The 133,146-nt window shown below is 32.9% G+C and overlaps 1 protein-coding gene across 2 annotated transcripts; it reads right to left on the reverse strand.

Annotated features, from left to right (window-relative positions):
- Positions 1–42,612: 42,612 nt before the first annotated feature.
- LOC129218209 (small glutamine-rich tetratricopeptide repeat-containing protein beta-like) lies at positions 42,613–117,344 on the reverse strand. Of its 2 annotated transcripts, none has more exons than XM_054852425.1 (12): positions 117,233–117,344; positions 80,778–80,874; positions 78,864–78,994; positions 74,271–74,328; positions 74,081–74,180; positions 72,342–72,446; positions 72,103–72,259; positions 64,919–64,987; positions 61,984–62,021; positions 56,139–56,258; positions 53,647–53,741; positions 42,613–43,561 (listed from the first exon to the last, which is right to left on the reverse strand). In XM_054852425.1, the coding sequence occupies exons 2-12, from the start codon at positions 80,872–80,874 to the stop codon at positions 43,545–43,547; spliced, it is 987 nt and encodes a 328-aa protein (XP_054708400.1). In that variant the 5' UTR covers positions 117,233–117,344; the 3' UTR covers positions 42,613–43,544. The 2 variants fall into 2 exon arrangements, with proteins under 2 accessions (XP_054708400.1, XP_054708401.1); XM_054852426.1 differs by lacking the exon at positions 117,233–117,344 and adding an exon at positions 117,011–117,162.
- Between the last annotated feature and the right edge of the window lie 15,802 nt (positions 117,345–133,146).

Below are 133,146 nucleotides of genomic sequence, written 5' to 3' on the forward strand. Positions count from 1 at the left end.
AGAAGTGATAAATTTCCACCTTTTTTATGGAGATACACAAATTTACTATCAAAAATAAATGTTTCAATGCAAGTCATATGTTATTCTTTCTTTATTAAACCATAGTTTTCAGAACAAATTTTAAACTTGTTCATTTTTTAAAAAGTATAAGTTATGCTAACTATTTCACTTTGCCCCACATTCCCCCCATATAGCGAAATAACACTTCCTCATTCTTCAGGATTTAATACTTTAAAAAATAAAATATTGGTTCTTTAAAAATTCCAAATAAAAAACTAATGAAAACACCTTTAAAAATTAAGAACGGTAGTGATTGTTATTGTTATTTTATTTATTTAATTTTTGTACATTACAAATAAAATTAAGATATTATTTTTATATCATTAAAAATAAAGTATGTTCTTTTATTGAAAAATACAGAACAGTAAATATATTTTTTACACTTGTATGTTAATCACGCCCGTCATTTCTAATACTCCCATAAATTTTCTCGGATCAGGCTGGGGGGGGGGGGCGCGGCAATAATAAAATAGTTCAATAATCATGGCCTTTTCCGTTTGTTATACTCATAAGGACTTCCTGTTGTTAAGGCTGCTCTTCAGTGGGGAAGAAAAACGATCTCGCTTGAAAATGGGCTTTTTCTTTAAACGAAAGCAATGTTCATCAGTGAAGTGATTGACACTTCAACAACCAATAGAACGAGCGGTGGCCGATGAAAGTGTGGATCATGTGACCTGTCACATTTTGCAGGGGGACAGACCGGACGCTCCCCTGCTGTGCAGAGTAGTCGAAGGAGGTAATAGCTGGCGGCGAAATGAAACCGCAGCTTTTTACAGACCCTTCCAAGGAAATTCTAGTTCTTTCCCTCTTGAGTCTTGACTACATAGGTAAAAGAAAAATAACTCAGTGTAAAAGGCGCGGCATTTTGCAATCCCGCTTGTGATATTAATTTATTTGCATTCGCACTAAAATTAATTTTTGAAACGAAGATTTTTTTTACCCATTAATACGGTTCCTGATCTCATCTAGGAAAAATTAACGAATGAATGAATATTTGCAATAAATAAATTTATAAATTCGTTTTATTTTTAGAAAAATGTTCGTTATTGAAAATTGATAATATCAAAAAAGGAAGGAAAAAAAAGATAGCCTGCATGACCACACTGAATTTTAACGAAATGAACTCCAAATTCTAACCAAAAAATATTCTTTAAAAATGGATGATCCTACTTAATAAATTTGAAAAATCGAGTGCCGAATAAAAGTGGGGACTAACTAGTTATCGGTTGGCGAAATTCTTTCACTTCCTCTGCCTGTTTGCCACTCTCCCCAACCCCATCCGAGTTAGCAGAAAACATTCTTAAAAATGAAACTAGATCCTCTTTGCATAGTTAATACTTGATTGTACAATAAACATTAATGCCACTAATTAGTTACATTAACCTTTATTTGAACTGATAATATTTATATTTTAGTGCTAAATTAAATACTACTTTGTTGGTTAGTTACCTGTTTTACAAATGTAGTGGCGACTAGAAAAAAATGTGGCTACTATAAATGCCTTTTCTCACCACTGGTGACCAGAAAATTCCCCTAATCTTTATCTTTGAATCCTTTTCTTTTTGAAAAAATATTTATTTATTTATCTAAGTACTATATGCAGATGAGAAGGCTACGATAGCATTTCTCAAGGGGTTGTTATGGTGAAAGTTCTTTCAAATTGAGCATAACAACGGCAAAGTCGCGGACGGCTACGGATAAGGATTTCCTGAATTTGAAAAATTAAAGATTTTTCTCTGATCTTTGTATGCAAAGGGTGCTCACCCTGCTCCAAGCTCAAAGGAAAAAATCACTCCTTCCCCCACTCTCAATGTTTGTAAACTATCTTGCGTTGAAATTTTGCAATAAAACTAAACCTAGCACTTTTAGAGTCTCAGATTCCCAGTTACTAAATTCGGCAAAATACATGAGGTATTACATGCACTATATGACCAAAAGTATTGGGACACTTTCAAAAATTCACAATTTTACGGATTTCTCAAAAAATAAAAGACTAATTGCTCTCTGCTCTGTAATATTTTTCTCATGAAAAGTATACTCCAGACGTCAAATCCAATAACAATTAAGTCTGCTATTCATTTAGGGGACCAGCAACAAATAATCTGTTCTTATCATGAATCACTCTATAACGATGGCAGGAAAGTGTTGCCAGTTTGCTAACAATTCCTTACCATTCGTCGCCTATCCTAGAATTATAGAAATTCGGCTCATTAGATTGCTGATAACTTTTTAAAATTTAAAGAAATTGCGGTGGAATTTTTTTCGTGGATTGTAGGATGTATCTGAGTTTTGAATTATGAACGTTATAACTTGCTATCTTTCGTGTCTGCGCAGTGAAAAATTAATAGCTTTAACTGTTCATATTTCAACAAATTTTCAATATTTTAACTTCAAATTTTATTATTATGTTTCTCTAAAATGCTGTCAAATATTTTAAAAGTTTAGTAACGTTTGAAGAAATACTCTGCGTAATATAAGGCGAAAACCTTCAAAAAAATTTTGCATTTTTGAAAGAAATGCTTATATTTCCATGGGTATAAGAGATACTTTCACAAAAATATAAAAATAAGTTTTTGATAGATTTTTAACTCATTTCTGAAAATTATAGCTTATTCCCAGCAATTTGCAATGAAAAATTATCAAAAATTTTTTTTACTCAATTTGTTGTCGGTCCCCTAAATGAATAGCAGACTTAATTTTTATTGGAAAATGACAACTAGAGTATACATTTTATGCGAAACAAATTATAGAGCAATTGGTCTATTATTTCTCGAGAAATCCCTAAACATGTGAATTTTTGAAAGTGTCCCAATGCTTTTGGTCATATAGTGTATATAGTGCTTCTACTTCAACACATTGAGTTTTTATTAAAATTTTCTAATAAGTCTTGTGAGTGTCTGATCCTCGTTAGTTGTCATAATAAATATTAAGGGTTGTCCTTTTTCTCAGGAGGCACGAAAATATTACCTACATGTATATCTGCCTGAAAAAAATAAAATAAAAATCTCGAAATACTTACATGAAAAAAAAAAAAAAACTCAACGCCTCGCTCTGCCAGATTTTAAAGTTTTTATCGCTCTGCCTCGTTTTCATGCATCTTGCATTTAATGAATCAATAATAAAAAATAAAAAAAAGGGCAAGAAACAGATTTGCAGGAAATACATAAAGTTGAAACAAAAATGAAAATGAACAGCTTACATTTAGGAAAGAAATTATAGGTACAAGTAAGGGTTCACAATTAAAAAAAAAAAAAACAAACAAGACAAACTTTTTCTTTTAAGTTCTGTGTTACGCACTTCTGTGCCGAAAAATTATCGTATCCTGTCTTCAGTCACAGAATAAAATGAATGTTCTAATCCAATGATTATCAAGTAATTTTCATTCGTATAGAACAAAAATCTTTTTTGAGATCCCACATTTTCTATTCTATTGACTCCTAGTAATATGTAAATACAGCGAGAGAAAGGATTTAGCTTCTTGTTTAGGAGAGGGAACCATTTCTATATTTAATTAACATGATCTTTATCGTAAGCATACTATTTACTCAGAAATACTCCCTATTTTCCCAAGCACTCTGTTTGGGGGCTATGCCTTTTAATTTTCTCGAAAATAAAAATTTTCAAAATGCACTTTTAGACGATCTCTGGTAGTATTTGGAAGTAAGTAAGAGGTCCTGTGATCTTCCACCAGCAAATTTTTGAACTTGAAACGCCAAAAACACAATTTCAGGTTCTTCAATTCTGTTACGAAACGGGGAGTTCGGAAGCTTTCCCCGGAATTTTTCGAAATAGTCTAAAAACGCAGTCTTAGTGTGATGTTGGGGGGGAGGCAAAATTTTTTAACTGTTATAAACATGATTGTAGGCGATCTTTAATAACGTTGGGGACATGCAGGTTTTTGAAATCCAAAAATGCAATTTTCGACGACTTTTTTTTTTTTTTTTATGGTCAAAGAAGGACTTTTCACAAACTCCCTTCCCGAAATTTTTTGAAATTAAAGCCATAAAAACGAAATTTAAGACGATCTTTAATGATGTTTTTTTAAGGGAGGGGGGGGGGGGTGCTTATGTGACCTGAAAACCTTTATGCCTGTAATTAATTTTTTCTACATTGTATTAAAATGCTGATCTAGCTTCTGAGAATGAAAATAGAAAACAGTGAAAACTTGTAACCCCCATTCTATATTGTTCACATTTTAGTTAGCTTTGTCGGCAAAATAAGGCTGAAAACGTCATTAAAACTAATACATACAATGCTTAGTAATTCTACCACGGTGTGTTTTTTACATTAACTGAATCATATTAAATTGCTAATATATTTTAAATGATTTTCTATGTATTTAATGAGTATGTTGGTGTACGGAATGTTTTCCGCCATTGAATTTTTCACCTCCCAAACCTTCTAAAGAAATTTGACGAGTCTGGCTCTTAAAGACACAAATAATTTTCAAAAATGTTTGTTGAGCTGTGGAAAGCACTTTATGTGTGTACCATTTGTAGTAACATAAAACACATGTAAAACGATGCAAAATACCCAGTATCTGGAATACGATTTAATCTATATATAAAAATATTTTTCTACAGGAAGGGAAAAATGTCAACTTTTCGCATTCGACAGCATTGTAACAATGTTCATTATATTGTAAATAAACAATTTGACTCAGAAATATTCCTTTCAAATCTATTTTTTTTTTTAGTCTACTTTCCCAGTAAAAGTCAGAAAAAGAAGAAAAAAGCATGAAAGAAGGCTTAATGCATCTTAAAAATATCGTGAAAAACAAAAAAAAGTCAAAAATAAATAAAATAATTAAATAAATATTGAAAAATTAAAAATTGGAAAGTAGGGTATTGAGATGGGGAAAAATGTCTGTCGGTCTGTCTGTCGGTCTGTCTGTCTGTCGGTCTGTCTGTCGGTCTGTCTGTCTGTCCCCCCCCCCCCCCTAATAACTTTTGAATGAATAGTCCGATTCGAACAAACTTTTTTTTGTTCAAAAGATTTCGGCGAGGACACATCATTCCTATATTTCACTTTTTGATTTGAACTATTTTTTGTTCAATTTTGAACAGTTCAAAAAAACTTAACATTAGCGCCTACGGGGAAATTCAAAGCAATTCCGAACTTTGAGGCGAATTTGCTTCAAACAAACTTTGTAGGAAAAAGCTTTTGATAAAAAAAACTTGTATATAAGATATCTTTTTGATTTGAACAGTTTTCCGTTCAATTTTGAACAGTTCAAATCCCTTAACATTAGCGCCTACGGGGAAACTGAAAGTCAATGTAGATTCCGTACTTGAAGGCGGATTTACTTCAAACAAACTTTGTTGGAAATAGCTCTTGACGACCTACTCCCGACTCCGACTCCGAAAATTTAGGGGGACCTGACACCGACTCTGACTCCTGTTCCCGACAATTAATCGGACTCCGACTCCCCGACTTCGCATCTGACTTCGTAGCTTTGGCAAACATTTATACACGGAGGACAAATGACTGACTCCGATTCTTGGATATTCGACTCCGACTCTTTTATCCCAAAATGAGATTGACTCCAGCTCCGACTCCGCTGCTGTGGTTTTAACTGTGAAATAATTATTGTTGATATGATTTGTTTTTATTTTCACGCTAAAGTTTTAATTTAGGTATTTAGTTTTCGGTGAATAAACTCGAAAAATATGCGCAGACGATTTTTTTTTTTTTTTGACAATGAAAATTATTTCTTTAAGTTGACATTTTATTGTTTTTTTTTTTTATTTTGGTAAGTGCATTAATTCGTTTAAAAAATTATTTTCGGCAACAGGGGAAAAAGAAACGATTTTTTTTATATGATGTATTTATTTTAATGAACTTATTATTATTTTTTCGTTTTGAAAGCTGTTAAAAAAAATTTTTAATGGAAAGAGGTGTATTAGCTGCTTTGTTTAAAAGGTGCTGCTATTTTATTTGTTCGTTTTTTTTTGAAGAAAAGTAAGGAATATTTTATTCCTAGAAATCAGCTTAAAATATTAAAAAATATATGTTTGAAAACATTTGCGATTTTAGCTATTTTTGAGAATATTGATCAGGTACTAGAAAGTAGTATGGGTATACGGGAAAGTAGGCTCGTCTAGTTCTAGACGGAACTTCTTGTCAAACCACAAATTTGAAAAAAAGCAGATGTTGCGAATTTAACAGCTAATAGCACGCATCTACATGGATTCACTTTCAAAAGCACTTGATTCTTCACGAAAGCCTTAGGAAAAGAGGAAAGAAGAAAGGACGTCCAGCGGAGGTCATTGAGGGGAACTAATGAGAGGGTAATAAATCTTACACCTCATTAGCACTTACCCCTCAAAAAGGGGAGGTTTCTAAGATAGGGCGGGGCGAATGCAAAAAGTGAACGTATTTTGAAATTTTTTTCAATAGTTAGAACATGATATTTGTTTAAAAAATGGTCGCATTATTTCAAACAAGATCTCAAAAGAGAGCTGGAAATATTTTGCGTGTCAGGGCGTTCTTAAAATTTCGGTAGCACGAGTTGCAGATGTTTTACAGAGCGAAATGTCCAACAGTATCTCGTTTTCGAAGAAATTCATTTTTTCTCTAATTTTAAAAAATCGGAGAATGGACACATCAAAAAAGTAAAAACTAAAAGAAACAGACATGGTCTTGAAAAATACTCAGAAAAAAAACCGGATCTGAAAACTTCACAGGAATTTGTAAAACAAGCTCCAACTTTCCCCGTAGGTTAACATTAGATCCGTATGTTTTAGACTCTCAGTGAAGAGCACCCTTAAGGCTCTTCTAAACCTCTCCGTAAAATCTGACACGGCGAAATCACGAAATCTGTGGCAACACAGAGGGTGTATCTGGGAGGGTCTAACTCGATTTTTTTTGCACTGCTAATTGGTCAGATTTCATGATGGACAGCGTCAATCACTGAGTACGTGAATGGACAGCCATAAATCTAAGCTGTGCCCGAAGGTACTGTCTTTGCGATCGGACGAGGGCAGAGAGAGCTGCGAAAGATTCGAAGGATCCTGTTCCAAAACATGTGTCCCACCCGGCCTGTTTCCCCTCCGTAAAAGTCAGTAAACATGTGTTTTCGTTTCAAAGTGTTTCTAGAGCTGACTGCTTACGATTTCCGAGAATTTGGTATTCAGCGAAAGGAATAGCAGGGAAAGCTGTCTGAATTGTCCACTCAAGTTCTCCCGCCAAAGGGTGACAGAAGAAGAGAAGAAAGAAGACCATGTGTCAGGAAATTAACTTATTCTGCAAACTAGAAAATTTGCAGAATGCGTAGAAAATAGAATTGAGAAATGAAGGCAGAAAAAAAAGAGAGAAAAGAAAAGTTATAACATAAATTCAAGTGCTTTATTAATCATCTAAATTTCAATATTGAACATGGTGCGCACAAATGATGAACAAAATTTTTAAAAATCGAATTTCCGAAACTATTGCAGATATCACAATAAGTGATACTTGAGAATAAATAGGAACATTCTAAGGTTTTTTTTCCCTTTTCAGTTACAAACAGGGGCGGAGGGCGGGAGCAGAAATTAATGTTGCGAGGGGGGAGGGGGATGTATAATAGTCATTGAGATAAAAGGCGCAATTTCAAGAACTATCACTAACAAAAACAAAAACATATTCCACTATAAATATGGATGTTATTCTCAGACATTAGTCATTCGCCCTGAATAAAATTTTATCAGTTCCACAATGCTACAAGTTAGAAATAAATTCAAGTTCCTTGAATCTATTTTTTCATATCAACTGATGTATTTGACTGGGTTTTCAACGCAACATTTCAATCCGAAGAAAGGAGTAAGTAATAAAAACTACCTAATAACATAACATAAAATCAAGTTACATGATATAAAGTGGAAACAATAGATCGCAATCCGACGGAAAAGGTATTTCTACTTCTTTCATTCGATTTAAAACTGCTCAGGGTTTGAATTTTTTAATGCAGTAATGAAAATAATTGAGATCAATATCATTAAGTACAATAATGACACCTTGAGAACAAAAATTAACATTACACAAAAACGGTGAACTGTGCACTGGAAAATTGTTAAAAGCCATTTTATAACTGCCGAGCACAGACCAGGCATTAAAACAAAAGGTTCGCGTACATTCAAGGAGGATATGATAAAAATTCTAATTTTATCAACCCAGTATGTCGAAGGGAAACATGTTAGGAAATATTTTTTTATCATTTCATTGAACAAAAGAACCTTTCAGTAATTCATGCATTAGAGACGCACCGAGTAGCACTTTGGTCGAGTATCGAGTTCCAAGTTCCAATTATGTTTTAAGAAGAATCACCGACACACACGTGACGAATTTTGAACTCAGTGGTCAGTGGAAGAGTAGTATATACCTCCATGTCCACACACACACACAAATAATAGTTTTAAAAACCAAATTACAGCCGAAATTTAACTGCGCATTATTGAAAAGATTTGTTTCTGTCAATAATTTTGACAAATAAGTTATTTTTTAAATTAAAAATAAACAAATACATAAAAGGTAGTGTTAATCAAGTTGGAATTAAAACAAATTATATCAATCCATACTTCTAGTCCGCCAAACGTAAATAATGTTTAAAAGCAAGTGGAACAACGTTAAAAGCACAAATGTGCAGGAGCACTGCAGACACGTGTTTCTGCATCACAAGGAACATCTTTTTCAGTGCATAAAATGTGAGCTAATGAATGTTTAATAATACGACTTTTGTCGGATGTCTTCAAATCCATAAGCTCACGTTTTGTGCATTGAAAAAAGCATTTCCTGTAATGCCAGAACACGTGTCTGCAGTATTCCTGCACATTTGTGCTTTTAACGTTGTTTTATTTTTTTTAAGAAAAGGTACTTTTATGCTGCAAAAATCCATTTAATAACATAAAAATTTCATATTTTCTGTACTTACCTTTTTTGCTCCATTTTTAATAAATAAGTTTCATTAACTTTGGTTATTAAAATATAAGATTTACTCCATTGAAGCATAAAAAAATTCATTATTCTCAAAATTTGAATTGTAAATGATTGCAGTATATATATGCTTGCACTTTTTTATTAATTGTAAAATCTGCTTTGAATAATATTCAATTTTTTACAACTACGCGGTATTGGCCGAGTTTATGATCAAAATATGGCCGAGTACCGAGTACTCGATGCGTCTCTAGCATGCATGTTGCAACAGGGAAACTGACAAAAAAAATTTTTTTAGTTAATGACAATGTCTGAAAAATATCTACTTCACACTCTTGCAAAACTCTACCTCGCAATAATCTATTCTGTTGTGCTAGTAATTAAACTTTCCATAGCTGTAATTCTGTGATCAAAATATAAATGTGCTACAATCCAACAAAGCTTTTTTAAAAAGGTTTCTTTTGGTATTTCTGCTTTATTTTCGTTCACGTGGAATAGGAATGAGGCTCTTTTCCGTTACGATTAAAATTCGTAATTAACGTATGAATGCTTGGTGTTTTTTCAAGTTTTCTTGAAGATGTAAAATATGAGCACCTAACATATTTGATTAAAAATTTATTTTAAAATGAGGGAGAAGAAGAAGGAGAAAGCTATAAAGACATATTTTTTAAAGTTTAAAAGATCTTCAGGGGTGCCAGTGCCAAATCTTTCTGCGATGCTCGAGTATACTGTTAAAACTACAGATTGCATTCGGCACCTTTCAGGGGTTGAACACTTGACCACTAGCGGCACCCAGTACGGAGCCGAAATGGTACCTCTAACTAGGGTGAAAAACAGGCACTTTTTAAAAAATAGGCAGCTGGGGTGAAAAATAATCATTCTCAAAGAAAGAAAACGGCAAATTAAAAGTCCCGAAAAAATTAAACGCAACCCTCCATAAATACAATTAAAATCCACCCCCCCCCCCCCACAAAAAAAAGAGAAGATAAATCGCCAAACAATAATTAAAAGAGGAATTTTTTACCTGAAAACAAAAACAAAATTTTATTTAGGCACGACCGAGAAAAAAATACCTAGCAACCAACTGAACGCTAATTTAAAATGAGATCGTGCAAACGATAGTTTTTTCCCGGTGATTTAACGGCCTTTTTTTTTTCAATTCGAAAGAAATGAATGAACTGTATGGGAGTTTTACGAGCGTTTTCGAATGGCGCCAAAATCGAACTGAACGGGTAGTTATTTCGGGTAGAAAGAGTCATTTAATGTCATTTTCGGACCCTAAAATTAAAATTCGAATGGTTCGGTTCTTTTTTGTCGTTTGAACCTCCCCCCCCCCCCTACGTTCCTTCTCGGGTGCCCAAGTACCTCCCTGCTAAATTTGGTCCAGATCCGACGAAAACTGTGGATTGGTATAGGGAACATACACACACACACACACACACACACACATATATATATATATATATATATATATATATATATATATATATATATATATATATACACATATATTTGTTTTATTTATATACGAGCTGCGTTGCCCTATTTTGCACGGACTACCTCGAAAATAAAAGTTAGGTCAAGTGACGCATGCTCAACAATCAGGCTTTAATTACAAAAAATAAATACTACAAAATTTCCCGTAAAAATAATCATTCTCAAAGAAAGAAAACGGCAAACCAAAAGTTCCCGAAAAAATTAAACGCAACCCTCCATAAATACAACTAAAATCCTGAAAAAAAAAAAAAAAAAAAAAAAAAAGAAAGATAAATCGCCAAATAATAATCAAAAGGAGAAATTTTTACCTCAAAACGAAAATGAAATTTCATTTAGTCACAACCGAGAAAAAAAACTGGCAACCTTCTACACGCTACTTTAAAATGAGATCGCGCAAACGATAATTTTCCGATTTAAAATTTCTGTTCCATTAGGCTCAGCAGTGATTTTTAATTTTTTCCTGGTGATTTTAAAGCATTTTTACTTACAAAAAAGGAAATATTGTATTCACGAAAAAAAAATTATCTAAAAATTCGGACTTAATTTCCATTTTGCTCACCCTCGAATGAATATTGAGTTTTTTTTCCAACCCGACCACACGCGGATAAGTGCCTAAGAACGTATCAACACCCGAAATATCCATTTTGACATTCGCCGAGATAATTACAACGACTTTTCTCCTCACGTCCGTATATACGTATGTGCGTATGTATGTCGCATAACTCAAGAACGGTATGTCCTAGAAAGTTGAAATTTGGTACGTAGACTCCTAGTGGAGTCTAGTTGTGCACCTCTCATTTTGGTTTCATTCGGATGTTCCAAAGGGGGTCTTTTACACATTTTTGGGGGGGGGGAATCAATGTTAATTCAATGCCAACTCAAGTAGTGTTATCATTTATGCAAACACTTGGTAATTTTTCGCCAAGCTTTTGGTCACCAAGTTTTGTCGCCAACTTTGCAACAAATTTGGCGTTTTTTGAGCTACAGTACAACCTCGATTACTCAAATCTCTCGGGACGGGGAAAAATTTCGAGATATCGAGTATTCGAGTTATCAAGGTTTTTAAAAAATTACACTAGTAACTCTCCAATTTACACACACGTACGCTATATACATTTATTTATGTACTATGGGACCACTTCGAATTACGATCAATAAAGTAGTCTTCAATATTTCACTACATTTGAAATTTTCTAATTGTCGAAAGTGCACAGGATGAGATTTTGAAATGAACAACAATTTCAACTTGGTTTTTTCACCTAAAAATTTAAAAATTCTAATTTTATCTTAAACCAGTAACCTCACATTCAAAAAGTTCTCAGCAGCACATTTTGTAGAAGGTAAAAAAGCTGAATGATGAAAATGAGGAACACATTTTCCATTTTCGCTTGAAAATTGACGGACGAAAAATTGAACCTCTTTCCTCAAAGTGGACAACATGTTCGAGAGAAATGCACAAAGATTCTAAACTCTGGGGAAAACACTGCACCCCCTTCATGCAAACACTCCCCTATTATTTTGCTCCAATCCCCTATTCACAAAATTTCGAAGAAAAGGGATAAAAAACGTTGAGCAATTGTCTCTGGAACTGGTTTTACTACAAAAATTGCCAAAGCAAAACGTTGAAACTTGCTTCTGCGCAAAAATTTCGACATATCAAGGGTTTCAAAAAATAAATTTCGAGATAACTATGGAAAATACATAGGGGTTTTATAGAAAATGCTGGGGAAATGTTTTGTTTCGAGACATTAAGGGCTTCGAGATAAGGAGGTTCGAGATATCAAGGTTTGACTGTATCACGATTGCTAATTGGTTTAATTTGACCGTCCTTGATGTCTGGTTCCATTTTCAACCCCATTGCCCTCTGCAGGCGCGGCTCCAGCACGACTCCTCTGGTCCTGAGCACTGGCCCCAAGTAGCCGATGCTCGTGGTCAGTAGTGTCCATGTCCTAGACACAGGCACGCTCTCACACACACAGGAACAGGAACAGTTTCTACAAACAAGTGAGTGGGGTAGTAACCAATGAGTAGCGTCCTGTCGCAACTCGTGATTACGAAAAACATAATTTAGATTCAAAATTTCAAAATTCAAATTAATTTTGAAAAAAAAAAAAAAAAAAAAAATTGTTTTGTTTTTTAAAATCTGGTTTCAATCTGGCCATTGTTGGTGATATTTAGAGAGTTAACTATTGAATCGCATTAAAATTGCCAATAATGGGGAAATAACTTTAAATTGGTGTAAAAGGAAGTCATGTGATGCACACATCAGCTCGTTTCTTTTAGTGAAACTCGAAGGAAATGAATGAGCTCTATCGGTGTTTTTCGCGGGCTTTTGAATGGCACCAAAATCGAACTGATAGACTAATTATTTCGGTTAGAGAGAGCCATTTAATGCCATTTTCAGGCTTTAAAATTAAAATTCGAAAGGTTCGGTACTTTTTGCATTCAAAAACCCTCCTACGTTCCTTCTCGGGTGCCCAAGTACCTCCCTGCCAAATTTGGTCGAGATCCGACGTAAACTGTGGATTTGTACAGGTAACATACACACACACACACATATATAAATATATTCTCTGTTTTATTTATATAGACTAGCTGCATTTCCAGGTTTTGCACGGTATACCTCGAAAATATAAGTTTTGTCAAATGACGCATGTTCAACAATCAGGCTTCAATTAGAGGAAAAAAAAAAAAATACTACAAAATTTCCCATCAAAACAATCATTCTCAAAGATAGAAGAAAGAAAACGGAAATCAACAGTTCCCGAAAAAATTAAACGCAACCCTCCAGAAATACAACTAAAATCCTAAAAAAAAGAAAGAAAAAAAAAGAAGACTAATCGCCTAATAATTATCAAAAGGAGAAATTTTTACCTCAAAACAAAAACAGAAAACAAAATTTTATTTAGTCACAACCGAGAAAAAAGAGGGGTAACCTTCTGAACGCTAATTTAAAATGAAATCGCGCAAACGATAATTTTCCGACTTAAAATTTCTGTACCATATATCTTAGCAGTGCTTTTTAATGTTTTCCCGGGGATTTTACAGAATTTTTTTTTTTTTTTTTTTTTGTCAAAATTCGAAGGAAATGAAGGAACTCTTTGGGTGTTTTTCACAGACTTTCGAATGGGACTTGAATTAAAGAAATCGGTTAATTATTTCGGGTAGAAAGAGCCATTTAATGACATTTTCAGGTCCTAAAATTAAAATTGGAACGGTTTGGTTCTTTTTTTTGGCGTTCCAAAAACCACCTATACATTCCTACTCGGGTGCCCAAGTACCTCCCTGCCGTGTGTGTGTGTGTAATGGAAACAAACTGTTGATTATATATAACTAGCGACGATTATTCATAATTTTCAATAGACTTGGTAAATATGATACATTATGTAATGTTTTTCAAATTTACTAGTTTATTCACATAATTTCCTATTCTTCGTGGATAATGCAATAAATTAGGAATATTTGTGGAGTAATGAGATCTTAATTGCAAAAATTGAACATTTTCAAGCAACACAAAAAACACAATCGTCTAAAAAAAGAAAAATGTCTCGGTTGCAATTAAAATGTCTAATAATATTTCAATTAAAAAACTTAAATGTGCCTTTTTTTGTACATTACTTTCATTTCTTGCCTTGGAAAATGTATATTAGATAATAGTATTAATTCTATAAAAAAAAGTTTATATTATTAACTATTTAATGTTTACCTAAACAAAACGGAACTTCAAATTTAATTACATATTTAGAATTCTATATAATGTCAAAGTCTTGAAAATTAAAGATCTGAAAGTAAATGCATAACACACAAAGCCTCCATATCAAAAAGCAAACCAAGCCAATATTCTAAAGAAAAACATTTTCTTGTAAGATAACCTATTCAGACTCATTCTGCTGTGACTTTCCGAATTATTACCAACTGTTTTACTAAACTTCATTTTCAAAGGCATCGTTGTGTGTGATATATCTGATCCTTCCAGAAAGAGACGATTATTTTTAATTAATATTGCTAGTTCAGGAACATTGTCAAGCAAAATATTTTTTCTATACAAATTGACCTGATTTTTAGTAAAGCAATGGACTTTTATTGTATTCACCACTACGAGTCAAGAAATATATTTGATAAATATTAAATAGTAGTCGTACCCACACGGCTTTGCTTGTAGTAGAAAATTAAATGGTCTTATGGTTCGCCTGTATAATTACAAAAAATGTTTGGTGAATTTTTCGCCTATTGGCTTACCATATTATGGTTCCACATTATGATAACTTGGTAATTTACTCGTCCATCGTATGATAATTTTGCTCGGGAAAGTGTTCTTAAAATTGGAGTAGAAAAAGAACAAAATCGAATTTTCGAAAAATTGCTTCGAGGTGCACACCCCACGCTACAAACTAACTTTGTGCCAAATTTCCTGAAAAACGGCCGTACGGTCTAGGCACTATGCGCGTCACAGAGATCCAGACAACCAGACATCATCCAGACAGACAGACTTTCAGCTTTATTATAACAAAAACTATTTCCCAACTTTAGTGGCAATGGGGTTGTTTCCAAAATTAAAAGTTTTTTTTTTTTTTTTTCTGAAAGAGCATGCTTAAAAACATTCGCAACTCCAATAAACTATAGGGGGCGCTGCAATCACTGTCTAATGGTGGATGAAAAAGGTAGAACAAGCAGATGCCGTAACTTATAACCTGCTTTGACGGTGAATGACAGTAATTTTTGATCGTGTTTGTGGGAAGCTTTCTTTTCTATTCTTCTGAAATTACATTCCACCACAAACTGTCTGAAGCCTGTAATTTACCCCAAAGGAAGCACGTGGAATGGAATGTTTTACCTTTTTCTTTAGTATTGTTAATCACCGCAAGGTAGCGTATTCGAGCTCTGGAGTTGCAAATAGAATCTGACCGTTCTTTAAATAATTTGACTAAGTTTAATGATTTTAAAAATTTATTTTAATCGGTACGCTTTTATTATGTACGCTTCTGCCGATGACATCACAAATGATGAAATACCATTCACTGTTGCCATTCGTAGAGCGTAATATTTAATTCGCATCTTTACTCAAGTGTAATGGCAACGATATGGTTGATAGCAAGCGTAGAGCGCAATATTTAATTCGCTTCTTGATAACAATAACGTGAAAACGCAATACACAGATGCGCCTAAGTACATCATTTGTGACGTCATAAAGACCACGTCTTATTTTCAAAATCGGACATATTAAAAAATAAGCATCTGGAAATAAAAGTTTTTTCTCGCTTCATGTTTTTTTTTTTTTTTTGCTTATTCTATCAATTTCAATGACTAAAAATAGTACTTTTGACTGAAGGAAACACCCCCCCCCCCCCCAATCTCTGCGGAATATGTATAATCGCCAGATTAATCTCATTCTACTGCACATACACTCAGGAGTGGGAAAATTCATGATTTACTCGCCACTTTTCCCCTAATGTGCCTAGTGTATTTTAAGTGAATTCGTTTATATTTTTGCAAATTTCACATCGAGATATAAATCGCAATCACTGTACTTGGCTATATATTTTTTAAATTAATAATTTAATAAAGAAATACATAAATAAAAATGGCATTTCGAATTTTTTTCCCATTATAACATGCGGTAATTTTCACTGATTTTTCAAACAAAATAACTTCTACATTTAAACGGGGTACTTATATTAAAACAGCATTGAAAAAAATATCACCTAAATAATTTCAAAAACTTATCGAATAGAACTCGAAAGAAGAAAAAAACTGTTCTTTTTAGAACGAGTTTCTTCGATGTCACAGAAATACAAGACCAACACACAAAACGACAAAGAATGAATGGTCATTAGTAGGGATTCAGTAATTTATTGCCTGCCATTGAGGCAAAGCGGAGGAGCGGAGAAGCAGCAGACAAGACCCTGAAGACATTGGGGGGAGAAGAAAAAGTGGTCCCTCAAAGTGGGAGGAAATGGGTGTGGTCTGGTGAAAGGCGTGTTTTTCGCAGTTTTTCACAATTTTTCGAAAACAAGGCTTTACTCCGTGGAGAATATCAATAGAACAAATTGTCTCAGAAACAAACTCAAAATATGTTTTTAAAGAGAAATGTTATATCTTTTGCGCTCCTTTTTCAGTTTTTCGATATCATTTTTCAAACGTGTTAAAATAGTCGTTTAAAGTTTTAAAATGCTATTAAAAAAATTTCAAAATAACTACAGAAAAAATAAAAAAGCGCATATCTAGTTCTGTGTCATAGCTATCGTTTAAAACAAACCGCATGAAAATATTCCAGTAATTTCTCGTGTTATGCTTTGCATAGGTAGCAGATTTTCCCGTAGAGAAAGCATTAGCGTCGAAAACCAAGATGGACGGTATAGAAGAGCCTTAAGGCAGCGAAATAACTACTTCTGCCGCAAACATGGGGGGGAAAAAGGCGGAGCTAAAATGACGTCACTTCCTTGGATCCTTCAGCCGAGGGAGACGTACCGTCCACCTTCGCTGTTGCTGTTTCATTCCGTGCTGCGTTGCAAAGTAAAGCGAGACGAAGATAGCCGTACAAACGCGGAGTTAAATTTGAGTAGCCAATTGTGTAAATTCAAGTGTAAACAAATGTAATACTTTTGCTATTATTTCTTTGAATCTACGCATACACAATTACGGATGTAATTTAAACTTATTATAAAGCTTCGGAGATAGATAATTTTAATCTGCTTATCTCTTTTCTGAAAGAAACTAAATTTTTAGTGACAAATCATTTTATTCCAATAAAAGAAATGTTATATCTGATTAAAAATATTATTTTAAACCTCTTTCATACCAGGATATCTCTAGTAATAATAATTTCAGATAAAACAAGTTCAATATAGATACATTATTATTATTTTTTATTATTTTTATTAATCAGTTTAATAAGAAACAATAAAGGACATTTTCAATGGTTTTCTTTTTATGGCTTATAAATGTGCAACAAAAGACTTTTTTACTGCCTCATCAACATGAAGAAATGCATTTTTTTCCCATAAAATTCAGTTTTACTTACATTTTCTATGAATATTCAAAACTAATAATTGAAGGGTGCCCCGCTAGACATAATAACATCACAGACACGTTTCGGCATGGTATGTACTAGACTAGTCCGTATAGTTTAGTCAATATATCTTAACCATAAGCCAATAGTGGCGGAAATTAGCTTCTCCATCCGTGCCGTCTCACTTGGCTGTTTTTTGATACAGCCCATAAATTTCCTCTCTAATTCAAGTTCTGTGAATTCCCGAAACAGTCCAATACAGTAAGTTTGTTTTTTGAGCACAAATTGTTAATATGCTTCAAAATGGCACTGTGCGCTGCCTTTTGGAAAAAGCAACTTCCTTTACACCATAGTTTAGACAATTGAAAGCATTTTTCAGGGCAGTATAACTTTGTAGCTGGTATTGTTCGTTATTCCTTCTACGAGAAGAGGAGATGTAGTCTCTTAAACCCAGAAACATTTTTTTAGGAGAGGTGCCCACTTAGGAGGGGTTATGACGCAGACTGCGCCATTGAAATTTTTAGGGGCATTTCTCTTTTTAGTGGGGGGGGGGGGGGCTATTGTTTTTGGGAGGGAGGATCTTTGTGATTTTTACGCGGGGTGAGCCCTTGCTCTTAGGGAAGGTGAGCACCCTGATTTTGGGCGGATACTTGGGCGCTTATTTGGTATAGTGCTGAAGAGGTTTTCCTTGGCTCCTTCTCACGTACTTGGATTTAAATCCCTGAATCACAAAATCTGTTTTGTCAGAAAAAAAACTTCTTAGTTTATGTTTTGTATTTCAATACTCATTTTAACCTTTTTTTCTTTATAAGAGACGTGAGAAGCTGTTTATTGTACGGTTAACATCCTCTCCGCCAGTGTTCTAACAGCCTGTATCGCACTGTTGAAGGTGCAATATTGACACCAGCTCCCGCCGTGGCCCTGGAAAGTTGTTCAAGGATTTATAACACTCATTCAATATAAAATTTTGTCTTCACGAGTCGAAGTTTATCCCTTTTGGTTGCATTTTCTAGTGCAATTGACTCGAGCATTTCCTGTTGTCCGAAACTAGTTTCATATCCTCTCGACACTTTTTGTACTCACTCCACAGATTTTACCTATTTCTTCTAACGTCCTTTCAGTGTTTTCTAAGCGCAATCTATTTATCACTAACTTTCTAAGCTGATATCCATGAGGCTAAAAATTACCCCCACAACAAGCGAGATACCAACATTGCGGAATACCTACCTCTTGGGCGGAAGAATTTCAAGATCTGCTACTTACCAGGTAATAGGAACACCTACTACTTTGATAATAACTGCAATTTGAACTCGGCTGATTTGGAGTACTTCTTCAAATAAACTTACACATGATAAAAAGAAAAAAATGATGTTTCTCAATTAAATGCCACAATACTGTAATTGCGTGTCTCACAATTTTTACAATGACTTTACTTTCAAACATAATCAAAATAAAATAGAAAATAATAAGATTTTTTAAGTTTTGGACAGGGCTGTGGAGTTGGAGGCTAAAAATTCCTAGAGTTGAAGTTGCGTTCTCCCTCAAAAGCCTGCAACTCTGGCAGTGCTAGTGGAGTCGAATTGATTTCGGAGAAAAGAAGTCAGAGTCTAATGCTCTTCTGTCATTTTCCCTCCAATTCCACAGCTGTGGTTTTTGATGCACTTGAATTAAGTTTTATACTAATTCACTGCATTAATTTTTATAAAAGGAAACCATAATTTCTGTTTTCTTTTTTATACGGCATTGCACTGAATGTAAAACAAGAATGAAACATGCTTTCAAGTGCAAATGAATTTTTTAAAAAAATATTTTACTTACTTTCCCTATTAAAAGTACAAAATTTTTTTTATGCTATACTGAAAGTTTACTTTCATGACAATATTTATAAATTAAAAAAAAACTTTTATTTAATTCACTATTTCAATGAATAAATAAAGCATAAAGAGCAATAGTGTACAGTTTTAAAAATAATTTATTCTGAAATGTTGAAATCTGTTACACAATATCTTTCACATTTGAACACATTGAAACATCAATTAGCAAGTAAAGATATATCTAATGTTTTGACAAACGATTGTCATCAATGACTTTTTATTCAGTTCATTGATAATTGAATTTTGTTTGATTTATTTTAAGCACTTTAGTCTAACCATGATTTAATTTAATTAAGCTGTTTTAAATCAATTCAAATGCTAAGCAACATAAGTTACATTAAAATAATGAAGAACCCATTAAACTTGGACACCTTATTGTTGAGTTAATGATATCAGAGCATAATTTATAGTTAGTAATTATAATTTTAACTGACAATCAGTTTTTTTTTTTTTTTTGTGTGTGTGTGTGTGTTTCATGTATAAAATAAGTAATAATATAAAACAAGTTACAGAGGCAAGTAAAATTTATTTCAGCTAATTGAGTACATAATCAGGATTTAATCTTTTAAAAACAAATACAAAGTAATACAATTGGAAAACAATTAAGATAAATTACAACTTCCTTTTGACAGAGACACCAGTTATATGATTCCTGAGATGGATTGCAGCAAATTGTAAATTTCAGTATCCAGAATCAATTCGGATTCAACTGAAAAACAAATTAAGTCAAAATGCTGATAAAAATAATTTTTTGAATTTAAAAAAAAAAAAAAAAACGAATCAGTTGTACCACAACTCTAACACACACTGGCAACAATAGCAGCACATTTAAAATTCTACACTATACCCAAAACATTAATAGGTTGTGTTAACATTATTTGCTGCTTTTTGAATATATTTGAAATTAGAAAATCTTCCAAGAAACTTTGAAATTTTAAAGAACTGCCACTATCTGTAATATAGTTTTTTGCCCTCATGTATAAGAAAATTTTCTGTTTAACGAAGGGGCTTTAGGCAGTGCCATACGGAGTAGCACTTAGGCCAAACAAGGAGTACTTTCAACCATTGCTATTCCGCTAAGTAGTATTTATCAATAGAGCTAAACAAAAATTCACTGACATACACGAGAAGGATTTTGAACTTATTGAAATATCAGTTTGGGATTTCAAGCATATACTTGTAATAATTTGTAAAATAACAGATAAAAAGGTCAAAACCAACACCCGACAAAAGTGGATGTCTTTATTTTTTTCAATCCATAAGCTCATTTCTCTTGCATTGAAAAAGGCGTTTCTTGTAACACCGAAAAGCAGTTTGCTTTTTGATGATGCTATTTCCTATTTTACTTCTCATGCACAAAGGTATTTATTTAATGTATAGTAATTTATTTAATTAAATTCAATTTAAAATTAAATGAGGGACCGCAAAGTCATTTTAAGACCAAATTTTACACCAGTCAAAGTAGTTTACAGTGTTATGCTTGAATACTTACTGGTGAAAATAGAAGAGACTCCTGGCATGATTTTGCGGACAGGGCTGTCTGAAGAAGGGACAAGGGATGCAATTGCCCCAGGTGACAAGATAAGAGAGAGCCCCATTAATTGAACCTTTTGCCACGTAGTACTTGAAGGTTTTTTTTTTCCCCTCCAATATAATTCCTTTTTAAAAATAGTTTCTGAAATGCTATGAAATAGATTTATTCAGGCCTGGATCTACAAATTTTGGACCCCTGGCAACAAAATCTCTAGGGTCCCTCCACAGAAGCGAGCAGTGTGCATTTGCAACGTTAATAAGTCTGAGTGAGCTACTATTTTTTTTCAATTTCGTGGGTCGTCAGACCCCTTAAGGACATACCCCCCCCCCCTGTCGAGTCTGCAGGCACGCAGATCCGGGCCTTATTTAATATTTGTCTTTTATGTCACATATGATCTGATAAATTCAGAATACATGTTCAATTAAGCAATAATTAATTTAAAAAAATGTTCAGAACTTTACTATTCTTTGCGTGAGGGGGGAGGGCAAAAGATGATTGCCATCTCTTCGGATGGCGTTAATGTGGCAGGGGCCATACAGAGATTATAGCATAGCATACGCTGACATTCATACAATGTAGAAATTAAGGGCTTTTTCAAAATTACTTTACATTCAACTAGTGTGGAACCAAGCTGCACTCAGGGCGAGTACGTACTTGGTCAAATACAGAGTATCTTAAAAATAATAATAATAACCATTGACATAAATGTGAAGCCTGTTACACTTATTGGAACATTAAAATCAATTTTGCACACATAGTGATATTTTTGAATTTGAAATTTAACTAAGCACCCCTCACACATTTTAAGAAAAAAATTACAATTGTATTTTTTACTAATAATAAAGCTCAAAGTCTCTCTGTCAGGATGTCTGGATCTCTGTGACGCACATAGCAGCTAGACCATTTAGCCGATTTCCATGAAATTTGGCAAAGTTAGTTTGTAGCATGGGGGTATGCACCTCGAAGTGTTTTTTCAAAAATTTGATTTTGTTCTTTTTCTATATCAAGTTTAAGAACATTTTTCGGAGCAAAATTATCATAAGATGGATGAATAAATTACAAATTGTCATGACGTGGAATGGGAGAGCGAATGAACATAGCCAACTGGCGAGAAATTCATCATCCATTATTTGTAAATATACAGGGAACCAAATGACCTTTTAATTTTCTACTACGGACAAAGCCGTGCAGGTACCACTAGTTTAAAATATAGACAAAAAACTGAATTAAATGAGATGAAATTTCAACTAATTTAGGAATTTATTATAGCTTTTTTAAATATTAGAAATTTGCACATATAAAATATTTGTAACGTAATAATAATAAAAAAAAATTTTGAGTGCCACATTTTTAAACTTTCCCACGTTTAAAAAGAATGGTGGAAGTGACATATGCATATTAAAATTTTACTTTGCTTTACATGTTCAGTTTTTCTTAATTTTCATATACAATACAGTCATATTTTAAGAGTCAAACAGTAGTAAATGATTGCAAACTGAAAATTTAAAAAAAAATCCGTGAAATATTTCAAAACTACTCGGGATAAGCAGGAAACATAGTTAAAATGTGACCGAGTATACCAGAAATTGACCAAGCAGTACCGAGTACATACAGATTACTTGGTAGATATTATATGTCACACTACTTTCTAACTCAGGCACCAAATGTGCAATTATTAATATTGAGATTTATATGTCATAACACAACTCTGGAATTACTATTTTTCTGTTCACTGACACATCATTACTCGTAAAGCTGAAATATTTTGAATAAACTACGGAATAGGAATGGAAAGTGATGAAGTTGCATCTTTTAAAGCGCAAAAAACGACCGATCAAATCCAAAATGGAAATTTATGAACGAATACTATTGACATATACAGTACAGAACAGCAATAACATAAATAAAAACTTTCATTTACAGGAAATAAAAATATCTTACCTTCAAGCGAAGATCGCCTCGAACCGCCATTGCTCCTAATGTTTACTACAGACGCGTATGCTCAGAAGGCAAACCAAGCCTTTAACCTTGCTCAGGAGCTTGGTTAGGTTTTTCAACCACGCAAGGTTTCGGAAACCTGTCAGCGCGTAGTTGAAGTTGACGGTGAATACGAAATCGGCGGTAACTCCGGGTTGCATATCGACCGATCCCAAGCGGTAATTCTGTAATCCACGCTATGGCTTGGTTCCTTACATGCTCGATAGATGGCGCCACTACTTTTTCATGATTTTTTTTGCTTTCTTTTCAAAAATGTCTTGCGTCTTTTGAAGTTTTAACCATGGATACCTTACCATCCGGCTTTACTTATTCAAATATTAATATTACAAACGATCAAAACGAAAATTTAACTTACAGAGTAAAAGAAATCACTGATGAAAATGCTGCAAATGTAAGTTTTAAATTTTTTTTTCTTAATTTAATTGCGGATAATCCCGAAAAAAAAAGATGTTATTAAAGGGACAGAACAGCCGATTTAAATTATTGGAATTTAAGAAAAAATGTGAAAATTCATGTGCCTAAAGGTTTAACGTTGTAATTAATAATTTAATCAACGGTCTAATTGATACAACTATATCAATAGATAACATTATATGCAGTATTCGGGGGGGGGGGGGAGTACATATATATAGTGTGAAATGTAAATCAGAACATTATATTATTATTTATTTTTATTTTTTTTGAAAAACACAAAGACACACACACATATATATATATATGCCAATGATTTTTTTTTGGTGGTGGGGGTGTGTGTGTGATCGCTTCCTTTTGGGGGGGGGGGACACAAGTTCACCCTTAGCTTTTACTCTTAAATATGCTATAAAAACTTACATTTATAACTAGGCATTTTATGTCTTTATAATACATGTATTTGTAGAAAATATTCTCAGGCTAGAAAACTATCTTGAAGAATAACAGAAATAATTAAAGAATGAAATTTAATTCTCGAGTTTAAAGTGAAAATAATACAGATAAATAAATGGATAAAACACCTTGCAAACGTACTGATTTCATACTGGCATGTCAATGTATCCTGACATTTTCCTGTCATTTTTCATCTTGCCTAGACCTTGATTTCAAAATTAATTTGCTGTCATGACAACATCTTGATATTATCCTGTTTGCAGTTAACATGTGATTTTTCTTGCATGTCAACCTTTATGCAATACTGAGGCAAGATATTAAGCTTTGTTGTTTTTTCCACCAGTACTTACATGTTTAGTTTGTTCTTTACTAAATTGCTATGTTGGGACTTTTTTGGTTAAAGATTTTTTAGATTGTATTTGTGTTTTAATAAAAATTGAATTAACTTCTCTTTTGATTGGCTTATACAGATTTAACTTAAATATGCTTGTTAATTCTATACACAGAACTGGTTACAGCAACACAGTGAAGATACAAAAAGTACTTGGCGTGTTGCAACAACATATCCGAAATCAGGGAGATTTAATAAATACAAAATCAGCTATCGCTGTGTGCATGACAGAATAGTCATATAGTCCCTTTAATAACATCTTTTTTTTTGTTCGGGATTATCCGCAATTAAATTAAGAAAAAAATTTTTAAAACTTACATTTGCAGCATTTTCATCAGTGATTTCTTTTACTCTGTAAGTTAAATTTTCGTTTTGATCGTTTGTAATATTAATATTTGAATAAGTAAAGCCGGATGATAAGCTATCCATGAATAAAACTTCAGAAGACACACGACATTTTTGAAAAGAAAGCAAAAAAAATCATGAAAAAGTAGTGGCGCCATCTATCGAGCATGTAAGAAACCAAGCCATAGCGTGGATTACAGAATTACCGCTTGGGAACGGTCAATATGCCTCCGGGTTAAGGACCGGTTTCGGGCTTAACCGCGAGGTTTAGGTGGCCCCAGGTTAATGGTGAATTAGGCGGTAAAAGTTTTATTCAGACGTTCAGTGGACCTTATTCACGGTTTGGCAACGGTCCCATCAGCTGTCCGTCTGCGGGTATTTTGGCCAATCACGCAGTGTCAGTAGTGCTAAAAAAACTCGTTTTATTTAAGGATTACTGGATTTGATGCGCATAATGAACATGTTTAGAGCTTAAAAAGACTTACGAATGCATGGAAAATGCCGAGAAACGGAGAAAATAAAAAGAGAATTCGAGTTTTCACCATGTTTGTGATAAGGAACCAAAGAGGCTTAAACCCATGAAAATACGATAATATAGTAAGTATTTCGTATCAAATGAATCGTTCATCATTCTTTTACAGCGTTTCTTAGTTAAAAACGTAAAAATTCTCCCATTTTTAAATAGAAAGAAGAGTTTATAAGCCACACAAAAGCAAGTGTTATTATACGCTGTAGTGCCGGATTTTCGTCTGCTACAGTTCCCACAATGCACTGCAGTGAGGGTTTTTACCCGCAGTGACGTCAGGTGAATACTGTCCGTTAGGCCGTTGGTTTGGGGTAGAGACCCTATATGAAAACGTAGTTTTCAGAGTTGCGACAACGCGGTATCATTTTCCTATTGGTCGAAGACCGCCTGAGGCAGTGTTTCTTCTTCTCCCGTAGGATTAACATGGAGCGTATGACAGTGCTGTGGAAAAACCCAGAATCTGGAAAATTAAAGGTGAGTCCAAGATTTTAATGCTCATATTACTGTTCTATAATGTTCAAATTATACGTATGTAGCTTTACTTGAGTGAGTCCATTCCTATTTCTTTAACTATCGCGTAATTATATCAAGAACATGTGTTCCGGTGTGCTAAAATTCCATCCTGACACTTTATTTGGGTCTTTTATAGTTATTTTTTCTGTTAAATCGATGATTCCAATCACAACCTTATTGAAAAATAACACTTTAAGACAAGGCAAAAGTTTAAATTGTGTAAATTAAATTTTTTTTAACGATAGATCTCTGTATTCGGTTTGGCGCGATCAATTTCGTGCTTGGCGACGAGTGGAAGTAAACAAAACATACACTTGTGATGTGAAGAGATCTTAACTTCTGATTTGTACTATAAATGCTTTATGCTGCGGAAATTTTTATTTTAAATGAATTACTTGATATTAAAACCCATTTTAACTTATGTTTTAATGTTAAGGTTTTTATTTTTCCTGATCATTTCTTAGACAAAAATTGACTAATGTATCGTTTTTCATGTTCCTTCAAGCAATCTTCACTTTATGCAACGTAAGTATTTGCAGTGTCAAATTTTTGTTTTTTGAAAGGAGATGCAGAGGAAATAAAATGCTTATAAATTATAGGACTTTCAGTGCTTGCTGGCAGTATCTTTTAATAACATTTTGATTTATGGAAACGTTTTGTTATGCTATTCTGCTAAATGTTTATTAGTTAAAATTTGTTTAAAAAAATGTCAGTTCGATTATGAAACTAATGTGACCACATGAATTTGCCAAAGCGTTTGAGGTGGATATGAAGTACAACACTTGCTTGACACACAGTACAGTTTTTATCAATTTTTTAGGTTGAGCGAACAAATTTAAAATGTATTATTTTATTAAAAATTTAATGAATTGTAGGTAGTTTTGGTTATTTTGGTAATTTACTCTTTTTTATTCAACAAGCATGCCAGTCGCTGTGTGTTCCATCATAAACAGAAAACTGAGGTGTTCTAAGTTCGGTTCAAGTAGTGTGTTGGTACATTTTATTATGCTCTAATTAGGGTTTACTAATTTTTAGGTTGCCTTGTTATTTCCTTTACCTGCTATTTCTTTATCACCTGATGAATCAAGTGCATGCTATTACCCCACTTCAGGTTCGTAAAAATTTCTATTTTTATTGAGAAAATGATTTTTAAATAATTATGCCATTATTGATACATAGTTAAGTTTTAACAAGTTTTGAATTACCTTTGAGGTAAGGACTGTTATCATGGGTGTTTGAGATTGTAAAAGTCCTCCCAGCCACAAAGCTCTTGTTTGTCAGAAATTAGGTACATTTAAAGTTTTGCGGGTTGAAATATCAATACTTTTATAATAAAATGCTGAATCAAAGAATTTTTGAAGTGAAACTTTTTATGCAAGGGCTTTGAAGTTATATCCAAACTTTTTGTGTGATGAAAAGTGGTGGGGATAAGCAATGTCGGTTAGAAGGAAAATAGTGGCTTGCTTGCCTTTAGATATTGGAGGAAAGTGAGACCTTGCGCTCTTCTCGCTTTCTTTCTCATTTTGTATGGTTGCATGTACTACGTTTAGGCAGCGCGGAGATCAATATGTACATTTGTAATTACTTACTTTAGTTATCATAAGCAGATCATTTCTCTTCTTAAGAAGAGGAAGAAGATGATCATTATTAGTGGACACATGTATATAATTTTATATAAGAAAATGAATAAGAAATACAATCTATTCAAAAGTGTTTGATGAATAATTAACATGTTTCGCTTCTATCGTGTGTTATTATGACACAACCCGTTTCTGGGAATCAAACTTTAGAAGAATTCTACTCTTCTAGATCAGCAGAAAAATAAAGTACACGAAACTCTCACCCCACATCAATTTCGTAAAATTTTCGATATTTGGTAGAAAAATGATTTTTAAATAATCCTATCTGGATTAATGTGGAGTTAAATTTTAACTATTGTAGCATTTTAAGATAAAGGCTGTCATAATAGGTTTTTGAGATTATCCATAAAGATCAGGGTTCGAAAATATCCGATATGTTGATATATATTGGATATTTTGATATTTATCCGATGTTTTCAATCAATGCAAAATAAATTCTTTAGTAACTGCTTCCTTAATACAGAGTTGTTTATTTCTCTTATATTATTATTATTATAATGCATCCACTTTAAAAGTAATGTTTCTTTCATTATTTATATTCATTTATTACATGTTCGTGATTTTGCCTCACCCACTCAAAAGGTAATTCAATTGCATCTGAGTTCATTTCAACCACTCATAAAAATAAATGTATAAATAAACAAATATTCAATTTATCAGAGATTATCTTAATTTGTTAAAGGCTTTAGATAATTAATACTTTTGTCAGGAAATAGAACATTGAAATAAAGGGGGATTCAAATGTTCTAAAACAATGGTGCCCAACATACGGCTTTCAAAACTGATTCATGTGGCCAGCTGAAATATCTGGTATAGATAAATGAATTTACTGAAAAATGTGGCTTCATTTTAAAGAATCTAAATTTAAGCATCAGTTATATTGCATTCTCTATATTTTTACTTCACTTAAATTTATATGTTAAAGCCAAACAAGAACAGTTTATAAATAGTTTCTACAGTATGCACTCACATATTTTCAATCACAAGCACAAGTAAGCTCTTTGATGAGGTAGTAGCATTCACGTAAAAGTTTAAGACAGGAGTTTAATTTTTTTTCTCCTCAATCTTGATTGAAACCATTAAAAAAATTAATTTATAGTTTTCTGAAAATTACTCAGGACTGCTGAAATAACACTTTCTGGAAAAAAAATTGTTCAATATAACTGTGCCATGTGATTTCGTGATAGGATTTGTAAGACCATAGGAGCTATTTGTTGGTCAGAAAATAAAATAAAAAATATTAATATAATTAATATAATTGGGACTTGAACAACGTGCCCCACTGTCCAACATACCCCACCTACCCCTACAATTTTGCTGTGGATATTCCTAAGTGAAATGCAGAAAAAACAAGCAAGTTTTCTCACGGTTCCTATAAAATTTGGAATCACGAACAATCATTACTTATTTTAGTCATCATAAACTGATGATTTCTCTTCTTAAGAGCAAAGATGATGCACAGTAAAAAATATGTACATAATATTATGTACATAAATGAATGAAAAACACAATCTATGCTAGTCATAAGAGATTGATGAATTAAAATATTCCCTGTAATATATGTTTTACTTTTACATGTGTTTTTAGAACACCCTGTTATTTGAAATTAAACTTTACAACACACTTAATGCAAAGTAGTTGAAATACAGCTCTATTTCAATTAAAGTGTGTTTATTTATTTTCCATTTATAATTTTATGAACTACTTTAAAAAACATTCCTGCCAATTCAAAACATCAGCCGTATTGATGATTTCGCACATTTGAAGAGTTTTACTTCAGTTTTTAAATTTATTTGCCCTTAATGTTTTTTAAGTTTCTTCCAGATATTCTGCAACTTAAAGAAAGCTCAACTACTAATTGAATTGTAGCCCTGATGCAGATGTTCTAGAAAACTCATGATAATATTGTACTGTTTGCTTAAAAAATTGTATAATAGAATGATCTCCAGTAGTAAGTTAACAAGGAGGACCAGAAATCACTTTCGAAGTTTTCTTAGCTTGACAGCTTTATCAAAACTAATTTTAATGAAGTTGTTTAAAAAAAAATAATAAATTTCCATGTATAATATGCCATTCATGTTTGTTATGTTGAAAACTTCAGGAAATTTGTTGCCGAAATGGTCTTTGGACTTTCAACAACGACATACAAACCAACGAAAATTTTGTGTTTAAATGCTAAATAGTGTAATTAAATGAAATTTTGATCTTCTTCATACAGACAATGCTGTATTTCTGGTTTGTTACGCTTATTATCAAATTTATTATCATTCATTTGTATAATAATATTGAAATGTAAAGAGTTTAAACAAACAATACTTTTGCAACCGAAATTTTGAAATAGTAGCTGGAATTCTGTTTTGATTCTCAAAATTTAGAGTTTTGAATTTGTTTTGTAAATCAAGTGCTTTCTTTAGGTTTATGCTTGTTTGTCATGTAAAAATATTGTTTTCAGATCAGACTTATACTAAATTTTTTGGTATTTAAGGCAAGGCTAAAAAAATGTAGGTATACATAAAATTATGAAAGATGTATTTAGGTTTGTTTATTGTTATACCTTATTTCAGCATTAAATGAACAGTTCATTTCTGCTTATTCTGTTCCTGTAATTATCCCAACCCCCCCCCCCTCTCAAAAACAGATTTTTCTCCCCACTTAAACTACAGGACAGAATTTGAATAACTGCAAATAGCTCCAATTTTGGAAGGGATTGGTAGCAACTGTTATCTTAGTCCACTTCTGACTGTCAGTGCACCTGTTCTGTTTCTGACTGAGTTCTGGAAGCATTTTTCAGGATATTAGAGCATACGTCGTGTTCATCCATCCATGATATGGGGTAATGAATGGAATAACAATCTATATGAAAAAATCTGAACAAAAAATTCAATTTATTTCAATCAAGGGAGTTTTTTTTCATAAAAATTCACTTCACAAATAGTATAAGAGAAAATAAATTACAAGCATCAGTATATTTTGACCTGTCTAATCGAAACTCCCTGATTGAGTAAATGGGAATAAAGAATATAACAAAATTTATTTTCTTTATGTTTATAAGTGACTGAAAATTTTGATTAAACTAATGTTTTGTCCATAAATATTAATTTTAGGAAATGATACTTTGGAGTAGGGAATTTTTAAAAATTTGGTAATAATAACTACATTTTGAACATCTAAATATTTTGACGTTACGTTGCATTTCAGAAAACACAAAGATTAATCTTTGCCTATTTTGTTACTTAAGCAGATATTGATAATAATAGTTTGTCCCAAAATCTATAAAAACTACAAATCCTGTTTCGGTACCATGAATTTGAGTTTGATTGCCTAGTTGAGAAAAATGCCTTTGTTTCTTTTTTTTTTCCTCGTGTAAAAATGTTGGAAATTCTGTGTTTGAAATCAAAAAATAAATTGAACATTAGAGACTTTGGTTGTAACTTTTATGTGGTAATGACCTGAAGACTTAGTATGGAATTAATGAGTTTTCTTCATGCTAAGTTGTATTTAAAATATCTGTCAAAATTAAATGTAAACATTGCTTTTCCACGAAAATTGAAAATAAGTACAAGTCCTCTACTGGTGCTGTGAATGATTTTTTCTTTGTAATATTGTTTTGATGTGAAAATATTGTTCAAAATTTAAGTAATAGATGTATGATGCAGAGAAATAAATAAATAACAATAGATACATTTGTTTCTTATTCATATGAGTTGAAAATAAGTAATGCTTAAAATTACACCCCCTCAACTCCTCAATTTATTTCTGAATATTTATATCTACATCAAATTAAAGTAATAATTTTAAATTTTATTCAAATTAATATTTTAACCATGATTACCTACTGAACCACTAAAATATTTAGAGGTTCTTGGTATTTTTTCTTTCTTTTTTTTAGCAAACCATTTTTATTAGTAATATTGTTTTTTAGATGGTTACAGGAAATACTTTTAGATTTAAAACTCTTTATAACGCTTGCCTTTCCGAAACAAAAACAAGCAATTTCTAATGTGCATTATCTGTCGTTCATTTATTTATTTTCATTTTCTTACCTTTTTTTTATCACTTCATTTATTTTGAATTAATTAAATTCTAATACATGGAGGTAAGAATTCACATGCTGCAAACTATCAAAAATAAATAAATAAATAGATAAAAATTAATCCAAAAAAAAAACTGTCGGCAGATTTAAATGGATGTATTTTTGCTGAAATTAAAAAAAAAAACTATTCCTTAGTTTTAACTGTAAAAGGCATGTGACAGCAAAGTTGCACTTTTTGAAGATTAGCCCATTAGTGACTGAAGTTTTTAATTAAACTAATGTTTTCTTTTTCGGATGAAAATGCTGGAAACTTTGTGTTTTAAATAAAGTTTATAGATACAATAACACCAAAAAAAAAAATAAATAAATTGAACAACAGAGATCTATGTTGCTTACAACAACAACAAGATTACAACTATGAGATTATGCTATTGATCTGAAAACTTAGCATGAAATAAATGAGTTTTCCTCATGCTAAATTGTTTTTAATTTTTATTTTTGTTTTCTCATAAAAATTCAAAATAAGTACAAGTCCTTTTTTGGTGCTCTGAATTGTTTTAATTTTGTTTCATTAAAAAAATGTCTACTACCTAACTACCTTTCATTCTAGTATTGTTTTGGTATAAAACTGTAGTTGAAAATTTTAAATAATAGATAGTGTACTTTCAAGAAATAAATATAAAACAATGGAGACATCTGTTTCTTATGCATATAGGAATGTTAAAAAAATATATGTCAAAATACACGCCCCATCCCCCCTTAACTTCCCAATTTATTTCTGAATATTTCTATCTGCATCTAGTTTCAAATAAAAATGACCTCTGATTAATATAATTTCGTTTTCAACTAAATACAAATTAATCTATTAACTAGGTGTGCCCACTAAACCATTGAAATATTCAGAGGTTCTTATTTTTTTTTTTTTTTTTTTTTGAAGGGTGGGAGGAGCGAGATTGGATCCCCGCAGTGTGGAGTGTCCCAGGTTTTAAGGGGTCCAACGGCCTATGAAATTGAAGAAAAAAATTGAAAAAAAAAAACCTAGCACTAAGATTTATTAATGTTAGAAATATACACTGATGGCCTCTGGGGAGGGGCTATAGAAATTTTGTTGCAGGGAGGCCCAAAATATAAATCCGGGGCTGGATAGGATACCTTGTTTTAAGCTTCTGCATATTTCTAGTATTACTCTTCAAACTTTCCTTTGCATATACATGGGTGCCACCCCCCCCCCCGTAGGTGGACATCCCAGGCATATATTTCCTTTCGGAATTTTTAAGCTAATGCTAAACTTTTCCATTTAAATCAGAAAATTGTATTTTTTTTCCTTCTATAGAAAAAAAAAATAAGTAATGCTTTTAATATCAATTCAAGAAATATTTCTATGTTCAAAAATCTTTATAAAACTTAATTAATGTAGCAAAAACAAGCAATTTTTTTATGTTCGTTATTTGTTGCTTATTTATTTATTTTCATTTTCTTAATCAGTTTTAATTCCTTCATTCATTTTGAATCAATTCAAACTATAACATAATTTTCGTTGTCTTAGAATCTTTTGATTAATTTAAAATTAATCGTATTAAAGAGAATAAGGTTAAATAAAAAAATCTGCTTTTAATTCTGCTAACACAGGTTATTTTGTCTTTTTCTAATGTTTGAATTAAAATCGAGCGTTTCATTCATTGACAGTATGCATTTTCGAATCCGCGTGCTTACATCCTTCGACCCCTTTTACACGATTCCCGCTTTCGGACATCGGACGGCAGACATGTGACGTCACAAGTCAGAGGAAAATCGTTGCTCATTTACACGAAGGCGGAAAGCGGGAAGCGTATGCAAATTTCGTAACCGGTTCGGTGTTTTGACAGGGCGTCTGCACCTGTTTGTTTATATTTGCTTCCGTTCAATCTTCTGTTATTTCCTACTATTTTTTTTAATTGTTAAAGAATTGAAGTGTTTTCCGTAAATGTTGAAGGTTTATTTTTTAGAAAACATGTCTTGGATAGCGCTTTTTTTTAATCTTTTTTTTTGAGCCACGCTAAAAATAGAAGTAAAAAATTCTAAATTTGCCAAACAGTGCTTTCCCGTGTTTCGCGGTAATGGTTTACCGCTGTTTTTTTTTTTTTTAAATCTGTGTGCATATTCAATACATAACATGTGCACAATTAAGCCAGGCTAAAAAAATAAATAGAAGATAATTCTGGATTCATCGAACAAGCATTCCCCGCCCCCCCCCCTGAAATTCAAAGATTAATTTAAAAAATAGAATGGTCTATGTTATAGGATCTTATCACATCATGCTGCTGTTGTATGCATGAAAAAATGAAATGGCACAAGGATTTCATAAATAAAATAATTTTTAGAATACTGAAACATATATTTATTTATTTGCTTATTTTAATCAATTTCAAAAATGAGGTTTTTGGCTTGTGCAAATTATTCTCATACAGTGATGTTCCCATCTATTTTTCTGAGGGTATACACCCAGTAATCCATTACGCACAATATTTGTATGCGATCAAATCATTGCCTCAGAGCAACAGTAGGATATCTTAATGTTATTTCGGGGATTAGATGTCTTATTAGTGTTGCTCTGAGGCAACGATATATGTAATATGTGTTTATATGGAAATTTTTGAAACTTGAAGGTATACGCTATATGTCTAAAAAATATTTGAGAATATACGGCATACATGGAATATACCCTATGGGAACACCACTGTTCTCAGTGTGCAAAAATTTTTCTTTCTGATAGCCGCTCGGAAAACAACAGTTGATAATTTTTGCTGTGTTATTGCTATTACATTTTCAGAACTCGATGAGGAGCATTTTTTCATTTAGTGATACAGTGAAACCTGTGTATGTTGATCCCTTTATTTTCTTGAAACATCATTTAAAAAGTGTTGAATTATATAATTCATAGTACAGCTCGAGTTCAATAATGAAAACTCTTAAGTATGGCCACCCCTTCTGTGTCCACATTTTCACTGAACGAAGGGGTGGCTTCTCGGAGAGGTTTCACTATAATAAAATGCTTGTAGTGATGTATCAAAATGTATATTTTTTTAGAACTGCTTTGCATGTTATTGTGGAATAATACTAAGAGTGGTGTTGAAATATTTTTTCGGGGGGGGGGGAGGCTACATTTAACACATGTGCAAATCTACGTGTATGCAGGCCCGCACCAAGCCTGATTGGCGCCATCGTGCTAATGTCTTTTGAGCGCCTTTATGCATTAATGTTCGAGAAAATTCTAGTTAACTCCTGGAGTGAGGATTTATAGACAAATGCAGTATTGAAAAAATACGTTTGGCATTTATTTGATGTATCAAAAGGAAAGTAATGTATATATATTTCATTTTGAACACAGTGTACGTTTTTACCTTTGAGCAGGAGCTAGTTATCTCTTTATCTCGAAGTTGTTTCGAGTAAGGGTGGATGTAAGGGAGGGGTGATCGGAATTGATTTTTGAATTATGGCTTTTTCTCTTGGAAACCTTGCATTGGGCTGTTGTTAAAAAAGAAAAAGATGGCCATTTTCAGTAAATCAAAACATTTCCCCCCAACAATTTAAAAAAAAAAAAGTCTTGGAATTTGATTGAAATAATTCTTGCTTACTTTAGTCTGATAAGTACTTTTTTGAAAAATGGGAAATGGCTAATATGCAGCCGTTACAAGAAAACGGAACTGTTACAAGAGGCATTGAATTTAATATCTAAAACAAATATGTAGTCCTTCCAAAGTTTTTTTTTAATACACAAATAGTAAAAGAAATAAAGGGAGGGGGAGGGGAATTGAATAATTATGGTCAAGTCATTACTTTTCAGAACTAAAAAGTTAACCTAAATTATTGTCCGAAGTACATACTGTCCAACCACGGATTGCATGGAATTTTTATACGTCCAGATAAGACGAATCTATGTGAATAAGGGGGAAAAGTAAAGATTTGATGCCCGTATTCCACTTATTTGAATGAGACTCTGCTTCTGCAAAAGCTGGCATCGATAAAAAATAATAGATTTGTCCATTTCCGGCTGTAAAACGGATGTTTGTCTTTCCATACAATCCGTGGCCAGACAGTAAATGTTACGCACATCTAAATAATATACATATGAGCAAACTATTTTTTATGTATGATAACACGAAGCAGAGGAATTACCACAAACTAAAAATCGCAAAAAGGCGCCAAATTTTGCAAAGATCTGTTGTAAGTTATGGAGCTGTATAAGGAAAACTCCTTATGGGGCGTTCTCCCCATAGGCAGACGAATACCCTCCTATGTGTATTCCTAAGCATTGCACGACCTCTGCACAGTGACGTAACTAAGGTGGGACGAAGGGGTTGGTCCGCCCCGGGCAGCATTTTGCTGGGGGGTGGCAATTTCATGCTCTTGTTGTGAAAAAAGTTCAACATTTGCTAATAGGGAAATCATGCTTCTGATCAATTACTGGAGGCAAAAAAAAAAAACTTTTCGTTATAATATGAAATTAGCACTTGATTTTAAGAAAGTTACTCGAAAACTACCTTATTAAAAAAAAAAAAACTATTTTTTTGAGGAAAATTACAACAAGAGTAAGAAAAGAGAGGTCTGGGCAATTAATTGCTTATCTTTGGGGTAGCATTATCTGTTTCAGAAATTGCTTTAATTGGTCACTTATTACAAAACTTTTATTCAGACCAGAATTAATTTTATGTTTATCTTATAAAAGTACTTACTCACAACTCAAATAATAACTGCGACTAATCTTACTGCTTTATATCAGTAAAATTCCTATAAACAGCGAGTTTCAAACTGAGACATTCATTTAAGCAGAAGGTTTTTAATTAGTGAATTGATGTCTAAGTAAACCTTTCACAATCACATGGAAAGTAATGATTTTCGATACACAACTTTTCCTTCTCATGAATCAGTATGGTTAATCGAACTTATAGGGCTCATTAATTTTATCACCCTGTATCAGTGAAAAAAAAAACCATCCAAATTCTGTAATATGGCAATATTGGATCTAGGAAAGCGGCAATTTCCGAGTTTTTCAACATTACGGCAGGCACCCCAGCACGGATCCAAAAGGATGTCATTACCCCCTTTGACAAGACCAAAGAAACCATAAAATTGCATACCTAGATCTTTAAATTAGGAAAATTTCCTGTGCAGAGCGCCAGCCTCTAAGCTCCTGCCTGGTGTCACCAAAAGGTTAAAATGCATTCTTAGGGCTAATTTAGACATTTTTTTCTGAAGAGAGCATATTCTTTATTTTTCTTCGTAATTAAGTTCTTATTTTTTCTTTAAATACTTTTGACTTTCTCAACCAAAGGGCGGCAAATTGAGGAATTGCCCCGGGCGGCAGAAAATGTAGCTACGCCACTGCCTCTGCACAAGATTTGATAAACTGTATTTGTGTAAGGAACCCCCCCCCCCTTCCCATGGTTGTCCACCGTGGGGTGAAACCCCTCATGTAAATTCTCAAGTATCAAAGGACCTTTGTGACAAATTTGGAAAAAATCTGGCCCTAATTGTGGATTTGTATAAAGGACATAGCACACACAATCACTAACATACATCATATTTTGTTTAGATATATAGATTTTACTTTTATTGTTTATTTATTTTTTTCCATGATTTAATTGAAAAATAATCAGTTTAAATTTTGAAAGAAACCAAAATTTAAAAGTTACCTGAAAAAATACAGGTGCTCCTTTAAAAATCCAGTTGGCGTTTTTACAAATGCTAGTTTTACCATCCGCCTTGTCTGGTGGTCAAAGAAGTGACTATGGATGGGAAGTTACTGGGAAGTCATGACACAGTCTGCACCATAGAAATGTTCAGAAGTGTATCTTTATGGTTTTTTTGAGCAATCATGATTGCTTATTGCTTTCATTTGACTGTTTTGATGTCCTATGATTTTATTTTCCCACCAGCACCCTCTGCAGCATCACCGTCGATCGGCTCTTGACGATGCTGCTCCCCTAGCGAAAACCGTCTCCAGGTTGCATCCATGTCCTACACACACGCGCATACATACACAACTACATGCACACACAAATACCCACACACTCATGCCTGGACACAGACACCACACACACAGACATACACACACCCATACACTCATGCCTGCACACAGACATATACACACGCATACATACACACACATACATAAACACACATACATACCCACACTCATGCCTGTACACAAACACACACCCCTACATACACACTTGTGATTGCAAAAAACATAATTTAAATTCAAAATGTCAAAATTCAAATTTTTTTTTCTTTTTTTTTTTTTTTTTTTTTTTTGACTCTTGCTACTTGCAAGCACCAAAGGAATTGAGTATAGAAACAACAAACACGAAGATAAATATTTTACCCTCAGCTAAAGTTGATTAGCAAAACCAGAGGTTTAATTGTGAAGGATGTGACAGGAAACTATTTTAAACATTGAAATTTTAGTCAGATGAAAGATGTTTATGGTCATTTTTTATTCAATGATGGCAAGGAAAAAAAAATCCTTGAGGATACCCCCTCCTGTATATAAACAGAAAAATATCAGATAAATATAGCTTGAAATGAACGTGCGTAACATGCATTGAGATTGTTTTCCTTTCGTCCACCCACCTTTCACTCTAGTTTGACGCTCGCAAGTAATGCCTATCCTTTTCCAATGTTGATGTAACTTTGGAAAGAAAGATATCGAACAAAATTTTTGCATTTAATATTCTTATTATGTAGCCAACTAATGAATAATAACTTTCTTTTCAATTCCTGTTGAATGCTCATGGAAAATATTTATCAGGAAATTAAATAAAAAAGTTGTAATTAACTTGTACACATTGTATTTAGTTTTATCATTATCACTAAATGTAAAATTTATACCTGTCTTTTTTTTCCGTAAACTCTGATTTGTTTTAGAAGACCGCATAAACCGAAAACTATGGATGCACTGAATACCGAACATTCAGTTAAAATTCTATTCTGCTGAAACTGAATATTTTGGCAAAATTCGTTGTTGTTTCAACATTAAGTACAATTGAGTAATGATTAAAAATAGGAGTGGAACAGAGCTCCAGCCCAGCCAAATCATGAACTGTTTCAGCACATAACAATTTGTCGTGAATATTTTTTTTTACAATAACTAGCACATAATATTATGTCCCATTATAAGTTACGCACAATTATGCCCAAGAATAAAACACAGTAAATTTAAAAGAATCCGTTGAACTATAAGCAGTCCCATAATTGAGAATACGTACCTATACTTGGAAGTTGCTAAGAAACAAGTGACTTTACAACATTTTTTGTTGATTATTATTTAAAGATTTCATTTGTTATGAAGTGAAGCTATTACAATATTGTATCAAACATTGTTTAAACACTTTTAGCTACTAATGAAAACAATAATATCTTAATTTTTATTACATACTAGGTGTAAGTAATATCACAAAGTATTTGCATGATAAACAATAACAATCACAATGATACTTACTTGAAAAGAAGGTTTTAGGTGTAACATTGAAAATCCAGTAAATAATATCTTCTTTTTGCCAGCAAGATAATTTTTATGACAGAATATACAGAAATGATCCTGCCGATAAGAATCACCCAGCTAATTCGTATAGATGCTGCGCTGCAGTTCCTAGCATGTTTAAAATCGTTTTTTTTCCAGTGCATGATGGTCCCTCATAAAAAAGAGGCTCATTTGTTTCGAGCGATTATCAATGATTTACGTAGCTTTGTTCAATTTCGAAGTTGCACTTTGAAATTTACTTCATCAAAACCAATGCCGTAGACAAGACACAAAGATGGCTACCTTTCCCCTGATTTTGGAAGGTTTATTGTTACCATAGAAACGAAAGCATGTGACATCAATAGCCAATCATTGCACGTCGGACTTCGCTTTTCTGACTTGGAGTTGTGGACGATCCACAACCCACTCCCGATGAAGTCAGGCAGATTTTGGAGGCGCGAAAACTGGTTTTCGAGCTCAAAATGACGTCACATGTCCGAAAGCGGGAATCTTGTAAATCGGCACTTACTGAGCGATTCATGACAATATGAATATGATACATCTTAACTTTATAATTGAAAGCGAAAAATAGCACTTATTTATTGGTTTGTTTATTTTCTAAATTAATGCCTTTTTCACAAACATAACACATTATGAATTGAAAATATATGAAATATGTGTGTGGATATCCGTTTTTTGCAGTAATTTGTTAACAGACAAAATTTTTGCTATTAAGTTAAGCAAAACTTTTGAAATGAGCTAAGTTTGCGTTCATGCGCAGTGGCAAATATGCGATATCTACGATTTGACGTCGAGTACAGTTGCATACATATCCCTTCCCCCCTGTAACAGCCCTCGGTGGGCTGTGATAATGAATTTTTTTGTACATATTCTTGGGGGCCCATTGAGGACATCTACAAAATTTCAACCCCCAGGGACATCATAGACCGAAGTAAATAAAGTTTGAAAATCACTAATTTCCCCTAACGCTGAAGATTAAGCGAATCAAGTGTGGCCATGCATAGATCTTCTGACACATTTAAAATACAGAATTTAAAGCAGGGTTAGTGCTCCAGTAGTGGGCCAGTCTCTGGTAGTTGACCACAAGGACATAAAACTACTTATAAATAGTATATGTATAACTCAAAATCAGATTTGATGCATTCCCACACATTCATTTACCTACTCCCAACTATCATCCAATAACAGTTCAGTTCATCAAATAATAATTAAAATAAATTATTTGATGATTAAAAAATGAAATACAGCGACAACTTAGCAGTGTTTAGTAAAAATTCCTTTTCTAACAAATGTTATTTCTTCTAAAATAATGTTTAAATTTTCTGCCTTATCGTTTTTCAACAAATATAGTCATTTCGTCATTTTATTTCTTCTAATGCTGATTTTAATTTAGAATTCTCAAAAACAGGTGCTGTAAATTCAGTCCATAGTTGCGTTTAGAAAAATTAGTTCTAATACTCAACATGTCATTACCAAATGGCGATTTACCATTTTTCTTATCAAACTATCATACGTTGATAAAACAAATGATTTGATTTCAATTAGTATTCATTCGGCAATAAACATTCTAATTGTAAGGTATTAACATACGATACTACAATAGTTCCGTTAGCTCAAGTTATTTCAATGAGTTAAACCTGTGGTTTTTCTTTCTGTTGCTCAATATGCTAAACTATTTGCTTCACCAAACGTTCAAGAAGCCTGTATTTTATTGAGGTTAATTATTTCAAATGTTCATACCACTTCTTATTACTGCTTCTATACCGAAAAACTTAATTTCTTCGGTTTTCTATTCTAGGAAATCAATATTTATTGCTTGTTTAAAATGATGCTGACTTTTTCAAAATTGCATTACGTAGCTACAAATTCCATTTCAGTTTATTCATTGTTTACTAATATTCTTGTTGAAAGCTGTAATATTATCTTTAAGACACCCCCCATTTCACAATTTCAATATGCCTACATACAGACCCGTCATTTGGGCAATCATGGGGGGGGGCGGGGGGAATTGACCTCTCAGGTTTTCTAAAAAAATAATGCAATTATATATTTTGAAGCTTTTTTTAATAAAATGCATTGAATTCAAATCTTATGCATTTCTCCCACCGAAAAACTTTGAAAATACGGACGAGCTTACATAATTCATTTAACTCTAGTTCGTTCACAACAAAGTACCGTAGTTTATGATAAATTTTGTTTTAGATGCGACTTTGATTGCTAATCTTTTACGTAAACGGACTTTTACTTACATTGTTTTGAGATGAAGTTACTTCAAAAACTACAATCTTAATTTTATGGTCCGTATGTTGAAGTTTCATTCTAATGAACCGAAAAAAAAGGCCAGTCAAGTGTCAATAATATCGATCAATAAGTTGCTATCTTTATCGGTCATGAATTCTATTAGCTGTTTTGTTCAGTCTTTATGGTAAAAAAAAGTTGATACAGAAACCATTTTGAACCAAGGAGGAAAGGGGGAGAGTCCAAATTCTCATGTTTTGAAAGTTTTCAACCCCCCCCCCCCCCCAAAAAAAATCTGGTTTAACCCTGGTCTTTTCCATTTATCAAATTTCTACTTTCGCAGATGCGATATCATTTTAGTTAGTGGTGTAGAACAGGAGTTCTCAAACTTTCAGGCTCTGCACTCCCCTTTGAAGACTGACATAAGGTCACGCCCCCCTCATATGTGGTTAACACATTTATGAGGTCACATCCTTCCCCCCCCCACATTGTGCTTAATACAAACAGTATAATAGGAAACCTTTGCTTTTATTTCCCATCTGCTTAAAGTTACAAACTGTAATGTTTTGTAAATAGTTATGTGTACATAATATCAATGCAAAAAGATGTGATATCTCATCAAAAACAACCCTGTTGTAAAAATTTCCCCGCCAAGAAAACCCTTAACTTTTCCGCGTAAAAAGGAAGCCCTTCACACATTTTAAACCCAAAAACCCTCAGCCTTAAAAAGTTATGATATCTAGTTTGCCCACCAAGTATCTGCCAAACTATCATCCTCCATCTTCTCATCACACCCTCTTCCATTAGAACCTCCTCCCACCTTCAACTCCTCGGAAATATGGATCAGATCCTTTAAATTGTTTATCATGTTTGGCGGGAAGTTTTTTGCTCACCAAACAACCACTTCACTTTGAAAAGCTCAAATGCTTTGAAATAAATATGATAATATTGAAAAAGAAAGTTTCTCAGTAATTCATTAAGACTCTCTCACTTTATAATTTCAATTCAATTTTTTTTAAAATAAAATTGATTAAAAATTTTAAACAAAATAATACAGTTTCAAATACTTTTGCTGTTCTAGATAAATGCAAAAATTAGTAAAATATAGCCAGTGGACAAGTGAGAGCATGTAACGTGCTACAGTAACTTACAAAAATTAAACTTGGCATGGACCCTAACGAAGTCTGCTGACAATATAGTCCTGAAAGCTACTTTGAACAGTCGCATTGAATATAAAAACTGGTTTGTTGTTACCTTAATCACTTATTAGAAATTTAGGAGATAAGCCCTCCGAAATGGGAATATAGTCAATCATATTTCGAAACTAGAGAAGACATTTTTAGAATTACTTCTGAAAAATTGGGGGGAATTGAATGGTAGCAATGGTATGAGCAATGAATAGTAAAATGTCTGTCAAATGTTAACATATTTTTCTCCTATTATTTGGATAAACTCTTAAAGCCCTATGAAAGGAGTTTTTTTCCTCCATTTAAATCACTAATTTTGACTAATGTAAATATTTTTCACACATCTGGTACTTTTAAAATACGCATTTTTTGTCTTTTTAAACATCTTTGTCTACTATTTATTTTAATTTAGTTAAATATTCATGCCCTGATTTGGTAAAAGCATGCATACATACACACAAGTAAAACAGATACAATATAAAATGTTTATTGAAATGTCTATAGAAAAACATTTATGGGTTGACCAACCAGATTTGTTTGAAAAGAATCATTCTTTCCTACAAATTTTACATGAAATTATTTAAAATACAAATATGCTTGGACAAGAAAGAAAAATATTATAAATCTTAAGAGGTATTTCCTAACATTGCTTTGACATTTTAAACCAGTGATGGAATAGAAGAGACAGTTATGTCTCTCTTTCTATGTATATATATATATATATATATATATATATATATATATATATATATTATCTCAGCTCATTTGAGGGATTACTATTGTTTTGATTCAATTATGAATTTTTGCATAGCAAATTTTATTTTTTAATGTACTCTTGGGCATTTAAATTTGCTGTGTTGTAGTATTTTTTTCTCCGATACCTTTCCATGATCTTCAGATTTTTTAAAATTGGAATTACAATCAACAGTCATGAATTACATTGTTTTAAAATTCAATCCGTTGACTACTTGCTGTGCCGATTGACACTTTTTTTCTCCATCTAGAAACATCTCAGATTAAAAAATATAGTCTAGTCTGTTACTTGGCTTTCAAAATGTAAAAAAATTACAATTTTTGGTGTGTAAACGTCCAGCTATGGCCTGGCAACAGCATTTAAAAATAATAAAAAGTGAAACAATATTTCCATCACTGTCAAACAAATCTAAAAAAGACAACAGTAGGAAAGAAAGAAAAACTTTTTTTTTTGTTGGAAATATATTTAACTGCATATGCTATACCCATATTTAAATTTTAAAAATATATATTTTAATTCAACAATTATAGAAATTAGTTAAAATGTTGAACAATTTTAAGAAGTTTGGAGTTTCTTGCATAGATCAACTTATTAATACCATGTATGATAACAATTTTATTAATATGAAGATATTGGGCTATTCTTGTCATTACTCTGTGGAGGAACCTAAAAGGAAATTACATACATAATTATTAAAATATTTTGTATCTATACGTATATATTATTTAAACAAAAGACTCAAAAAATAAATTGATATTTTATAAATAAAATGTATCATACATTCTTGTACATCATACTCTTGAAGGAGAGTAAAATTTATTATTTCATGCAAACCAACATGAATGACTTGCATGTCAGAAATGAAATACTTGACCATTATATGATATACTTTTGAAACATTATATGCTTTAGAGAAAGTAAAAGATCATCGGCTCAAACCTTTTTTTGGGGAGAATTTTTTTTTGTGCGGTATATGAAAATTTCAATCAGATTGGGACTCAACTGACAACAATTTTTCTAAAACGAGTGCAAAGTAGTATCTTCAAGTGACCACAGGGGCACCCTGATGGGAAATCACTGTGACCTCCAAAAAATTTCTTTTTTCAGGAAATTCTGCCTGACGATTCGACAAAATTATCTTCACTCTGTTTATTTCGACTTCTTTTAAAGAAGGAATTTCCAGTTATTTCAGAAGTTTTTGGGTTATTTTCTACATGAGACTTTTTTTTATGGGGTCTCTATCCACTGCATTAAAAAAAAAAATTATATTTGCAAAAATAATTTGCGTAAACTATTTTTTATAGGTATTCATGAAATTTCAATTTTTTTTATGCCGTCCCTATCCACCGTTTTTTTGGTTTAGATGTGTTTTACTCAGAATAATACATATGCATTATAACTGACAGAGGAAAACCAGCATTAGGGTTGTCACTGAAACAAATGTTTTGAAAAGTTTTATTTTTTTAACTAGACCCTCCATTGTCTTTTCAGACATGAGGCCTCTTGCAGTCCAGTACAGAATTAAAAAGGCTCCAGAGGGCCTGAGGGCTCAAAAGTCATTATTAGAATGAATGTCAAAAAGAGAGGGGCAACTAAAGAGATGCTTCTTAGTGAGATGTTACAAAGGACAGAAAGAGGTGAATCAGCCAGATTGATTTTATGTAAATGAGCCTGCAGATAGTCATGTCCAGTGATCGAAGTGTAGTAATATGATATGCAGGATCCCAAATCCAGAATGCTCAGCAATGGGACCTTTCCAGATTTTGGCTTATTGCTCAAAAAATAATGAAAACTTTCCCGTTGTGCGGTATTTGACCCTTTTTCCTGGTTTTTGGTTTTGTTTGCACTAAATTTCTTTTATTTTTTGAGCAATCTGAATGAAAGTATACTTCATTATGCTAAAACAAAACTCGGAGATAATTTACAGGGGCGTATAGTCCGCAGATGTTGCTTTTTATTGTTATGCAATGTGCCAATTGATACAATAAATAAAAAATAATTTTGTACTTTTGTTCAATAGACTTTGTATGGCATATGTATGAAGGGAAAAAAGGAATTATTGTTAACCGAAAGTGGGTGTTAAAAGATTGCTGCACAATTACAGCAAAATGCTTATTTATGCATAACACGTGACATCAGAAAAACTTAATTAAAAAAATAAGCTGAACTGAAAGCATTGTGTTTTCAGCAAGTAATTGCCGAATATTAGTAATTTTTAACTTTTAAAACTGGTATAAAAAAAGGGGAGGGGGGACATTTTTTTTTGGTTTAAAAATTATTTTTTAAATATTTGAGGGAAAATGTTTCGGATTTCAGGGTTCCGAAATTGGGGTATACATTATGGTGAGTATATTTTGCTCAAAAATTAGTTTTGTAAAGTAAATACTTTTAGTGGGAAGTGTAGTAACACAATTGTATGACAGAAACTTTGCTTAAATAAATGTAAAGATATAGTGATACACCCATGAATGTCTTTTAGGGTTGAACATAGGCGTGCACACGGGGTCACCAGGGGTACTGAGGTACCGCCATTTGCACTAAGAAATGAAAGTTAATACAAAAGTCACTAAAATTTTACATTTTTAGGTTCATTAATTATCTCATACATTTTAAAAATGCTTTTTTACTCACAATATTTGAAAATTTTCCCTTAAGCGAGCAAGTACAAGAGCCTTTCCAAGCCCAATTTCAACCTCCTGGTACAGTGGTACTCCCATTTCTGAAGCCCTGCGCACACCAATGGGGTTGAACATTGTGCAGTTAACATTCACTTACTTTTTTTTTCTTTTTTTTTTCTTTTTTGACTGTTGCAACACAACCAAAAAACTTTTAACCTTTAGGTTAAGTCTGTTAAGCTGTCAACCCCCAACTCAACTTTGTAATCATATCAAGATACAAAGATACAAAAATGAATCTTATGCAACAGATGAGAAGTGTAAGAAAAGGTTTACTGAGTAGGAAAAAATATATAGAGAAAAACTCATAACAATCAATCTTAATTTTCAACTAATTCTGTCAGCCCCAAATTTTACTTAGATGGTAAAATAAAATTTCAATAACTTATTTTGGTTTTCACCATAAAAACAATTTGCGTTCTATGGAGTTTAAATATATGTAAATATATACATATTTACTTATTAGCCTAAGGGATAGAAAGACATTTTAGAAAACAAATCATTCGGCATTAGTCAGTGATGTCACTACGGAGCGTGGGGCAGGCGGTCCGTCCCGGATGTAACACTTGAAGTGGAATTGATCAAAAGCAGTTGCATCACCACGCAGGGGGCCGAGGGATGAAAATTTGGGGGTGCACCAGGGCCCCACCAATTTTCATTATAGATGTTGTAATATTCCATATAAAAATAACTTTTTTAAAAAAGTCTGTGTGTGTGTGACAGCAGCGTGCATAATCAGGAGGGGGGCACGAAATGTTCATTCTCGATACAGTAATACTTCATGTGAAAATAAGATTTTTTTTGTACTTGTAGTGTGTGTAACAGCAGTGGCATAGTCAGGGAAGGGGCACGAAATTTTTGTTATCGATGTAATACTTCATGTGGAAATTAGTTATATTTTTTAAATTTTTAGTCTTTGTGTGCGTGTGACAGTGTTGGCATATCCAGGCGAGGGGCACTAAGTTTTTGTTATCGATGTAGCAATACTTCATAGAAATAATGTTATATTTATTTTCAGTCTTAATGTGTGTTTCCAAGTTTTACGCCTGCTTATCACTAGAGCAAAGGAGACAAAAGCACGGTATCCTTGAAAAATAGAAGCCCTAATCACATAACAAAAATTTAAATTGCTTTGCAAAATCAACCTCTTTTGTTAGCTTCCTGTCCTACGGTGACAAAATCGCTAACACTCTACCCAGGCACACAACCAGGAAGGGGTTTTGGGAAGGCATCCTATGATAACTGATTTTGAGGGCATAAAGCAAGAGCAACATTTCAGACTTTTCAAGGGGTTGGCAAAGGCCTAGGATAAATACTCAGTATACTCAGAAAATATATTTTTAAAATATAAATGAACAAAAAAAAAATAAAAGCAGACACGTACAAAAGTACATTATATTTCTGTAAGGAGAGAGGAGGCAATTATTCCCACCTAAAATCTGCTATCCCGAGTCTCCGAAAAACCAAGACTGCCGGTTACTTGCGGGAACATTTGATAGTTCTTTAAATGGAAAACAAACTTTTGAGCTCACTAGAATGGATTCTTCGGTCTGCTATTGTGAACAGTGTGGCCCTTATGTAATGTGAGCTCCAGGAATGGAGGCGTCTAAGTAGACAATGGCCAAAAGACAGTTTTACTGCCCCGTTATCTGCGAGATAAATCACTCCCAGTTCTGCTTCAAGCCACCCGTACTCTGTAACACAGCTCCTACCTTCGGGCTGGACACTACTACTAAACTGATTGCACAAATCAATAGACCACGGAAGAACTTTGAATTTTTGTTCAGCTCTTGTGAAAGCGCAAATTACCCAGGCAGACAACAACTTGTCAAAGAAATTCATTGCCACTTTCCCTTGAAGATTGATGCCTATGAAAGCTTTCAACTCGTTCCTTCTTGTTGGCTCGATCTTTTTGTCCTTAAACTCCAACGCAAATTATAATGGAGAGGGGCCCTTACTGGAAGGCAATGGGAAATGAATCAGTCCGTTTTTAGCTATATCCCATAGCGCATTTTTTTTAAAAATTCCGCTATGTCTTCTGCTATGTCTTTCAGTTCAGAAGAAAAAAGCTTGCACGAAAGTATGAAGAAAGAGACGTTTTAAGATGGCTTCTACAAATAAATGAGGTTAGTTATCCTGCAATATTTTATGAACTGTTACTATAAGCTTTTTATTTCACATTTCATTGCTGTTATTTTTTTTAAAAAGGGGGGGGGGGAGGAGCAATTGGTTTGAGAAAAAAATTTCGATAGAAGTGTTTGTCTAAACTATTAAAACATTGAAAAATGGACATTTCACTAAAATTGTAACGAATAAAACATTCTGTACTTATGCTTGACGATAAGGGAAATAGTCTTTTAATTAAAGGAAATAAAACATACTGACTGTTTATATTGCTACAGTAACGTACATTATTTTTTGATTTTTCATCCTTAAGAATGAAGGTTTACTTATGTCACTTTAAATTCACAACTAAGCATTAGAGAAAACCTTAAAATTAATATTTTCAATAATTGTAGACTTTTTATCAGTTAATCACATCTCACACCTCTTCTTTCTTTCATTCTCCCCATCCTCCCTTTTTTTCCCCTCTCTTTCTTAGTCGGTCTAAAACAAAGAAAGTCTTTAAAATGCTACAATTCAGAAATTCTTTCAGGTCGCCAAAACCATTAAAGAGAGTGTGAAATGTTGTTTTTAGCGCTTCAATTTCGCAAAATATTCAGGAGAGAACTACAAAGCATCTCATCAAAAATTGCTGAGCTCTTAATGTTACCAAATATGGTCTACAGTAGCATTTTTAAGACTTCAATTTCGAAACACTTTTGCACAAAGTTTCATATCTGCATGTAACAGCTTTTCTAGGACTTTAGTTTCTGTGTCAATCCATACAGGTTCGACAGATGGGTTCGCTCGACAATTTTTAATTTTTTTGAAACTCATATCCCTAAAAGCTGCATTTGAAAGATGTTTAAAAAAACTTTTTTTTTCCTAAACAGACCTTTGGTTTTTTAGGAGATATCAAAAGTGGTTTTCGTAGTCAAAAACGGGACTTTTAGACCTTTGCATTTTGGCCAAAATCTATTAGAATTACATTTATGGCAGTTAATTTTACGCTTTCATGTTAAAGTGCATAAGATGATAGTCTTACACGCTGAGTTAGGTGGCTGTAACTTAATAATTAAAATAATGGCCACAAGTTAAAGTTCAAGGTCAAATGTAAAAATCTTACTCATTTCAAAGGGGGAATTACTCACATAGGGGACGGAAACACAAAATGAAATTTGGCAAAAACTAATCACTGGAATCACACTAATAAGAATATGTAACTGTTGCTGTTTGTTTAAACTTTATAGATTACAGCCCGTCAAAAATCGGAAAAATGACAAAAATGACACATTTAAACCCGTTAACCAAAAGGGGATGGAATTAAAAATAAAATTTCTTGACCAATTGAATACTACATTCAAGTACTAAATTTATATATATATTGTAAAAAGGATACAGGTCTTTGAAATTGAGTAATTTTGCTTGTTAATTCACATACTAAAACAGAAATAAAAAGTGAAAATTTCATTGCACCTTCTTAAATTAAGTATATTGAGCTCTATATAATATATTATACTGAAAAAACACATTGTAAGAATTAATTATTTTAATTTGATAACTTAGAAATATTTGAACATGAATGAGTAGTTCATACTTGATTGACAGCTTAAGTAGTTAATGTATAGACTATACTGATAATCTACACACACAAATTTTCAATACATACAAACATACTGTCTGTACATTAACTTGCCTAAACACATGCAAAAACATTTACAAAGTTGAAAGAAACAAAAAAGGGCATTTTTCATTTCTTGCTTGAGTGCAGTTTTACGAAAATGAACCCACACAGTAGTACTATAGTTATGGTGGTGACACAATGTGGCATACTGAAATACTTTACTCAAATACATTACAAAAATAGAAAGAATTTTGTTAATTTATGTAATCACGAAACAGATGTCAACTTAAGAGCTGAATGGCATTTCTATGCAGTATCACATGGTAATGGACAATGGTAACGGAATCAGAGGAACCGTAAAAAGAATTGATCCTAAGACTAACTTGCAAACAACTACTAGAAACCACATTTTAATTCCTACAGAAATGTATACCTTCATTATTTTTGCTACTAAACATTGCATGTATCCTTGTAAGCACTCAGTATATTAAACTAGCAGAAAAAATGCTGCAAGATAGATTTGTAACTCTGCAAATAAAATTCCCAATACAACATCTAATCACTGCTTTATGCCAACCTATTTAAATATTATCACAGTAAAGTTATTCTCCACTAGCAATAGGTATGAAGAATGATATTACTAAAAAGACTATCAAAAGAAAATGCCCATTATTGTCAAAGTTATTACATAGCTTGTGTTGATCACTAAATTTAGAACCCCTATCATTGTCTTGGTCCTGGTACAGTTTAAAAGTATCAAATTATGAATGTGCCTTGGTACAGCATTCCAAAACGCCATATAGGGGAGAGTGATAATGAATGGGCCATGGGGATGGATGGGCCACAAACAAAATATGAAAAAGTATTTGCATAAAATTATTTCAGCTGCCAGTAATAGATGGAGCTATTTGTTCTACTAAACTCATCCAATTTTCAATTGTTTGAGAGAAGCCATTTTTCCATGAGAGTAGGATGATCAAGAATCTGATTCAAAAGTAATTTTTTCCCTTTTCAGAAAAATAAATACTAGCAATAAGTATCTGTTATTCCACTGCAAGTATGTGTGTTAGCAAGTCTTTTAACATCTGTAAACTAATTTTAAGATGCATTTTGATGTTATTTGCAATTTCATGTATTAAAGAAACTTGAATATATTCCAGAAGTACAGATGGGGCTGAATGGGCCACTATAGCATAGTTATGAATGGGCCACCAAAATATGGTTTTTCTTCGTTTTTTCTAATTTTCTGTTTAATATTAGACATAACTAGCTGTCTTAGATTTAGATTACTGTCTTATTGGAATAAGTTCATAATAATTTCTAAAATTTGCACATTTTAACCCTAAGAAATATTAGATATTTATTAGAAACATAAGTGAAATTCTATAAATGATTAAGATGAACTTTCCAGTTGTATTGTTTGCTATTGTAGGCTGGTGTATATCTAAATAATACTTTTTTTTAAATTGCTTGTCTATTTAAAAAATTTTACAATAATTCTTTATTGAGTTTTGCCAAAAGCAATTAAAATTTTAGTTACTAAAAAATGTATAAAATTTAAAAGTAATTGTAATGAAATTAATGAATATTTTTACTTGTATTTTTATCTATTTAAGAGATCAATCACATGTTTTCATTGAATTCATTTAGTGGCCCATTCAGCCCCATGGGTAGGGATGAATGGGCCAAATTTCTATATTTTTATTTTCTGTTATCATTCATTACAGGCATTTTCTAATCCAACTTGTGTGACTTTTTTATACAACCAAATAAAGTAACAAAAGAACCAATTCTGAGCTTAAAAAAGGAATTGTAAAAAATTGCAAAAATTAAAAACCAAAAATTGGTCTACTCATTACCACTCTCCCCTACTTGAGTCACCATTACAAAACTATAGGAATACTAGGTGAGTTCATTTTCTCAAAACTTCACTCAAACAAGAAATAAAAAACGCACTTTTTTAAATTAAAATTTTGATTATATAATGTTTTTGCATATGTTTAAGGCAAGTTAAATAAGTTAATGTACAGAGCATATGTTTGTACGAATTGAAAATTTGAGTGTGTAGATTATCAGTACAGTCTATAAATTAACTACTTAAGCTGTCAATCAATTATGAATTACTCATTCATGTCCAAATATTTCCAAGTGATCAAATTAAAATAATTATTTTTATACTTACAATATGTTTTTTCAGTATAATATTATATAGAGCACAATATACGTAATTTAAGAAGGTGCAATGAAATTTTAACTTTTTATTTCAGTTTTAGTGTGTGAACTAACTAGCAAAATTACTCAATTTCAAAGACTTGAATCTTTTTTAGAAACCAAACACACAAAACAATATGTATAACATGCATTGTACTAGAATGGAATATTTAATTGGCCAAAAAATTTTAATTCCATCCCCTTTTGGTTTACAGGGGGTCTAAAAATGTCATTTTAAAGATTTTTGAGGGGCTGTAATCTATAAAGGGTAAACAAACACACAACAACAGTTACATATTCTTATTAGCATGGTTCTAGTGATTAGTTTTTGCCATATTTTATTTTGTGTTTTCGTCCCCTACACACCCCTTTGAAATGCGTAAAATTTTTACATTTGACCTTGAACATTGACCTGTTGTCATCATTTTAATTATTAAGTTACAGCCACATAACTCAGCATGTAAGACTGTCATCTTATGCACTTTAACATGAGAGCATAAAATTAACTGCCATAAATATTAATTCAAATAGATTTTGACCAAAATGCAAAGGTCTAAAAGTCCCATTTTTAACTACAAAAACTACTTTTGATGGCCTCTAAAAAAAACCTAAGGTCCAGTTTAAAGAAAAAATAAAAGTATTTTAAACATCTTTCATATGCAGCTTTTAGGGATATGAGTTTCAAAAAAATTAAAAATGGTCGAGCGCACACATCCGTTGAACCTGTATGGATTGACCCTTCTAAAAATTTTTAAAAAGAAAGTATTCTCCCCACAATATCACCAGAGACAGTCTAAAACTATGTTCATAATTCTAAAATTTTAAAATGAGGAAATCTTTAAGAGTTGCCCTTAAACCATTTTCCAGTTGCTCCACTGCCCCTTCTCGCAAATTTTTCGAAGTTTATCTCCAATTGCGTGTCTACATCTTCAATTTCCAAAAATTTGAAGGGGGTAGAGGATCAGAGGAGTGCAATCAGAGGTAGTGAAAGCTCGGATCTATGATTTTTGGGTTTATTTTTTAAGTTACAATGCTTCATTAAATCTTGAAAATTAACTAAAATGAAAACAAAAAAGTAAAAATGACTTTTTGAATCAAGTCTGCGAAAAAATTTACTACGACATAGTTCGATATGTTTGAAGAACCTTATCCGTTCTTGTTTGATATATGAAGGTCGAACTATGTCGTTTCTACGTCGATCGATATTTGTGTGGTACTTGGGCTAGAGAGTTGGACATTGGCGAGGAATTGAGAAGAAGGGTCTGCGTTCCTCGCTATGGGAAACTAACGAATGTCTCCTCCCAATTTCATTAAAAATATTTGAATTTCATTCCAGCTTTCTTTACTACTAATTGTGCTTTTGAGTTGTTTGATGTTGGGATCGGCGATTATTGCTGGTACAGCGCTTATACCAGGTGCGGCGCATATTTTAAAAGTTTTCCCCCTCGAGAATATATTTCGATATGGCACTTTCTCCCGAAAATACGGTGAATTAAGCAGTAAGAGAAATTTAAGCATGATTCATTTAAAGGTACTTGTTCAAAAACATTTTTTTTTTGAAAAATCTTAAAAAAGATTTTAGTTGATATAACACTTGATTTGTTTCATATTATGTATGTGTGTGTGAGAGAGAAAATAATTAAGAACATCCTTCCCCCCTAGGACTGTACAAGTGTTACCTTCTTGTAACATTTTAAACAAGCAAATTGTCTAAACATTTATGTTAATAATATTGAAGTTGATAACATTTTTGAAAGAAAAACTTGTATTAAAACATTTATTGAAATGTTTACATTTATCCAAGGAAAACTCTTTGAAAATACATGGCCAAATTTATAAAAATTCAGACTTTATTTTAATATTTAAAATCTGATTCTGTTTTCAAATTTTTGCCAAAAGTCAATCTTTATTGCCTCAAGGTAAAAAGGATGATCATTTCTCATCCTCAAGGCTTTTCTCTATCAACAAGGGCGATTCAAATGAAATTTGTTTCAGAATGTGAAATAAAGTTTTGCAAATTGTAAACTGCGTAGAGTTACTAAGAAATAATAATACTCTTTTTCGATTGCATATGGCAGAACATTTAACATTTCATAAACATTGTGTTTGTATAGAATTTTGTTGTTAAATAAGCTTACCATCTGGACCGGGATTATTCCTAGAAGTATTTTGACGGATTTGCTCTACAAGGTCTGGATTTGCAGCTTGCAACTGAGCAGCTAAGTACTGCCCACTGAAAATTAAAATGATTGAAATAATTGACCAATGAATTAAAATGGTTTATAATAGTTAAAAGAAAATTGAATGAATAATTTAAAGAAAAGTTTTTAAACAAGAGTGAAAATATAACTTAATGATTCAAACACTTTAACACTAGAACGCCGGAACATTTACTTACCCTAGAATGCCGACTGGTGTCATTTCGACACTAGTCAAAACTAAGTGAGATATTCGAACAATATAAATGTAATTTTCGTTTTAATATCTTTTTAATTTATGAATGGCAATAAAATAATAAAATGACATCAAGTTCATTGATAGATGAATTATTATATCAATAGGAAAACAATAATTATGCAGAATATTTTTCAGAAAAACACACAGATTAAACACAGAGATAATTTATATGTTTGGTGCACTTTCCATATACAAATACAAATACAAATGTGATGACCAGCAACAGGCTCTGGGCCCAGCTAGGCTGGTCCTAGTCAATTAATTAGTCCCCAATGAAGATCAATGGCCCTCTTAAAGCTATCCACTCCCTTGCTCATTACCGCCTCTTCCGGTAAGCTATTCCAAGTGCCCACGACCCTGCTAAAGTAGTAGTTTTTCCTGATTTCCAAGTTAGCCTGAGATTTAAATAGCTTAAAACAATGACCCCTTGTCCTGCTTTCCCCGCAAAAATTTAATCCATTTACATCTTTCATTTTGATAAATTTAAATAACTGAATCATGTCCCCTCTGACTCTCCTTTGCTCCAGGCTATACATGTTAAGCCTATTAAGTCTGGTATCATAATCTAAATCTGAGAGTCCCCTTACTAATTTAGTTACCCTTCTTTGAACCCTTTCCAATACAAAAATATCTTTCTTCAGATAAGGCGACCAAAACTGAACAGCATACTCCAAATGAGGTCTTACTAAACTCCTATATAAAGGCAGAAGAACTTTCTTAGATTTGTTTGAAATAGATCTATTGATGAACCCAAGCATTTTGTTGGCTTTGTTACTAGCAATACTGCACTGTTGACTAAACTTGAAGTCCTGATTTATAAAGACACCCAGATCCATAACTTTTTCTGCCTGATTTATGACTGAACCCTGTAAACGATATCTCATACGCTTATTTCCATGACCTAAGTGTAGCACTTGACCTTTCCCTACATTAACTGCCATACCCCATTTATCTGCCCACTTAGTAATATGATCTAAATCCTCTTGCAGCTGTTTTACTTGTTCTTCATTTTCGACAATCCCCATAACTTTTACATCGTCAGCAAAACAATTCATGCTTCCAGAAATATTTTCATTGATGTCATTCATAAATATAATAAACAAAAGAGGCCCTAAAACTGATCCTTGAGGAACCCCATTTAAAACATCACTCCAATTAGAATGATTTCCTCTCACAACTACTCTTTGTTTCCTACCAGTAAGCCAATTTCTAACCCAAAGTAAAGTTTTTCCTCCTATTCCAATGTCAGCTAACTTGCTGAGAAGAGCAACATGCGGTACCTTGTCAAAAGCTTTTTGAAAATCAATATAAACAACATCCACACATTTTTTGTTATCTAAAGCTGAGGTAACCTTGTCGTAGAAATGCAATAAATTAGTAGTACAGGATTTACATTACTATACTACTCTTTTACCTCTTTTACAGGAAAAACATTTTGGTCGTCGCATTTCCAACACATTTTTTGCTCTTTGGTAGGCTGTTATTTTGAAATTCATGTTCATTGCTTTTCTTTTTTTCCTGCGAATTACTGATCTTTTCTCTGCGCATTTCGCCCTTTTTTGCAAGACATTTTAAAATTTTTAAACTATAATAATATAAAATGCTCGAAAAAAAAGCATCATAAATAATCCAAAGAGCTGCCAACATGTATGCAAGCTCATCAACTATCTCAGCAAAAAAGAAATGCCTGGTGCAATTGATAAATCGTAACACATGAGCACTCATATGGCATCAGAAACTATCATGTGATAAGCAGGTGTGAAAAATTAAAATTTAATTACAGGCATTGGTGATCTTCAGTACTCTGACGCTATTATAGAACTGCTGTTAAAAAAAAATTAAATTCAGTATATTGGAGATAAAATGATTGAAGTGTCGAAATGACACCGCACCGGCGTTCTAGGTAAATTCACCCGTAAAATCAATTTTTAAAAAGCTAATTTCTCATAACTTTGTGCGTGAGTTTTCCTTATATATTAAAAAAGAATCACGAAAATTCGTATGGATCCCGTGCGAATTTTAAATTTTGCCTAACTTTAAAAATACCGAGGTGTCGAAATAACACTTCTCGGCATTCTAGTGTTTAAAAAAAAATCGACACAAAATGAGTGAAGACAACTGGAGGTTTTTAATGAATATTTGTAAAAAATACAAATATTTTTTTCTAACTTACGCTTCATACAATACATTCATATTTCCATTATCCAGGCCAGGAGGCGGAGCATCGCCATCACCTCCTCTTGGTGATTGTGCAGCATTTGGATTCATACCACCTGCCATTGTGGATGTGAGGCTACAAAAAAATGAAAAAATGATACTAAATTCCTTTTTAAAAAAATTAATGATCTTTCATAGTTGAAGTGTAAGAATAAAAATTAAATAATTCACACTTTAATAGAAAACAGAATTAAATAACACAAATCTACATATTGTTGCTTCATAGCAACAGTAAGATATGCAGGGAGAGGAGTGCTGATGACCTTTGAAATGTGAGAAATTGATAAATTTGAAAACAGAGGTAACTAAAAGGTGACCAAAAGCAATTTGTTAAGAAATCAAAAAACAGAAAAGGATTATCCCTTTTTATTGAAATTTACCAAAATAGCCTATATACTTTTTCAAAGACTAATTTTGAACATGAATATTATAGGACTAGAAGTAGTAAAATAAAAATTTTAAGACATTTACAAAAAACTTTCAGTGTAAACTGTTTCCTTAAAATATTTTTTTTTAAAATCAAGATAGTAAAGCCTGAAATTATGAAGTAAAGAACAAGATGATGTATTTATCGAACATATACTTTATGTTATTTTGTCATATTTTCATTTTCTTTTCTTTTTATAAGGGCTAGATTTAACTTGAAGAATTATCAGGGTCAGTCCACAATGACTGATATTACAAATTGACTATTTTTAACTTATAAATATAACACTGTCTTGAAATTAAATTGTTTCTTCTGAAATTGATCTAATCTCTTTTGATTCTAAAATATCATGATATGGTACATCACTGCCCCCACACTTGTCTTCAGACTTGAAAAAAAAATATTGTATGAAATTATGGGAATAAAAAAACGTGACTGATGTTACGCAGAAGAGACATTAAGAAAAGTGACTTGTATATAATTTGAAATTCTTTTCAAACTAATAACGTAAAATCTAAACAAATTTCTTCCCCTTAAAATAGAGATTTCCGACTTGATGAATACACTTTGTTTTGTTGGAAAAAAAACTAAGAGAATAAAAATTATTTAACACCCGTGACTGATGATAACAAAGATTTTGTGACTGATATTACATTTTTGCCTTTCTGCAGCAGTCAATGAATGCCATTTGTGCAATTTCTCTGAGGTTTATTAATAAAAAGAGAAATGTGACTGACGTTACTGTGACTGATGTTACACATTTTAAATGAGTTTTCAATAATTAAATTCAACTAGTTTTAAATATTTAAGGGATTAATTATAAGATATCATAAATGAAGAGAATATGACTTCTTATAAACTTGGGTTTGTTTTTGTTTAAGCAATGTAAACTTTTATACAATTTCAGGACTGATGTTACATTAGAGTATGAGGCCTAGTTTGAATGAGCAATATTTTTGTGATTCTAAAAATTTCTATTGGCTTCCAGCTCAACTTATCCTTTTTTGGTGATTTTTTTTTAGCATTCCAAAGTCAATCAAAATTTAGCAAAAAGTCATAAACCCCAAGAACAAGTGGTAACAGAACTTTTTTTTTTTTAAATTTGTGGAGTGTAAATAAGCATTTAAAATTTATAGTATTTTTGAATTCCTGAAAAACAATGACACAAGAAGAGACATTTAAACAAAATGCAAATCAACCAACTTTTTTGGAACTGCACAGAGACTAAAAAGAAGAAAAAATGCAAATATGAATTTTTATGATTTTTTTCACAAACTAATTTTTTAGGAGTACTCGAGCAATTATCGCGATCTTTTTGCACTTGTTATATGCGAGTTTGACAATATTGCCTTATATTTATTGCTTTTTACTACAAAGTGATGTGATAACATTTGATTTTCTTCTTTTTACTGTCTTCTGATTTAGTTCTAATTTTTCTTTCACTTTTTCTTCAGCTTGGATACTCCAGATACAGCCCTATACTCCCGAGCATAGCTTGAGCTAATTTTGCTGCTTTAAGGTCATTTTTTCCAGAGCTTTTTTTAGTTTCTGAGAAGCTCCAGCAAACAGCTCTTCTCCTGCTGCTTTGCTTTGAAGATGCTACTTTTTAAAATTATTTTCACTGTAAAGGCTATCATTTAGATATTTTTCAAGAAATTAATTATTAAAAAACAGATTTTTCTAAAGCACATTTCAAGAAAAGTGAGAAAGGTGACATAATTGCAAAAGGTGACTAAAAGTAACCAAAATTTCAAAAAGGCGACTCCTCAGTATGGACATCTAATCCCAGGAATAACAGTAAGATATCCTACTGTTGCTTTGAAGCAAGAATATAGAACAAGCATTTAACTTTAACATTCCATGGTCGCAGAACCTGACAAGTTGAAACATGATCTTTAAATCTACACTACTTACTACTTTAGATATAGTACAGTAGAGCAATGGTCTCAGTGCTCGTGCTTGTTCCAAGCACCCCCTTTTCCACTTCATACTACTTTAGATCTACACTACTTAACTGATTTTTAAATCTACATTACTTATGCACATAAAAGAGTGACCGCACTATCATTCTGGCTTTAAAAAAATTTCCTCTCTCCTTTGTTGTTTTGGTGTAACCTAGCTTGATCTGTTTCAGGTTAATCTGTACCATTTGCTCGAGTATGTATGCAATTCATTTGCAATAATGACCAATCCGTTTTTAGCTTTTACATACACTGTTGTTGTTTCTGCTATAGTTTATTTGTATGCAAGTGTTATTGATCTTCTTAAGCTATTGTATACACTACAGGGGGTAAAACTGTTTGGAAGGACAAGAATACTGACTTTACTGACCAAAATTTATGAAATACTGACAAATACTGACTAAATACTGACCAAATTCTATCTAAAGATCAAAAACACTATAAACTTTGGCATGACAAAAAAGAGCATTATACTTAGTGGAATAGATGCTAGCTTTATTTATAATGTCCTGCAACATGACGTGAAGCTTATTTGATACAAATTTTGACTGAAAGTTGTGAGTTTAATACATATATTTACTGAATAATGAAAAAAACTTTTGTGAAGCTACGAAAATAAATTAAAAGATCTTGCATCAGATCAAAATGTTATTAAATTATAAAGAGCAGTGTTTCATCCACAATTTTTTAGGGAACTCACTGGAAAACAACTTTATGAAAATTTCTGATATCAGGAAATACAAAGTGAAAAAAAATCTACACATTTAATCCTGTTGGGTTTTAGTTTTAAAAATATTTTAGTAAAATCCAGAACACAGTTAAAAGATTGTTTTAACTACTAATCAGCAAATAGTTTTTCATGTACAGAAACTAAGTTCACTTATCACTGTAAGAACTTATGATGAAAGTTAAAGGCAGCAAATAATGATAACAATTTAAACATAAATTCTTTCTTATCTCTAAATTTTACACAAATGTAGTTGTCATGTATACCTTATTACGCTGATATTATCTTCATCTTACTTAACACTTTGGACAAAAATTGGAAAATTTTTCTAAGAGATTTTTTCAATGATGATTAAATGCAGAGTATAAGAATGTAAAGCATAATTAATGGTTGCATAAATTTCAAGATAAAACATCCAGGCAATGCTTTTATGTAGTGAATACAGATGATATATAGTCTAGTAAATCTGCAAATAAATTGGAAAATACCAGTTTATATACACAGAGGTTAATATATAATGTGTTTTTGTGCAAATTTATCATACAAACACAAGGCCGTATCCACTATCTCTGACCTTAATTAGTACATAATTTTTTTAACTAAGCAAAATATTTTAACACTTTTGTGACAGTATATAATCTTGACACATAGCAAAATTTATTACTAAAATAATTGAGCACCTTATAATACACACAATATGAAATTAATTTGGAAGCTTTTACAACAAAGTCCACTATCTACATATATGCACTCTCTTTCTCAACACAGCCCTAAGTAAATACAAATTGTGAAAATTCAGAATTTAATGATAATGCTGAAAATTATGTTTTATTTCTTACATACTAAAATGAATTTTAAATTTTAACTTATAATTTTACTCATGAGTTAACCTATACCAGGGGAAGTGAAAAATAGTTCATAACGGGAAAGTGACTTCTCGGAGACCGCACTGTTTTTTATTTTTTTTTAAACTGTCTAATTAAGATAGATTTATCTTATTCCCCTTAAACATTTTTTTTTGGACTTTTATTTGCACCAAAAAAAAAAATATATATATATATATATATATATATATATATATATATATATTTTATATTTTTTAGTTGAAGTGTAACTTTTTTGAGGAAATTTTACTCAAATCTTAAGGTTTTCGGAGAAAAATCATATGCTGCAGTACATAATATATTACTTGTAATAAAAACAAAATACAGTCGAACCTCCATATATCGAACTTCCACATATCGAAATTTTCTGCATATCGAAGTCTCAGCAAATTTCAATGCTCATTACATAGAAAAATTGTTAATATTTATCGAAAAAATCTCTCTGTATCGAAAGTTTTTTCGAAGACATTCGTAGATTCTTTTTTTTTTTCACTTTTGACTGTTTGTCTCATGAAAAATGAAGGTTAGGGAAGAAAGTTATATTTACTAAAGGTTGCTAAGAAACTCATGAGAAATCAGGGTTTGAGGGGTGTGTAGATCGTTCTGGAGTTCTTAAATTCCCTCAAGTTTATTTCAAATCTTAGTTGTAATAAGTAACACAGTAAAATCAGTTTCAAGTTATCCTTTTTGTTTGTTGATTATCATTCCTAGTCTTTTTAGCTTCAGTAAAATCATTAATTTTTAGTAGATTAATTTTTTTACTTTTCTCTCGATTACATTATCAAAACGAAAATCCCCTCATGTTGCGAATCAAGTTGAACTGCTGAAGAATGAAGATGTATGAAGGCACAAAAATGTATTTTCTGTTAATTTTTCAGTTATTAACTTTCGTTTAATCCGATGCTCGTATAAATTAGAAATTGGGTTTCATGCACGAAAATTAACTTTAATTTTAATGTTTTAGGAGATTTTTATGACAAAATAAGATTGTTTCTATATATCGAAATTTCTATATATCTAATTTTTTCTGGTAATTTGCTACTTCGATATATGGAGGTCCGACTGTAATTTACTAATGATTTTATTTTAGTTATTTAATACATATGGAAAATTTGAATCCCAGAAACTTAATTTTATCACATAAGGAAAATTTTGATAGTACTTTAATTTTTAGTACATAACACTGCATGTCCAGGAATAATTCAGCCATCATTGTCTCTAGAACATTCTTTGCATAACTTTTGGGAGCATTTCAAACTCTAAACCTTATCTAGAATATTTTGCATCTGTTCCACTCAATATAATCTGTTCCACACAATTTATATGGATCATATAAATGAATGCATCTCTTCGGTCCTAACTTAAAGAGCCATGCATACTACTACCAAAAGTTTTAACACTGAAGGGGAAAAGAAGGGGGGGGGGGGGGTCCTAAAGAATGCAATAAAATGTAAACCAGATACACTTGCCAAAATATACTGATAAGCAAGGGCCAGTTCAAGGTTACAAAACAAAAAGCTATTATTAAAGATCATTCAATCTGACAAAATATGAAATAGGGGTGGTGGGATTAACTTTTAAATGGTCTGTACATATCCCCTGTTATGGGTCAAACAAAGAATTTTAACTATTGGAACAACAAAGCTGTTGAAGCACTTAAAAAAGTGGATATCCCCAAACTGGGGTGTCAACTTATAGCACATTTCATTTGAAAATCACACAAAAATAAAAACTTTCTCACTATAGAAAACTGAATATAAGAGAATACTTATCAGAGAATTGGAAAAATGAAATCGACTTACGCACTGATGATATTTGGATCTTGCATTAAGGAAGACGCCTAGAAAAGCAGGAACAATGATTATATGTAGATATCCACTACTCAAATTATCAAATCTCAAAATGATCACACACTACAAGTCACCTGGAGATTAACTGCACATTTAGCTGGTTAAAGAACACCTGGGATAAATCCAGGTTTTATTTTTTGAATAATCAATTTGTGAAAAGCAAAATATTTATCTAATTTTTTTGTATTAAAGAGAAATTATTATGAATTTCCTTTTTTTTCTGAAAAAAGTTATATCAGGTAAAAGTTTAAACATGGTTAAAATTTAAATGTAATTTTTCCTCAGAAAAATCCGATTTGATACACAATAATATTCTTTAAATCAAAATATTGAATAAAAGTATTTACTCAAAAAAATGGATTCCCAGAGTAAAAGATTTTTCCAATTTGAGTCAATAATAATATAATAAATCTACTAGTGAGGAAAGAACCATTAAAAAAGATATAAAAGTTTCCTTTCTTCTTTTTTTAATTTAGAGAGATGTTTTGTTAAATAAATATTTCATTTTAAAAACAAATAAAAGAATTAAGCAAATAAATTTTTTAAGTACAGTATAACTTTGATTTAACGACACTGAATTTATTTCTGAATTTAACGATGAATTTCACTGGCCCAGATTTACCTGCATTAATGTCCATGCTCCTCGATTTAATGATATAATGGATTTAATGATACATTTTTAATGTCCCTTGACAATCGTTAAATCGGGATTACACTGTACTAAAATTAAGTTAATACATAAATTAAACAAATAAATTTTTAGAAAAAATAACAAAAATTTTCATACTAAGCCTGCAAACATCAAAATAATATAGACCTTTTAAAGGAATAGATGGGCCTTTCTCCTACAGCGAAACGTATTTCGCACTGTCATCATGATTCTTCCGAGAATCACGTGATCAAGGGACATTGTATCTCTCTATTCTCGGGCAACAATGACATAACAATGCAAAGTGTTTAAAAGAGTAGGGTTTTCTGAAGATTTACATTGTACTAATGTGACAAATCTCTATCTGTGAATCTGAGCTTTTCTAGTGTAAGAGGGTTTGATAAATGCAATGCTATTGCTAATTTTAGTTAAAAATTCAATGCCATAGTTAACTTTCTGAATAACCTAAATTTTTACTGCTAAAGGCAATAAAAGTCCCCTGCAGAGTCAAATTTAGAATATTTTAAACAATTTACTGCAGATGCAGAGCATTATATTAAGTCACTAAAAGTGATGGAAAATTAGTTATAAGATGTCGGCGGAAAACAGAATTTTTAGGTTTATAAGAAAACTTTCAAATTCGGTTGTTGTAAATTTAAATGAGCATATCTTTGAAACAGTAGCAGCTGATAATCACATTAACAAGTTCATAAAATTAATTGTTATTAATTAGTTAAACATTAGAATGAAACATGCAGTGGATTCAAACAATGAAATTAATTCACAAAGACCAATATGTAGGAGACGAACAAAATTAATATTGTTTAAGGAAGAATAATTTTCTTCACTCCTGATTTTAAATTTTCAGAATTATATTTTGAGGGACACACAAACAAAAAAGAGAATTGAATTGGGGAAGGGGGAGAGGAGAGTTAAGCTGCCATATATGTAGTTTAAAATTGAGCTGAAAAGAAACAAATGAATTCATTTTTTGAGTACTTTTAAACTTAAAAAAATGTTGAAGTTGACTAAAAATCTTGAAGAAACCAAAGTTATTGTTTGACTCATATATTGTTGGTATGTAACACATGCGAATATTATTTAATTGAAGGAATTGATATTCAATACTATTTGAATTCTAATTGATTTAAGAATTTACATGTAGTTTTATGTAAAATTGTAGCAAACTTCAAAAGATTTGTTGAAAGTACGCATTGATCTATATGTATTTAAAAAATTTGTTTGAAATAAAATTTATGAGGTTAAATTTTGTTTAAGATTTTTCTTCTATATTTAACACTGAGGACGTCTGTTTCAACTCAATATTTAAACACTTAGAAATGGCATACCCGTCTGCTTCAAAAGTTATTATGAGAAAATATCTAATGGACCATTCCATAAAAAAACTGCTATTTATCCCGTTTTTCATTGAAAAGTTAATATAACTAAAAAAGGTAAACAACAATTTTTGATTAAGGACGACACATACATTTGTGATTTCTTTTAAAAATTTTTTTGTTCATTACCTTTTTTAATTATTACTTTTATAAATTTTTTAAAAAATATATAAGCTGTCACGTGCTGGACAAAACGTCTACTTTTGTCGGGATTGGACCTAATGCTTTTATTTCCTGTAATTTCCCAAAAGATAGTGGTAAAAAGCGATTCTCTTTGATAAGGGAAAGAGTTTCTTGTGAGGGGTGTCTCTTGATCGCGTTATGTCCAACGGAGGATGTTGATGTGTGCTCCGAGGAGAAAAGCGGGGAGAAGCCACATCTACTCTATTTTAAGATCTATGCTAAATAACTTCCATCTTTTAAAATGATTGAAATATTAATAGGATGCAAAAAGATTGAAGTCTCAAACAGTTACTTGAAAAAGTTGCCTTTAAAATTAGTAATTAGCTTCCATGTTATGATCACCAAAATTTTAGCATAATAAAAAACATCTCAAATTAGTTCTCTTCAATTGGATCTTGAAAGTTGGTGGATTTCAAGTCGGCGGACTTGTGGCTCCCCTGTATTACATTAAGCAGATGATTTCTTTAGGTATGGTTGTGGTGTTTTAGCAAGTTCGTCCCTTTACTGAATGGCCACTAAATCAGGGTTTTAAAGTATTTGTAATAGCACACTTACCATTGCTTGAAAATCAAATTGAATTTCTGAATACTATTTAAAAAAAAGAATTTTCATAAAAATAGATAGCAACTATAATTTTAAGAGATTAAATGGAACTTGCCATGTTTCGAAAAATTGGATTGCTAAATAATGTCCTCCAATCAACTTGAGCTAGGCCAGCGAGAGGACCCTGAAAATAATATAATATCAATGCAATAAATGATATAGTGGTAAATTAGTTTTGCCATGCTTTATAAATAAGATGCATAATTCTGTGAAAAAATATTGCCTTATCATAAAATCTTTTTAATTCATGACAGGAAAAATAAAGGCAGAAGAGTATGTGCAGGATGCTAAATAAAAAATTCAAGTGGCAGATTGCCCAAGATAAGTCTAGTGCAAATCAGCAAGAGGCATATAAGTTTGTGCAAGAAATGTGAAATAAGGTATGTAAGAAAGTTTTACAGAATTAATATGCAATAATAGTTTTATTAGCAATTTCTAGGCAATGCAAACTATACTGAAACTTGATAAAATAATACTATAAAGTGGTAAGCAATTTGTAATTGCTATTTGAAAATGTTCTACAGATAAACTTCTGTGATCATTGCCAATCTTAGGCTAAATTTAAATGACTATTTCTTAGAAAATAATGTAGCTGCAAGAAAAATTAAAATGTTGCTGTAATAATGGAAAAAGAAATGTAAGCCAAAATTGCTGAAAATGTAAAAAAATAAAATCTGAATCGGTGATCAAATGAATGAGGAGAATCTGTATTATTTTATTTATTTATTTTCTTAAAGCAAAGGAAACATTATGAGTGCAAAAAACATTCTATCTCCATAAAAGAAAAAAAAAAAAAACCTTTTGAATTGGTCAGTGGACGAGCAACAAAGTATTCTATTCTATGGTAATGAGAAGAAAGGGAAGTCAAGTAAGGAAATTATTTCTTATTATTTTTTAACAAGTGAGGAAAGTGATACAATGTGTACAGAAATAATATTCTAATAAATATATATTTCTAAAATGTTGCTTGGATTACAATCATTGTTTTTCAATGGAAAAACTATTCAAAGTTACTGATTTTTACAAGAAAAAAATTTTACTTCTCAATTTTACTAAGAATACAGAATTTTATCAAAATATGGAAAAATGGCACATCCCACAATAGTTTGTTTTTCAAGGTTTGTCGAGTTTAGGAATTTTTTTTACTTTTGTAGTTTCAAAGATCATAAATCCAGCATCAACTGCATTAGAAATAATCATTCATTGTATAGAGAAAAGTTCATTTTAAAAACCTCTGAACTCCATTAGAAAGTCCTTGATTACATGAAAGAACTACAGGGTGTCCGAGAAAGATCCGTACAACTTCAAAAATTTATTGAAAAAGAAACAATAGGGTTACAGCGAAACTAATTAGTACATTAGATAGAATCTCAAAAAGTTTTTTTTCCTATAACTTAAGTTATTACCTTAGGAAATTTCTACATGAGACCCTTTCGTAGCACGAACAATATCAAAACAATAATCCAATTCCATCCACGACCGTTTCAGCATGCTAACATCAACAGTAGCTACAGCTGTTTGGATGTTTTGTTCCGTTGTGTTTGCGTATCGGATTTTGTTTCGATAAACCACGCAACACATTGAGCTTTCTTCACGCGATCCGCAATTGAAATAACTAAAATGCTTTAATATTCCTTTGCGTGACATATAGCGCCATATATAGTCAGAAACATACTGCAGAAAAAAACTTTTTGAGTTATTCTATCTAATGTACTAATTAGTTTTGCTGTAATCCTATTGTTTCTTTTTCAATAAATTTTTGAAGTTGTACAGATCTTTCTCGGACACCCTGTATTTCCAACCTTGCAATGCTACGAGATTCCAAAGCATCATTGGGCCCCCACAGCTCAAGGGGATATCACAAGAGAGAAATTACGGGACATTGCAACCGCAACCGTCAACGCTATCTGGAACCGGTTTTTCTACTCACTTCCACAAACGATCACTCCAAAATTCTCGTGTGCTATGGAAATTAGCAGTTGCTCGTATAGGGGCAAATTTTTTCCTCCGCTAGAAAAAAAATGCCTTTAATTCTTGGCAAGTTACGAAGGAACCAATCTGGGCGCTGGGATTTCGTGACGTCAGGCAGCGTCACTGGAAAATACTTTTGCAATAGTGGCGACAGAAATGTGGGAATTCCTTTTTATTGTTGTATTCATTTTATGTTTCAATAAATTGCAGTTACACTTAGTGATGCGGATCGGGTAAATACCCAGTGGGTAGGTAAATATTTTTTGGGTATTTACCCGGGTATTTACCCAAGGCCTGGATAAATACTCAAAAACTGGGTATTTTACAAAAAAAAAAATGCAAAAAGGGAATGGTTTTTTTTTTTTAAATCTAAATATGAAATAATTGGTAAAACTGAAACATACATATGTATTACAGTTAATATTTTTTATTGAAAGTCTTGATGAAATTTTGAAAGAAACATATAGTGTGAAAAGAATCTTTCTTTTCAATGTCAATAATTGGAGGAGTATAAGCAATTCAATGATGAACTCCAGGATTTCAAAATTACAATCTAGGTTAGTCATATCCAAAATGAAGAAAAAAAAAACGAAGCAGGCGGGAAGTTTGGAAGAATAAACTGAAAAGTTATTAAGACACTATGATATTATTTATTTTACTGCTGTTCAGGTGATAACGGGCAAATATAGAAACAGTTTTCACATTAATAAGCAAAAACAAATCAAAATATTGTTTTCCGTTGCCTTGCTCATTTGCACTTGCACTCATTAGTGATGTAGGGTGGGAAGGTAAATATTTTTTTGGGTATTTATCCGAAGGCAGGGTAAATAAATCCCTTAGTAATTGCGCATTTTGCAAAAAAAAAAAAAAAAAAAGGTGGTATCAAAAGGTAATGAATTTCTTTTTAAAACATGAACCATAAAATTGAAGATTAAAAATATAAATTTACATATTATAATTTTTTTTAATTAAAGGCTTAGTGAAATCTTATCAAAAAAAAAAAAACTGTCAGAATTTAAAATGAACTATTCTAAAACTTAAATAGGATGACAGGAAAATTTAAAAGAGAATTTTGATATAGTTTTCCTGAATTTGTCTTTGCCGGTGGTTAAATGATTATTTCCACACCATTCATTTGTATACATATTCATTACATCCTCCCCCCATTTTTAATCTTTTCAAAATTTGGCTGCCGCTTCAAAGTATGCATTTTTTGGATTAGTAGTGCGTTTGCCTAACTATCCATTTGTGTTGCTTTGTAGTTCTGGTACGAAAAAAACTTTGAGGTTTCCAATGCTGATGAGTTCAATCTCAAAGCAGCTGCTCTTTGTCTTTGACTTTGTTTATAATTTTTTTTATTCCTCCCCCTTTTTCAAATGCTTAATTCCTTTTTTATTACTTGTTATTATATATATGCAGAATACGCCTAAACACTTGAACTAGGTTTGGAGGAAATTTCTGCAAAAGATATAGGAAAATAAGCAGTAATAAAATAAATTGAGCGACATTTTGATGTCATGCAGGGACATATTACTGGGTTATAAAAGACAAGGACCTTAAAAAATTGATGTTTGCTTTTTTGTAACCAGTTAAGCTTTTTACTTTTTGTAGAATGACTTTTTATATCTGAAATTTGGTTATCAACATTGATTAGGCATATCCGACACATCTAATGTGGATATCATATTAGATTGCTAAATTGTTTCAAACAATTGTTCTTTAAATATATGATCAAAATACAACTTTTGAGCACAAATTTATTGTTTTGTATATGGTTGTTCATATATATACATAGTGTTATGCATACAGAAAAGTATTTTAGTTGAATATAAATTTTTGAAATAAAGACCCGGGTAAATACCCATTTTGGGTATTTACCCTGGTATATACCCTGTTGGTATTTACCCCTAAAAATAAATATCCGGGTATTTTACATCACTAGTTACACTTTAAAAAAACGTATGAGCGACATTTAACCTTTGGTTTTGCATCTGATTTTGAATTTAAATTGCTACTTATATGTTAGTTAACATCAGTGCAAATTTTATGCATTTCTTAATTTATATTGGTGTTTTTTGTTTCATTGGGTTTTTGAAAATTAATTTGCACAAATGTTACAATGGGGTCGTTTCCAAAATTTTGAAACTATTTTTTTCTGAAAGAGCATGCTTAAAAACATAAGATCTGACCATTTTTTAAATAATTTGTTTTTGTTTAATATTTTTAAAAAATTACTTGAATCGTTGCACTCTCATTGTTTATAGTTCTGTCGTGTGATGTCACAAATGATGAAATGCCATTTCGTGTTGCCATTCACAGAGCAAAATATTTAATTCGCAACTTTACTCACATGTATTGGCAACGATAGGGTTGATAGCAAGCGTAGAGTGCAATTTTAATTCGCTTCTTGATTATCATAACGTGGGAACGTGGTGAAGGGTGCGGCAAAGTGCATCATTTTTGACGTCATCAAGACCACGCCTTGTTTGAAAAATCGGATATTTAAAAAAATTAATTAAAAAATAACGGTTGGGAAAATGAAAGTATTTTCTGGGTCCAAATTATTATTGTTATTATTTTTTTTTTGCTTATTTTATCAATTTCAGTGACTAAAAGTACTACTTTTGACCGGAGGAAACCACCCCATTCTGATACTTGAACAATTACAGTAAATTGCTTCCTTGAAAAAGGTTACGTGAAAATTCCTTTTTAAAAATCATAGCATTGAAGCTGTACTTTTTTTTTTTAATTCAAACTGATGGGTACATACAGTATGTTCCATTTAAAAATACTTGAAATGTAGGGGAATGTAAGGCAAAGTGAAATGGCGAAATATTTACTCTACTTTTAGCACCACCTATTTAGTAATATTTTGACTGTGTAGTAACACATGTACTTTATTTCAGTCAAGAAAAAAAATCCCTCTGAAAATCAAAGAATATGATAATACAAAAATTTTTGAAAAATGATACGCACATTGTAATATTTTGTTGAGATGTCAAAAAATGTTTGGCATTATGAAATGATAAAGTTATTTTTATTAACATTTGAAATATTGATTGAGACCTACTAATATTCAATGCAGTGTTTATTTGCTCAGTATTAAGCTTATTTGTATTATAAATGCTTGTATAGTTAAGCATGTCCATGCGGGGCAAAGTGAAATATTTCGTATCATATTCGGTCTTGCATCAAATCACTTATGTATTCATTTATTAATTAGTTCGTTTACATTCCTTCTACAATACTTCCCTTATTTATTCATTTATTGACTTATTTTCTTAATAATTCGCTATTTTATTCACTCATTAATTTATTTTCGTTTATTCCTTCATTTTCTTTTTACTTATTCATTCTTTCTTTTATTTACACACTTATTTGACAAAAAATATCTTTAACGATAGAATAAAAAAACTTTCATTAGAAAAATATTTAATTTTTCACTTTGCCCCATGGGAAAAAAAGATGAAAAATTACCACCTTTTTTTCCTTTTTTTAGGCACAAACTTACTGCCAAAAATAAAAAATACTTATTCAATGCGAGTTTTAACGAAAAACATATTTTCCTTCCTTTCTGTACCGTAATTTTCAGAAGGAATTTCTAATTTGCTCATTTTGAAAAAAGTAAGTTAACTATTTCACTTTGCCCCACATTCCCCAAAAGTGTTTTTTAAATTTATTACTTTGATAATAATATTTATTATATTAATTTTTTATAATAAAATGAAATTTCCATCATATTATACAGAATGGTGTATAGTAGCATGTAGGGCAAACATCTATTGTACAATAGAAATCTAGAATATTATGAAAAGTTTTAATTTTCTCAACTTTTTAACATTACTAGGCAAGATTCTGATAGTGTTAAACAGTTTTGCAGCTCAAATTATGAGAGTTCAGTCTGCAATCCCAGTTATTTACGCGTAGCATATTTAACTGAAATTTTAATGACTTTATTAATCGACTAAAAGAATGTTTTTAAAAAGTTTCAAAATTGTACATTAAATAATACTGGCTTTTTGCGCTTCATCGTTTCATCACATTTTTTTTAAAGCGTCATTTTATTTTTAAATGTCTGGAACTATTTTAATAAACTCGGCCACACATTTTCCTGTGTGCAATATGTATCTAGTGGTATTATATTTGTGTAGGTTAAAGAGTTAGCACATCCAATAAACTCGATTTAGGTATAATTTGCTAGAGTTAAATTTTTTTTCTTACCTGTCAATAAGTGACTAATAATTCCTATCTAAAATTAAGATTTTATTTAGTAGTTATGGGAAAAATAAGCCTAGAGAAGTCATATATTCTGTATGTCTTCTTTAAATGTAACAAGAGTATCACTTTAAATCAAACATTCAATTAATAGTAATAAAGTTTTTCTGTAATTTTCACCATAAGTTCTACAAATTAATGTTAAAACTCAAATATGAATTTAACAGGAGGAGCTTTGGTGACTGCACGAAAGAATAATTGATGCTCTAGCTCTGAAATCATTGCCTTGATAATTTCCCTTTTTTTTTGCCATCTTTTCATGAATCCACATACAATTAAAGCTGCAAGAGCTGCATTAAGTATTTGATTACTAATTTCATCCATAAGTGTCAAATTAACGCGACGCAGTGTGATAACCAAATGCGGGATTGACGAAAAGAGATGAACAAGCGTGAGCACATGGATGTAAGCTAAAAAATGGTAGCCCCGTCAATCGAGCAACCGTCCACGCAACCGGCGGTAACCCTGTAGGCAACTTCATGTCTGAAAAACCAGTTCCAGATAGCGTTGACGGTTCCTATTGTGGTTGCGATGTCCCGTAATTTCTCTCGTGTGATATCCCCTTCATGCAAGTTGGTCCAAACATTTATGGGAGCCCTTGTAATTATTATTCCAAAAGATCAACCAATAGTTCTAAGCAACTTACATGGATTTTGAATCATGAATGATGCTCAGAGCTGAGCAAATATAAGTTCAGGATCAGGCACGAGTCCAGAGGGAGGACATGACCACCCTCCCCCTTGAGTGACCAAAGGTAGCCAAAAGCTGCATTTTGGAATATTTTGGAAAATATGTCTCCAGACATCCTATTTATGACCAAAAATGACACTTATGTTCCCCCTCCCAAAAATGAACTTCTAGAAAAACAAGAAGCTGGGTCTACCCGTGTATAAAATACAATCTAATAGTTCAAATCAATTAATTTAGATAAGAAAAAAAACATGAATTGGCAAAATATCAATATTATTTGCAGAAAAGACAAATTCTACTTACAGGCATTGATGGTGGAGCATCCATTTGGGGTTTATCTCCCTTTTCAAGTGCAATTTTAAGATTACTTTTATAGCTCTCATTTTCAGGATCTAATTCTAAAGCTCTTCTAAACGTTGCAACAGCTTCTTCATGTTTATTAAGACTAGCATATGCTAAACTATAAAAAAATAGCACATCTGTAACTAATATTAAAACATTCAACCTTCCATTGAACAGTTACTAATATAGGCTAGACTTACCCTAGTCTTCCATAAGCTTTGGCATAATTAGGATCAATTTCAACTGCTTTTTCACAGTCAGTGACAGCATTTTTAAAGTCACCTAACTTGCTGTAAGCGGCAGCTCTAGTTTTTTATTAAAAATGAATATCAGTAAGAATTTTTTCATAAAACATGAAGAAAAACAATGTAATAAGCCTCCATACCCACAACAACAAACAATCAGTTTTATTTCAAAAATTTATATATATAAAAAAAAGATTTTTTTTTCTTTTCTTATTGATGCATAGTAATATAAATTTTATTCTAATATATTATAAAGAAAAGGGAAATTATTTAAAAACTCTTATTAAAAGCTTCATGCCATGTTTTGTGTTAGTATTGTGATGCTATGCTGGAGGAAATTCAGAGAAACTGCATAGAAAATCAACTAAGATGTTACGAAAATAATCAAACAAATTAGGTCTGAATTAATGCAATAGCAAAAATGTTCAATAAAGAAACAAGACTTTTTGACTCAAAAGAGTGTTTACAGGAAAGCTTTGAAATTTGAATTTTATTGTAAATTAAACAACAAGTTACGAAGTTATTTGCCTCTCTGACAAGATTCAAGAGATCACATGTTACTACTGCTGCAAGAAATAAATTACCAATAATTTAGCTGAGATTTTAAGTAATAATACATTTCATAGAAAATTTTCTGTTTTTTCAACATCAAAACTGTTTTTTACATGACTCCAAATGAAGCCATCCATTGAAAAAAATACGCTCCATTGACACAGAAGTTGGAGGACAGCTATGCAACTTAATTAAAAAAAACCACAAAAATCATTAGGTAATGAACTTAATGAACTTAGAAGTTCATTACCAAAGCTATAAGAAGTTTTGACTTGGAAAAAATTCCAGCTCAGGTGGAAGACCATAAAAGAAAAACCTAAGGATTTTATCAGATGTTTAAAACAATTTGCAGTTTTTGAGCATATATTCCTCTCATCATTTTATTTTCAGCAAAGATATTGTTTTACTACTTAAATTGACATTGGTTACCTTATTAAAGTGTACAGAAGTCGATAATATAAATTGTCATTAGTCTAGAATTTGAAAAAGCCAAAAAAAGGCCGGCCTTTTTTAATAAAGTCGGCTGGTCTGGTTTTTTTTAAAGAAAAAGCTACCTTTTTGCAGCCCTGTTGTTCAAGCTTTCAAAATGGTATACAATACTTCAAGTTCTGTCAAAATTGAAATTTTGATGCTCATATGACATTTTCCCCATGGAACTGCCCATATATAGTTTAAAAAATGTACAAACTACAGAAATAAACATTTTCCCTTGTATTTTTTTAGGGGTGATTTAAAAATTATGCAGAAGTGGATTTATAAAGAGGCACAGTGCTACAATATGAATAATTTATAACTAGGTTGTAACCTAGTTTTACCTAGGGCTGTGAACCTTGGGAAACAATAACATACACATTTTTAAAAGAATGTACAGTGGTTCATGCAAAATTAACCCCTTGGAACTTTACAGAAATTTAAATAGAAGAAACAATTTTTAAAAAAATACACTGAGTAACCTATGAATTTTCTGATTCCCTCCCCCCCCCCCTGAATCTGGTTTCTAAGAGCAATTGGTTAACATCAGCAAGTACTGCGTTTATAGCCTTTTGTTCTCGTTATAGGTATGTTAGACTTTGGTTTTTAATATAAAGATAACATTGATGATTTAAAAATAAATTTAATGAGTTTCAATAAAATATTAATACCTGTTACCATAATATATTGCATTTTGACCATCAAGGTCAATTGCTGCAGTATAATAACGAACAGCTTCCGAGAACATATTAGTCTTCATCAAGTTATTTCCTAAAAGAATTTTTTTTAAAATTAAGATCACATCATTTTGCAGTTGTTAATTGTTTTGTTTAAATAAACAGTACCAAAAATTCAACTTGCCGAGATTTTTCATCATTTCAGCTTTTTTCATTGGATCTTTAGTATCTTCGCTGTCAGTCTTAAAAGAAAAAAAATCTATCAATTAAAACAACACATACATAAACAGTCGTCTGCTTCATCAGGTACACAGGATTTAATTTGATCAATTTTTATTGATTTCTACATCAAGATTGATTTTGAAACAGAACATTGACTAAATGCTCACTGCAGCTGTGATAACATTCTCCGACCACCTCAACCAAATTCAGAAAGACTATTTTTTCAGTTCAGTTGGCTTAACTTCAGCAATGTATAGGATTTCTGTTTACAGTTTCAGAGTTGCATAGTATTTCTTAGCATATATCTTAGACCTAAAAAAACCCAAAAACGAAAATACCTGTTTGGCCTCAAATCACAAGTTCTAAATAAGTGATGGCAAAGCTATTTGAGATGACACACATCTTGCATTTCCAGAACCACTGGTAGGGATGAAAGAATTAATGATACAAAAAATATTTAAAATCTGCACACATAAGTTCTCAGGAAATTTTTCTATAATTTTTTAAGTTTTACTTAATAATGATCAGATTCAAATGTCTTATTTTCAATGATTATGCTTATCACACACATTTGCTTACACACACATTACATTTCGCTTTTATTCTTTCCCCATCAAAGCTATTAATCCACATTGCATGCTATTAAAAATGATGCCAAAATGTTTGAAAGGTTGTATCATAACAGATACAGTGCTCGCTGCTTATTAAAATCACTTTCGTTCTGAGGACACTTGATTTTTATAGAACAGCTGATTTTATAAACCAGCATATCTACACTCACTTAAAAACATGAAAGGTTTTGAAGTTTAAATGCTCTAAAAACAAAATGAATTACTTCATTTATTTTTGTTTGAAGTGTTCCAAAATACAGTTGACATTTTAAATAAACATGATGTACATATTTCTTTTTAGTTGCACAAGGGTTTTAATTAAACAAAAATACAGCAATACTTTACCGGAATTGGACACTTAAGATTCAATAAGATTTAAAAATTAATAAAATGTTCAAAATGTTTTGTAATTTTCAACATTATATTTTCCTCTTTGCTCTATAGTGCATCGGATAACATCAAGCACTTTTCTGACATCTATTGGAGAGGGCAAGTTTGGTACTGAGATTTCCTCACCTGAGATTACTTCACTTCTTGGTGCTTTATCAATATTTTACGTATGTTTTCTAAACGTTTGATTTTATAAAATGGCGATAGTGAATTTATTAATGATGGTTTTAGCATGCTTTGATATTGCAATGATTCAGTTCTTCCAGTTTTCATTTTAAAAAGCAGCTGATTTTGTAATCCAGTGATTTTATTAGTGGCGAGTAATGTACAAGCCAACTTCTTTTCAAATGCAAAAAAGGAAAATTTAAGTTCAAAAACCAGAAGAAACCAGATTTTTTTTTAATAGATCAGAAGATTTTTAAAACAGCAAGATTATTTTATACTGCTGTATAGTTGTAAAAATTAAAACATTAATTACAAATGAAATATGCCAAACTATATACCTGCCAATTTCAGAAGCTCATAAATATGAGGTTTAAAGCTTAGAAAAAGGGAGATAAGAATACTTCTGTATTACATTTCAAAGTAACACAGCTTCACATTAGGTTTTTTTTTTTTTTTTTAATTATATATTTTGCATGCAACAACTTGCCTTCATAAAGATGTTACTTAAAGCTTTAACGAAATAGAATTTACAAAAAAAGTGTCAAATTTGAGTTTTACTAGTTAAAAAAATGCCGGGAGTAACAATACTCCTTCTAATTTTTATTCCATACACAGTAAGAGACAGCATATACAGTATCAACACAAAATTATTAGAAGTATCTACAAAAAATAATGATCATAAGGCGTAAAGAAACTTTTTGCCTGAAGAACTATGTAGCTGATCATTGAGCGATTGGTTTGTCAAGGTGAGTAACTGGTACAAGACAGGAGGGAGTAGTCAAAGAGACACATTTCTGAAATGAAACTCTGAAGATTTCTTCAAATGAGAATTAAATCTTAAGCTCCCACAAATGGAAATTATTCAGTTCAAAACTCAACATTTTCTTGTGAAAAAAAATTATGATACTCAAACGAAACTGCTAATACTTGAAAATTGTGCAACTACAAAAGCAGTAAAATAAGAAATAACCACATCAAATAGCATAATTGCAGATAATTGCAAACACATGTTTCGGCGTTACAAATAATGCCTTTTCGAATGCAAAACAAATGAGCTTATGATCAAAAGATATCAAACAAAAGCGAAGAGCCAGATAAGCAGGCAGCTTAAAAAGTAAACATAGCGGATTAACCAAACATCAATGAGAACCAATAAAAAAAACTTTAAACCAATAAAAATGCAAACAATGAGCAAGAGCTTTTTCACAGGTACACTACAAGAGAAAGATAGGATTTGATTGGACAAAAATTAAGCCACAAAGCTAAAACAAAAAAGACAATACCAAAAAGAAAAAAAAAGCAGAATGAAAGGAAAAAACTGGGAAATGAAACAAACCGAGAACAAAAATTTCAGAAAAAGAAAAATAAAGATAAATAGAAGAAATGGGGAGGGGGGAATGTCAGCTGCAATTACAAAAGTGAAAACAAGTTAAAAATAAACAAAGCCAGATAGATAAAAATAAATAAATAAAAGTATACAAAACAAATAAAAATGGATGTCAAACTTATAAATATGGAAGCCATACATAAAAATATGGAACAGCTTTAAGATCATTAACTAAATTAGAATTATTCCTCAAAATATGGAAATATTCCTAAAAGTCAAGATTTGATAAATTGGAGCATTTTTAGATAATTTGATGAGTTAAAATCCAAAGTGGGACTTGAATCCCAAGAATGTTGAGCCATACTAGACTTATTTGTTGCTTTTTCACACAATTTTGATGCTCTTTCAAGCGAATTTTTAAAGCACACGGAGTGTGTTCAATATAGGCAAGATTGCAACTGCAATTAATTTTATAAATTCCACAACAATTAAGAGGATGAATGGGATCGTTAAGAGAAGAAAATGAAAGGAGAGACCACCACTTGGAATTTGAAATGTTTTAGAATCTTAGCAACCTGGGAAGATCGGCAAAACAACCAAATTCTTTCCAATGAAAAATCATATCTCTTTTTCTCAAACTAAGACTGCATGCAAAAAAAACCTATGAATATTTTCATGTGAAATGGCACCAGTGTTAAGGGTTTTTTTTTTTTTTAACTTGGCACAATGTGAGAATTTGGTCCTTATGATTACAGTAATTTACTGCCATGTTCATCAATCTAACCTGACACGTCAAAGCTTGATAACAGAGTTGGGCAAATTTTAATTGCATGAACAATTAAAGATTAACAATTGATTAATTGCTAAACGTAACCACAACAACTAACAATTGATCAATTGTAATTGTGGAAAATTACAATTAACGATTAATCAATTGTTAATTGTAGTTTACTACAGTTAACGATTAATTGTTAATTGTAGTTTGCTACAATTGTCAATTGTTTTGTAAATTTTAAGTAAAACTAACTCTAAAAAAATAACTGGTTTGTATAATATACTATACAGGCGACAGGCCTACCTGGGAAATGGATGCTGGATGGGTACCATATTATTATCTATTTAAATACACATGTTAGCAACTAATAAAAGATCAATGCTGAACAGTAACTTTAGCAATAAATTATTTACTGCAGGATATGACTTTTCACAAAAAAATTATTATGGCTCCAGCGAAATTTCCTCAGAAAAGGTAAATTTCAATTAAAAATTCAAAAGCATTTTTTTTAACTAATAAAATTCTAAATAACATCTGAGTGAAAGTTCAGAAATGTATCATAATCATGTACATGATTAAAAAACATGATTAACAAACATTTACGTGTGGAAAAAGCTTGCCTAGATGAGACTAGTTTATGCGGTGAGCAAACAATCAATACTGAACAAAAATACAAATTTGAATTATAGTTTGGACATTGTACCCTGCGCTGTACCTATTGATACATAAAGTTAATTGTTAGTTTCAATGGTTTCATAAAACAATTAATAAAAATAATTGCAATTATTTTAATTGTAAGAAACAAATAACGTACATTAATCCAATTAAATTATTGCAAAGTGCAATTAATAGTTTAATTGCAATTAATTTAATTGCAATTGATTTAATTACAATTGCTTTTTTAATCAATTAACAAGGCAATTGAAAAAATAATTGATTAATGCCCAACACTGCTTGATGGTTTGCAGTCTGAAACAGTACAGTTAAAATGGGTAAGGATGAAAATTTTCTTTGAATTTCCAACTTCTTCAATCTTTTCAACTGCTTACTTTGCATTGTCGTAATGGAGAAATTCATAACATTTACTTTTTAAAGAGGAATTATTATTAGTTACCATAATGCTACAGAAAACATAGAATTCAATAAAATTTCTTTAAAAGAAAGACTTTTTACTGTCTTTCTTCCTTAATCATGCCATTCGAGTCAACGGTGAATACAGAAGTTAAGAATAGAAAACATATGAATACAAATGTAAAATCTCATATATAAATAAGAAACATTGGTTACTATAACATCTGTTGAAGATGGAGAAGCAAGTGCTATATCAAAAAGAGCTGCTAGTGAAAATGCTTCTGTCTGATTTAATCTTGGATCATTTGGCTCTAGATCATATGCAGTTTGCAGACACTGAACAGCCACTAAAAAAAATCAAACACTTGTTGTAACACATTAGGCAGTCTATTAATGGTTAATTGAAGTGAATTTTATTATATTCATTATTCATTTCTTTCTGTTTACAAAAATGTACCTATATAAGAACTACCTGATGCTTACCAAATGAGTACCCTGCCAGTGTAGGGTCCCACTGACAACAGCCCTGTCAATATTTCAAAAAAAAAAACAAAAAAAAACATTAAACTATTTTAATTATTCTTGAAATCACTTTATATAGTTCTCCAAATAAATATCAATATCCAGTGTCAGAATTAAAAGTCCTCTGGATCACAATGCAAGAGAAGTCCAGGAATTAAGGAGCACTCAACAGGAGAATGAAAATCAAGTATTATTTCTTGAAGGTTTCAACTATTTGCTTCGGCAGCCATGGAGTGTATCTAGGCTGATTTTCCTCGTGTAATTAATTCCTTAACACTAGAACGGCAGAATGGGTCAATTTGACTCAAAATGGTGCTAAAGTATGACCACGTAAGAAGTATGATTGAAAATTTTTTTTATGATTTTTAATAATTTAAGATTAACAACATTTTGCCAGATTTAACACCTGTAACATGAATAATTTTCAGATTATTAGCACTTATACATAGAGCTCTGGATCATTTTGACCCATAAGAAATGTTAATGCACAAATGATAAAAAAATATGCATTTATTCAGTAGAAATAATGAAATACTCCTTTTTTTAACCCCCAATTTCCTGCACCAGAAGATAAAATAATAACGGCTTTCAGTCAAGGGCATTATTATTGGTTTGAAATGCAACTATGAGTGCAGTAAAAAAATTAATCAAAAAGTTAGATGACATTTTGAAATTGCTTCTACTCTGTTTACGTGTGAAAAAAACGTCACGACTCCATAATTTTACTGTCTAGGAAGTTTAAGGAAACTTTTACCTGAAAATGATTCACAAGGTCATAGTAATGAAGAAAGTGTTTTAATTTCGAGTAGTTGAAAGTTAAAATAATGCGTAATGCTCTGAGAATTGTTGGTTCTTCTTATTGCAAAAATAATATTACTTTTTCTGATTAAAAAAATCTATACTAGAAAAGCCTGAGCATGTGTGTGGGTGTGTCTGTGCCTGTAACCCTATCTCCTCCGGACTGGCAATGTCTACCAGGTCAATACTGGTGTCGTTGCATACAGGATATCCAGGGGAAAAAAGTCCTCCCTATCTCACTCTTTCAAATCTTAAGGGGAGGGTTTTATGTAAAACTGTAACTGGGAAATCTATTAGTGAGTGGCAGTCCACTCAATTTGATTGAAGAATTGTGAGAAAAGTTTCTCTTGCAACAAATTAAAAATTTGAAAAAAGAGAAAAGTGTGCGAGGCAAAAAATTAAAACGACAGATAATCAGAAATTAAACACAAAACTGTCTGATACCAGTTCTAATTGTAAAAATAAAGCTACAGATTATATGCTCAAAATATACAGCACACATTTATGCAATAAGTACAAAACCAACTATACACACGCATTCAATGATATAATTTATGAAACTAATAAATAACTTATAACATTTTTAATTTTTTAAAAAATATATTTAACATATTGAGCAAGATACTATGTTTTTTCACTCCAAGTAAGAAAGTTCAGCCATATTTTGTGAGAAATATGTTAGTATACTCAAGGGTTTAAAATTTTAAACATAAATTGATTTTTTAAAAATTTGCATCAAATGATTATGATTTTTATTTGCAGTACAGTGTTTATTATTATATAGATTAAAATATAATTACAAAAAATTACCCTCTAAGCTTTCTCGGGTATCTGCATTTACACTTTCTTTACTGGCCTCTTCTTTAAGATATTGGATTATACTAATGATCAGTTTCAGGTTTGACATCTAATCAAAATAAAAAAACAGAAAGAATTTTTTAAAATATAGATTAGAATACTCAAAGCATATACACAAATAAAGATAAGGTAAATCAAGATTTAAATCTTGATTCAGCAAAAATCAAAAATTTGATCTAAACGAAGCTAAAATAAAGAAATTATGAAATAACAACTTGAAAAATCAAACTTGCAAAGCTTAATTTTGATTTAGCTATGCAAACCTCATCTACACAGGAATTAGCACCAAACCAAGTTCTCAGTATACACTAGATATTTATTTAGACTACACAGCTACATTTTGACAATATTTGGCAGATACCAAATAGTTTAAAAACTAAATATTTATTATGCATGAATGAACAATATTTAATTGAAACAAAAATAATTCAAATATAAATTTATCCCATACCTGCCATTTTGAAAGAAGCACAAACAGTATATTACAATTCCAGAAACAGAAGGAAAACAGTAGATTTTTATGTAAAAAATAGTTAAGATTTTACACTGACAATATTCTAAGACTACGCTTTCATCATTAAATTTTACTCAGTTCAGCATTTAACTTCATGACTTTTTAAAAACTTTCACACAAAATAATCACAGAATTTTTCTTTAACATTTCCAAGTTTAGATTTTAAGGAAAATAAACAAAAAATTAATCACTAGTTTTTAAACAAAACACAATAACAATTGAAAGTGAAAAAAAAAATCCAATTCCAAACACATAGGCAAAAACAGTGCACCTTTAATGAGAAGTATGAAAGGGGGAAAAAATTAACTTTCTAATGAATGAAATAATTTTAGAACTGTATTTTAATCTAGACATGGTGAACATTATCAATAACTTTCAACAAACAAAATCATTAAAACAGATTCTATAGTGGTTTTTTTTTTTTTTTTGGAGGAAACAAGTAAAAAATAAGGAATCAAAAAATAATTAAGTAGGAAAAGTAGGAAAAAACTCACTTAAAAATGTTGGGAAAAATAGGATTACGCACAAGTGCAGAGGAAACAAATTTAACGTAAATTTCATCTTCAGAAGAAAAGATAAAATTAGTAATATAATATACAGGTGTGCTCACCTGGGGGGGGGGGGGCATGGCACAGACTGCGCCATTGAAATTTTTAGGGGGATGTTGAGTGTTTTTTTTCATTTTTATGGGGCTTGCTTTGGGGGGGGGGGGGGGGGGGGGGGGCTTTGCGATCTTTAAGGGGTGTGCCTTGATCTTAGGGACTGTGGGCACCCCTGTAATATACAAATAATATTTAAGATAATATACAAATACAACAGATACATGATCAGGGGCATGCATGGGGGGTTGGGGGGGGAGAAAAGGGACACTGTTTGCCCGGGCCCAAGCCTGAAGTAGGCCCAATATTTTTAAAACTAGGAGTGAAATATAGGGGTAAACAATATGAAGGGGGGTCCCGGAAAAGTCATTTGTGTTGGGCACCAAAATTTCTATGCATGCCCCTGTACATAATTACACAAGTCAAGAGGAAATAATCAAATTTAAAATAAATAAATTTTACTGACAAGAGAAAAGATGCTTATCTTTTATAACCTTAATAACATGCAGAAACCAAGTTAGAAGGCCAATATAGAAAAATAACTATCAGGATAGAAATGCATTTGTATATTCAACTTTGAAGTTAAATACACAAATACATTCTTAACCTGGTTTCTGCATATTATTTAATTTTTCATGAGCGGCAGAAGTCTTTAGCATGCGCAAAAAGTTTTAAAGCTGGCTCATGCAAGTACGTTTGGTTCATATCCATCAGATTTCCACACAAAATAAAATATAAGATTAGATACCTTTCTTTGCAGTCCTTGTAATAAAAATAATATAAGTATATATATTAGGGCATATTGAAAAAATCAAAATTGCCCAGATCTTTAAACAGTAGTGCAGAAAAGTTATGAACTGCCATCATTTAAATGTGGGAGAAATCTTAAAATTCTAGGTTGATATCTTCTGTTGTCTCATTGGAAGCTGAATCTATTTGGATGGGCCGTAATCAAGCTGAAGCGGATACCAATTATTAAATATGCTCAGTTAATATTTATACTGGTAGCTAAAAATATTTTTCACAACAGTGAGAAACCTGCATTTGTTCAACTTGTAGCAATTCGGGAAACTTTTCGACAAAGATACTTGATTTTCCCAGGAAGTGGATAAACTGAAATCCCGAAACGTTCGGTGGTAATAATCAGTAACATTTCGAGTTTTTTTTACAGTGTAACGTCAGTACAATAGCTTAAAATTTGGATTTTAGAAAATACTACCATGAGAAAGCCCCCGACAGGTTACAAAACATGGCCTAAAATTGCATTTTTAATACTTCAATGTCGAAATATTTTCAAAGAGTTTCTGAATTCTCTAATGTCACCAAAGATAGCTTAAAATTGGGAATTGAAACCTTCGATTTTGAAAGTTTTCTGTGGGAGATCACTAAACTCCTTTCCCCTTCCAGCTTCATCAAAAAAATCACATAAAATTGGGACTACAATTTTGGAAAAAAAATCCTGAAAGGAGCCTCTTATTTCCCATCATTACCGAAATTAGTCTAAATAATTTAGTATGTATGGACCCCCCCCCCCCCCCAACATCCTCTTAATCCCCTTAATATTTCAAAAAAATGCCCAAATTTACGATTTCAGGCATCAGTTTTGAACACGCTTCTGGGGACCGTGAGCAGTTTATCCAACCTCAAACGCCCCCCCCCCCCCCTCAACCTCACCTACATATTAAAACTGCTTTTTTCAAACTTTAACAGGGTTCATACTCTTCAGGGAGAAAAAAAATTAAGCACTTTTCAAGGGGGGAAAGGTTTTTCAAGGTACAGTGGACACCGGTTAATTGAATCAGCCACTTTAATAAATCAAATTGTCAAAAACCGAACAAAATCCAGCTTTATTAAATTAGCCGCATTATTGAATATGAATCAACCTCTTTATGAAATCAAAACTGTTTAGAACAAACGTGATTCATATAAGCGGCCGCCACCTCAATACCATAAATTTGTACAATAAATATCGTATGCAGATTTTATTTAATGGAAACATACAAATAATAGGCAATAAAAAGTAAAGGAAAAACAAAACTGCATTTACTACAAGAGACACTTCCATAAAAGATCTACTGTTTCGAAAGTTTCCCTAAAAAGTCTGAAAATCTCGATTATAGAGAGGAGCAGATCACATGAGGCTCAGTTATGCAATCTTCACATTCAAAGTAATTTTTTACAAATCAGTAAACTCCGATTTAAAAAAAAAAAAAAGAAAACTCCATGATTGCAGGGAGCTTTGAACATGAGTGATTTGAGCTTTTATAAGAAGAAACCAAAATAATTAAACCAAAATCAATAAGTAGAAAAACAGCAGCCAAATAATTTAATTCAGTGAAATAATTATACTATTGCATTTGACAGGTCTACATGATGAATTATGTTCTTAAATAAAAGCGTAATCACTCAACATCTGAGGTGAAGGGGGAAAAATCGGATGTACAGGGGAAAAGAATAACGAACAATATTTGATTTATGGTGAATAACAGGAGCACAATCACCCCTGTTATGTACCTTAAATATTTTAGCAGACATCAAGGAAATGATGCAAATAAATTCAACTTAATAAAATTAAAAAATTCAACTTTTTACTTCAAATTCAAATGCTATCTGCTCAAGTAATTAAATTTAATATTTTTCCAAAAAATCAGTATTAACTGAAATTAAGCTAATAAATAAAATCAAGTTTGCAAAATTCAAACTAATAAAAAAATAATTCAAGTGCATAATTACACAGAATAAAAGTAATTAAATTTTTTGCTATTAAAATAAGAAAATATACTAGCTAATCTAATATATCATGTGTCAAAATAACTTCTAGTTGCCAAAAATATAAAAATATTTACAAGATGTAAAAGGATTGAAATCTCAATCAAACGAAGCAAATTTTCACAAACCAAGTAGGTTTCCTACCAAATTTAGTTATTATACAAAAATTAAACATAAAATATGCTAATCTAAGGTAGCAGATGTTAAAATAACGTCCGATTGGCTAAAATATTTAATTATTTGCAAGATGCAAAAAGACAAGATTGAAAAATGAAAAAAAAAAATGCTTCTTGTGTTTTCACTCACACAAACAAACACAAGAAGCATTTTTGCTCCCCGCAAAATCCAAGTAAGTCCAATCTTGTCATGGTTTCAAAACAAAAAAAAAAAAACCTTTATTATTTATTCAAATTAATCATAAAACAAGCTGATTTAAAGTAGCTTTCGTCAAAAAACTTCCGATCGTCAAAAACATCAAAATATTTACAAGACGCAAAAAGATTGAAATCTCGAACACATGTCAGAAGACTGCACTGATGATTGTTTTTTTTTATAATTAAGCACAATCCAATGATTGTTGAAAGTATTCAAGCACTAAGAAACTTTTTCAAGTAATTAAAATGAACATATTTTTTCTAATCAATTTTCAAGGTTTTTCAAAGGCATACGAACCCTGTTCAATTTTGAAAACTCCCCCAATTTCGAAAAAAAGGACGTCCCAGTTCCCCCTTTTTCCCGCCCCACATCATGGAGTGAATACTATGACTCAGGATTAGGATCATACTGTTAATACTTAGACCTAGTAGTGAATTCCCCTTAAACCAAAAAACTAAACCCTATTAACTTTCCCTGTGTTTGAGATAGGTTCGAATAATTTATGAGGCCGTCAATTTCACCTTTCCTTTTTTTAGCTCTCGAAGGCCTGCACATTAGCATCAAGGGCTAGTTATATAGAAAGTGTTCATAGTTTGTGTTTCGTACATTAGCCCACTTAAAATTTCATTGTAACACAAATGTAGTTTTGTAATTATGAAAATTAATGAAATTCATGTTTACATAGAATATTTAGGGGTGTGCACCCTTGCTCTTAGGAGAGGGTGGGCACTAAGATGGTTCAAAAATACATGTAAAAAAAGTTTCTCCTAAGTACTGGGACACCCCTCAATACTTTTAGGCATGTGGATAGCAATATACTGGAAGAATTTTAGCTTCCTATTTCAACTGAAAGAGGGTGCTCAACTCACTTCGCCAAGCTTCAATAGTATGGGGAGGGAGAGAGAACTAAAATAACAATGCTACACATTATAATATACACTAGAAATATGCATATACATTGCAATAAAACAATTATTTACAAAAAAAAAAACAGCTAGGGAAATTAAATATTTCTCAATTTGTGGCATTTTCTATGATACGGCTAATGTTAAATTAAGGAGTCATTGAGCACCGTCTTAAAATTTGAGTAAGAAGCTAAAATTTTACAGCATAATACTATTAGTAAGTGTAAAAAAAATAGGGGGTGACCTGGAATCTAGCTGATAAAAGTTTTTTTAAAACACCCTAGTAGGTACCCCTGGATTTCTAGGGGTGACATCGCAAATTAGAACTCCGGGTGTCACCCATGAGGAGGTCAAAGGTGCAAAATGCGCCATTTAAATTTGCAGGTGAAAGCTATTCTGATATTTTTTTTTCTTTTCTGGGGAAAATATCAATCTTGAGGGGTTCCAAATCACTAAGAGTGCCATCACTCTCCCCAGATGTATTGATATTTGAACAATATTTCACATTGTGTTAAGTTACAATCAAAATATTAACTGCAGATGTTACATGTATAGTAAAAACTTTTTTTTTTAAATTCAGGCAGCAATTCAGCATTCAACTTTCTAACAAGCACGGGCAGATCTAGAGGATCTTTCCAAAATTTTGCTTTATCGTTTTGATCATTTCTTGATGCCAACTTTAGACACTTGATGGACGATCTATAAATGGTGCTGTTCTCAGAGTACACCAATTGCTCACGGGACCAAAGAAAACCCAATTTTTCGTTTTTATGGCTTTAATTTGGAAACTTTCCGGAGGAGAGCCTTGCTTTTTCCATGACCCTCCACAAATTCCATGAAAGATAATCAAAAGTTGCACTTCAAGACTGTTTCAAAGGAGATTTTTACACAGCCCTTAACTCATTACTTGTCTAAAAGCGACGTAAATGACCTTTTGTGGGGCTTCAATTACAAACGATCTCCGATAGGATCTGCCCCCCCCCCCCCACCCCTAGTGATGATAGCTTAAAAATGATTTTTTGGGAGGGAGAGCTCACAAATCTTCCATCCTTTTCTCTAATATGTTCAAAAATAGCTTTAGATTGGATTTGTATGGCCTCAATGGCAAAATAATCCAGGGAAAGAGACATATCCCCAGCACCCTCACTCTCCCCTTAATATGTCAGCAAACAATGCGTAATGGTTCAATTTTAAGGAGCTGGAAGAGCACCCACCTCCCCTCTTAATTTCTCAAAATATATCGGCAGAAAATTTCGGTTTCAAAACATTTTCAAAAAAATATTTTGGGTTCAGCACCCGCACCTTAACCTATCTTCTTTTGTCATGAAAATAAGCCTAAAATGAGTTTTTAACACCTCAATTTTCAAAATTTACTCAGAAATTTCAATTTTGAAATACTTTGGAGGGAGATTCCTAAATCCATTCCCCTCACCTAACGTCTCCAAAGATAGCATAAAATTGAGTTTTTAAAACTCCATTTTAATTACATTTTTGGGAAATTGGTTCAAAAATTGCGGATTGCTCCACCCAAACAGATGGGCTAGATCCGCCACTGCTGACAGGACTCTTAAAGAAGCATAGAATTTTGGTTAAAACATTTAAATTTTATAAAATAAATAACCATAAAAATAATTTTACATGTTTACCTCATAACAAAAAGCAGTAAACATCAAAAATACGAAGAATTTTATTCCCATTGGGAAATGCAAAGACATCACAATTTTCAAAGTGAAAGCATCAAAAGCATAATAACGGTACATAAAATAATTTATTTTTCTTTAAGAATTGCATTTTAAAGGTCTGTGATACATACATGTCATTAATATCTATTGACATAGTTGAAACAAAACTAAAATTAAAGTATAGATTCAGTGTTAAACTTTTAAACACTCATAAAGGAACACAGAATTTTGCTTACAAAACTTGAAACAATGATTTTAATAAAAAAATAAAGAGAATTTTCATTTATGTGCTTGCTAACAAATTGTGGTAAACATGAAAAATGAGCGAAATTCAATTTTCAAATCAGATGCAGAGAAAGATCACATTTTTCAAAGTAAATGCATTAAAAGTATAAAAATGCCAAGCAAATAAAAGAATTTATTACAGTTAAATAATTTTAGAGTTGATTTTAACAGCCTTAAATGATCAACATTATTAATAATCATTGACATATTACCCAAAATTATCAGAAAAAGCCAGCTTTTTTAAAGAAAAATAATTTGAGGTACTTTTATTGTAATTTAATAAAAATGGAAATTATCTTTGTATTCTTAATGCAATTTGTCGCCGATTATATTTTAGTTGACTATAATATTTGGTAGATGAACTTAATCCATAAAATTTTGCTAATGAGCTTTTCATAAAATTCACAACACAGTATTATATACACTAATTTACATTTACACTTAAATGGTAATGGAATGTAGGCTTCAAAGGGAACCATATCAATGCCCATGTCTGAAAAGCCTTCTCTCTGAGGCGTCCGTTCATCAACTGACTGACTACGGCCAAGTGGCAAGCTTGCGCATGCGTAAACACAATTAGTACTGTATTAAATCAAATTCCATGTTACAAGAATAAAAATTTTGTAGTCGTTAAATAGCATTGTCACGTACAAAACAAAAACTTGCTTTATATTAAGAAATTAGACTTGTTCAACGGAAGTTTGATGATTATAAATAAATGTTAGAACACATGACACTACTGTTGTCATACCAGTCATTTGATTCATACTTTAAATAACAATGCACATATACCTTTTCTTTTAATGACTAAAACTGTTTCTTTTTTTTTGAGGAAAAGTGGAAAACATTTTTAGAAAAAAGTGTTTCCTATGTAATAAATATAAGAATATATAAAAAGATCAACAAGACCATATTGGTGAATGAATTTAAATTTTGCCGGAATGATATAGATCTACAATTGTTAATAGGTACACAACGTAAATAGTTACCTCTGTGCTAAAAACTGAGCCAACTGAACACGGCAATAAGTCTTAAAATTTTTTACTTCAGGTAGTATAGTAGCGAGAACTGGTATTTTATTTTCTTTTTTTGGGGGTTGGGGGGTTGGAAGTACTTGTTTATGGAAAGAAGGAAGTACTTGAAATTGGTATGTCTGATTTTAACCGGGGGGGGGGGGGGACAAGATAGATTTATGTAGGTGTCTAACCACTTATTGTGTCATTTAGTTTCTGTTTTCACATATAATAAGATGCTAATCCACAGCAGCAGAAACCAAAAGTATGATGTTTAATGAATGCAGAATTCAGTTCTGTTTTCTGTTTTACAAATACCATCAAGATTGATTAAAAAACATTAATAAGGCATAAAAAGTGGCAAATTATTCCATACAAGTGTTTTAAAGTTATAAGGAAGCTATTTTCAGTCTTAAAAACATCAGCTTAGTTGGAGGATCATCCAACAAAAGCAAAAGGGTTTTGTCAGAAATGATCTGCAATTTTTGTGTATATATTAGGGTTTGGTGGGGTAAAGTGGTCATAAAATCGTAGGTTTTCAACTTTGGTGGATAATAAATACAACAAATAATTTAAACACCTCAACTTTTTTTGTTGTTATTTTACATTGCATTATTAAAGAACACAGTACACTGAAGTTTAGAAAAAAAAATATTGATTTAATTAGTTTTATAACACTTTCTTTTCCCTTTGTATTTATGACCACTTTACCCCATGGGATGGGGGAAAGTGGTCATAGCATGGGGTAAAGTGGTCATAAATAAAAATAAATGCAAAACCGTATTAAATAACCCTAATATTTGTATATTTCAGTTATTTTTATGGTTACAAGTATATGCACTAATATATGCGTGTATTCACGAGTATATACGTGTCGTGTAAACATGAGTAATTACGTTCATATATGAGTAGATACCGTGCATACCCGAGTATATACATGTATAGTAGACGTATATACGCATATATGTACAAGTGTACATGTGGGTATATACATAACTGTACATAAATGTATATACGGGTATACACGAGTTAATTTGTGGATGCATCCAGTGCGTGTTTGTACGTGTCTACTCACGTATATACACGTATATATGGAAACACGAGTATATACGTATGTATATGTGTAAACACAATTATATACCTGAAAAAACGTATATACGTACATTTATGTGTCCGTAGATACTCGTCAACCAGTACATATATGTATTCACGAGTATATACGCTTACATACATGTATGCCTACAGAGTGAATCCAAGCTCTTGAGCAAAAATCTAAGGGGTGTGAGAGGTGAGGATAAAAAGCAAAGAATAATAGGGAGTTTATGGTCGTTGACGCGCTACATGCACACAAAGCCAGAAACTGATGGATGCAAAACAGGTCACAAATTTTTTACACAAAGATGATTTTACTCAAAATTTAGTTTTTAAGAAATATTTAGAGCACTTTTTAAAAGTTACGGCCTGTAGTAGTTCTAATAGACCATGAGCCACCAATATGAAACCATCCCCCCCCCCCCCCCGGTGGGAATTTATGACTTATACTTTTTTTTGTTGGTATTACCTACCAGATTAAGAATTCAGTTGTTTGCCCTTTTTAAATTACAGCATATTCCGGAAAATAAAGAAAATTTAAGGAAAAAAAAAACGAAAGTCAAAAAAGTTTAATTTTTTGTTCATTTAATTATTTTAAACTATAAAAAGATGCAATAATTACCATATTTTTGTAAATTTATTCAAAATGACTCATAAATGACTCTTAAATGAAAAAAAAACATACCTAGATCTACTAGCAGCATAATTATAACATTATAGTATGATTTGTAATTAACTGGTATTTTCTTCATCCTCATATATTATGTCGTCTAAGTTTAGTACTTCTGCTTCATCTTCATCTTCAAATTCGTTTGGTTCAAAGCCCTCTGGAACGTCAAGCAGTTCGGGTGGCAACGGATCTCCTTTAATCCAGTCAAAACTTCAGTTCACCATTCTTCAACTTCCATCCATGTCCCACTGGAGTTGGGATGGAGGGTTTAGCTACATGAGCGTTATTCCATATGTAACATTGGTAGTTGACACGTTTTATGTGGTTTTCTAATGAAGTTTTGCATGGAGGCAGTAGACTTAAATCCTCACCTTGATTGTTGGACAGAGGAAATGCAGTTCTCGGAGAAAACTTTTGTGCGAATAAATCAAACCGCAGTTTGTTTATATTTGTATATTCCTTACTGCTGTACAAACAACAAATTCCTCCAACCCTGTCAGTAACGTGTCTGTAATTGTCGGTGATGCTCCTACTGATGTAAGAATAGGTACAAACTTCGAAAACTTTTCCAATTTCGATTTCACAGACAACTTTCCGTGATGAACAAAGGAACTAGTGGTGTCGCAACCGGACAGGGCATGCACATTCAACATAGCGTGGCTCATTTCTGCACCTAAGTTATGAGAAATGGCGGTGACATTAATAACCCTTCGTTTGTTACCTGTTCCTGTATCAAAGAAAACTATGTTTTCAATGTTGCTGGCATATCTTACCAACAACATAAAAACATCTGTATCCAGGGATCTAATACTGATGGGTGAGTTGTTTTGCAAAACTGTGAAGCTTGGATACAGTGTAGTATTATTTTGGTATCCGCTTCCTCTTGTGAAGAGCATAGGTCTTCTTGTGTACTATATTTGATGGTCAACCCATCTTCGCTAGTAAACCAAGTGCACTTATCACCATGTGATAAATAAAGATTTCGCCCATGTAATATGTGGGCATGTTTGTCCTGAACCCATTCACTATGAAGTAGGTTGATCAGTTGCTCTTTATTTTTGCCATTAGCAAGGAATTTTTTCCAATCCCGTGGAATCTTAGTTTTAGGTCCTCTTATTAAAAAAGTATCTCCACAACCCCTTCTTTGTCTTTCAATGTTTTTAATAGAAACATCTTGGTAAGTATCTGTTACAAAATCTCCCCTGCTGCACTTGGAGAAGCGGCTCAAGACAGTCTCTGCAATTTCACCAAAGGTTTCTGGAATATTAGTGAGGGCCTGAAAGTAAGCCATGGCGTCTATCACATATATACATTCTTCAATCTTAGGAGATTCGTCGACTATACCCTTGACCTCCAAAGCGTGGAGTAGTTTGGACTTTTCAGTTTTTGTTGGACATCCATCAGCAGTGGCTAATGCCCATGGTACTGGACCTAATGGGTATGACATCAGCTTATCCAGGTTAATTTCACGTTCTTGTGACAAAAGTAAAACTCGAGCAAAAATATTCCTTTCTGCTCTTATCTCTACTAATCTGTTTTGTGCAGTAGTAACAGTGATCGTTTCTCGAATACTTTTGAAAGTTTGAAGCTTTTGTCTCTTAAGTGGTACATGAAATTTTTTATTCTTTACAATAAATCTGTCATGTATAAAACTTTTGTAGGAAGCTTTCCCTAGATTATCAACATTGAGCAAACTTTCTTCTACCGAATCGGGGACAGGTCTTCCAGATGATAAACAGAACAGCTTATCATGGTTTTCAACTTCAAATGGATTAACGTATTGTTCAAAAGCGTCAAGTATTTTCGAAATACTTTTGTCACTTCGTTTCATTTCATTTGATTGCATGTCACGGTGAGAGTAATCTGATGACTGAGGCATACCTGCATTTTCAAGTGCTAACTCTACATACTTAGCACGTTCATGTCTTGTAATGCACCATCGTGCATATGCCCAGAAATTTCGGCTAAATCCTATTATTCCGCCAGTACATTTGGCATGTCTATTGGATAAATTCATATGACGTCAGAAAGTCACGTGATCCTTTGACTGTGACGTCACGATAACGAATGTGAGGGGATATTTATTTAGCTTTGTTTCGTTTTTCGTTGGATTCGTTTATTGTTCGTGTTGGTTTGTGTTTGTTTTTTTTTTTACTCCCTTTCCTAATCGGATCTAGAAAAAAAAAATAATATCGGACTAAACAGAAATACTGCTGTGGTTCTTTTTCTTGATCAAGCTCTCACCCCTTTTTAAAATCGAACCGTTTTCGAACAGTTTTTTTTTTTTTAATCATTTTTAGTAGTTTTCATGACTTTTTTGTGTTTTTTCAGGAATATGCTGTAATTTTCAAGTGGCAAACACCTAAAACCTTAAAGTATATGTCAATACAAACACAAAAATGTATGTGTCGAAAATTCCCACGGGGGAGGGAGGGGGGGTATACACCAGCCTCCGCTCTATAATACACGCATCGCAACAAAGGCGCAGCGACGGATGAAAGTTTTTCAAAAGTCTCGTTATTAAAACAGAGAGTGAATTGTGATTGCGACGCATGCATTACAGCTGCAGGCCACAAATTTCTTCAATCGCTTTAAAACCTTCTTACAACCTAAAATGTTGTGCAAAATTGTCTTTGTGACCTGTTTTGCATCCATCAGTCTTTGGCTTTGCGTGCATGTAGCGCGTCAGCATTGTGTTTGTGACCATATGTTCCTTGTGATTCTTACTTCTTATCCTCCCCTCTAACACCTGGTAAAAATTTTCCCAAGAGTTTAAACTAACCCTGTATACTTGTATGTCATATGCTTGTATGTAAGTATCTACTCGAGTATGTACGTGTATATACGTGTCTACCTGAGTATATAAGTGTTCGTATACATACTAGTAAAAGCAAGTATATACTTGTATAGTCGAATGTATATCTGCATAGATAAAAAATACCCATATCGCAGATACCCATATATGTATTTATTGGTGCATTTATGTGAATATGTTTGTATACGTACCTACACGAGTATACGCATATGCATACGTATATACTCGTATATTTAACCCCATTTACGGTAAAAACAATACATATTAAGTGAAATTAATATTTAATTCATATCTGTCTTATACATAACTCTTAAGTGACATTAGAAGAACAATATTCGTTAAGCCTAATATTATGACCACTTTACCCCATCTTACTGAAATTGTTCTAAAAAATGATCTAAAATGTATTCAGCTAACTGCTAATGAGTAAGCGATCTTAAGACATGTAGGAAGCTTCCTGTGCCGTCAATCTGTTCATAATTCTAACAAACAAAATTTCCCAAAGAAGTTAAAAGAGGTGTTTAGATTTTTAAAATTTTCATATTTACACAAAATATTTTTTTTACCAAATAAAATTTTGCCAGGTTTGGAAATTTTGTATTCAAAATGTAGTTTCTAACTCCCCGGACCTAAAATAAAATTTTCACATTCATTCGAACATTTATTTCCAAGCTATAGTCATTTATTTGACGTATGACCACTTTACCCCATTGACCACCTTCCCCCACCAGACCCTATTCCTTTTATTATTTTACTTTCAGCTAAAGTACTGTTTTATTACTTAAATTGACATTTGTTAGCTTGTTAAAATGTATAGCGATCATTATTATCAAGAATACAGTAAGAATATAGTACATGATTTATAAAAGCCAAAAAAGACTGGCTTTTTTAATAAAAGCCGTCCGGCTTTTTTTTCAGCCCTGCTAACTGCTTTACCTGGGCTATATCTAATGGGGATTGACCAAAATATCCAGAATTTTGTCCAGATCTGAGATCTTCAAGGTTATGGGATGCAAAGACTTACAACCAATCTTTAGCATTAGGTTAGAATTGACAATAAATATGGCAGTTAGGAATAATAGCTTCATTTCCTTTTTTATTTGTTTAGCATAGAGAAATGCAGTTTTTTAATAGACATGTTTTCTTAGAAAGCATTTGCAGCGCCTCTTGTAGAAGTTGGTTTGCAGCGCCAACAGAGTACAACTCAACTCGACTCGCCAGTGTTGACGTTTTAAAAAGCCTGCACGCGACAGTCGGCAGCTAGTCATTTTTCTCTTACTTGTCATGCTGTAGTTTTACCTTTGAATGTCTTTTACTTGTTTTTAGTTCTTTACAATGTTCGTACTTGTTTAGTGTTTTAAGATATTAAATTGGTTCTTGTTAAACGAATGCTATGTGCTCCTTTTTCCGACTCTGCATCTGGTGACCCGGACTGGTGAATAACGTTGCTTTGGAAATGCGTTTTTGAACTTTGTTATCAGTAAAGCCATGTGACCGCTAATTATTGTTCTGCAGCTGCTGTGTTTCCTCTTCGCCTGGCGTTAATTTTGCTAGCTGTTTTATTTTCGGAGTTGGACTGAAATATGCAAGAAGCGGACGGCAAGTCTGTGCAGGTCTCCCGTATCGCTCTACGACTTCCGCCGCTATGGAAGTCTAATATTAGACTTTGGATAGCTCAGTGTGACAACGCATTTGCTCTAAGTGAAATTACTGCTGACAGCACGAAATATGCTGCATTGGTCGCAAATATAGATGCTGAAATTCTTTCGCGAGTGTCAGACATAATCGTAACTCCACCACAAACTGAGAAGTATAAAACACTTTGTGAACGTCTTGTCGCCGAGTTTGAGGACTCGAAACACCAAAAGCTGCAAAAACTACTTACAGAGCTGCATTTGGGTGACGAGCGGCCCAGTCAATTGCTGAGGAGGCAGCTGAGGGTCAAGTCACTGATTATTTTTTGCAGATTTTATGGCTACAGAGGTTATCTTCACAAATTCAGGTGGTTCTTTCTGCGTCTTCTGAGCCCCTCGATAAGCTGGCAGTGATTGCTGACAGGGTAGCAGAGGTGGTGCAGCCATCACCTGTGTACGCAACCACCGCTTCTGACAGCAACTCACCTAAAACTCCTTCTGGTTTCGAACAACTTGCCTTGAAAATCGAGGAGCTGTCACTACAAGTGGCGGATTTAAAGAGGGGGCGCCAATACTACCGAAATTTGAAGGATAGTAAAAATAGCCGTCAAAGTAGATCAAGATCTGAAAGCAGTGGTTTTTGTTTTTATCATCGGCGTTTCGGTGATCGTGCGAGGAGATGTGTTGAACCATGTGCCTATCAACAAAAAAATGCTCAAGCTCTGTCATAGCTGGCATGTCAGAGCCTGTGAGGAAGACCAGTCGCCTATTTGTTACAGATCGCAGAAGTGGACAGAAATTCCTCATTGGTTCAGGGAGTGAGATTTCTGTGATTCCCCCGGCACACAAGAACTGTAGACCTCATTCTGACTTTTCCTTATTTGCAGCCAATAACTCAAAAATTTTGGCCTATGGAATAGTTAACAGACAGGTTGATCTTGGACTGCGTAAACCATTTTTGTGGTCTTTCGTAGTGGCCGACGTGTCTTCACCTATAATTGGTGCTGATTTTTTGCAGCACTTCAGCCTTTTGGTTGATCTTAGAAAGAAAAGATTGATTAATATGGAGACATCTCTTCATACACCGATGATTTCTAAGAACATTTTACACTCTTCGGTGTTGACAAACTGTTCATCCACCGAGTTCAGCAGCCTTCTCGCTGAGTTCCCAGCAATTACAAATCTGTCACTCTTGGGCCAGTCATCAAAACACAATACTGTGCATCATATTGTGACCCAGGGTCCACCGGTCACTTCTTGGCCAAGACGCCTGCATCCCAAGCTATACGATGCTGTTAAATTGGAGTTCGAATTTCTCCTTGCTCAGGGCATCATTAGACCTTCGAAGAGCCCATGGAGCTCCCCTCTACATGTTGTGCCGAAACAAGATTCATCTGTGCGCCCAGTAAGAGACTACAGGAGACTTAATGCTGTGACGGAGTTTGACAGTTATCCTATACCATATTTACATGATTTTGCACATGCACTCCATGGAAAGAAAATCTTTTCTAAAGTTGATATTTTTAAGGCATTCCATCAAATTCCAATTAATGAGTCTGACATACCCAAGACTGCTGTTACAACCCCCTGGGGATTGTTTGAGTATACTAAACTGAGTTTTGGCCTTATGAACGCTGCAAAGACCTTTATGCATTTTATGCATGAAGTTTTGAGAGGACTGCCGTTTTGCTATGCCTACTTGGATGACATACTCTGTTTTTCGGATTCTGAAGAAGAACACAAAATACATTTGCGTGAAATTTTCCAGCGTCTTAATCATTATGGATTGAAAGTAAATGTCTCTAAATGTGTGTTTGGTGTTTCGGAGCTTACCTTTCTTGGGCATCTCATAACACCACAGGGTATCCGGCCAGTTCCAAGCAAGGTGCATGCGGTGTTGGACTATCCACAACCAGCAACTGTGGCTGATCTTCGAAAATTCTTGGGCCTATTGAACTTTTATCATCGTTTCATCCCTCATGCAGCTGATAAACAGATAATGCTACACAATTTGTTGAAGGGATCGAAGAAGAAGAAAGATGAACGCAAGATTGCCTGGACCCCCAGTATAGCCGAGGCCTTTCAACAATGTAAGCAGGCCCTTGCTAATGCTACAATGCTCGCTCATCCTTCCAAATCAGCGGCTCTGGCACTTCATGTTGATGCTTCTGACTATGCCATTGGTGGAGCTTTACATCAAATTGTGGAGTCGGAATTGCAACCTTTGGGTTTTTTTTCTAGAAAGCTGTCTTCCTCTGAATTTTCCTATAGTGCATACGATCGTGAGCTGCTTGCGTTATACTCCTCTGTTCGTCACTTTCGCCATATGCTGGAAGCAAGGCAGTTTACAGCGTACACGGACCATAAGCCATTGACGTTTGCTTTCCGCCAGAGGCATGATAAGTGTTCGCCGAGGCAGATACGCCAACTGGATTTTATTTCACAGTTCACAACATCTATTGTACATATTCCAGGTTCCGAAAACATTGCTGCAGACATCATGTCTCACATAGCTGCCATAAATGTTCCAGCAACTATTGACTTTGTGGCAATTGCAGCACAGCAAGCTGTAGACAAGGAATTGGAATCATTTTTGTCTTTGGATAAGGATACATCTTTGCAACTGAGGAAAATTACCCTTCCGGAAGCCAATGTTGAATTAATATGTGATGTGTCAACAGGCCGTGCTCGACCCTTCGTGCCTATCAGTTGTGGCCAAGATGTTTTTGTTTCATTACATAGTTTGGCCCACCCTGATGTGCGCAAAACACAACACATGATCAAATCAAGATTTGTTTTGCCGAAAATGTCATCAGATATCGCCAAATGGGTAAAATACTGCATTCCATGCCAAAAGGCTAAGATATATAGGCACACAAAAGCACCACTAGCAAATTTTCAAGAGCCCTCCAGTAGATTCGATCATGTTCATTTGGACTTAATTGGCCCATTACCTCCCTCCAATGGTTATTCCTACTGCCTAACAATGATAGACCATTTTCTCGTTGGCCTGAGGCTCAACCCATCAAAGATATCTCAGCAGAGTCTGTTGCAGAAGCGTTTGTGACATGTTGGATTTCCCGGTATGGAGTACCTTCGGTGGTGTCCACTGATCAAGGACGACAGTTTGAGTCTGCGCTTTTTCGTTCTCTTGCGTAGCACCTGGGAATTCATAAGTCTAGAACGACCAGCTACCACCCTCAATCAAACGGCCTAATAGGGGAGTTGGATCGTCCCCTCAAAGCTGCTATCAAGTGTTACGCCACTGAGCGGTGGACTGAAGTTATCCCTGTGATTCTCCTTGGCTTTCGTGCTGCCTTGAAGGAGGACCTAGCCTGCACACCCGCAGAATTGGTTTTTGGGTCTACACTTCGTCTGCCCGGTGAATTTTTTGATCTTTCTCGGCAACCACTTGAACCAAGCGATTTTGTCAATAAGTTACAAACACACATGCAAGCTCTCCGTCCCGTTGCCCCAAAGAGACATGGTGAAAGAAAGACTTTCGTGCATCGAGATTTGAAGAACTGTACCCATGTTTTTCTTCGTCGCGATATGGTACGCCGTCCACTTCAAGCCCCTTATGATGGTCCTTTCTTTGGTTGAGCAGATATCACATAAAGTTTTTCACCTGTGTATTAATGCAAAGTCAACACCTGTGTCAGTGGATCGTGTTAAACCTGCTTACATGATAACCCATGAAGAGCCAGAGGCACCGTCATCCTCACCACGGTCTATACAGCCACTCCCTGTTGCGGAGCCTGAGCGGATGACACGTTCAGGTCGTGTGGTGCGTTTACCAGCTAGATTTCGTTGACACTGGAGGGGGAGTATGCAGCGCCTCTTGTAGAAGTTGGTTTGCAGCGCCAGCAGAGTACAACTCAACTCGACAGTGTTGACGTTTTAAAAAGCCTGCACGCGGCAGTCGGCAGCTAGTCTTTTTTCTCTTACTTGTCATGCTGTAGTTTTACCTTTGAATGTCTTTTACTTGTTTTTAGTTCTTTACAATGTTCGTACTTGTTTAGTGTTTTAAGATATTAAATTGGTTCTTGTTAAACGAATGCTATGTGCTCCTTTTTCCGACTTTGCACATTAAATGTTATTTATTTTCAAATGCACACAGTCTATATTTTTAATTTTTTTGTTTCTTGGCAGAGGTGTACATTCAACATTAGCTGTTAAAAAATACATATATTTGCTTCATAGAGCTCACTATCTTTCCTCGTTCAAAATAGCAAAAAATATCTTTCATCTTTTAAGAATGTGTACCTGAATTTATTGAAATAAAAGTAAAATTTGTAAGTTGCTTATTTAACTTTGAGACTACTATTGTTTAAAAAAAGGAAATGTATTTATCAAAACTCTTAATATATGTTTCAGCTGTTATTTCACATCTTTTCAGAATGCATAATGTATTTTTTTGGAGTAAAAACTAAAATATTAAGTTGATTATTTAAATATAATTTTATGCTATTTAATTTTTAAAAAGTGAACTTATTTAGCATATGGCTCTTAATATATTTGAGATGTTGATTTGCTTCTTTTAAGAATGTGTGCCTCTATTTCTTAGATGTAAAAAAAAAAACAATTAAAATTTACTATTTTAGTATGAATTTATTTTTTTTAAAGTTATATATATATAATGTGCTTACCATATATCTTAATACAATAAATTTAAGGCTGTTCCGGTACATGCTAAACTTGACTCTTCGGAAACAGCGACAAAAAAAAACTAATCGCCGGATTGCAATGAAACTTTTTACTATATCAGATGAATGTGTAAAGAACAACGTGCATGAAGTAAATTGCTGCTGAGTTACCTACATTTATCACAAAATGATATTAAAAAGTACTTTTTGTCAAATATGAAATATTTCTCTTACACACATTCATGAAAAATCACCTAAACACAGAGATTCGAGATTTTTTTCTCTGAACCATAGAAACAATGTAGACGCATTGCAATTGAAATATTTTGTAAATATCATTAAAAAAAATTTCAATGCTCACGTGTTCTGAAACTTACTCGATTCTGTCCACTAATCTTATAGTTGCCTAAAGTGCTAATAGATGGCGTCAAAAACTCGAATAAGTAAGGATACATGAAATTAAGGTCTATATTATTAATAGCTCGGCTTTTTTCTCATTTTTATACTAATAAATGATTCCATATGGACCATAAACTTTCTGTAACAAGTTTCATTCCTTCATATTCTTTATAAATCAGTCTAGATTTTTTTTTCTCTAAAACCAATTGTTCGTGATCGCGTGGGGATCCCGCCGGACAAATATCGCCATCAGTGAGTTTTGCAGATGGAACTAGATTTTTGCGAAAAAGTGAGGCTTTCCATGCGTGTGCCTGAAGTGATGGTTAGTGGTATCGGATGTCAGTGCTTGTAGCTTGTGCTCGAGGCGGCAGTGATTGTAGTCGAGGAAAGAGAAAGGGGGGAGGGAGGACGTCCCCGTGTGTATTTTCCGTTTTCTTAGAAACAGGTGGGTGAACAAGAAGTGGAGGGTTGGCCTACGAGTGCTCGCCACAGAATCTTTCCTAATCCGCAATGAATATCTTTCTAAATTGACGCAACAGAGATCAATAAAATTTCGTGATATTTTATTTCAACAACGATTTTAACTATTTTTCAAGAAGTAATTAATATTTTCTAATGTTAACAAAGGACAAAGATGATCTGAAAATAGTTTTTATTTAATAAAAAAACCTTGCTCAATCCATTTGCGCAGGTGTGATTTTTTTGTGCATATATTTGCCCTTTAATACAAAGAGCAAAGTATTATGTATGATAATATCTAGAGTGCTCGGGAAAAAGAGTATAAGTCAAAAATTGAGTAAAATCAGGTTATTTCATATTTATACTATATGGACCTTGTTTATTTACTAATTTTGAAAAAGAAAATTGTAGTAAACATTGTGAAAATAAACAAACACCTGATGGAGTGGTCTACTTCTGAAATCTAGAAGGAAAGCTGTGGAAAAACAGCTCCCCTTAAAATTCAGTATTTTTGACTTATACTCTTTTGCCCGAGCACCCTAGATATATGAACTTTCAAAAAAAAAAAAAAATTTGAACTTGAAAAGTAAAGATTTTTACATATTGTGTGCGTACGCGTAATAGGCTCAAATCATTACCTTGTAGACACGAAACTTTTTTAGAAAGTAGGTACTTCGTATGTTATGTAACGTTTAATGGTTTTTATATTTGAATGTATCAAAATTTTAAGACAAAGCTTAAAATTCTGGGAATAAATTGCAAATACAAGCATAAAAATGTCAAATTTGTGCAAATCAGGGTTGGCAAAAACCCGGGGTTTTTTAAAAAAGCCCATGGACCCAGGGTTTTTTTAAATAAAACCCAAAAAAACCCAACTAAAGCTGGTTTTTTTTTAAATAAATGTGGTTTTTTTTTGTCTTTTTGTAGGGAAAATGTGGGGTACTTGTAGCATATTGTAGCTAAGTATATGGACAAAGCGCAAAAATTGTCTTGGGGTAAAAAAAAGCTGGAAAACTAGTTAAAATTCAGCGTTTTCTGAAGAAAAGTATAAAAGACGACAAAACCCAAGAATGGTGAAGTTTCAGATTTTTTAGTTTCCATGATTACCAACAGTTACGGCAAAGTTGCTTCTCGAGTGATAAAATCTATTGTTCGTTTGTTCGTTTTTAATTAATACTTTTTTTTTGCATTTTACTTTATTGCATTTCATTTTGTTATGCAAAACTACTGTAGACCCTCAAGTAGTTTAAATCCCTTTTTACTGAATTCCAGCTTAATCAAGACATTTCTTTGAACTTTATGTTGCCTGTTTTTCTATTTTTGTGTACAGAGTAAGAAATATTAAACTTTTTCGTAAGATAATGAAAATACTGTACATCCTAATCTGTTTTCTATCTGACTGTTTGAGAAACCTGTTGAGTTCTAAAGAACATACCTTGTTTATTCGGGATTTGTGACGTGTTGGTTTACAGAAAATAATTCACCTGAAAGCCTTTTAGCTAGAGTAGTTTCCTCTGTAAAATCTACAAATATTGAGAAAATCAGATGTGATAGGACTAAGTCAAGATAATTTGAGTTATTTATTGACCAGTCAATGAAAAAAGTTAAATATATTTATTTAAAATCTTTGAAGTATTTTTTTTTTTTTAATGCCGCCAAGAGTTAAAAAATACTATTAAAGTTCAAAATTCGTTTTTTTTTTGTCCATTGTCTGTGGTAAAGAACAAATAAAAAATAAGTTGTAATTGTGAAAGTATTTAAATTAATCAATTTTTTTAAAAACTTCTCAGAAAATTTTAAAAAACCCAAAAGTGGGCTAAATAATGGGTTTTTTCAAAAAAACCAATTGGGTCCAATCCGGCCAACCCTGGTGCAAATGGATTAAGTAAATCTTCATCTCAATTTTATACTTTAAAGTTTTAGACTTGGAAAAGTAACAGATTAAGTAAACATTATATTGATAAGTGTTTATTTAAATTGCACAGGAAGTATTATAGTGTGATCCGCGAGTTACTGACCATCAGCCAGTAAGTTGAACTAACTTGTAACAAAGGTTTTGATTGGACATTATGAAGGTTACGTACGATATACTTACAGAGACATCTAGAAGTTTTCAAGGAAGTCACTTTTCTTACTGGTGCAAATTGTTATCAGATAAAATGTTGAATCGCCTTTTCTAGGTTAAATTTAATTTTACAGGTTCATTTACTGAGATATGCTGATCAATGCTTATTCTAAGTGAAGGAAAAAAAATGCATTTAATAACTATCCATTTATGCTGTTTGTTATTGAAGGTTGGTCGATTACATGCATTGATCTAAAATGCCTTCAACGCCAGTAATTGAAAAACACGATCTACCTGTAGTAATGACATAGTTAAATGTTAGTTTTAAAGCTTTTTTCTTTATACAAAGTAATTACAAACATTTTTATGCTAAAGATATGAATGTGTATAGTACAACTTTTATTGAGAAAAAAAATATTTTAACCATTAATTGACTAGCTTGGTTAATTACTAATGCTCCAGATCAGCGGTTCCCAACCAGCATGTTGTGACTTCCAAGGGAGTCGCGAAGAATTTCTTATAAGGGAACATATTCATAAACATATCATTAAACAGTTTAAAAACTAAAATATGTAGAGGAAAAAAATCATTTTAGAGAAGCATCAATACTTGAGCGTAGTGGTGAATTTAAAGAGCCTGATGATCCCTCAGCATTATTACATTTTGGTTTACGGACTTGCATCCCTACAAATTGCCGCGAAAGAGTCGAAAAAAACCTCCCTATAACATTATCTAAAATTGTCTGAAAGTTCGTTTTTGGAACTTCAATATCGAATTTTTTTGTGAGACAGTCTCTTAACCCCAACCCTCATCCTGAAAGATGTCATGTAATCGCGTTTTCAGGACTTAATTTTGGAAATATTTCGAGAAGTTCCTAGAACCCTATCCCAATCCCTAAAAATAGCAAAGAAATGGATTTTTAAGCTTTCAATTTCGGAAAAATTTCACAGGAGTGCCTTCTATTCCTTTTGCACAATTAAAGACCGTACAAACATTCCTTTTCAGGATTTAAATTTAAAAAAAAATTCCGGGTGAGGGTCTCCGATCGTTTCGCCTTGCCATCAAAGATAATCTACTATTCTATTTCTGAAACTTAAATTTCCAAAGTTTCCTTCATATTACCCCCAATCATTTCTCCCCCCCCCCAATCACTAAAACTTGATTAAAATACGTTTTGGAGACTTCAATTCCGGAAAAATTCCGGGGGAGAGGCTACCTATCCAAACATTTGCCTAATATTTAAAGGAACAAACAAAAAATACGAACAAAAAGACTATTTTTTTAAAAATATTTCTAAAATCCAGGGGGTTCCAATGGCCCCTCCTCACCCTGATTTCCCAAATGACGGACCTGAAATAAACTTTGAAACGAAATCCAGGAAGGATAGATCGTTTTATTGATTTTTAAAATATTTTTGGGGGAATACCCCATTGGATCTCCCTTTTTGCTACATATTTTCCTGGTTTTCACCTCTCTAGCCCTTCAGAAGAATGCTCGTAGTCATAGTATATATTCTATTCTCCTCCAAATAAAAATGATGACAATCAAATGACTACTCATCATCGAAGGGGGGGGGGGGAGTTCACTAATCTTGCTAAAACAAAAGGAAAAAAAAACAGTATTTAGTTAAAATTTCATCACGTTTGGGAAGCAGAGAAATGCTTGAACTAAATCCAATAAGTAACTTTTCTAACTTGGTTGTCCGTTTTCTGCTCAAGTCATTGTGGCAAAACAAGACGCATGTTTTATTCTGATCAACGTTTTGAATACAACCAACTTTAAACTATAATACTCAAAAATATACTGTCGTGAAATGTATGAGAAATTTACATTTTCCCCAATCAAAATTGAACATTTATTTCTCTCATATACAGTCGGCTTCCGCTCCAAAGCGATTCAACTTACGCCAAATGCCTATAACGCGAGTTTTTCTCGAGTAACGAATGTTAGAGCTAACGCTAATTTCTCACCCACAACACGAAAACTTTTGGAAAGGAATCGTGGCGCAAAATGACGGCTTCGCTATTTACTACTAAATATTAGTTTCGTGAATAATACTTTCATCCTTTTAGCATCACTAACTGCTCTAGTTCCCACCCAGCACTAGTCAAAACATCGCTTTGTTAGTGTGTATAAATAACAACTCCACAATTTTCTTTTAATATTTTAAATTCTAAATATGAAAGGTGATGAAATATTCTGCACCAAAGCACGCTGTTTAATGCTATGTTTGTGAAGATAGAAGGAAAAAGTGAAAATTTGTGACAAGATAACGAATTCTTGAACGCTTGAAACTCTAAAAAATGGTTCGACAGGCAGTGGCGTATTTACCAGGGGGGTGGTGGAGACGACCGCCCCCTCCGTAACTGTCATTTTCGAAAACCAATAATATAGAATTAAAGGAATTACTAGCTTTCGCTATTAATTTCAATCAAGTACATTCCACAAATTTGCTTTAAATTAAGTTGAGACAGTGTAGTCGAAGATGGACAGCATTACCCACTTTTTAATTTGAAACCGAAGCTCGCCCCTCCCCTCTTTTTTGAACATTAATAATTTTTATATTTCTATATGTATCTTCCAACCTTTTTCTTCCATGGACTACACTATACTGGTATGATGATACATTTTGCTATGATTTAGAACAGTGGTTTCTAACCCTGGGGGTGATAGCCCCCAAAAGGGAGATTCAACTCTTGAGGGGGGGCGATAAGTTTGTGAGGGGCGATAGGGGGTGATTAAAATTTAAAATACAGGCTAAAAGGGGGCAATTGATTCCCTCCCCCCTACATAGTGGGTTGAGGGGAGGAATATGGCTTTCACGTTTTTCAACCGCCACCCCCTTGAAAAGAATGTAAATCCGCCACTGATCGAAGATAGCACAGCAATACTGTATAGTACTATTACAGTGTAGTGCTTTATTACTGCATACTGTATGTACCGTACTGTTTTTTTTTTTTTTCATGTCTCTCTCTCCCATTGATAATTGATATTGTGCATCGTTTGAATACTGCTGTTTTTTTTAAAAATACGGTAAAAATTCAGCTGTTTATGCAAGAAACGGTAATATATTGTTAAGAAATGGTCTGGAACAGTTTAAAGGGTGTTTAAAAATGTCTTAAATAATTGGATAAGTTAATACAAAATTCGTATATTGTACACGTATATTTGTATATAACACACACACACAAAATCAACTCCTTCAAAGTTTCAGTAAAGATACTAAAGTTAGTTGAAATCTATAATCTAATAAACTTTAATTTTAAAAGCACCAGCTTTGATTCGGTGCTCTAAAACTTGAATTTGTTTATATATATATTTTTTGTTTTTTATGTTTTTTTTTTTTTAATTATAAAATGAGAAAAAGCTTACTGATGATCAATTGGGTGACGGAGAATTAAAAACAGCAACAATAGTGATAATAATAATGAGAAGAAATTTAAAATTAACTTTAAATTTCTTTCTATTAGAATTATGTTGTCTGAAAATTAATTTTTTTTCTCTCTTTTTTCTTCAAGTTCTTATTCTATTATACCCTTCTCAAATAGTTTCAATTATGCGTGCTCAGTCATTTAAAATGAGGGGCATCATGACCGGATAATTGGACAGTTCAGGCAACTAGAGTTTGGATAACTGGAATCCTACTTTGATATAACACAAATGTAATGCATCTTCAAATTCAGAAACCTGTAATTCTGTTATGGGGGGAAAATTCACTTCAGAGAACTCATAATTTAAAAATATTGATTTTATTTTTAAAAAACCATTTTTTGTGAAGTTATTTCTGAAATTAGATTTTTTTGGAGTTTTAAATAGTAAAAAATGTAATAAACATCCATGGAATGACACAACCAATGATTAAAAAAATTATAATAACGAAAATTTAAAAAGAATCTCCGTTTTTGGTTCTGGACCAAAAATGGCTGCCAGGGGGGGGGGGGGTTTGGAATGCCTCCCCTTTGTAAAATTTTTGTTTATACAATGTCTACAAGCATGCCGAGTTTCATAATTTTATCACAATTTGCAGTTTCTTCCCCCGTAGCCCCCCGACTATTTCCAAGTTAAGCGAAAACTAAGATCGATCTCGGGGGGGAGCTGTTCCTCCCCCTCTTTGCACGACTGGGCCCTGTTAAATGCCGTAAAAAACTATGTTTTCTTCTTCAAAACTTTAAAAGATTCGTACCACCAAGTTTTCTCTGTAATTCCATGGTAATTTTTGTGGACCTTTGTTATGAACAAAAGGTAAAATTCCTCGTAAAGATTTAAAAAATGTGACCTTTCAAAGACAATTTTCTTTTAAACTGTCCGAAGTCTGATTTAACAAACTTTCCAGTCTTTTCTATTACTATTTAGCAATTTCTACAAATGCAGCATGAAGGAAACAAAGCTTCTAAAGATTAATATTTAAAAAAAAAAAAAAAAAAAAACTACATTAGATTGACAACTTTTATTAGTAGATTTAATAGCCAAAAAGAAGACATTTCTAAAATATGTTGCGATAAATTTACCGAAGTTTCCGCGGTTAAAAAGATGAACCCTTGGTATAACGAAATCATTTCTGATCTAAACTTCAAATCGAAGCAAAAATGCTCTCATCTCATTTCTCTGCAGCGGTTTTGTTTGTTTTTCCGATTCCTTCGCGCTGTCAATGCCTGAAGGCACTTGAGGGGTGTGTTTCGAACAATGAAAGACATTCCTCACTGACTTCCCTGAAGAACAATATCTCCTCCACACAAATTCCGGTTTAGAGGTCCCCTTTTCTGGATGTCGCGTAAATCCTGTCAGTTGTAAAACTAGTTTGCGGCTAAAACGTACAACGAGCATGATGCTTTCGTCACAACCAGGATGCAACATTTTGCGCCATCTATTGGGTAAAGGGAGTTTTTTTCATAAAATGGGACACTCTTAATATGTTAGTTTGCACCTTTAAAAAATGAAACTTCATTTTCTGGGATTAAAATAAAATCTAAGTTGATTGTTTTAGTGTAAGTTTATTAATTTGTTTTTAGAATAGTGTAGATGGCCTGTTTTAGTATTTTCTTTTTCTACTTATAGTTAGAAAATTTTTACATGAGTACTGTTCTTAATAAAAAGAATTTCAAAGCAAAATTTTGTTTATGTCATTACAAAACTAGAAACAAGAGAATTTATTTCTTTATAACAACGTTGTTTTGTTTCTACTATTTGTTTCTATGTGATACAAGTCTAATTACAATTATGACTATTTGTAAAGATAGATGTGAATTATAAAACTATTCACTAATAATATGTTTTTAAGGGAATGATGTGTGAAGCCCAGTGACTCTAGCACTTAGCGCTTCCATGCCACGGTTCAATTCCTGGGTTGGGCTTGGTCAACTTAGTCGTTCATCCCTTCAGTTGGTTGATAAAATGAGTACCAAGCGTGCTTGGAAATTAAACACTGGGGGTCCCACGTTATAGGCTGACCACCTAACTGGAACATCTGCTTTAGCAGTGACGGATGTGCTAGAATTACTAGCAATCGCTACTAATTTTAACCAAAATATCTAGGACAGCATCTAGACAAGTAAAAAAAATTCTTAATTTCTTAGTATTCCTGAACTGCTAATACTTCGTATAAGCAGGCTTGTCATTTTGAATTTTTCCAGGGTTTGAGGGGTGGGAGAGGGTGTTTACTCAATGCAAATTTTATTGCAGGAACTAAAACCCCTTATATGTAACATTAATTTCTCAAAGCTAGGGGTGAGGCAATTGACCCTCCTAAATGACAGGCCTGCTTATAGGAAGTTTAAATTTCGACGGGGTCAACAAGAGGCCATGTCTGCCTGGTGTAAACCTAACCGGCAGCTCTGTAATGCTGTGCTTAGGATTTGCGTAGCCTTCACAATATTCCCAGGTTAGGTTTGCTCGAACTATAGTGGGCCTAGCTTGGAACCCAAGTGATATATTTATGGAGGGCTGGCAAGCCTTAGCTGACAAGGAGTCTACAGTTACTCCCAACTTTTAAAGAAAATTACATTGTTGTAGAAAAACATGTATGGAACAATTCAGCAGTAAGTTATCCAGGGCTAAGGTAGATATGCAATATACCAACAGCCTGGTTATGACATCCAGAGACTACAGTTACGTCATTGTTATTTACTCATCAGTCTGGAACAGTCAATAACTAAGCTGGAGGCAGATGTCATCTCATTGATGCTTAGAGTACCAACAGACTGGTAGCTAAATTAAAATTAACACACTAGCGAGAGTCCCCAGCAATGGTGCAGTTCAACCTGTCAATTGAAAGCAAAGCATGGGTATAAAGCAGTTTACCACCTTTTAGCCAGGGCCCTAAGGTAGAACTACAGGCAACATACGGAAATCATCTCATTTAAGCTGAACGAGTCTCGTATCTGCCTCTCAAGCTCGGTTCTTGAATATTTCAGACTGATGAGCCCATAACAAGGATGAAACTGCAGTCTCTGGATATCATGACTGGGATGTCAGTATATTGCATGTAGTTCTGCCCTAGCCCAGTCTTAAGGACGGTAACTTTCTGCTTTATATCCATGCATTGCCTTCGATTGTTTAGTTGAAGCACACCACTGCTGTGAACCCTTGTGATTTGCTCAATTAAATTTAGTTACCGGTTTGTTGGTACTCTTAGCTTCAATGAGATGACATCTGCCTTCAGCTTGGTGATTGACCATTCCAGACTGATGAGTCCATAACAAAGATGAAATTGCAGTCTCTGGATGTCATACATGCATAATTGACAAATGTGTAAAAAAAATGTTTTTCTTCAAATCTCGCTCATAATCATCATTAACTTTCAAATTGGAAGCAGCAATCAAACAAAATGTTAAGTTCCTGTCTTGAATCTTGAAAGATATGCGGGCCTTTCTTGTAGTTTTCTCAATTTTTTTTGACGCCATATCACTTTGATTTGTTTGATTCTTATTTCACTGTTAATTAGCAATTGCAGAAAGTTTTTATTTCGAAGCAACTATCATTAAATGAAATACACTTACTAGCAGCAAGTTTACCAATAAGACAGGTAATTTAATTGATTTAATCTGCCATTACTAATAAGCCAGCTAATGTCGAGAAAGCAGGTGGTAACCAAGGCTGAGGAATTGAAGGTAAAATGACTCCGACTCTTTGACTTTGAAAAGAATAAGGTTTTGCCAAAATGTCTTCTGTTGAAAGGTTCTTCATTCATAAGGGTGTAAGGATTGGTAGGGGCACCATGGGCTCTCACAACCCTTTGCACTGAATCTTATTCAGCTCCCTATTCTGCACAAAGTATGAAGTTGAGAAGACGATTGAATGTCATGGAGAAGCGTGCCATATCTTGCGCTCACTTAGGCATTCAAAATTAATTATAATGCAAGAATAATTAACTGTAAGCTCCTTCTGCAAACTTATATGGATTGCTTTGAACCTAAAAAAGAGAAACATGGGTGGCTCACAAGTTGTAGGATGCTTACTTTGGCTCAAGAGCCTCCCCCCCCCCTTTCCCCCAACTACCAATCACTTCTGAAGTGCTCCAAATTCAGAGTTAATTACAATACAATGTGAATAGCAATCCCTTCTGCAAGTTTTCCGAATTGCTTCACATGTAAGTGAAAAAAAACGGAAACGAACAAGTTCAAAGGGTGCAAGAATGCACTAGCCAAGGGCACTCACTTTGGCTCCCCTCCCTCCTCTAACTTAACTATCACAGGTGCTATGAATTCAAAGTCAATTATACAATATTTGCTGTAAACTCCTTTGATAGGGAACATTTTAATATAATTAAGATTTTGGGACAATCTGCAAATTGTTATCAATTATCAGTTCATTCAAGCAAAATTAACAAGGTCAAAAAAAATTTTTTTTTAGAGCTCTGAATATATTATTATCATTAGCATACAAATGAACTCACACCTATTAGACTATAATGATTTAGTACAGTTAAGGAGTGACACAATCTCGGAGCATAAAACAATCGAAATGGAACAGCTTACAGTTCCTGGGGCCAATGACTACTGATTGCGAGTAGTTGGTGGTAGCCAAACGTGTCATTTCAATTTTTTCTAGGAAATGGGGGGGGGGAGTGTGCAAAGGGCTGACACAGGTCGCTCAAATTCTCACGAGCCCTACAGAGCATAGGAGCAGTAACTGAACATCTTCCCACCCATCCTTTCCCCTTTTTATTTTTTTTTATAAAACTAAAAGCTGAGACAGATGAAGGTAAAATTACAAATTAAATGAAAAGGATTATGTTCTTTCCTGAGATAAAATGTATTTCTTAGATCATTAAATGGCAGTATTTTTTAGATTTTCTCACGACATTTTTATTGTTAAAAAACTTTAGGAACTAACCAAAATCTTCAACATATTGTTCAGAGAGAACCAATAAATTAAAACATCAACAACATAAGAGAAGCACACTCAGATTGTATTTCAATTACTATTCTCAAGAATATAAAAAAAAATCAACAGTCAAAGAAACTCATTTTGAAACAGCATGTATTATCTACCACGTTAAATCTGTTCTGCGTCTCTTTCAATGTGAGTTTATTGCGAATGTTTACAGCAAGCAGAATTTTCCAAACATAACAACAATACAGATGTAAATTAAGATTCAGAAGAAACCCTACGAAAACGGAAATATTTCACAACACAAAAAACAGTAAATCGTGAAATTAAAACGAACTAAAACTTTAAACAGCATATTTCGCATTGCAATTTCTACCTCACAATTTAAAGGGGCGGCTCTGTTTACATTTTACTCGGGGTTGCTTTAATGTATCCAGGTTACCATGCTGTTTAATAGAAGGCGCTCGTTTTTATTTCTCATTTCGCCAATGTACTGTAATTGGTTTTGTTCGGCGATCCTAACCGGTCGACCACTGAGTAACCGGTGGCTAACCACTGCGTTCTATCATCAACCGGTTACCATATTAATATGTTGATTAGTTGATTGAAGCACGTGATCATTATCACGTGATCGAATCACCGGTAGCTACCAGTTGAGCTCGTCGAACGCAAGCATTCCTTGCGTTCGACGAACCTCACCGGTCGACCGGTTACTAACCGCAGCGTTCCATGATCAATCGGTTACCATTCTAAGCAGTTGATTAGAGCACGTGATCATTAGCTGTCACGTGATTAACTAACCGGTAGCTACCGTAACGTAAGCATTGAGAGCGTTTCAAAATTCGCCGCCAGGAACATTGGGTGCCGAGCATTTTGGACGCCGGAAACATCGGGCGCCGAGCATTTTAGGCCCCGGGAATACTGGGCACAATATGCTCGGCGCCCAAAGTTCCCGGCACCCAAAATGCTCGGCGCCCAAAGTTCCCGCCGCCCAAAATGCTCGGCGCCCAAAGTTCCCGGTACCCAAAATGCTCGGCGCCCAATCTTCCTAGACTGAGTATATTGCCCTATCGCTTGAAAGTGACTGTGAAATGGACGTGGCAAAACAATGAGCCTACAAGTCTTCAGCAAAAAATAAAATACAAGAAGGGTGGAAAATAATAGTCTACAAAAAGTTGTAAAGGTCTGTGTGGTAGGATGGCATAGTAGACAGAAATGAGAGAGTGTTATGGAAGTGGATGAAACCGAATTTCGAAAATGCATAAACGCTGTCGACTGCTACGTCATTCTAAAGCCTTTCCCTCTCCTCACTCCAGAAACTAAGTTCCTCTCTTCTTTCTACCTTAGAAAGAACACGTGAATCAGCAAAAATCATGCCGGGGGGGTGGGGGGATTGATTGCTTGAAAACCCTCAGCTAAAAAATGAAAAAAATACAAAAAAAAAGTAAAATCGCGAATCCGCCGAAGATTTTTACCGACGACGTTAACGATACTGTACCATTATTGTTTAATACCAATATTCTCCTAGATCGATTTCACGGCATTGTGATGATATCGTATGTAAGCTGCATTATGACGATTGTTTTTTGGATTGTAAAGGACATCGTATTGTCATCGTTTAGCCAACAGTTCTGATCTCTCCCTATATCGCTTCATGTTGTCTCACCAATGACGCGACCGATATATGCCGTCTTTGAAAATTGGTTTTTAAAACCTAAAAACCACGGAAATAAAAGAAAAAATACAAAAAGCAGAAAATCGCTGATCCGCGGAAGATTTTCATCCCTGAAAGTTTGTCTAAAGTTGCAATTTTGAAACTTCAATTTCGAAAACTTGCAGGGGAGATGAAAAAAATGATCGGAAACAGTATCTGAGCTCCCTCCCTTACACTTACGTCAATAACCATGGTTTATAATCACATTTTTAAGGCTAAAATTGCGTTTTTAAAATAAAAGTTACAAAATTTTGCCCCTCCTCCTTTTCCTATCCAATCAAAAAAAAAATTATTTTTTTTTGTTTCTTGTCCTTTCAGTGTGCCCTTAAAACCTTTTTTGGTTATGTCCCTGCACGCATGGGCAGAATTCAAGCAAATTTGGTGCGAACTAGACAAGGCTGCTTCAAAGATACAAAGGAAACGAACGTTTTGGAGACAAAGAGAGAGGAATTTTTTGTTCCCTAGGAAAAAATATCGAATCTTTGCAATGATTCTCTATTTTGTGTGTAAATGACTGTGTACCAATGATACACAAAATGAGGGCCGCTGCAAGGCACCTCATTTTATGAGATCGGTGCCCCTCATTTCGCGTTAATGTCATCGTGTTTCGACGAAATGAGGGTTGCCTTGTGGCACCCCCTCCTTTAGTGACGCCCACAGCCATTGCCCTGCTCGCCCCTCCCCCCCCCCCCCCTTTGGACGGCCCTGGTAAACTTATCTGAAGGGATCACATTTTTCCCCCCACCACCCCAAGCTATTCATTCACAGTTCTAAGTTCAATTTGTTGCCATTATTATTGTTAGTTTTGCTTAAATCCTTACGCAGGAATATCAATCTGCAGGTGATAAGCATTTTCAGAGGTACAGTCGACGCTTCTTATAACAACCCGTCATCAAAACAAAATAGGTCGCTGTAACGAGAGGTCGTTCTAACAAATTGCATATTATTCACTCATTTTTTTAAATGCATGAATAATTTCTCATAATTATGCATTGTTTTTAAGCAAAATCAAGAAACTAGCAAAATAACTTGTAAAAATTTTTGCTAGTTTCTTTCTCTTTTTAAAGATTTTATGGTGCAATTATTGTAGAAGCTTTCCGTCTCTTTGGCTTTTTCAAAATTTGTGATGTCTACCGTTTGTGTGAGGTCTTCATCAATTCTTTTACCCTATACCAACAGATAATTATTTCCAATGGAAATATTTTACCTTTAGAAACATAAAATGTTTTAACTATTAGTTTTAGAACAGTTACTTTTGAGGATAATACAAAAATTGAAACTTAGTTTTGTATGTTATATTGGAAGGAAGGGTTCAGTTTGGACGCTCAACCGACGGTAAAATAACATTGCATCAATGGATCAGGAAATAGGACTGCATGTATCGGTCGCTATAACTGAAGGGTCATAGAAATCGGAGGTCGTTCTATAGAACGTTGATTGTATCTATATCACCACCAATGCAAGCCATTGATTTTGATTCACCTATTGTAGAAGAAACAAGCAGAATTATAAAAACCAAACAACTGACTAAAGTTGTTAATTTATATTAAAAAAACAAACTACATAAAAACAAGCACTATGTTTGATAGTACTAGTGGTTCCTACATACAGATAGTACATCCATGCACAAGCAAACACAGAAATATTATGAGATTTTTTTTTTTTTTTTGCAAAACTTTTCTGTGTGTGTGTAGATGATCCCTGTAGAAGTCGATCCTATTAATTTCACTTCAAAAAAGTTTCTTATTGGATTAGGCATGGAAGTTGCCTTGTTTTGATTTCAGATTTGTTTTTTCACTAAGTAATTTTTGAAAGGTCAGTTTTGGTTGATCTGCATTTTGTGAAGGGTTTGTTTTGGTTGATCGGATTTTTGTGAAGGGTCCATTAATGGACCTAAATTTTTTCTGGTCAGAACTGTTTTAGGCCCCAAGTTTAATGACAATAATTATAAAACAGGGCACCCTATTATCTAAAGCAATCCCATTTTTTTCCACCCATTATCTGTTTGCAGTTCGAAGTTCCATTCGCTAAAAAATAGTATTGTTTATGTTCAAATTATAAAAGGGAAGACAAGTTTTAATTCTTTAAGTGACAATACAAAACTGCAGTTCATCACATTTTCAGAGAAATCTATAACAATAACGCTGCATTTAACAATTTTGATTCAAATATGACAAAACATACAAGCAAAATTAAGAAAACAACAATCTTTAGTTGTTAATCTCTTTTAAAGAAACAAGCATATTTGGCAGTATGTGGTTTATAGCTTGTGCAACCATCACAGAAATGTGTCGAGATTCCACCCACAATCTGATACCTCGAGTTTAACTTCCAAAAGAATCGTCTTATTCATGGAAATAAGCTTTCTTTTATTTTGAATTTGATTTTTTCAACAAATAACTAGTGAAAGGTCAGTTTTGGTTAATCAGAATTTTGTGAAGAGTTTGTTTTAGCTGATCAGAATTTTGTGATAGGGCTGTCTGGCTGAACACCTGCAGCATTAACATTTTCATTTCTTAAAATCACATGTGAGGCTACAGCCCAGGCTGTGCCAAGCCCTTCTGCACCAGCCTTACTATTTGCAGCTAAGCTCTTCCAAAATCGAAAACAGCCTTAATGTTTTTCAAAATTCTGTAACGAATAAATTGAATTCACTTAATTTAGGCTTATTGCAAAAGGAAGCAGATTCTCAAAACAAAAAGCTATCTTTTGCTCCGCCCTCCCCCCCCCCCCCACATTTATACCTGTTTTCAATTTAAGACATTAGAATTCAGCAATGAATCAAGTTTTGAGCTTTTTTTTTTAACAGTCCTCCTGAGAATTTCAAAAACATAAGAACACTTAACTGTCCACAGTGGCTTGAAAATGGCTACCGATATCCCCCATTCTTTCCCAAACTCAAAATAACAAAAATCACCCCAGTCAAAAAAAATCTGATAATTCCTGCTTGGTAGCTTATTGGTATTTTGTAAAAAGTAACAAAATGTTGTCTTTTGAACATACCCTCCCCCCCCCCCTCATTCACTCGTGTTTTTGATTAAAGACAGATCCCCCAATCAAAAAAATCTGATATTTCCTACTTGGTGGCTCATGAGTATTTCGTAAAAGTTTTGGTTGATTAGAGTGTTGTGAAAGGTATGAATACCCCAGAGTCTAATTGCTACAAAGGTTCATGCTTTTAAGCTTTCCCCTTTTCTAGCCCCTCGGAAGAATGTTGATGTTGAAAGCTAGAAAAAAAGTAGAAGGGGAAAGAAGCGCCATTTAGTGGGGGATGATGGGGGGGGGGAAATGGTGGTCATGTTTGGATTCAGGGAGTTACTTTACAAAAGAATCAGGAATGCAGACAGAAACATTGACGAATTTCTTGCCACAAAATATTACCTTAAAATCAGTAAGTAACACTGCATAGATAAGCAAAACAATTAGTAAGAACATTATGTTAGAAGCTGTATTTTCTTTGCATTATCCTCAAATTTCACCTGGAGCATCCAAAGCAGTTTGAGAAGCGGCACTCTCAATTTACTGAAACTCAGACTTTTTAAATGAATGACAAAATAGGCAGATGCACATGCTGCACATAATGAGAAGAGATGAGAGTAGTTTGAAAACAAAAACTATTATGTCGTTGCAATACTGTCTCCAAATTGCCATATTGAATATGCTGACAGACTAATTTGAACAGTTTCGTAACAAAATTAACGCTAATGAAGTTGTCAGGAATAGCTACAAACTAGTATTTTCACACTACCCACAGCATTATCTTCTTAAAACAGTGCATTACGCTACAAAAAATAGTAGTAGCCACAGCAGTTTTGTTACTGTAACACATTAGTTCCGACCACTGAACAGACAGAACAAGTATTGAACAGATATAATTTCAACCATAGTAACATCCTTTAAAATATAGCGGGCGGAAGCATTCTAAAACTCCCTACGGAACATAATTTGAAATAGATGAAGAGGCACGCTTCTTTTTATAATAATTCGACAGAACGTTTTCGTAACACTGATCTGCAAAAACAAAACTCACATTCTACAACTGCAGAACAGGAAAAGAACTTCACAAAAATAATTAAAAGAAAACCTAGTAACAAATCAAAATTAGCTAAAATGAGTTATTTTATATAAATATGAATAACAATCATATCTTGAAAACATTTTACAGAAGCATAGACACCAAATTGGAAAATCAAATTCTGCCAATTAATATTAAAAACTCACCTCCTAATGGAATATTTTATCTATTTTGTGTGACTTAATATGTCAGATCGCTTCTTAAGCCGGCTCTATTAACAAATTGTTGAAAAAGTTAAATCTATACACATTACTTCAAAATATGAGCATGCATATTTTCTTTCGCAAATGTTCACTATCTAGACAGCACAAAAGAGTGCCAGCAAGTACTATAAGCAAATATAACACAAAATTAATGAAAGAACTTACTTTACAAAAAATAATAAAATCTTGACAATATAAAAATGTTTCTTAAAATTGCGGTCAAACCTCGTGCAGCTACACACCATGAACATCTGACCGTAGCCTACGAGGATGCAACGCTTCTCTGTTTGAGGAGCCTGTCATTTTCGACCGATTTCCGAAGCTGAAAGGGGACCAGAAATATAGTTCAGTTTGAGCCGATAGATGGAGCTTTTAGCGTTGCCAACAAACCGCACGATTGCATATGTTTGCGTGCTAAAAAGCGGGTTTGCTTTCGCTTTGAATAGCAAATAATTGATAAAATTGAAGATGAAAGGAAATATTGTTGGATACTTTAAAGTTCAGCTTCTAAGGTACTTCAATGAAAGAATGTCCCTCCAAATAATGTTCATAATAAGCTTTAAATAGTGCTTTTAAGGAAATGTTTTATCGGACCCAACCCTGTTACACATTTTTAAATTACTTAAAATAAAAAACATATTTTAAATCGAATTGCATTATTACTATGAACGTATCTAGAGGGCGGCAAGGGAGGGCAGCCGTCCCTTTAAATTGGGAAAACATATTTTAAAATAAAGCATGAAATTTCAAAAAAAAAGAAAATGATAATTGACATTTGTTTCAATTTCTCAATTTATTGATAATTTGGCTCTAGTGACCTGACTTTTAAAGTATAAATGTTTTCTTTGGGAGCTAAAGCGAATATAGATAATTTCAACTGCGTATTTTAGTCATATAAATTGTAATTGGCATTCGGGGTGGGGGGGAGGGGATTTTTTAATTATTTTTTATTTATTTTTTACTCTATTTTATTTTATTGTTTACATTTTATTTCATTTAACTTTTTAGTTTGCGTGTGTGTGCGGGTATATGGGGTATGTCATCGGCACTTTTCGAATAAAGTAATAATTATAATAATAATTAAAAATTAATTAGTAAGTAAATAAAAATATTCAAACAAATAAATCTTTACTAATAATAAAGCTGAAAGTCTCTGTCCGGAGGATGTCAGGATATCTGTAGGATGTCTGGATGTCTGAATCTCTGTGACGCGCATAACGCCTAGACCGTTCGGCCGATTTTCATGAAATTTGTCACAAAGTTAGTTTGTAGCATGGGGCACGTCGAAGCAATTTTTCGAAAATTCGATTTTGTTCTATTTCTATTCCAATTTTAAGCACATTTTCACAGAAATTTAATAAAATGGAAAAGAATTTGTTCTGAAAATTATCTTTCTTTATCTTTCTTTTCTTTACTTCTTTGTCTTTATTCTTTTCTTTTCTTTTTAAATAACAAACCTGAAAGTCTCTCTGTATGGATGTTTGGATCTCTGCGACACGCATAGCGCCTAGACCGTTCGGCCGATTTTCATGAAATTTGGCGAAGTTAGTTTGTAGCTTGGGGATGTGCACCTCGAAGCGATTTTTCGAAAATTCGATTTTGTTCTTTTTCTATTCCAATTTTAAATCCATTTTTCTCAGAAATTTAATAAAATGGGAAAGAATTTGTTCTGAAAATTATCTTTCTTTATCCTTCTTTTCTTTATTTCTTTATCTTTCTTCTTTTCTTTTTTTTTCTTTTTAAATAAGAAACCTGAAAGTATCTCTGTATGGATGTTTGAATCTCTGTGACGCGCATAGCGCCTAGACCGTTCGGCCGATTTTCATGAAATTTGGCACAAAGTTAGTTTGTAGCATGGGGGTGTGCACCTCGAAGCGATTTTCCGAAAATTCGATTTTGTTCTTTTTCTATTCCAATTTTAAACCCATTTTTCACAGAAATTTAATAAAATGGTAAAGAATTTTTTCTGAAAATTATCTTTCTTTTCTTTACTTCTTTATCTTTCTTCTTTTCTTTTTAAATAACAAACATGAAAGTCTCTCTGTATGGATGTTTGGATCTCTGTGACGCGTATAGCACCTAGACCGTTCGGGAGATTTTCATGAAATTTGGCACAAAGTTAGTTTGTAGCATGAGGGTGTGCACCTCGCAGCGATTTTTTGAAAATTCGATTTTGTTCTTTTTCTGATCGAATTTTAAGAACAAAAATATCATAAGATGGACGAGTAAATTACGAAATTATCATAACGTGGAACCGTAACATGGGCACAAGCCAATTAGCGAGATGCGAAATTATCATAACGTGGAACCGTAACATGGGTACAAGCCAATTGGCGAGAAAATTCACCATACATTATTTGTAAATATACAGGCGAACCAAAAGACCTTTTAATTTTTCTATTACGGGCAAAGCCGTGCGGGTACCACTAGTAAAAAAATAAACAGAAAAAAACATGAGCTACAAGAAAGGAACAGAGAGTCGAGATTTTTTTAGTAGTGGGGGGGGGGACACCCCTGATTGGCTTGGATTCTCACTAAAAAATGAAAATTTTTTGATTATCTAGATAGGCCCGCTGTTTCAGAGGGTAGGAGAAACTGAAAATCAACTATAAAATCTCTCTACTAAATTAGCTGGATTATCGTCCTCTCCTGCTCCCCCTTAAAATTTAATGTTTTTAAAGAGGTGAAAATATTTTTTATTTTAAATACATTTTAATTTTTGGAGCTTAAAGGAAAGCCTATGCCAAAGCATAAGATGTGATGTTATTTAGCAATTTTATTTAGTACATATACATGGCAACAGAGATCCCAACGCCCCCCCCACCCCCCGCTCCTACAGGACTGATGAAATTAGCTTCCCTATAAAAATTATCCTCCTTCAAAATTAGAATGGCGGAACTGGCACCATGAGTGCCCCTTCATAGGCACTTCTGACACAAATAGACCGCACCGCTGTTTCTTTCTTTTTGGAGTGTGTGTGTGAGGGTGGGGGGGGGGGGAATATTAGAAGGTTTTCAATCTTATTTTGTTGCTACTACAAAGCCCATCCGCCCTATACAGACCTCTCAACTGCTATAAAACACTCCCAAAGAACGAAGCTGTCCAAACCCTCTAAAATGACCCTCCTAAAGCAAGAGGGTTATTAACGCAGACTGTCTCATTGATCTTATTTTTTTCTGGAGGAGGGGATGTGGGTAATTTTTGAAGGCTTTTTATAGTGCAATTTCAGTTATGAGCCCCAGTGGATTCTCCTAACATATCCCACACTATATCTCTATATCTATCCCGCACTATCCAAAAATTTTATCCTTTTTAAATAGTGCAAGATGAGCGGCTCTGATAAAAAGATGTATGACCTTGAGATAGTTCATTTCTGTGTGGAAAAAGAGAGGAGTGCCATGATGGGGACTCCTGGCAGAAATTGCTCGGGGGGTGGAGGGTAAAAATTTTAAAAATCTCATTTTTTTGGGGGGGGGCTTGTTACCGGGTCGTGCTCCATAGCATTTGAGAGTCATCCTGGGGAAATACTTATGATTTGGGTGCACACGGGGTACAAGTGCAGTCTTTTCCCCTGAAATTGACAGGGGGTAATTTGGGTAGTCTTGTCATTGGGGGCCGCTCCATAGCATTCGAATGGGCGATTCAATACATAGCGCATGATCTCAATGGCGGATCCAGACGATCCTGTTGGGAAGGGCGAATGAGTCATGCATTATAAAGGGGGGAATCGACTTACGAAAATAAAAATTTCCCAAACTTTATTAACTGAAGCATGACGTGTTTTTTCTTCTTTCAAAATATGTAATGATTCAAACGTTTTGAAGAAAGTTGTGAGTGTTTCAAGCACGAAGAATAAAAAATTGAAAGAAAAAAAAAGGAAGATTTCTCCTACTAATATTCTAGATCCTGGTCTGGATCAGGATCCATTATCCAAATTAAACCTTTTAACTCCTAATTTGTTTGAGGACTCATGAAGTATTTTCAGTAGCCATTTAGGTCCTCCATTGTACTTTTTTTCCTTATGAACGAAAGGTTGCAGTGTCAAGATGACTACTTTTTTTACTTGTCTTCGTACCGAACACAATTAAATACAAATATTGCATTTGTAAATAAAATTTGAAGATAGTATTGGATTTTTTTGTTTGAGCTGTTTAACATTCGCACATAAGTAGGAGAGTTGTCGGGCATTCCCTGAAATATTTTGTTGGAACGCATTTTTAGACTATTTGTTGGTTAATAGGAAGATTATTTCAGTATAAATGTGAATATGTGTTTGATATCTCATTATGTCAGAATATATGTTGTTTTACTTTTCCTTCAGAAAATTTAACAATTTTCAAGCTTTTCTTTTTTTTTTTCGTTTTGCTCATGCCCCCTTTTAGAATTATGATTGTTCCCGGAAGGAAGGACGCAGCCCATATCTTATTGACTTTTTTTGCTCAAACGTTATTTACAGGCGTTTTGTTGAAGTTTACAAATCGAAAAAGGGGCTATTTTATAGTCCTCATTAATCACTGTTCTTATGGTTTTACTTTTACACTGTTTCGATTCATTAGGGTTCTATGTGAAACATTTAGCGTGAACAAAAAATCTGAAAAGAAAACCTGAAATTTATTCAAAACTAGTATACTTTTAAAAACATAAATAAATCCGCTGTACTACGAATAAATTAAAAAAAAAAAAAAAAAAGATTGCAAAAACTTTGTTTGAAACAAATTAAATTTTTGTTTCCGAATGCTTTGCTAATTCTAAAATTTATTCCGAATATTTATTTTTATTCTTCAATGAATATTGAAATCAGCATGTTTTAAGTCCGAATAATACGTTTCCTGATAATTTCATTGTCGTATCGATAAGGGGGGGGGGGGATCCAACCATATGTGACATATTTTAAATTACTTAGAATAAAAAACATAATTTTAAATCAAACTGCATTTTTATCACGGGCCTGCCAAGAGGGGGGAGGGTGCAAGGAAAAGCAGCTGCCCCCACCCTTAAATTGGAAAATGTTAAAAAGAAAAAAAAATAAGTATGAAATTTAAAGAAATTGATTAATTGACGTTTGCTTTAATTTCTCAATTTATTGATGATTTGGTAAAAGTTTAAATGTTCATGGCATAGCTCAACATATTTAATGAAAAATGGATAATCTGGTAGTGCTTTTGATGTAAACATTTGGGCCCTCCCGAAGCAGAATCCTGCCTATGCCAGAGAAAGGAAATGTCGTGGGCAGCGTTACCCAAGTAACATAAATCACGTTTCATCACGTTGCTTTGAAGCGTTGACATCACGTTACTGGTAACGTTGATAGAGCGAAAATATGTCTCGTTGGAAAACGCAAAAGCAACGGTTTTAGTAACGTTGCATCAACGGTTTCAGTAACGTTACATCAACTTTTATTTATCACGTTACATCACGTTGCTTTTAATCATTGTATTAAGCTTTTTTTTCCCAAAGCTTGAATAAAGTTTTTTTTTTCCTTGGTAAGAAGGGAGGTAAGTTCATTGAACCCTTAATTTTTGATACAGTAAGTATTCTGCATTTTTTGTTAATGTAATTACTGTTAATATACTTTTATAAAATCTTTACATTTTTTTTTTTCAATTTATAAAATGTCTCATGCCGTTTAAAAGCGTTCGAGTATTCTCACACTGCTGCTTCATTTACAATATTTTGTAAGAGCATTCCTGATATTCAAAAATAAACAGAGAATAATATGCCGAATTTACATCAAGTGGAGTTCTATCAATAGTTAAAATTAACGATATTACTAGAAATTGAATAAAAACTTCTTTCATAAATAAATCCTTGAAAAATAATTATTATTATTACTAAAGAACTCCAGAAATATTTTTCGAAAAGCATGAAGTTATGAAAAAAATCCTCTTACATCAGCACTTTAACAAAAATTTTCAATATTATTACCAAAGATAATTTCAGTTACATGACAAAATTTTAAAAAAAAGCTACAATAATTTCGTTAAAACCGTTCTGCAAAAAGCCGATTAAATGAGTAAGAAATGGTATCATTTATCGCTTTTATACCTTATTAATGGAACATATCCTCAAGCTTCAGCATGTTTTTAATCAAGTTTTAATTTTTGTCAAGAAATCAATGAATAAATACTCAAATAAAAACATCTGACATTATTCTTTCAAACAATATTATAAATAAAAGTACGGTGGGAAAAATACTTAAACTCCGAACAAAGGCTGTTCATTAACTTCACAAAAATATGTAATAACACTTTTTTTAAATTAAATAAGTATATCAACAATAATACACTAACAATAATGCAAAGTACTTACCGCTAAAAGTGATGAGAGATCGCGATTGCGAAGCTGCAAAACAATGGCGGCATAGCAAGCCAGAAGTTGTTTACTAAAAATGGCCACTAGGATTCGAATGTTACCGAAGGCGAGGCAGGGTGCAACGAAAAGTAATGATAAGTAACGTTTCTTTTGCAACTGTTTGTCAACGTTACAAATTTAAGAAATTTGCAACGTGATGTAACGTTTCAAAATTACGCTTTTTGTAACGAATCGATAAAGCAACGTGATATCACGTTGCGTGGGAAACGGTACCGATGTTTCAACTAATTGCAACGTGATGTAACGATGATGTAACGTTTCAGTGTTACTTGGGTATCTTCCTCACCAATTTCTTTTATTGTAACTAAAGGGGCTCATACACACAAGGGCGCAGTTAGAGGCTCCCTGCCCCCGAAATGAGGGATTCTATGAAAGACGAAATAAGCTGACAAGTAACATTGACCTAGTGTCGCATGCCAATTTGAATTAAAACTTTGTACATCGACAGAACACTTAGGAATATTAAACATGTACTTTTTTATCGTCAATAAATACTTTTAATGGGGTGAAATTAATCTCTAAATGCTGTCAGCTCCACTTAATCGGGAAACGGATAAACGAATACCCCGCTTTTCGAATAAAACCTCCCGGAATCGAATATTTCCCCATAGACGCAATGTTAAAGATCCCCGCTTAATCGAATATTTTCACCGGATTATCGAATAATATTGATCAGCTTTTGAAAATATTCTTGCTGACATTTTTTAAAAATAAATTAGAAATAAATTAAGTAAGGAAAATTATTGACTTAAATATATGAAGCAATAGTTTTCGCCGACAAAACGGGCGAGAAAAACAACTTGCATATTACATCGAAACATGTCCAGTATTCTATCAAATTTCTTTTGTCTTTGTCATTACAAAAAAAAAAAAAAAAAAGAAGCGCATTCGAGAATTAAAGTGAATTAAAAAAAAAATACACATTTTCAACAACAATTATGATTAATGAAAATTAAATGCAAAGCACGGTAGACGACGAGTAGGGGAAAAAGAGAGTCAGAAAATGCGTTCCCAAAAGATCTTGAACAAGCTATCCACTATTATGGATAGCTTGTTCTATATTAATTCAAAAAATAATGAAGTGAGAAAAGATGGCAAAATTTTCGTAACCCAAGTTGTTAGTTACTTCTTTTTCTCATACGGACTTGAGATTAATTATGAAACTATTTTGTCCTTTATTTATCTTATTTCAAAAACGTTTTACCAAAAACATTAATTATTCCATTTATATAGCTATTGATTTATTATTGTTACGTTTAAGACAAATGTTATCAATTTAGAAAGGTAAAGAACATTTCCCCCCTTAATCAAATACTCCGCTTAATCGAATAAAATTTCTTAGAACCGAAGATATTCGACAGCGGGGCCGACAGTACTGAATAATTGGGATATTAGAGAGTACAATATATTCTTTTTTTTTTTTTTTCAAATTTTAACTACAAAAATTCAAATCATGATTGAAAATTGGTTGGAAGACACATATAGAAATATAAAAATTATTAAAGTTCAAAAAAGGAGGGAGGGGCAAGCTTAGGTTCAAACAAAAAAGTGGGTAACGCTGTTCATCCTCGACTACACCAACTGTCTAATTTTAATTTAAAGCAAATTTGTGGAATGTACTGGATAAAAATTAGCAGTGATTGCTAATAATTCCTTCAATTATATATTATTAGTTTTAGAAAACGACGGTCACGGAGGGGGCGGTCGCCCCCACCGCCCCCCTTGTAAATCCGCCACTAGTCAAGAAGGCGATTTTTCTGACATGGAATTGTTCATAGGCAACAAGAAAAATCCAAAAAACACGTCAATTTTAATTTGTTTAGTTTTTTTCAAACTGCCAATCATTATTTGAATTTTAGTATTCAAAATTACAAGTGAAAGAATATCTTGTACCCTCTATTATCCCAATTATCCAATATTTAGGGGTAAATTTCATCCCGTTAAAGCTGTTTGTTGGCGATAAAAAAAAACACGTGTTCAATATATTTAAATGTTCTACCGAAGGATATGCAAAGTTTTATTCCAATCGGTAATTCACACTTTTGAAGGATTACTAATGAATATGAAGTAACGTAATTTTTAATCGATATTTTAAAATTGTGTACTGATTAAATAAAACTAACCAAACGTATCGAAAAACATTCGAACTCTCATGAGCTGCAATCTAAAAAGACATTTCAATTGTTAAAAGACAACACATGTTTCTCCAACTGCAAACCTCTTTGTTTTCCTTTCTCCTTTCTGAAGATTATAGCAGAGACACGCCGGGGGATAGGAACGCCTAGTAGAGTACAAAGCAATTGCCAATGGAGTTTTCGGGGAAATTCTTTCAATGACACACCACCCAATGAACGAGAAGAAGGTTGGGGGGAAGACACTTGTTATCAACTTTTCTTCTATCCGAGTACTCGATTGCCCAATTTGAAGGGATACAAGAAAGCAGTTTGTAGTTCCTTATCCTCCATTCAGCTCAGAAATCTAATGAAATTTAAAAAAAAAATCCGATTGTATTAAATTTGGCTTTCGAAAGTCATTCATCGCTTTCTATGGTCGAAGATTACGAAGACATACAAAACACTTTAATACACTATAATTCATAATTTAAGTAGCATTTTTGAGTTTCAGATATTTTTAACCATATTCTATACCAACTAGAGCGTGATTACCGCAGGGGCATGCGGGCACAGGCCCCTCCTCTTAGATTTCAGGGGGCCTAAAATTCCCTTAATTTATCATGCTAAATAAAAATAAATAATGATTTCACTCAGAATCTATAGAGTACAATAATATCATTGATATTTTTGCAAATGCCAAGACAAAGAAAAAATATCTTATAAAAATTCTTCTTAAAAATTTGATCTCTTTGCAAATCCCAAAACCATTCCCAGCTTGATCTGTATTTGCTATTAAAAGTTATATCGTAGATAACTTTGATATTTACGGTAAAGTGTAACAGGCAAAGTTTAACACATCTTGTCGAATTATCCTATACTATATCTCTTCTACTTTTTAAATGTTGTGATATGAGGTACCACCAAATTTAGAATGGTTGTGTTAATACGCAAGTATCGAAATATTTAGTAGCTTCAGAATCAGCGGAAATAGGGGGAGGGGGCACGAAATGACTTTCATGCCCAGTGTCTTCAAAAATCTTAGTCGGGTTCTAGGGGGCACTGAAATAGAAATGTGCCCTTTGTCCAAAATCAGCATGAGGTGTTTTCCCATTTGGTTCAAAAAATTTCTCCACGGGGGGCTCTTCACAACTGACCGGAAACACGATTGACCAATCGGGTGTCTTCCAACTCTACGTAGGGTTTGAAGGGAGGGGCTTAGGTGCTCGGACATTCAAGGCTGTTTTATAGAGTAAAATTCTAAGCTTAAAAATCTGGCGCCTTAGCTTGGCGCAATTTTTAGCGCCATTCGGGGTTCAGAGCGTGGGTTGCCATTGAAAAGTTCAAAGTGGTAGAGAAGAGAGCAACTGGGCTAGCACCATTCAGGATTCGGGGGGAGGGGGGGTCCTTTTGAAAAGTTCCACGTGGTGAAACTGGTTGCACGTGCCTATGCAAAATGGGAAAGTTCATTGAGAGCAATCGTCAGGGTAGCAGACAGGAAATAACATTCGGCTCAGGCATCCACTTCCAGAGAAAACCGGCGTCTCCAATTAATTTAAAAAACACCCTAGTAATAAAATATTAATTAATTCTAAGGAAAATAATAAACATTTATAGATTATTTTCAACTGAAAAATTAAGTACAATGACTTTATTAATTATTTGTTCAAACTAAAAAATCAAATGCTAATTTAAATAATAATCTACTTTATTAAAACCGATTAATAATATTTTATTAAAAAAGAGCAAGTAATCACTTTTTTAAAATAGCTATTTTTAGCGTTCATTGAATGATTGATCTGGAACTTGGAAGCTATTTTCTCTAAATTTTTCTGAATAATAGTTGTAATAATTGATAATTAGTTTGTAACAATTGATAATTAGTATTTTGCACATAATCAATTGTGCATTTAAGCAAAATTCAGCGGGGGAGGAGGGGGGGGGGGCTCGTATTTGACGACTTTGCCAACTAACTTACAATAACTAACCAACAATATATTTTCATCTCGAAAACCGCGTTTCTTATCTCATATGCTTCTAAGTTCCAAATAAAGTTCAGTATTATTAGCCGATCGGATCAAAATATTCACTGTTGAATGCAGTAAAGAATACTTGTGCGTTTAGAGATGGACACCCCTGCAAAAATCTCTCATTTGCGTTTGACTTTTTTTAAAAATTCAGAAAAAAGAAAAAAATGATCTAAAAAAAATTGTATTGTACTTTTTGTAGAATGTGCAGACAGAAGTTTACAGCTCATATTAATTTATAAACACAAGCGTTTCGTAAGCCGCACTTACATTGTATGAACCTCAATAATTTTATTTATATTTTAGCACAAGAACAAAAATTGGTGGAGTGCATGGGTTCAAATGCCATTTTTTTTTTCAAACATATAGTAACTTTTTTCAAACAAAACACTCTCTCTCTCCCGCACATCAAAGCAGCTTCAGCTTCCACTTTCGGAGAGGTCATTACTAGCATATAATAGACAAAATAAAAATGAAAAAAATCAGAAGAATTGCGTTACATTAAATGACTAACTATGGGGATGGTTTAGGGTTTTTTTTTTTTTTTTTTTTTTTTAAACTTTGATTGTTTTTGAACTGTGATGTTACAGTTCTGGTTCTTGGTAAAAACTAATTCTCATGGTGTTAGGACTTTGCACTCTTATAGCTGTGAAATTTTCATTAATTTTCAACAACGATTCATACATTTTTCTGACATAAATTGAAAGGCACTGGTTTGACCAGTTATGGTCACTCTAGCTTAGTAATGGTCAGGGTTGCCAGATTTAAAAACAGTAAATACGGGACGGACTTTGAGGAGGGAAAGGGGGGAGGATATTTTTGAGATTGAGGGCAATTACTGGTTATGTATTTTTAAGGGGTGATAAACTACCATGTTTTAATAGCTTTCGGAAGATTTCTCTCAGTATGTTTATGGGTGAGCGCAATTTTGGAGGAGCTCTAACTTAAAAAAAATGAAGCAAGCAATAGAACAAAGTTCAGTACACAGATCGACGTTGATAGGAACAGGTGCTAATTAGTTTTTTACTTGCGTTCGCTAAAAGAGAAACGGCGCAATCGAAAAAGATTTTGTTAAATGTGACTACTTAATCTGAAATAGAGTAACGCAAGGAATCGTGGAGCAAAACTTGTTTTTAATGCCACACCAGCCAATCGAGAAATCTGAATATAATTTTAACATACCATTTGCCACTTATCGCCTACATTAATATCTTTTTGTGCAACTAAGCCATTAAGAACTTCCTTCACTGATGAAAACCCATCGTATTGATCATCCACTGATATTTTATTTTCAATATGTAACTGTTCTACAATAAGTGACTAGCCAGAAAACTGTACTAACTGTACTTAACTGGTCTTAAAACAAAAAGGGGATTTTTATCAGTGAAGACAAACCACTTTTCTCATGCAACTCACAGCTGTTTCAAAAAATTTCTGGTATCCCTCAGTCAGACATAGTATTTTTCTACCGTACCGTCTATAGATGTTTTAAGGTTTTAGCGACGAAGGATCCATAAAACTTACCATCAAATTTGCTCTCTAGCTGTTTTACCGAATTAGTCATAATATCATAAAGCTCAGCTGCAGATGTAGATTCATTTTGAGGTATTTTACTGGCAACTTCAAAAACGGAGGACACATTCCTAAGAAAATGGAAAACTAATGCTACCTTATTGGTTTCAGCTGTACTTTTTTCCCTTAAAAGCAATAATTTTCTGAGAAATTTGGGGTTGTATTCTTCCTCGCTTATAAAATAATTCATGAGAGCTGGCCAAGATTTAATGAGTTAATCTACTGCAGAAGCTAAACTTAGCCATCGTGTCCGGATATGCTTTAGGCTTTAGTAGCTCTTTAAACTTTAGGTTAGCAAATTCATAAAACTCCTTCAGCTCATTCCGTTTAACTGCAGATCTAGAAAAATGTGAATAAATTTTTAAAACAATAGTTTCGACATCAATTTCTAAAGCATCAACAGCATGGCGAAATTCAGTGTTAACTATGTGAGTTAAACACCCTGACTAGTAAATTTTTGTTTTGCTCTTTTAGTAGGGTATATGCTGACCGTTTTGTTTCAAAATCAGCTTTGGTATATTGTCGGTTCAAAATGCTGAAACTGGCTGTAAGTCCAAGTCTGATTCAATTAATGAGTTAGTCAAGCAGTTCACTATAGGGTCAGTAGTCTAGGAACTTTTTGCTATTTCATTTACTTATTGCTCTTTATTTCACTTTTTGTTTTACTTTATTTTTTCCCCTTAAAATTGTCTCGTTTTGTAAAATATTGTTATCAGCAAAAATACGGGACTTTACCCGTCCCGTATGGAAGTCCTCCGGGACGCAGGACAAATTTTCAAAATACGGGACTGTCCCTAGAAATCCGGGACGTCTGGCAACCCTGGTAATGGTTGAGACATACACAGAAATTGTTGGGTCCGTCGCACATGACTTTTACGGTCGCCCTTTCATATTGTTAACTCTTACGGTGCTAAATATATTTCAACCCCCCCCTTTTAAAAATCGCGAGTCCCCCCTCCCCCGCCCTGCGCACGGCCCGGAGTTATGGGCCAGGGCCATACTAAAAACTAAAACTGGTCATGCTCGCTGAGTTCAATTATTTTCAGGAAATACACAAAAAAGTATGTTAAAACTTATTTTTTTAGCAACATCATCCAATTTCAAGTAACCAATTCCAGCGTATTTAAATTGGAAATTGGATAAATAACCCCCATTTTTATTAAGTACTTTTATTACTTGGCCTAGTTGTCACGGGAAAATCTGAGGCCTGCTTTCGCTTATATCTCAGCAATTAAACCACTTACGGATTTCGGGATTGCTTTTAATGATTTGCTTAATTTACTGGTACAGCTAAACGCTGAAAAATTAAAATTCTAAAATAAAATTATTTTTTCGGTTAGGATGGAAAACAGCAAACTTCATGCAATTTCCCCATTAAATGTTTGAATATAAAACCCATTCTTACAAATTTCGTTGCCTTGCAACAGTATTGTTAATCGTAATCATAATGACTATTTTGAATCAAGGCTTCAATGGAGCAAGAATGAAATTTATTCACTGTCGTTGCTTTTTTAGCGTTTTTATCCTCATCCATGCCAATAATCGATAACAGGGCTAAGTAAAGAGACATATTAGATTCTTAATCACAAAACGTATGTTATGAACCATTCTTTTGCTTATATCTCAGCTAACTTCGAGGCCTCGGAATTTCACAAAATGATTTGTTTAATCTTAAGGTACAACTTAACGTTAAATAAAAATTTTGTTTAAAAACGAAAATCTTCAAAATAACGGTTTTTTTTTTTTTTGAAAAATACTAAGCACTTCACATGATGCACTCAAAAGGACAAAAAAACTTTTTTGGTTCAGAAAGGCATTTATATAAGAAAGGACAAAGTATTCCTGTAGTTTTCAATTATTTCATGAAAAAGACTTCACTAACGAAAAAAAGTGCGCTCAAGTCATTTCAAATCAAACTTTCCCATTAAGAAAAATATGCATGTTTCAACCCTCAAATTTATGATTGAAAGCTAGAAAATAATAAAACACTCTACATGACTTGAGCCGTACTTTTCTTCGTTTGTGAAGCCTTTTTCTTGGAATAATTGAAAACTACACGGATACTCAAATTGTCTTTTCTGACCCGTAAAAGTTATTTTGTCCTTTTGAGTGCATTATGAAAAGTGCTTAGTATTAAAAAAAAAATATGTTATTAATCGCATTTTTCCAAAGCGATTTTTGACAAATCGCTTTCAAAAGGTTTGTTTGAACCAGGGCTGCGGAGTCAGAGGGAAAATGGCCGACTCCGACTCCTAGATTTTTATTTATTTATTTATTTATTTTTTTTTTTTTTCAATCCACTCCAACTAATGGGAAGGGGGAAAACCTCAAAACATAGAATGAAATACTAATTCCTTTTCATGAAAATTTAGCGTTGTATTTCATTGCTAACCTAAAATGCATACAACGTTAGAAACTAAACTTGAATATCAAGTTTTCCAATAGTTTGGATTTTATAAGTAAGAATACTTTAAAATCCCATGCTTTAAAATAATTGAAAAGAATTAACTTGCTCTCCTTTAATGTATAGCATATAGATGTTGATCAAATCGTTTGTTTTCAATTTTTGAAACTGTACTTGAGAGGAAAAAAAAACTTTTTCTAAGTCAAAAAATCTTTCTTGAGAAAGGGTGGTCAGCCCCGGGTGACATCCACTTGGTGGGTGACTCCCTAAGTTAATTTCAGAGTTTATAAAAACAATAAATATTTTTTCCTGGAAAATTTCCCCCATAAATCTTAATTTATACTTCCTCTATAAAATTTCAACGAAAATAGGTCACTATATTGTGGGGAGAGGCAGGGCACATGTACGTCTGGAGAAAGTCGTACACAAAATGTGAAGGAAACATATTGTGTCATAAATAATTCTGCATTTATCTTAGTCACAAATACAAACCCCAGTTGCTTAAAATATCATTACAAATTAGAATTCATTGAGGTGATTTGCTGCTACTCATCGATAACTTATAAACAATTCCATCGATAAAATTGTGAAATGAAGTTTGAAACATTGTCACATGCTTTCATTTTTTGTTATTAAGTTCAAACTAAACTTTGATTACAAAGATTAATTCTTAATAGGTTGTGTTTTTAATCAATATTTAATATTTCATAAAGTGTAAGAATTAGAAATTAAAATGCTACAAAATGTAAAATGCAAGTGCTTAAGAAAAAAAAAAAATAGCTGAACATTTTAAATTACATCCATGATTTTAAGTAAAAAAAAGTAGCAGTTAATGTAAACTAGCAATAAATTAAATATTTTTTACATTTATTACTAATTAACATTATGGATTTTTTTTCTATTTATAGTATCATATTTGTTTATAACAGTAAAACTAATGTAATGTGTCAGAAGATTTAATAAACATTGAAAAGCAACAAGATTTAAACTTAAGGTCTAAGTATTTTTTTAAACATTTAAATTAATTTAAATGAGAAAAAAAATAAGTAAGAATTTTAATTAATATTGTGTTATGGTATTATACTGATACTTTCATTCATTGCATAAAAAATGTTTCTTTGGGAATTTTCGAAGTTTTCAATTTGTTCACTATGCGGTTGCTGAATGTTGAAGTAGGGGAATATGCAACAAAGTGAATAAGCGGGGCAAAGTGAAATGGTGAAATATTTACTTTGCTGTTAGCGCTACCTATCTAGTAATATTTTAACTATGTAGTAAAAATGTAGCCTATTCTAGCTAAGAAAAAAATAACTCTGACAATCACAGAATGTGATAACACAAGCAATTTTCGAAAAATGATTCTCATATTGTAATATTTTATTGTAAGTCGAAAATTATTCTAGGTATTATTAAATTATAAATTTCTTGTAATTAACATTTGAAATATTAATTGAGACTTAATATTCGATGCAACATTTATTTAGTTAATATTAAGCCTATTAATATTTTAATTATTTTGCACAGTCAGACAAGTACATGAGGGAAAAGTGAAAAATTAATTTCGTTTAGTTATTCAATCATTTATTAAATCTT

The sequence above is a fragment of the Uloborus diversus genome, chromosome 3 (genome assembly GCF_026930045.1).
Source record: "Uloborus diversus isolate 005 chromosome 3, Udiv.v.3.1, whole genome shotgun sequence".
Lineage (NCBI taxonomy): Eukaryota > Metazoa > Arthropoda > Arachnida > Araneae > Uloboridae > Uloborus > Uloborus diversus.

What these genes read in the sequence shown, in the direction of transcription:
- LOC129218209 (XM_054852425.1), bottom strand. Translation starts at nt 80,874, where the DNA reads ATGTCAAACCTGAAACTGATCATTAGTATAATCCAATATCTTAAAGAA. An exon ending in TACCCGAGAAAGCTTAGAGG is followed by an intron (nt 78,995 to 80,777) that starts GTAATTTTTTGT and finishes GATTTTTTTTAG; the next exon opens with TGGCTGTTCAGTGTCTGCAA. An exon ending in ATGCTCCACCATCAATGCCT is followed by an intron (nt 64,988 to 72,102) that starts GTAAGTAGAATT and finishes TATTATTTTCAG; the next exon opens with GGTCCTCTCGCTGGCCTAGC.